We start from the raw sequence: 144,179 nt of genomic DNA, 5'->3' as shown, positions 1-144,179 counted from the left end.
GTTTCCACTCAGGCCTTTCAGTGCTCTGTCACATTCTTCACGCAGTATCGTATCTCCCATTTCGTCTTCATCTACATTCTCTTCCATTTCCAGAATATCGTCCTCAAGTACGTCGCCCTTGTGTAGACCCTCTATACAGGGTGATTCAAAAATGCATGTAAATATTTTAAGGGTGTATTTGTGAGGTAAATATAAGACAAAAATGTTCTATAAATGTTTTTCCATAAACGTTTAATTCCAGAGTTATCGTTAAATACGAAAGTCATGTCCGTATCAAAACGACGGCAGTGCAAGCAGCAGGATGCCATATTCTGGTACGTAATTCACATACGTATCTCCCAACAGTTGATTCGAAACTGCATGAATAGTGTTTGTTTTTGTTTGCACGTGATGTTTACTCCTACTGTACGGAAGATGGCGCTGATGTTGTTGGTAACGGAAAAGTACGTCCTGTCGTTCATTCATCGTCGGAAGGCTAAAGGTTTCGTGCACATGATGTACTCAAACAGTGAGTATGCTGATATGCACCTTGTGTATGGTGCAGCAGATGGAAATGCACTTGCAGCAAGACGAAGGTACAGTGAGCTGTTTCCAGGAAGACGGTTACCAAGTCATCAGACGTTTGTATCTGTGGACAGACGTATGCGGGAGTATGGCATTCGTCCTGGGCCACATTCAGGTCGACCACTTGAGCATGCAGTGAACGTCGAGGAACATGTTTTGGACCTGGTAGACCAAGATCCATCTATCAGTACGAGACAAATTAGTGCAGCTGTACGACTTCCACAATCTACTGTATGACGGCTGCTTCGGAGACAACAGTTGCATCCATTTCACCTGCAAAAAGTGCACGAATTGACACCTGAAGACTATCCTCGCCGTCAGCAATTCTGCCAGTGGTTACAAGAGCGTCATTTGAATGATCCAATGTTCATTCGGCGGATATTATTCACAGATGAGGCCATGTTTACTCGTGCGGGTGTAATCAATTCGCATAATATGCACCAGTGGGCTGTCGAGAATCCTGGCGCGAGAATTGTGCGTGGATATCAACATCAATTCTCCATAAACATTTGGTGTGGTATTGTGGGGAATTACTTACTCGGACCTCATGTTCTGCCTCCAAGGCGGAATGGGCACGCGTACTGCGAATTTTTGGAGGGAGAATTGCCTGGATTGTTACAGGATGTCCCTCTTGCAACACGAGCCACCATGTGGTTTATGCACGATGGTGCTCCCGCCCATTACAGCCGCAACGTAAGGGCGTACCTCAATTCTGCGTATCCACATCGATGGATAGGTCGCGGAGGACCAATTGCTTGGCCAGCCAGATCACCTGACCTGAACCCTTTAGACTTTTATTTATGGGGCCGACTAAAGACATTGGTGTATTCTTCTGCAGTACCGAACAGAGAAGTGCTACAACAAAGAATTGAAGGTGGTTGTGAAATTATTCGTGGAGAGTTGAACGGACTGTGTAATGTGCAGAGATCATTGATGCGACGAGCACGGGTCTGTCTGCAAGTTCAGGGACAGCATTTTGAACATGCATTGCATTAAGATTTGTGCAAATACAGTACAGTACAGTACAGTCTGTAAAATGCTTCAATTTTCCTTAGTTATTGTGCATTGCTGTAGTTCAATCAACAGGACCTAAATTAATACAGTGTTCGCGAGGAATTGTTTCAGTTTGTTACGTCACGTTTATTTATCGGTTTGCGTTGTTAGTCCAAATGCACTGTAATTAAACTGTGAACTCTGGGAATTAAATACCTTACGTTGTATTGAATGTATTATCCTGTTTTGTTCATAACTCTGTAATAAGCCAAGTATGGAAAAAATTGTATAGAACATTTTTGTCTTATATTTACCTCACAAATACACCCTTGAAATATTTACATGCATTTTTGAATCACCCTGTATACTCCTTCCACCTTTCTGCTTTCCCTTCTTTGCTTAGAACTGGGTTTCCATCTGAGCTCTTGATATTCATACAAGTGGTTCTCTTTTCTCCGAAAGTCTCTAATTTTCCTGTAGGAAGTATCTATTTTACCCCTAGTGAGACAAGTCTCTACATCCTTACATTTGTCCTCTAGCCATCCCTGCTTAGCCATTTTGCACTTCCTGTCGATCTCTTTTTTGAGACGTTTGTATTCCTTTTCGCCTGCTTCATTTACTGCATTTTTGTATTTTCTCCTTTCATCAATTAAATTCAATATTTCTTCTGTTACCCAAGGATTTCTACTAGCCCTCGTCTTTTTACCTACTTGATCCTCTGCTGCCTTCACTACTTCATCCCTCAGAGCTAGCGATTCTTCTTCTACTGTATTTCTTTGCCCCATTCCTGTCAATTCTTCCCTTATGCTCTCCCTGAAACTCTGTATGACCTCTGGTTTAGTCCGTTTATCCAAGTCCCATCTCCTTGAATTCCCACCTTTTTGCAGTTTCTTCAGTTTTAATCTACAGTTCATAACCAACAGATTGTGGTCAGCGTCCACATCTGCCCCTGGAAATGTCTTACAATTTAAAACTTTGTTCCTAAATCTCTGTCTTGCCATTACATAATCTATCTGAAACCTGCCAGTATCTCCAGGCTTCTTCCATGTATACAGCCTTCTTTTATGATTCTTGAACGAAGTGTTAGCTATGGTTAAGTTGTGCTCTGTGCAAAATTCTACCAGGCGGCTTCCTCTTTCATTTCCTAGCCCCAATCTATTTCACCTACTACGTTTCTTTCTCTCTCTTTTCCTACTACCGAATTCCAGTCACCCATCACTATTAAAGTTTTGTCTCCCTTCACTATCTGAAAAAATTTCTTTGATTTCATTGTACATTTCTTCAGTTTCTTCATCATCTGCAGAGCTAGTTGGCATATAAACGTATACTACTGCAGTAGGCGTGGGCTTCGTTTATCTTGGCCACAATAATGCATTCACTATGCCGTTTGTAGTAGGTTACCTGCACTCCTATTTTCCTATTCATTATTAAAGCTACTTCTGCATTAACCTAATTTGATTTTGTATTTATGATCCTGTATACGCCTGACCAAAAGTCTTGTTCCTCCTGCCTCCGAACTTCACTAATTCCCACTATAACTTCAACCTATCTATTTCCCTTTTTAAATTTTCTAACCTACCTGCCCGATTAAGGGATCTGACATTCCACGCTCCGATCCATAGAACGCCAGTTTTTTTTTCTCCTGATAACGACGTCCTCTTGAGTAGTCCCCGCCCGGAGATCCGAATGTGGGACTATTTTACCTCCGGAATATTTTACCCAAGAGGACGCCATCATTTAACCATACAGTAAAGCTGCATGCCCTCGGGTAAGATTACGGCTTTAGTTTCCCCTTGTTTTCAGCCCTTCGCAGTACCAGCACAGCAAGGACGTTTTGGTTAGTGTTACAAGGCCAGATCAGTCAATCATCCAGACTGTTGCCTCTGCAACTACTGAAAAGGCTGCTGCCCCTCTTCAGGAACCACGCGTTTGTCTGGCCTCTCAACAGATACCCCTCCATTGTGGTTGCACCTACGGTACGGCTATCTGTATCATTGAGGCACGCAAGCCTCCCCACCAACGGCAAGGTCCATGCATGGTTCACGGGGGGGGGGGGGGGGGGGGGGGGGGAGGGGGGGGGGGTGACGATACGGGTAGTTAATCTGAAACAGCAGGAAGTGACATAATATTATAGTTTGACGATAACTAGCAACTCGTCCCGTGTGAGGACAGCTTTATAGTTTACTCTTTGTATTTTGTGGTATGTAACATTATACGATTCAATTAACTATGAAGGACAGCAAATGCTCGACAAACGTTGGGTATTTAGACATTTTTTTCATTTTCTTTAGTTTCACAATTGATAAATTTGTGAAAGGAAACTGTGGTGTAGGAAGCAGGGAAGTACTGGGCGTTCTTGCAGGGACAGAGCATGTGTAAATAAAGACATGTGAGACTCACAGGCGACATGAAGTGACCTGTCTTTCATAACAAAGAACCAGACATTATGTTCCACAGGTTGTTGAAAGCAATTAAGTCTTTTCCATTTGGAACAGGAGAACAGGGATTGCAATGTGTATTATTACGATTTTACTAGGAGACTTTTAAACTAAAGTGATTTTATTCAGCATTTATTTCAGAAATTATTTACTTGGTACATCGTTTCCATTTTTCTTGAAATCAAATAAGTGATTTGAAGAATTAACGAACTAACACCTTTGTTATTTAATTGCAGAAAAACAATTATCGGCATGATGTGACGAAAAACTATTTTAAGAACAGTAATAACTAACCGTGCATTGTCTATGACTTTAGTTTGTCATTGGTCAGTAGATGTTTTTCATAGAATGGAAAACTGCAGCAGGCACGTATTCAATGACTTTTCGTATGTCCACCTTCATTCTGGAAATATGTAGTTAAGTTTGGTTCGGCATTGGAATTCTGTCCATTATCCTTGAATAATTTTCTTTCTTAAACTAAACGTATGTGCTACCAACTCATCAATATAAGGAAGCCCAACCACCTTTGCTTTCTCAAGCTGTTTTACTTCTTTGAGATTACTAGGCGCTAAGAAGATTTTATTGCGTTGTTCCCCGAATAGAACAAGACAGCACAATTTTCTAAAAAAAAAAAAAAAAAAAAAAAAAAAAAATTGTCCTCGCCACGAGGTGTCAAAATCTAGTTCAAAAATGGCTCTGAGCACTATGGGACTTCTAAGGTCATCAGTCCCCTAGAACTTAGAACTACTTAAACCTAACTAACCTAAGGACATCACACACATCCATGCCCGAGGCAGGATTCGAACCTGCGACCGTAGCGGTCACGCGGTTCCAGACTGAAGCGCCTAGAACCGCACGGCCACATCGGCCGGCTCAAAATCTAGTAATTAACTTTACTGCCATATTGCTTTTACCGGTTATTATTAGTTCCATGTAGTCATAAGGAGTATTTTCCTGATGTTGTCGAAGGGCGCTATCACCTGACAAGAATGAGAGGTCTCAGCGGAAATTTGTACTTTACTTTCATTTATTATTTCTGCTTGAAATATGACGTTCATACACGTGCGCATAAATGTGCTAATATTTTTCTGGCAGACACTGATGTCTGAAAAACGAAAGTTCAGTCACTTTTACTGAGGGCTTCTATGTAACAACAAACTAAAGATGCTTCTTTATCATCTTTCTTGAATTCCCTTTATACAAAAAGACAGTACAGTGTTCTACTTTCAGATCTTGTATGCTGGAACATTACACACAGAAACTGCACAGACTGAGTATCTGTTGGTTTGGGAAGCGGCAAGTTTTGCATAAACTCAAACTATGGTTCCACAGAATCACTAGGTTAAGCTTTTCTTGGCGTCCAGAAGTGAAAGTTATAAATTTTAGAACGTCAGCGCTTGTGAACAGTTGACTTCGCCCTGACGTTAAGTTTTATTCTTTCCTAAATAAGGGCATTTTAGCTTGCGTTCAATTTCACATTGGGGTCTGCCGAAGAAATAATGAAAATTTCCCTGTAATTCCGATCAACATTATAGTTAACACTCTGCATATTTCTAATTAAAAGTACTGTGCGCGAACGATCCATTTACTTCAAGTTTGTGGATACTGTCAGGCTTCACTGGGGAACATATGCTCAATTAGCGCAAGGGTCTGTTCAGATGTCTTTGGTGTTAAAAGTTTTTCCCACTTTTATCTATAAGTGACATACCCTCTAATTTAGAGATACGAAACATGTGAATTCTCTGCATTTACTATCATACTCAAATTATCGAACGACCTTCATTGCGTTTCGAATCATTTGCATTCTGCCCATATAATTTAGCTCTCCTACAGGTCCTCTAATCTCTCTGCACTGGAATTGCTGGACTACACAAAATTGTTGCCACAAATGACTCGTCGCGAAAACTGCTGGGCTTGACAAGCCATACAAACTAAATTAATATCGCCATGTTTCAAACATTAGAAAACTTGTCATTAGAGGTGACAGTCCTTAACGATTACAAACTCACTACTTCACAATGAGAAATATCACAATAATTACCATACTCATTAAAATCAAGTTCCATGACAATTCGAAGTGCTTTCTGCTGTCTAAAGGTTTTCCTGGCATCTGCTGAACGTAGTTCCTGTGGAACAACGTCTCGGTAGTATTTTCAGTGTAGTGATTAATTAAATCTTACTTGTGTAAATTTTTGAACTCTGAACGACGTAAAACAAATTTGTGTTCTGCCTCTAGGTTTGAATCTGACTCCTACAGCCATTGCTAACCAAGCAAAGCTTACGTCCTTGACCGAGACTCCTTACAACCTCCGCCATTGCTGACTAGGCATAAAAGGTTGTGAACTTTTTAAGTATTCAGTGTCATTTACTAGAATCAGATGAAATTTTTTGTTGTGAAATTGATGCCCATAGGGGGAATCGAAACCCTACCTTGCCATGTGCAACTGGGATCAACCACGCCACTGAAACACCTTCGTGACTTAACGCAAGATTTCCAACGCTGTACGAGTTTGAGTGTCCAAAAGTGGATTCCAGACTGATCCCATACATTAATTTTCTGGATTTTCTTTAGTTTTGATTGACAGCATCGACATTCACTAGCTGCGTTGGCTATTGAATGTGGGTTTTCGATGTGCTGGATATCTCTACAAGTCCCACAGTTCAGTGGTATTTTCACCGTATTTAAACACCCCCAGAACCATTTTATATTCTGTTTTAACTGCTCATCGATTAAATTAATGACACAGGAAGGGAAGCTGGCTCTGCGCTAACTTGTCAGTTATCAGCAAGTTTCTGATACGTAAATAATTCAAGTCTGATGTCAGTCGGATGTAAAGACGCTTCTTTTCATCCTAGCCCCCCCCCCCCCCCCCCCATCAGAATGTCTCCGTTCTCACTACAGCAAAATTATTAGTTCCAGAAATGCCACGGCATAAATCGCGTTGCATTACTTTATTTGTAACTGGCTAGTAAAGACTGTCCGAGAATGGTGAAAAGGTAAATTCCAATTCAAAACCCTTGCCATGGTCGTCTTCAGGCAATTTTATTGAATTCATCATTTTCTATTGCACGTAGTGTACCTAAGAAAACGCAGTAAAAGAGCAACTGATTTCGTTGCAATAAACGCAAATTGTATTCTAAGTTGTCGATGTCCACATTTTCAATTAATTAAATTCAGAATCCACTTCAACAATGTTGCAGAACTGGAAACGTCCCATCCGATTCTGCGACGCTACACTGTGGCCAACCAGACAAAACTAACCCAAGTTAGAAATCAGATTTCACGAGGACTAGAGTGCTCTTTCCCGCAGAAAGAAAGCAGTTGGGTTACTGGGCGCTGTAACTAATAGTTTCGTGTGCGATCAGGGCTTGCGGATTGCAGAATTTAATAGTGCCGTGGCTTCGAACTGTTTATGTGCTGGACCTAAACTAGCCCTGTATTAGTACAGGCCCCTGTTATGCAAAATCATACTGGCGCCAGCAGTGTACTCGTACTGACGATTTGACTGCTCTTTCCACTTTTTTTTTAAATCAGTAGAATAAAACATGTTCCTCCCCCACATATGAGGGGATACACTTCCTACTCTCCTCGTGGGAAATTTGTCAGTCAGCGTTTCTTCATATCTACCGGCAAAATGCGGTAACGGATACTCAAATCGCTGTTTAGTAGTGTTAAGATTCCTTTCAACTTTCGGTATAGGTGAAGGAATTAATTTTCCATTCTTAAATGTCTTAAGAAACAACGATCACAAACTTCCCGAATAAGAAAAGCCAATTGTGCACGCAGTTTGCCCTATCTCTGCGTTTTCGTCTAATACATTGTTTAAGTATTTAGCCTAAGAGATAACTGTTCCTGCAGCAGTTGAAATCATTGGTTGAAACTATGCTTAACCCTTATGGGTGTGGCATTGCTGAAAAATGCCAAACAGCTCTCAACCGAAGGTTGATTTCGTCCTCAAACCGAGGCATGGTATCAGTTAAATTGGTGGGCTCTGTGTTCTTGCCTACCTCCAGCGAGCACTGGACACTGCTGTCCGCGAGGGAAAACATGCTGTTAACTTAAACCATAAATTTAGAAGTGGTCCAGAGCGATTTTCCTGCCTACAGTTTGGACTGTAAGCCTAGCTACTGAAGTGGGAATAAAACTCGGTAGGGAAACTCACGCACTCTCCCGGCGCGTCAGCATCTGTCAGTTTCTGGCTTTCCTGCCCTTCCTCGCCAGTAAGAGGGACTTTCAGAGCCACTTCAGCAGGTTGCATCCGAGAACTAGTGTAGAATGGAACTGACAACATGGCAGGGAAAATTTGGCGATGCTATGATGCACCACTGCCGGTTTTGCGCATAACTATCCGCCTACATTCAGTATATACTTTGTCACCTTTATGAAATATTCTGAATGATATTCAACAAAGGAGCGACACACAATTAGAACTCGTTGCTCGATTCCAGGAACGATGTTCGGTGACTAAGGTACGACTGCTCTCTTTCAGGTTCCAGGCAATTTACCTTAAGCGCCATGGAAATAAAGTGCATGTCTTGTTGCTTAGCGGTAACACGCTCCGCTTCTGATGCACTGAAGGCTTGAGATATGGATTCGGATCTGGCTAGGCTGCAGTTTCCTGTTTTTTTTTTCTTCTTCTTCTTCTTCTTCTTCTTCAATGTAACAGCGACGAGAACGAAATTCACTAACGAAATCTTAGCAGAAGATCTTAAGAGAATATGTTTATCATAAGTAATCGCAGACACTATTCAGTACGTTGCAGGCGTAACCGTAGGTGTATCCATCTGGAGTATTGATATACTTCACCAGAAGGTGTCAAGAGAGAGAAGGGTCATTAATGACCATGGTTTGTTTTATTTGCTACTCAAGGAATCATCCCAGGCAAAAATTATGGAAACAATCTCCGTGACTACAATTTATGTATGGTAAATCTGGATGTGAATCACTTTAACAGCATCCTTGTTCATACCTTTATTTTTTTTTCTGCATCAGACGAGACATTTTTCCTTATGAATACAAGTTACACTACTGTGTGACATCTAATTTATCAAGTGTCTTTGAACCTCTACTTCCACTGGACTTTACACATTAAAGCGGAAGCGTCGAATAGGTTCCTGTATGTGACGCCTGACTAATTCTCAAAAGCATACAGTGTATTATTCATTCCCGACGTTTAGCTGAGGTGGTTTTTGCAGTTATTCTCTCTCTGTAAGGGCAGATTTATTTACTGTTTTAATGTTATAGCAGCCACGACGGCGACAAATTTGACGAATTCCACCGATATGTGAAGACGGCTCAAGCGGCCAGAAACTGTCAAGACTGCTGTATTTCCCCTTCCCCTTCCTCTCCCCCTCCCCCCCCCCCCCCCCACGGCGAAATAAACAGTTGACCAATTTCTTTCATTACACTCAACTTTCGCTGTAAGTCTGATAAGCGTCTAATTCCAGATCACTGTCTGGTACATCTTGATCATGGTGGTAGATTGTATGCATCAACGATTCTCACGTCATATGGTGCACGAGCAACTGTAACATTAACTTTGCCACTCCTGATCGAAATACTGTGTTACTTACGTTAGGAGCTATTAAGGTCTCACTCCTACATTCGGCATTTCCAATGCTAGCAGAAATCCGAGTACTCACAGTATTGTATACATTTGTGAATGTTAATACGCCTCATTTTGAAGATTAATTCAGGTTGATAACTTTCGTATTTTAGCAGTTCCATATGCTTAAGTGTTACACGCGGTTTCAACCAATTATTTGCAAACCTACAGAAACGCGAAGAGCGATATCTGTTAGGTTCATTTACCTAGCTTTTTTTATTCGGCAAATTTGTAATCGTTGTCTCTTAGGACGTTTATAGAAGAAACGTAATTCCTTCACCTATGCAGTACGTTAAAGGAACTCTTAATTTTACCAAACAGCGGTTTGTGAATCGCTTATTAGCCACATATAGCCCTTTTCGGCAAAAGCTGAAAATTTAAAAGAAAAATATCGCCACCATGAGAGGAACGAAATGAAGCCTCTCATGATGTGAGAACGTCTTTTTTCAGCGATTCCAAAGAGTGAATAAGCAACGAAGTTATCAGTATGAGGACACTGCTGGCATTAATATGATGCTCCCCACTTGGGTCCTGAATTTATGCAGGGCCAGTTAAGATTCAGCACATGGAGAACTGGTAATCATGGCACTTAAATTCTGCAAGCATTGCTTGCACACGAAACTAATTACGTTATGGAGCCCAGTAAGTACTGGGTACTTTTCGGCGATAAACAGCACTACGAATAACCTTCGCTGAATCACATTAATGAAACTTTCTATGGAGCTTGATTTCTGGTTGGCCGCTAATCGGATTAGAGGTTTCAAACTATGCAATATTTTTCCTGCATTGTTGAGGTAGATAATTTAAACCCATTCCACGAAACGTGAACTTCGACAAAGCTGAATGCACTAATTTGAGTTCATTGCAACGAAAGCAGTTTATCTTTTGCTACATATTCTTCCTTACACTACCTGAAGTAAATTCGCTGAAGTCATCAGGAAAAAAAAATTATAACATTAACGGATGATCTTAACATGCTCTGTGCTTTAAACTGTCATTTACTTACACTTTTAGCATTCTATGGGCTTCGTTGGTAGTAAGTCTCAAGTAAATTAAGTAATTAAATGTGGTTTCTGCAGTGGCATTTCTCTAACTGAAAAACTTGGAGTAGTTAATTACTAAACGGCTCCTGATTGCGGCTGTTATGGCTAGAAGAGTCTTCACATGCGACTGACAAAGCACGGTCTCCTGGTCAGATTCTTACTGATAATAACCAGTTAATACAGATCCAGTTTCCCTTCCCGTTTGATTTGTAAGCTCTTTCTAAGCATGTCTCAAATTAGTTAAAACATCATACAAACTGGTTTTACTGATTATTTCAATATGGTAAAAATACCAATGAACTGTGGGACTTGTCGAGGTCTTGAACCTCGAGAAAACAAGCTATGAGTAGCGAAGGCAGCTGGTTAATGATGTGGGCGAACAAAAAACAGCTCCAGAAAATGCAAGTACTGATCAGTCTGGAATCCACTACCAGATACTCACGACGTTCACAGTATTGTGCATCTTCCCTTAGAAGATTCGCGAAAGTTCTCTGTGCTGGTGGAATGATCCTAGTTTTATAGGAGCAAGGTATTGTTTCGATTCCCACTGCCGGCATCCGTTTTTTAACAGGCGCAAACAGAACTTCCACTTATGGTAACGTCACGTTACGTTAAGAATGTCAGGTTACACCTTATTTCAGAATCCGCATTAATGATGTTATCCATTCGCTAACGAATGGGGGCAAGAGCCGGTTTATTAAGTTGGGCCATGACAGAGGCTAAATTCATGGCAAGTAGTCACCAGTAAGCTTCCTTACACTAGAAATTTTATGAATTATTGACATCTACAGGCTTCTACTTTATTTGAAGATGTTTAGAAAGGAAACATGACTTTTTATTCGAGGCTACTCTGACGTTATTACACGCAAGACATTATGAGACAACAGGAAGTTACCAGCACTGATGGGAGCATGTACGCAGTTGGATGATCTGTGTGGTGGCTCTCCTTTGAATAGGATTTCCTGGAGTTGAGAACTAGCAGGCAGTTTGGCTGTTTAACAATAAATCTTACAATGGACATGTGCGGCTTGGAAGCCACATGCAGCTATTAGGGATAGGACCATCTCTAAGAACTTACTAGGGACAGAATGCTGGTCCCAAGCGTTTCTCTCGACAGTGTGCCGAGAATGCAGTCGGCTAAAGAGGCGAAGAACTGCCTACCTGCATCTATGGTAGGCATGAACGGGGATGAAGGAGAGAAGCCGTTTCGATAGCGTTGTAAACACTCATTGTGTAAAGGGATAGTGGCCGTAAAAATTCGCGAATTTCCGTGTTCACCTGTGAGCGGACGCCAATGAGCCGTTACGTTGTGTCGCAGCTCTGTCTGCCGAGCTTTTCTGGGAAGCCTCAGGCCTTCAGAAGAATTTTATAATTGAACGCAGTATTTATGGCAGCTCTGGAATGGACATGTTAGGACACAAAAACATGTATGTTGGTTTAGCCGAGGCCCCTGGTCAGACTGCTGTAATGTTCAGCCTGTCCCAATAATGATGCCTGTGATAAATGTGTTGTTCACTTCAGGCCCAAACGGAAGCTAAACACACTGCGTGAAGTCGCAGTGGTAAATAACAAGTCTGGTGTGTAAACTTTTCCTCCCTGCACAGGAATTTATGAATCAGGGATTGGCTGCTTCTACAGCAAGGAAAAGTATATTATTAACTTTCGATAGGATTGGCTGAAGAGTAGATCAGACGAGTCAGAGGGGAGACATGAAGCTCGTGAAGTCTTATGATTGGCATTAAAAAGCTTGTTGGTGGTGTTAGGGTAGTTGTGCGAGTGCTTTTTTCCGACTTTACTGAGGTCTGATGGAAAGCGAGAAGTGGAGACACGTGGTCTTCTGATTCAGAAGAGTCTGGAGAGGAGAGTCCAGTGTTCACGTTTGTTACGAGTGGGCTTCACTTGGGACACTCGACCTGAGCGTGACTTCACACTGGCATTGGTCTTGGTTAGGGAGTCTGTGGTGAAGGCTTAGAAGGGAAACTGCCGAATGAAACGCTCTGATTTAAGATTTTGTCTTAAGATGGACCAGTGGACAGCCTGTCAAAAGCTGACCACAGATCAGACACGAAATCAAAGTTGCACGGAACCAGAGAGAGAGAGAGAGAAGGAAAAAAAAAAAGTAACTTTGAACATGGACCTCCGACTTTGCACTCCAACACTGACCATACAACCATGAGGCTGCTGTTCTGGTTCGCTCGATGTTTCACATCTTGAGCTTGCACCGTTCACCGTTTCTACATTGTTTCTTCACAGTTCAGTACATCTCCCTCTTTTCATGCTTGATCCGTGTTCAATTTTTCACGGGCTGTCTGCTGGGCCATATTACCATTAAATCAGAGGTGCGACGGGGAGTTTTCCTTATTTGCTGTACTGACAGCTTTGATATCCGTCACCTTTGACAGCCTGTGCTGAGGCCACTCATTTATATCAGGTCTTCCGTCTTAACGTTTGATCTCTGTGGTTGCTGCAGTATAAGTGAGTCAAATTGGTTCATGGTATGACTGGCGAACGGGAGTGTCACGCTGGCATCTGCCGGTATTTCAGGGCTCCATGTGAGAGTAGTTGAGATCCGGCTAACAGACCGCCAGCCAGCGACACTGCATATTTAGTGTCCGCGAGAACCAATTAGATGCGCCGCCGATCGCTACTCTTCAGACGCTTGCAGCGGTACCGTCACCTGAGACAGCACGATGCATCGACAGAATGCTATAGCGTGGCTGCTCCGATTTATCAGGGCAAACAATCACAGTCTCGCCACCTTCTCAGCTGTACCAATGTGTAATTTCCGTTCAGAATAAATCCGAAGTTTAGTGTTAGATATTTTCAGATTGCGTTGTCCATGCCTTCAGCTAGATGAAACAGATTAACAGAAATCTGTCTGCCAACCAGTGGCCACCCCCTGTACTTGTGATTATTTGTTGTATTTGTCTTGCCAACAGTTTATGATTTGTCATATCTCAATTTTTGTTGGCCTATTGTAAAAATAGGCTTTTGCTATAATTTTTTTTTTAAGATTAGTCTTGTGTCGATATATTAATCACTGATCAATAAACAGTAATTAACTACTATAGTGAAAGGGCCATTATTTCATTAAATTATTTCAGAACTCAATTTTTATTCAAGTTTTTGATAGAAGTGACAATCTCTAATGCAGGCTAGCAACAACTCGTGTCATAGGGCAGACTCAATTAACAGACGCATGGCCAGGTAGCCAAGTCGAAGGCTTACAAGTTGAAGTGATTGCCATCAAGGAGTAAACTTAGTCTCTTGTAGCCCTTCAAATCAAACCACCACCCCCCGCCCCCAACCCCCAAGACCAGTTTAGTCTCAATGTGAGATTTAGAATGTTCGCGTTTAACTAGAATTCATATTTATATACCCGTGAAATTGTACACTATTTTGTTGTTTACCCCCAATGGCAAACTACTGCTACAGAAAACACCAATCCAGGTTCTAATCCTGCCCCAGCACAGAAGTATTCATAATTAAACTCCAAGCCTTGTGTGCACACTGAACTACTGAAGAGTTCATTTTTATCTTTTCTTCGTGTATTTTCGACAATACTACTAGGTCTAACTCAGTTTTTCCATTATGACATTTCAAGTTCAAACACTCTTCTCCCACCTAAGTAATGTACAGGGCTGGAGTCGCAGAACAAAACATTTCTGTTATGTTCATATTGCAGTTAAACATGTGCTCATATTTCTAGAGACAAGCTATCGATATTTTACGTCTATTCACGTAGAGACAAATCTGACTTGCAGGTTCCAAGCCCAGGCCGGTAGTAAAAGTATAATGTCAATGCAGGTTCATAGCGACTACGAACTTACATCATTGCAAGGTCAAACAAATTACAGCTGAAAAGTTTGACATTTATCAGCAGATTTTACTTAACACCCAAATAGCGCTAGGTTCGAGTCTGTGGCAAAGTGCTACGCGATGGCATTTTAATTGCGTTCACTCTTACTATTTGTCAATGGTAAATTTTAGTCAGCAGGCTGTAAGGGTCTTGACAGGATTCCCACCCCAGTACCAAAATTTTCCATATAAATTTTGGTATTTGATAACATACTGGTGGAAACTTCGAAATTTCCTTTTTTTTTCCATGCCTAATCAGCAATGTCTGTCAATCTATGTGAAACACGTAAACGTTGCTTGGTTAGAAGTGGTCATCGGAGATACGTTTGAATCCCGATCCAGGACAAAGTTTCTGGCACGTCATTTGAAGTTCACACAACGCGCACATGTAACATCAGTCACGAGTTCAGAGAAATTTATTGGCAAGACGCTGTTAGTTTTCTCCCATAAAGAGCTTGCCCTTATTAATAGTTTTTCCTTTGAGCTGGGTAGTTCAATAAATGGTTTATTGAAAACCACGGGTCACAAGAACGCCGTTTAACATATTGTGGAGAAAGCTGTTTTCAGAACAAAAAGTATTGGTAGGCGTCTGAGACCTTTACAAGTCCGCATGTGATCTTGTTCATAGGAAAATTTGAAGTTCTTTGAAGACAACAGTCTAAATCAAATGGAAATGGGAAATACTGTCTAAAGTCAACATCTTCTACTCTCTATGCAGCAATATAAGATTCTCTAAGGAAGGTAGAATCGACAGTAAATACACAAAAAAAACACTAAATAGATGGTTGTATACCCTTGGTGACGACACGAGGCAGTGACACCGAAGAAGGCGCTCTGAAGGCGGGTGGAACAGTGCTGAGTGGAACCCACTCGCTCGTGGTTTTATAGCGAAAGCTCCGCCCACTGCTTTCTGCATAACGTCACTAATAGCCAATCGTAGATAACCGTTACTATAATCTGCGAGAGCCGCTTGTCAACTTATATTATTGTAAGTTAAATTTATGCAAATATCATAGAAAAGACAATTAGGGATATTATGAATATACATAGAAGACGTGCATTATAAATTGTTCTTAAACACAGCAAAACGTCTCACCCAATGACACTGGCTCATTTAGATATATGCTGCCCTCTGATTATACTTTTGTCATGAGCCCTACACACGCACCAACCGACCGACAGACCGACCGACAAATTGGACGTATTTAGGCGTTTCGACCGACCCGTCCGACCGACGAACTTTCCTTGTCGAAATGTCGGGCGGGTAGCACCAGCCGACAGCTAACAACATCACTCCCCACTACAAATTGTGCAGCAGTCTGCAAACCACCCGACAAGTTCGTCTTTTGTCTTGCGCATGGGATTAAATACTGTTCTGATATACATGACAAGATGCGAGGCGTACGAAACCTCGACAGAGTTTCTGGAGAAATTTAAAGACTGCAGATCCTTGTGGGACACGTCGTGCGAAGATTATAGCAACATAAATGTAAGAAATGAAGCACTTCTACCATTTTTTAAACTAAACCATAATGATTTCGTATGATGCACAGAGAATAAAAGTCCGTCGTCTTCCTATATTTCTGTTTTTAGGTTTTATTCCAGTATAAGTATCGGAAATGAAATCTAAAAACTAAAGTATAGACACACAGTGTACGTTAATCACGAAATATACATGCTTTATTTTCATAAGTGGTGAAAAAGTCCAACCTATATCCAAGTCCTCTGCTAAGAAGAGCTTGATGTGTGATTTTTTTAAAAAAATTCTAACACTTGCTAAATGCTTCATTTCTTATGTTTCTAGGGTAGTTTTTGCATGATGTGCGGCATCATCATGGGTAGTCTTTTTTCTTCAAATCTGAGACGAATTGCTTAAAGTTACAGGTCATCTTTTGTGCTACTCACATAAATACATTAATAACTTTTACATGAAGGTCTTTTGTTTTTGTTTTTTTTTTCTTCACCGTGACATGTTTCCTTAGTCAACTATAAATCACGTTGCAGGTTTCAGGAACCATTTTAGTTAATAAGTGTGAGGATACAACAGCACTGAACTTAAAGTCCTGTGCCAGTGGCTAGGACTCGGAGTGTAGCTAATAGTCTCTCCTGCCAGCTTATACTCGTAGTCTCCCTGATGACTGTATCCTTTTTCGTTACGAATGGTTTGATGATGATAAGCAGCTCTGAAATACATGATTCATTATTAGATAATTACGAAAATCATCTGCTCATAGCTGCTTTAGTAGCAGAACGCGAGCAAATTTTTTTTCTTTGCGCCAGCCGCTTCTTTGCTCATAGCTTTCTCTTGGCTATTTTAGGCCTTGGTACCTCTAAAACAGCCAAGGCAAACCCTCGTTTTTTGTTTCTGTGTAAAACCAAGCGGTATCTCGTAGAACACCTACTGCATTAACTTCAGACAAACAAATCATAACAACAGGGCGGCGCTGTAATCGCTGAGGCAACTGGTCGGGACACGTGTGTAGGTCACTACGAAATTGGACGGTCGGCCGACAAATTGGTGCGGGTGTGACTACGTTCGTAAAAAAAAGGCGTGGAGTTGTAAACGATAATTTTACAGTTATTTTACCATAATCGTACAACAGGCAACTAAACATTTATGTGTAGTAAGAAAAGGATGCAGATACCTCCAATAATGGCAAAGCTCATCGACTTTCACATTGCTCCCGACTGGACCTTGCAACGTCTTTGGCTCATGGCGTTTCTTATACACTCACAATAGTCGCCTTGCGAACTAGTTGGCGTCCTGCCAACCATCTCTGCCACACTCATGCTTGGTGGATGGTTCCTTTGAAAGGGCAAGGCCGACTTCCTTCCCTATCCTTCCCTAATCCGATGGGACCGATGACCTCCCTATTTGGTCCACTTCCCCCAAATCAACCACCCAACCAATACTCACGCTGATACAAGCACCTGTAGAGGGCAGCATATACTGAAACGAGCCAGTGTCATCGGGCGAGACGTTCTGCTCTGACATTACGTTTACGAAAAGCTCTCTCGCATTATAGTAAAGGTTCTCTGCTGTTGAGTATTGGCGACGTTATGCAGGAAGCGGTGGGGCGGAGCTTTCGATACAGAACCGAGACACTCATCAGTGTCCCACACGCCCCCAGGGCAGCCCTCTTCACGCCACCGGCTCCTACTGTTGCCAAGAGTATGCCAACCATTCATTTTATGTTATTTTACTTATATCATTGTATTCAATCCTTGACTACCTACAATATGTAGCACTCTTGTTTACAAAATAGAAAATGGTCTGACAAAACTCCGAAACCGGTCACCAAACGAAATACACTGCTCAAAAGTATTAGGGTAACATGAATTTGGCCGTCTCCCATACTCCACTGACAAATAATTGAGAAATGGGTATGTTACCAAATTATGCCTTTGTGATCTAAAAAATAAGCAAGAAAACATCATTATTTCCTCGATCATTTGCATCAAAAGAACTGAAATGTTCGACAGGTGTCGGAGACAATCATTCATCCCGTCGTCCTGTGTGCTTTCCATTGGACTTCGAGCGCTTCAATAACGTGTGTGCCCTCTGTGAGAGTTTATCACTGCCTGATCCTGCGTGTCATGCTCTGTACAAGTCTAAGGAGGTCAGGCTGTGGTATCAATTCCCGTTCTTCAATGAGATCCTATAAGAGTTTTTGCAGAGCCTGTGATGGAACAGAACTAGCGTGAACACGTCTGTCGAGCATATCCCAAAATTGTGCGGTGGGGTTTAGGTCGGGATTCACGACTTCTCATTCCATTAGCCGCGCGGGATTAGCAGAGCGTTCTGAGACGCTGAAGTCATGGACTGTGCGGCTGGTTCCGGCGGAGGTTCGAGTCCTCCCTCGGGCATGGGTGTGTGTGGTTGTCCTTAGAATTATTTAGGTTAAGTAGTGTGTAAGTTTAGGGACTGATGACCTTAGCAGTTAAGTCCCATAAGATTTCACACACATTTGAACTTTTTTTTCATTCCATTACTACCATGTCCAAACTTCACAAGACATTCCTGCTGATCTCGCCACATAGACCCTGGTATTACAAGAATTAAGGGCTACCACTGTATGCAGTAGAAACCATATGCTCCAAAAGAATCTGTTCGATGTACAGCCTGGCAAGAAAGGCGACCATGGACACCGACAAGATCCATATGGCTGTCAACACTGGAGCCTTCCCATGACACCACAGAACCCTGGACATCTGTCGATATCCTGGACAACATTTGGCAGGTACCATTCACCAACGGTCTCCGCACACGAACACGGCCATCACGTTGCTTCAGAGGACATCTGGACTCGTCTGTGAATAACATGTTTCGCCAGTGACGAAGTTTCCAATTGACAAGGAAGCAGCAGAGCTAACGGCGAACTGCAAGATGTTGTCATGTCAAGTGGGGTAGTCAAACAGGACGTCTGGGTAATAAGGTTCTTTCTTGTAACTGTTCATTAGTCTGATCGGACACCATCTCCAGCGTTCCTTCTGAGATCGTGTTACAGTGCTCTGGCGGTATCCATACGACGTTAGAACGCAGAGACGGCCAAATTCCGTTCTTCCCTTGGCTTTGTAATGCGTCGTCGACCTTGTCCAGCTCGCCTTGTGTACTGATCTGTCTCCCTGTAGCGCATCCACGGCCTATGGATGAGATATGGAGAGGCATTGGCAACTGTAGCGATACGACCGAAAGTCCAGCCATTTTGGATCAAACAGAACGCCATTGCAACTTGCACTGCATTAAATTGCAGCAGTCGTTGAATACGATCTCCCCAAATGAGAACTGTCATTTGCGTACCTCATTAGAAAACACTAGGATACCATGCAAGGAGTATGTCAGAACTCTCCATTACACTGAAAACAATACAGCCAACTGAACGCTATTCTTTGCATTGTGTAAAACTGGAAATAAATAAGCACTCAGATATCAACGGTAACAATCTGAGGGCGAAACATGGGAGCGCGAATCTAAGTATTGTTGTGAGACGAGGTCTGTCTGCTAGAGTGGAAGTAGTAGCGTCGGTCGAGAGCTCGGAAACAGAAGACGTGTAACACTGCTCTCACGTCGTTGATGGCAGATCTTAGCACACTTAAGGCCTTATTTCATTTATATAGCCAGCAGTGATTTAGATGGCTTAACAATGCTTGAAGACGGAATTCAAGGTAAAATTCACAAGCATAGTGCAAAACCAATTGCAGTGTTAGGCTCGTGTTTGTTAGTCCGAGTTTGCAATAATCCCATGTTTTGCTTGTCAGCTAAAGAAGCCTCCTTATCCTCCAAATAATAATTAATCTCCACATCTAATTACTAAATAAATACTGTGGTTATTAAACGCTAATGTAAATTTGAAATTGAAATAATTTGTTAATCTGACATTTTTAAATCTGGCACTCAGCGATTATTGATAGCTATGTCTTTGTAATTGTCATTGTCTATTATGGGATATGGGTTATGATGATTCTGAAGTTTTACATAGATTTAATTTAGGAAATCCTTTCTCACAAGTTACCAAGTAGCTAACAGGACCCAAGCAAACTCCTTTTTATTAAATTCATTCTTAGTAACAATGAGCTTTAGGCTCTGCTGCTGCATGCTGCTGCGAATTGCTGTAAACAACATGGAAAAAGGCAGTCATCTAAAGAGGTGTCCGCCCCCGGTAGCTGAGTGATCAGCGCGACATAATGTCAATCCTAAGGGCCCGGGTTCGATTCCCGGTTCGGTCGGGAATTTTCTCCGCTCAGGGACTGGGTGTTGTGTTGTCCTAATTATCATCATTTCATCCCCATCGACGCGCAGGTCGCCGAAGTGGCGACAACTCGAAAGACCTGCACCTGGTGAACGGTCTACCCGACGGGAGGCCCTAGCCACACGACATTTACATTTATCTAAAGAGGTAAGTGCAAAACTTAAGTTCAAAACCGAGACACTGACACACCACAACATGTCATGTACACTAATCCAGCCAGATTCTGCATCATTGTAAATTCTTGTTCAAATACGCAGTCAGATAGCTTATCCAAATGTTAGTTTTACGTTTTTCATGTAACGATCTGTTGAGGGCTTAAATGACTGTGAAACTGACACTCATACAAACCACACACAGTGTTATGCAGTTCAGGTTCCCATTATTGATAGCTCAGGTTGCTTATCGAGTCCATTTTCACCGACGAACATAGGCATATTTGTTGTATGATGATGATGTTTGGTTTGTGGAGCGCTCAACTATGCGGTCATCAGCGCCCGTACGAAGTCCCAATGTTTTCACACTCCAGTTTTTAATGCAGTCCAATCTAGCCACTATCACGAATGATGATGAGGATGAAATGATGAGGACAACACAGACACTCAGTCCTCGGGCAGAGAAAATCCCCAGCCCGGCCGGGAATCGGACCTGGGACCCCGTGATCCAGACCGTAGCAGTCGCACGGTTCCGGACTGCGCGCCTAGAACCGCGAGACCACCGCGGCCGGCATTTGCATGCAACCCGCATAACGCAGCTGTCTAGCAGGTCCTCTCAACGCTATTCTGTACAGTCGTTTGACTGCTCGCCACTAGACCACGAGCTGCGGACACATCTGTTGTAGCTACGTTACATGTAGGTTGCATATACATTACAACCGGTACTCACTTCCTTCTGAGGGGTCACCTGTCACTGTAATGAACAACATGGACAATAACTGAAGAATGATTTGCACTGTTGCCTACATTGAAGCAAAGCTCTCAAGCCATGCAATAAGACCACAGGTACTGCTTGTATTGAAAGAGATTAACATACCCGACATTGATACTTGTGTTTCCTTAATTCTTTTGAGCAGTGTTCATACAACTTACATGCGGTATATACCGTTTCACTGAACTAAATTTAATACAACTTTATCGATCACTGTTTTCCTAAGAACAAGTTCAAAACATTCTTAACACAAATATTTAATTTTGACTAAGAATGTTACAGAATAAAGTATATGGTGGACGTTTTCAGGTTTTAATGGGTGTGGTACTACTTTTGAAATGTTGCTTATTGTAGTAAAGTTGAGTTTGCAAGCGTTAAGGACTGCCTCATTTCTAATAACACTTTTCCCGATATTTAGAACACTGTGATATTAATTTAAATCTGGATTTATTGCCAATGACAGCAGTTTTTTCAACAGATCACTTGTGGCAATCATTTCGTATAGTCAAACAACTGCACTACAAAGAGATTAAGTACCTGCCAGGCAGATACATTATGCGCACTGCATGCAAATCAGGCGAAACTCAGTTCAGGTCGTCAGGATACTTTTCAGCATTATAGTACATCAACGATGCTTTCTCGCAAACCTGTTTCCTTTCACTTCCACGCGTCACAAGGTGAAGAAACGTTGCATCTCTTCCCTTTTCACGACATTCTGGATTAGATTTCTGATGACGCCTCTGCTTTATTTCCTTTGATTCAATAAGGAGCTGCAGATTAAGTCTGGAACATCTTTGGTAGGAAGATCAAGAAATTTTGCCAAAATATTATTACGCTTACGTAAATTGAATCATAACATTTCAGTCTCCAGCTGAAGGGACATCTACACAAATAATAAAACTGTAAAATTGTAATGTCTCCTTGTCTCTGACCACGTTACTCTTCAAACTAGCGGACGAATTTTTATGAGGTTTTCACTGATAACTTCAGCGTAGCTAGACACACTGTAGAGTCCAGATTTTATCAGGATCTGGTCACGAAAAAAGATATTCATATATATTTAAATGAATGTATGTATATATGTATGTACAGTCATGCTCAAAAGTATCCGAACGACCTGAATTGCATTTCGCCTGATTCGCATGCAAAAAAATGGCTCTGAGCACTATGGGACTCAACTGCTGTGGTCATCAGTCCCCTAGAACTTAGAACTACTTAAACCTAACTAACCTAAGGACATCACACACATCCATGCCCGAGGCAGGATTCGAACCTGCGACCGTAGCAGTGGCACGGTTCCGGACTGCGCGCCTAGAACCGCGAGACCACCACGGCCGGCATTTGCATGCAACCCGCATAACCAAGCTGTCTAGCAGGTCCTCTCAACGCTATTCTGTACAGTCGTTTGACTATTAAAAATGGTTCCAACATGTCACCACTAGAAAACTATGCTCTGTATCGCAATAACTCAAGATGTAAAGTAATACCACGATACTACAAATATCAGGGAACACCGTATCACAGGTAAGACTGTCCTTAAGGCTTGTAAGCTCACATTCATTACAATACACGACACCTGAAATGTTACCACTCTCATTATTAAATCAGATAGGTAATGCATGTAGTAAGTTCGTCATATTCATGATTACCTCTTCAAAGTAACATACAATACTTATTATTTAACCCAAAATGACATTAAAAATTTAAGTTATTCACGAGCAGCTAGTTGAGAATATGTATGAACTTCAAATGACACGACTAACCGTCTCGTTCTGTATATGGATTCAAACCCAGATCATGCAGACTAAGCAAAGATTTCGTGACTGACGGAAACTAACAGTCATTCCTGACTAGTCATACAGAGAGTAATATACCTCGATTTTAGACAGTATCAGTTAGTAAATATCAACTTTAAATTACATAACGTAAACATTTTAACAGACGCGAATTCCTACCCAGCATCTATTGTTCTTGTTAACAAACTACGAGAGATGGTAAATATTGCTTCTTCACAAGTAACTTACTTGAAATGCCGTGAGGTATAGCTTTGTGTTGGACAGGGATTCGAACCCAGAACCTGATCTGATTGTTATCGAAGCACAATCAACTGTGAGATATTGGATTTTCTCGGCAGTATCTAGATGTTTTAACTGAAATGACGAAACATTAATTTTTTCCTTCCCGCCGGCCGGTGTGGCCAAGCGGTTCTAGGCGCGTCGGTTTGGAACCGCGAGACCGCTACGGTCGCAGTTTCGAATCCTGCCTCGGGTATGGATGTGTGTGATGTCCTTAGGTTAGTTAGGTTTAAGTAGTTCTAAGTTCTAGGGGACTGATGACCTCAGATGTTAAGTCTCATAGTGCTCAGGGCCATTTGAACCATTTTTTCCTTCCCAGGACTCCAACCCGGCACCTATCGCTGTTATATTCTAGAGAAAACTAACGTTAAATATGGGTTTGTTACACCAGCAGCGACATGTGAGCATATTTGAACTAGAAATAATATGACGAAGAGTTCAGTGCTTACTGGGAATCGAACCCCACACATATCGTTGTTGACTACACACAAAGAGACGTCAGCTACCGAATTTTTCTCCACTAGAAGCTCGGAATAGCATCCATGAAATTACAGTGATCTCGCACATAGTTCTGTGTCTCACTGGGAGTCAAAAACGTCAGATACCGTTAGTGTTGTTTCGTCACTAGGAATAAATAACTAGTATAGGAAAGGTTACTGGCGATAGAGTTTCTACATGTCGCCACTCCTGACTTTATTGTGGTTCTACCTAACGTCTACTTGGTAGAGAAGGAATATTATGTTTCATGTCAATTTCAGACCACAATGCCATTATACCTTCTTCACTTGGTGTAGGCAGAAGAGAATAGAATCTGTCTCTCCCAATCAAAAATCATCGGTAGAAGTTGGAGTTGAACCCAGACCAAGAGTGTATGAACCTATCATCAATCCCACAGACCACCAAAACCTCTTCTCTGTGACTCATATTTCTATCATAACGTCTTGCGCCACGCTGGATGAGCATTCTGACGCACAGGCTCCCTGTAGTGGTTTGCAGCATGTTCAGTACGTTCATTTACTTGGTTGACCAAATCGCCATGAACTAGCTGCCTTGGCTACCCAGTGCATATATTCGCTTCTATTTTGTAATCACCGAAATAAAATCTCGTAACTGCCACCTACACAGAACTGCCAACAGAGTAGGATCCACAAATTTAAATATGAAGTGTTCCTTTGCACTTGAGCTACTCTATTGCGCTGTCTGTTTGTTGAAAACGTCGTACAGTGCAAAAGAAAAGCTGTAACTGTTTGTCTCTCAGAAGTCTAGATCTGGCGATATGCATTATCACACAGCACTGTGTAATGCGGAAGTTCTGGAGGAATTGTTGTTGACTTTTGGAGCTATGTTAGCTACGTGTCAGCTGGTAGCGTAATGGTAAGCGTCGCACAATGTAGCTAAGACGTCGCGAGTTTCACTACATTCACTGCTAAATTTTTTAAAACGCAATTCTACTGTCTGCTGAAGTTATCAATCTAATGGAACTTATAACATAATTCCCTTCACTTCTCAACCCAAAATAGTCGCTTGTGGAGAAAGGGCTAACTTCTGCAACATTTTGTTCTTTTCAGGTTTAATAGACAGCCAGACAGCAGCTGCATCTCGAAACTTTTGCATTATATATGGGGAGAGCGCAACGTTCCAGAAAACGTCAGAAAAGTGTTTTCTGCATTAGCTGTCATGTGGTAGTGGTATTTAATTCTTCTTCAAACCTTGTTTGACAGCTTTAACTCAGAACAGGTTTTCTACATGCATGTAATCAATAAACCACATGTGCATTGTCAGACTGTTATAGATAACATCAGAGAATTCGCATTTATTGTTGATGACTAATTTCTCTCTCATGATTACTATTGCTTTAACAGCACTAAAAGAAACCTTATGAATATTGTGCACTGTATTATATGAAGTGAAATAAAACTACTCACCATAACCTTACGACGAAAGTCTGTTTTAATAACACTGAGTATCTGTACACAAGCGTGCCTCTATCGGCACAAATTAGTAAAATACTACTCACTTAGATTTCGATTGGGTCTGTGTTTAATTGGTATGCTGTGTCGTACTCAAGAGGTATGCAAATGTGGCATTTTATAAATAAAGTTATGTATTACTAAAAACCAAAAATTAGCTTGTCAGCAGCGGAAAGAGGCGTTACCTGTTGTGCAGCATTGTAAGTTTTTCACCATTGCGCTATGAGCCGAAAGTCTTTTCTTGCTATTTCCTTATTGATGTTTGATCTGACTGCTTGTAGCTCTTTCACAGAAGGGATAAAAACATTACTGTCAGCAAGACTGGAACCGCAAACCATAACAGACGCGGATTTTAGGTCAGCACATTACCACAGAGCTAGGGGAGAGGTATTTCTCTTGGATTTCGCTACAACTCGTAAACCGCTATTTAAAGGACGAGATTAGTTGTGATTTCCACGTGCAACGAATTTCCTGGGCTGAAAATCGTAAATTTACAATATTTTGTTACACCTCAAGCGATAATAACTCAGATTATTCAGTGGAAATGACACGAAAAGTCAAGTGAACTTAGAGGCTTAATTCCGTACACACCAGGATGTAACTCGTCGATCACAGAGTTGTCAACATACCATGCCTTGTTGCCAAATCTCAAAATGGCTCTGAGCACTATGTGACTTAACTTCTGAGGTCATCAGTCGCCTAGAACGTAGAACTAATTAAACCTAACTAAGCTAAGGACATCACACACATCCATGCCCAAGGCAGGATTCGAACCTGCGACCGGAGCGGTCGCTCGGCTCCAGACTGTTGCGCCTAGAACCGCACGGCCATCCCGGCCGGTTTGCCAAATCTCAGCTACAGAACAAGCACGAAGAAGACGAACCGATGTGTTCCTACAGCGGGCTGGGAAGTAACCATAGCTGGCGTCTCAAAGACGCGGCTGCCACGGTCTGGAATACGTAAAGCGTCTGATTCGCATTTCTGTAACTAGGTTTAGGGACTGGAGCGTAGTTACTAATAATACTCAGAACTGACTGCAAACTAAGCATCATAAATCAGTAACTCTCATAGTAGTTTTTATATTTCTTTCGTAAGTGTACTCAAAACTAAGAAACTCATTCGATGACGTTTTCGTGTCTGGCCGACAGTCGAGCGCAACAAACAAATAAAAATAAAAAAAGAATGTGTATGTGAGTGTGTGCGTGTGTGTGTGAGAGAGAGAGAGAGATAAATATAAAAAAGAATGTGAGTGAGAGTAAAAAATTGTTGTAAAAAACTTGAATCATGCTATGTAAAGAAATATTTCATTAAAATGACACGTTCCACATAATTACGAAATGTTGTATTCATGATTTATGGAACAAGTATTAATCTAATCAAATCTACTCTATTCATATTGCTGACTAGCCATGAAGAGTCATGAATTACCGAAAATTTCGCCAATATCAGTAACCAAATCAAAACTTGAAAATAAAAGACGACTGTTTTTGTAATAAACTGGTACTTCTATCAAGACCCTTTCGTCCATGTTAACTAAGAACGAAAGATGTCTGATATATCTCCATTCAGAAGTAACAAAGTGTGCATGCATTTAAAGATGAAGTGCATGATGTGAAGTTCAGTGATGAAGATATGAATCCAACATTAAATCGGGTTATTAACTAAGTAAAATCAAATGTCACGTATCGGTTTTTCTTACCAGCTGCTAGGTGTTTGAATCTAAAATAAGGATAAAAAAATTTGTGTCTGAGCGACAATCGAACCACACTCCTACCGTCCTTTTTTATCATCCACGAATATAGGTTACGTATCAATTGATTTCTCACCAACAGTAAGATGTGTCCATGTTTGAACAGAAATAACGACACCTATTGCTATTGTTGGCAACACATGCACAGACATTAAAAATGCACGTTAATTTTCACTAGCCGGCTGGTGTGCACGTGATAGGGCTTGAAAGGAAATTATGAACATTTTTGTACTAGATCGGGATTCAGACCCACATACTTACCTTTGGAGGAGACCTATAGAAGATTGCAGTCTCAGGAAAAGGAACGAAATGATTGAATTTTACTGTTCCGAGAGATTCAGATCCTCGAAAGAGGAGATACGTATCCGAATCACAGTCCAGCACCAAATTTTTCAACGCCTCTAGTTCAATCAAGTACAAGTAAAATAAGAGATCTGTTCCTCTAAATAGCTATCGATTCTTCAAAAAAAAATTTTTCTGATGTAAGTATGTTTACTGGCGACAGTATTTCTGTTTACCATGGTTTCCGCCTATGTCATTTCCATATGTAAACCGACTCTGCCCAGTTGGTAATGAAAGAACGTGATGTTTAATGCGGATTCTAGATTATAACGTCTTCCTCTTGGGGTTACCAGAGATAAAGTAAATCTGTTTGTGCCTCTTAACAGTAAATGCCTGAAACCATGCATTTCACCTGTAATGGTTCGTTCCACCAGACCATTGTGGCCGCATTTCCCAGCCCCAGAAGTGTGCTGTAACGGATGATGTGCTTAGTTTACAAAATTAGTCACAGTGGAAAAAATGCGAGTCTATTAAATGGTTAAGTAGAACCAAGCATCTGATGCGGAGATTATGCTATTCTCATGTCAGCAGGATGTGAAGACTCTTCTAGGCATCATAGCTCCAGAAGTCAACAACAATTCCTGCAGAACTTCCGCATTCGACACTGCTGTATGGCTGGATCTAGACTTCTGAGAGACAAGCAGTTACAGCTTTTCTTTTGCACTGCACGACATCACGACGTTTTCATCAAAAAGTCATCGCAATAGAGTAGCTCAAGTGAAAAGGAACACTTCCTATTTAAATTTCTGCTTCCTACAATGTTGGCAATTCTGTGCAGGTGGCAGTTACGTGATTTTATTTCGGTGATTTCAAAATAGAGGCGAATATATGCACTGGGTAGCCGAGGCAGCTAGTTCATGGCGATTTGCTCAACCAAGTAAATGAACGTACTGAACATGCTACAAACCACTACAGGGAGCCTGTGTGTCAGAATGCTCATCCAGAGTGGCGCAAGGCGTTATGATAGAAATATGAGTCACAGAGAAGAGGTTTTGGTAGTCTGTGGGATTGATGATAGGTTCATACACTCTTGGTCTGGGTTCAACTCCAACTTCTACCGATGATTTTTGATTGGGAGAGACAGATTCTATTCTCTTCTGGCTACGCCAAGTGAAGAAGGTATAATGGCATTGTGGTCTGAAATTGACATGAAACATGATATTCCTTCTCTACCAAGTAGGCGTTAGGTAGAACCACAATAAAGGCAGGAGTGGCGACATGTAGAAACTCTATCACCAGTAACCTTTATTATACTCGTTATTTATTCCAAGTGATGAAACACGCGCTATTTAGGGTCACAGGACACTTAACTCATCTTTTATTTGAACTCCTGTATATTGATAAAATTAGTTCTGAAGTGGGAATGCAACTCAGACCGCCCTTAACGCGGAATTTGATCCCTTCGTGACAATACAGCTCGACTACAATTTCTTGTTTGTTCAAAACTGCAGATTCCTCAATATCTCCACATACTGCGCGTGAATGGATTCGAATCCTGGCCCGGCACTTAAATTTTCATTATGTATTATCAAGCTCTAGCATGAGAACACCTATCTGCTGGTGGATAATAATTTTGATTTTTAATGTATTTTCATTCGTTGTCAACACTAACGGTATCTGACGTTTTTGACTCCCAGTGAGACACAGAACTATTTGCGAGATCACTGTAATTTCAAGGATGCTATTCCGAGCTTCTGGTGGAGAAAAATTCGGTAGCTGACGTCTCTTTGTGTGTAGTCAACAACGATATGTGTGGGGTTCGATTCCCAGTCAGCACTGAACTCTTCGTCATATTATTTCTAGTTCAAATATGCTCACATGTCCCTGCTGGTGTAACAAACCCATATTTAACGTTCGTTTTTTCTAGAATATAACAGTGATAGGTGCCGGGTTGGAGTCCTGGGAAGGAAAAAATTAATGTTTCGTCATTTCAGTTAAAACATCTAGATACTGCCGAGAAAATCCAATATCTCACAGTTGATTGTGCTTCGATAACAATCAGATTAGGTTCTGGGTTCGAATCCCTATCCAGCACAAAGCTATACCTCACGGCATTTCAAGTAAGTTACTTGTGAAGAAGCAATATTTACCATCTCTCGTAGTTTGTTAACAAGAACAATAGATGCTGGGTAGGAATTCGCGTCCGTTAAAATGTTTATGTTATGTAATTTAAAGTTGATATTTACTAACTGATACTGTGTAAAATCGAGGTATATTACTCTCTGTATGACTAGTCAGGAATGACTGTTAGTTTCCGTCAGTCACGAAATCTTTGCTTAGTCTGCATGATCTGGGTTTGAATCCATATACAGAACGAGACGGTTCGTCGTGTCATTTGAAGTTCATACATATTCTCAACTAGCTGCTCGTAAATGACTTAAATTTTTAATGTCATTTTGTGCTAAATAATAAGTATGGTGTGTTACTCTGAAGAGGAAATCATGAATACGACGAACTTACTAAGTGCGTTACCTATCTGATTTAATAATGAGAGTGGCAACATTTCAAGTATGTCGTGTATTGTAATGAATGTGAGCTTACAAGCCTTAAGGACAGTCTTATCTGTGATAAGGTGATCCGTGATATTTGTAGTGTCGTGGTATTACTTTACATCTTGAGTTATTGCGAAACAGAGCAGTGTTTTCTAGTGGTGACATGTTGGAACCATTTTCGATAGTCAAACGACTGTACCGAGGAGCGATTAGAGGACCCGCTAAACAGCTGCGTTATGTGGGTGTCATGCGAATCAGGCAAAATGCAATTCAGGTCGTTCGGATTCTTTTCAGCACGACTGTACCACATCTCCTCCGAAATCACTGGACCAATTTCAGCCAAACTTGGACACATGTCATTTACTGCCTGGAAAGAATCGCTGTGGGGGTAAGAATCATCTATGTGTCAATGGGGCTGGGTTCAAAAAAATGTGTGGGCCTTGATGTGCAAATAACCAGATTTTAAACACCCAGCGTTAGAGAAGGAAAGCACTTCGTGACTTGCAACAAACTTTACACATAATTTCAAACTTTCACGAAAGTTTTTCTTGCTTACAACCCCCATAAAACGATGAAAGGTAAAATGTTTATCGTTTAAAATAATTATCGCTTTCTACATTTTCGCTGTTCATGCAGTAAAACTGTGAGATCAGGCATAACGTCGTGACGTTTGCATTTATTGCTTCTGTTCGTAACATAACATCCACATATGGTGCTGAATGTACCTACAAAATTGTGTGGGACATAGTTCAGGAGATATGAGAGAAGGAGGAGATGGACATAGGGAGGATGAGTTGGGGTTGGACAGAGAGTGGGGGATGAAGGAGGTGAACAGAGAAAAGGGAAAGAAGGTGATGGACAGGCAAGGAAAAGAGGAGACGGACTAATAGAAATGAAATAAATACATACCAGGACAATGCTGGGTACTTAGCTAGTTAATAATAAAATAATGGTATTGCAGATAAAAATCAATATTACTCCTATTTGCATGTCTTGCATTTTGAAACTGTTGTTCCAAATATGATTAATACGAGGGTACTCCAAAAGAAATGCACACTTTTTTTTTAATCCATCTTTTATTTTACTTGTCTGAAAGTTTTACAGTGTGCAGATACATCCTTTAGGAACAATATTTTCATTTCTTCACATAATTTCCATCCCTCTCAACTGCCTTACGCCATCTTGGAACCAGTGCCTGTATACCCGCACAGTAAAATTCTGGACCAACCTGTTAGAGCCACTGTTTGGCAGCGGGCACAAGGGAGTCATCATCTGCAAACCTTGTTCCACGAAGAGAGTCTTTCAGTTTCCCAAAGAGATGATAGTCACATGGAGCCAGGTCAGGACTGTTCGGCAGGTGTTTCAGTGTTGTCCATCCGAGTCTTTCCACTCCGCCAGTAAGAGAACTCAGCGAGTGGTCGCCCCGTCGGGGCTTAGTTCCAGCATCTGAGTCTCCGCGTTAGGCCGCCAGTCTGCTCGAGTTTGCTCAGGCAATGGTCATTGGCGGTTGGATCGATCGGTTGGTCGGTCGCGCACCGAGACACAAGATGACTTGTCCGTCTTGAGCGTCGGCGCATGTGAGGTCGCCACGTGAGTCCAGTGGGCCGCGGCGCATAGCGAGGGGTAGTAACTTCGCGGTCGACACGAGAGCAACAGGAGTCAACCCACGACATCAGTCTGGCCGGTGCGAGCTGCGACACAGTGAGACGGGAGATCGGCGCGCCTTCCTGTGTCCGTTGAAGCGGCTGGCAGCGGACGGTTCGGGAGAGCGATTTGGGGCTGCTGCGCCAGGTCTTCACGAGAAATCGCAGTTTATTAGAAGTTAAGTGATTGGTGATATGTTGTTTGATTTACTCTTGTTAAATTCTACTTGTTTTCTTGGTGAGGTCACCAGCCGTTTTGCTTTGGGGTCGTCCCACCATTCTTCTCCGTTTGCCGACCCGCGGGAAGGTGGTTGTTTATAAATTGGGTGGTCCCTTTTTCCCTTGTGGAGTAGGGGCGGGTTAGAGCAACCTGCGGTTCAGGTTGTTCGGTAATCTCCCTATCAATCTACCGTGCGTTAGTAACTACCTCTGTCATGTTTGTCGGATTTAGTGTGTTAACGAAGTTATTGCTTGGAGTGTAACGGCCTAATACCTGAAATATGTTTTGATCTTTGGAAACTTTGATATTATTGCCTATGATCTTGAGAGGCGGTATCTGTGTACTGTAGAGCATCTTAACTATTGTTTGGCCAATCTTGTAGAATTTTATACAAGATTGCATTTCATGGGCTTTTATTTAAATGATCATTTTAGTATATAATGTTGCCACCCTTTCACCGTAAGACTTTTCTTAGAAGTTAAAATCAATTGCACCTTCGGTGGTAAAGTTAATATTTTAATTGTTAGTGTTTTGTACCATTTCCACCCCTCCTACTGGAGGTGCATAGTTTGTGTGCTTGTGTATATTGTTAAGACTCTTAGTTTAAACTTATCTGGTGTGTTGCACATTTGCACCAGTGTAGTCTTTCAGAGGCTGTTGTGAGCGGTCGTAACTACGGCTGTGTCAAAAGGGAGTGGCAAGGTTCTCTGCCCGAAAGCTCATACAGTCAAAACTTGTTTCTTTCTGCCTCTGAATAAATTGTGACTTTGATATTTAGAGGGTGCTTTCTGATTATAATTTTAAATTTGTTTGTTTTAAAAAATGCTTTAGGCACTATTAAAGTGAATAAAATTCCCATTTGTTAAAAGGAATTTGGTTATGAGATCATCAGTTACTCCCTGGCAACTACTTCCATGCTTACGTAGTGTGATTAAATGTGTTAATGTTCCTGATGAATCGCTAGTAAATGAAATAAATTCTTAAGAATATTCTTTGAAAATAAATCACGGTTCACTCCTCATATCGTGTCCTGTTTAACGCACAGCGAGAAGCAAACACAATAATGTATGCTTACAAACAATTGCTGAAGTGATCACGTTCGTCACGTCAATTCCACAAATAACAGATTGCCAACCTTCTTGTTTGAATTGTACCGAACGGGAATAGCAATGCGTCTGCTACAACCATCTGCCGGTCATAGTTGCAAGTTTATTCGCACAAAATGCGTGGGTAGTGAATAAACTGTTGTAATAAGCGATATTTCGTGTTTTATACTAATCTGTCTGGGGCATGGGGGCAGATGCCTCTGTGCCCCCCTCTAAACCCACCACTGTCAGAAGCTATACAAATAGTTTATTCAAAAAATTCTTCACGGTAAATGACAACGGCCAAACAGTTGCAGGATAAAGATTTATTGAAATCCTTGACCACGGTTTCAGTATATCTAAATATGCCTTCATTAGAAGCTAAAATACACCTGAACAGCGAAACAGCTTCATTAGCAAACCATTTAGCTACATAATTAAAATAAAAGAAAAAACAAACACTTATAACATTATGTACCATGAAAATCACCAAAGTATTAAAAGCACAAAAACTTACTAAAATCACATCCTGCAGTGGAGGTGCATAAAACACTCGTGCCAAAGGTGTCGTCAGTATTAAAAATTAAAATATCACCTCCATCTGTACAGCATATTTATGAAGAGATTGTCGATGCGAACACGGCATACTATCAGTATTTCAAAAAATATACAAGCAGTGAAGGTAATGTAATGCGATGCACATAAATAATGCAAAGTATCAGGTAATGTTAGATTGCAGAATTGAGAAACTTCAGAAATCCACATCGCAGTTTAAAAATTTTTTTGTAACATTACAGTCCTGGATAAAATGGAATTAAAGTGTGAAATCTGTGATAGGGAAAATGAATGGAAAACTTAGGTGATTTATTGGCAGAATTATGTCAAAGTGAAGTGCATCTGTGAAGGAAACCGCATAAAACTCACTAGCTTTGGAACTGAGATACTAAAACGTAACAGAAATGTTCAGGAATTTCAAAGTGCAATGATCTGAAGGCACGCACTATCACCTTCGCGAAACCCTGTATCAATGTAGAGACCAGGAATGGACACAGTGATAACATAAACTGTGATATCTCTATTGTATATCTCATGTGAGGTTGATGAATTGAGGTAAGACAGATTAGGGTGTGAACAGAAGCGTAATCACTGATGAGTGGGATGTGAGCAGCACAAGCCAAGGCTTGGTTGGAGCCTTCATTTGGGATATAATGGGTTGGGATGAGCTCATCGATGAGAGAGGAAGGCGACTGAGATTACGCTGAGAAAGAGCATATACTATCTGACCAAAAGTTCAGGACTCACCTACGTAAGGCAGAATTCACTGTTGGATGTCATGTGGTGGACCTGCCAGAGTAACAGTAGGTGGGGAATATTGTTTTGTCATTATATAAGTAGTAATAGCAGAACAGGTCGTTCAGGAGAGCTATGTAACTTTGAACGTCGACTAGTCATTGTATGTCACATGAGGAACATACCCATCAGGAAAATTTCAATCCTTTTAAGGCCGCTAAGTCGGCTGTTGCTAACGTGACTGTGACGTGGAAACGCGAAAGAACAATGACGGCTCAACCAAGACCAGTCGGGCGTCTTGTGCTGATGGACAGGGGCCATCGAGCACCGAGGGGGGTGACTAAAAATAGCATGGGAACAGCGGAAGGGGTCATTTGTGAGTGTTCATGTGCTACCAACAGTTCAGCTGGCACAATGACTGAAGGGAGTTAAAAAGAATGGGCACAATAGCCGAGATGCTCCTCATAAGCCATACATTTATGTAGTCATCGCTAAGTGACGTCTGACGTGCACTGGACAGTAAATCACCTGAAACGAACGGTTTGTAACCACAATTAACGCAATCTGTGGCAGACCGATGTAAAGGTCTCGGTTTGGTGAATATCTGGCGAATGTTATCAGCCATCATATATAGTGCTAACAGTAAAGTACAGAAGATGTGGTGTTACAGTGGGGAGGAGGGGCGTTCTGAAGTTAGGTTGTGGTCCCCAGTTTGTGTTTTACGAAACACTAAATGTGGTAGGATATGAACAGTTTGACAGCATCATGCACTGCCTACAATAGGAGAACAGTTGAGTGACAATGACTATATGTAGCAGCATGACTACACACGCTGTCAAAAAGGAGCTTCTGTGAGACGATTGTTTGTTGACAATAACAGACCTGAAATGAACTGGCATGCTTAGAGCACCGACCTGAACCATATGGAAAACCTTTGAGATGAGTTACACTTCAACGTTACACATCAGTACCTCTCTAGTTTCGGCTCTTTAGAAGGCTGGGCTACCATTCCTCCTCACACATTTAGACACGTTATTGAAAATGTCCCTATCAGAGTGCAAATCGTCATAAAGATGAAAGGTGAACACATCTCATGTTAATTTTTACTAATAAGTCTTCAGATAATTTTTATCAAATAGTGTACAGTGTGTGGAGATGGGGTGTATGCGGAATGTGTTGAGTGAGGTGCAGCAGCACGCCATGTGATACAGCTGTTGCGTCATTTCGAGTTAGTAATGTGGGATGAGGAAGTGGGTAGACTGAAGTACAGCTAACAAATGGTCAAAGACCAAGTAGGTTTTTTTGTGGGAGAAGGTTGTCATTGCATTGAGGTGTAATCTAGCTGGTCAGCTAAGAAGGTTTGGTATAAGGTAAGGAGACATTCAAAATACTTGATGTTTATGAAGAATACGTTAATAAATTTTACTAAATACATTTGAAGAAGTGACACAGAAGGAGTTGGCAAGGCTGATTAAGGCATCAACTTGGCAGGTGGGACATCAAGTTAAACATCGTTATGAGGATTTGACCTTGCACTTACCAGTGTATGTGGAATGGTGCCCATTGCAGATTTTATGGGTTGGAGGATATTTCAAGTTAGCTCAGTCATTGTGGAGGTGATGGGATTGTGCCAGGGTTGAAGGTGGGTGTATTTTTACACTAGTTTTAGTGGTTATCACTGAACTGGACACAGCAGAGACAAAGGATGGTTTGGGATTGGGTCTTCGTCATTATGGCGTTGGACTTACACGAAGGCCCTGCTTTGGACTAGGTGGTCTGTGGTAGAGGGGGTTCTGTGAAAAAACGATCTAAATACGTGGGGTCCTGTTGATTATGGATGTGGGCACTGGTTTGGATTTGTAATTCAGGGTTGTTTTTCTGTACGATTCTCATGCCTCAGTGTTGCCATTCTTGACCACTTCAGTGAGGGCCAGAGGCCAGCGTGGAACATGTGGTGGTCTGGTTGGTTAGTTTGTTAGTTACATGTTCTGTAGATCATTTGAACGATTCTTTTATCGAAGTATTGTGGAATGAATCAGTTTACAGGATATGTATACATCGTTACTGTTAACATTAATGAACACATTATTTTTAGTCCTACTCATGCAACTACACTCGAGCTTTTTCGTCAATGGAATAGAAAGAGTTGTCCAGGAGAAATGATATTAAATTAGATTTAAAACTTCCTTCGCTACCTGTCAGACATTTTATGCTATTGGGCAAATGATCAAACATTTTTGTTACTGCATATTGAAATTCTCTCTGAGCCACTGACAGCTTAAACAATGAGATTTTCCCTGGCGTGTTCCAGATATTTAAATCACTGAACTTCTCACATTGTGATGAGTTTTTAACGCCAAATTTCATTAGTAAATGTATGTATTGTGATGGCGCAGTTAAAATGCATAGCTGTTTGAAGAGGTAGCTACATGAGATCTGTGAGTGAGCACCACATATTATTCTTTCTGTGCGCTTATATGTAATCAATACTTTCTTTCTAAATGATGAGTTACCCCAGTAAATTATTAAGAATGACATAACTGAATGCAAATGTGCAAAATATGCCAGGAGGTTAACATGTTTGTTTCCAAGATTAGCAATTTTACGAAGAGCAAAAGAGGCTGAACTTAATTGTTTAAGAATCTCAGTAATATGCTTCTTCCATTAAAAATTTTCAGCAATATGTACACCCAAAAATTTGGAGCATTTTAGCCTACTTACTGACTCATGCTGATGTGCTACATCAATTTCTGGTACGACCCTATTTGCTCTGCAGAAATGAATGTGGTGTATTATTTCAAAATTTAGGGAGAGTTCATTTTCAGACATCCACTTAATAATTCTTCTGAAAATATCGCTTACCGTCTCTTTATTTGCTTTCCCTCTAACGGGATTTATAATACACTAGAATTGTCTTCAAAAAATACCAATATCGCTTGTAGCATGTTAACTGGAAGGTCACTCACAGATGTAAGAAATAGGAGTGGACTCAGAATTGAACCCTTTGAGACTCTCTTCGTGACTTTTACACTCATCACTAAAATTTTCTACCTTCCCGAGACTGTCTGAATTATCCAGAACAATTTTATTGCGTTCTATTTGATGAGTGTGATAAAAACCAGCTGTGTGTAAAGCCACCAGTTCCATAAAAAATGAGTTTTTCTAAGGGGCAATCATGATCTACACAATCGAACACCTTGTAAAGATCACAAAAAATACCAACTGGCGATATATTTTTGTTTAAAGTCTGTATTACTTGCTGAGTGAATGTATAAATAGCGTCCTCAGTCTAGCAAACTTTCTGGAATCCAAACTGTAATATGCTAGGTAAATTGTCTCCACTTAAGTGTACCATTACTGTTGAGTACATCACTTTTTCCAATATTCTGGCAAAGGATCTCAGTAAGGAAACTTTAAGGCTGCCTTGTCAGCTTTTTTGTGAATTCGTTTAATAATTGCACATTTTAAATTGTCTGGAAAAATTCATTGTGCCAGTGATGCATTCCATATATCACAAAGGATATTACTAACTGAATTGATGTGAGAAGAGGACAGGGGGGTGAGTGTGATACAGCTGCCAAAGGTGGATAGCTAGCGGACAAATTGCGCCTGGAAATGGGGATCGACTGTGCTTCATAACTGACGTAAAGGTATTAGGACACACATACAAACTGTCGTTCATGGTTAAACATGCGCCATCCCAGCCACATGCACACCAAGCCCCATCCCCCACTCCCCACCCCCATGCACATACACACACACACACACACACACAAGAGAGAGAGAGAGCAAGAGAGTTCAAACTGACGAATAAATTACCAAACGGTGGAAGTTATCAAAATGTATATTATCATTCCTTAAACAAGATACACCTCGAAAAAATGTTTGACGTTTTACGAACAGAGCCAGAGTAAGAAATTATGTTCAGAAAGTGTCCGGGCAGTGTCAGTCAAGATCGGATGGAGCGAGATAGCGTGTTCTGTATCGGGAGCCACTGGGAGCCACCCACCAGGTACCGTCTGCTACCTGCCGCCTGTGACGACGTGCACGCCGACTGCCAAGACGAGCAGAAGCGCCCCGAAGAGCGCGCGCCCCACGTGTGCCAGCACGGCCGAGTCGCCATCGCCGCTGACGTCGACGCCGCGTGGCCGCAGGACGGGGGGCGCCGTGGCCCAGGCCAGCCGGAAGACGCCCGTGGCCATCAGGTAGGCCGCCAGCAGGCTCAGCGCCACCGTGAAGGCTCGCGGCAGCATGCAACCTCTCTGCTAACAGCAACGGGCACAATTTTGAAGGGAGGATGCAACTCGTACGAAACTTATGGTTCATTCGTTGCATAGTATGGCATGTAAACGGACACTAATCAGCCAGAACATTATGACCACCGATATACCGGGTAATAAAAAAGTCAGTATAAATTTGAAAGGCCGGCCTGTGTGGCCGTGCGGTTCTAGGCGCTTCAGTCTGGAACCACGTGACCGCTACGGTCGCAGGCTCGAATCGTGCCTCGGGCATTGATGTTTGTGATGTCCTTAGGTTAGTTAGGTTTAAGTAGTTCTAAGTTCTAGGGGACTGATGACCACAGATATTAAGTCCCATAGTGCTCAGAGCCATTTAAATTTGAAAACTGAATAAATCATGGAATAATGTAGATAGAGAGCTACAAATTTACACACATGCTTGGAATGACATGGGGTTTTATTAGAACTAAGAAAATACGAAAGTTCAAAAAATGTCCGACAGATGGTGCTCCATCTGATCAGAATAGCAATAATTAGCATAACGAAGTAAGACAAAGCAAAGATGATGTTCTTTACAGGAAATGCTCAATATGTCCACCATCATTCCTCAACAATAGCTGTAGTTGATGAATAATGTTGTGAACAACACTGTAAAGCATGTCCGGAGTTACGGTGACGCATTGGCGTCGGATGTTGTCTTTCAACATCCCTAGAGATGTCGGTCGATCACGATACACTTGCGACTTCAGATAACCCCAAAGTCAATAATCGCACGGACTGAGGTCTGGGGACCTGGGAGGCCAAGAATGACGAAAGTGGCGGCTGAGCACACGATCATCACCAAACGACGCGCGCAAGAGATCTTTCACGCGCTAGCAATATGGGGTGGAGCGCCATCCTGCATAAACATCGTACGTTCCAGCCAGGCTGGGGATGATGCGATTCTGTAACATATCGGCGTACCTCTCACCCGTCACGGTAGCGGTTACAAAACCAGAATCACACATTTTCTCGAAGAAAAAAGGCCCGATAACGGTAGATGTGGTAAATCCAACCCATACCGTGACTTTCTCGTCGTGCAATGGAGTTTCCACGACAGTCCTAGGATTTTCGGTAGCCCAGATTCTGCAGTTGTGGGCGTTGACAGCCCCTCGGAGCGTGAAATGTGCTTCGTCGGTCCACAACACGTTACTCAGCCAATCGTCATCTTCCATCATCTTTTGAAACGCCCACACCGCAAATGTCCTCCGCTTCACTAAATCGCCAGGTAACAGTTCATGATGCCGATGGAATTTGTACGGATAGCATCGGAGGGTACGCCTCAGTGCCAAACAAACAGTAGTGTATGGAATGCCGGTGCGACGTGCGACTGCACGACCGCTGACTTCCCCGTGCATAGACGAACCCGCTACAGTCTCCATTTCTTTCTGAACTGTCTCAGGAGCATTACGCCTTGTGCTCGGCCGACCACTACGCGGTCTATCGTCTAAACAACATGTGGCTTCGAACTTCGAAATCATTCTCGTCACAGCTGCATTTGTCAACGGACCTTTACCCGCTGGAATCCCCTTCCTATGGCGATAGGATCGTAACGCTGAACTAGCACATTCCCCACTCTGATAATACAGCTTCACTAAAAGCGCCTTTTCAGGTAACGTCAACATGCTGCGACTGCTGGCGCGTCTGATTCTCTCTCTCATTACAGCTCCTTTTATACACGACTGTCATGCGCAGTCACTGACGTTTTGCTGTCAAGCGCCATCTGTCGGGCATTTTGTGAACTTGTTTTCTTTTTGGTTCTAATAAAACCCCATGTCATTCCAAGCATGTGTGTCAATTTTTATCTCTCTATCTACATTATTCCGTGGTTTATTAAGTTTTCAAATTTATACAGACTTTTTGATCACCCAGTACTATCGATATAAACCCTTCTAGGCGATAGCAACGTTACCTGTGAGGAATGACTGGCAGACACACAGACGGTGCATGTAGCATGTGTGAGGATGCTGTCCATGGTTAGAATGGGGAGGGCACACAACCTATCCAAGTCTGACTGAGGGCTGATTGTGGTGACCTTGAGACTTGGCATGAGCATTTTGGAAACAGTACAACTTGTCGAGTGTTGGAGAGTGCTGTGGTGAGTTTCTTCCACACAAGGCGAAACTAAGGTGAAATGACATCCAGACGTCATGGGGTTGAGTGGCCAACCCTCATTACAGATGTCAGACGTCGTAGGCTGGACAAACTGGTAAAACAGGACAGGCAGCAAACTGAGCTGCCGAGAAGTGTGTCTGAACACACAGTGCACTGTACACTCCTACTGATGGGCCTCCACAGCAGACAACTGATGCAAGTTCCAATGTTAACTCCATGAGATTGGCAACTACAACTGAAATGGGCATATGACCAGTGGCACTGTACGTTGGCACAGTGACAGAGTGTTGCATTGTCTGATGAATCCCAGTATCTTCTTCATGATGCCGACTGGAGGGCGTGAATCTGTCGTCTTCCCGTACTGTTGGACAGAGACAAGCTGGCAATGGCTCCGTTATGCTCCAGGGAACATTCACGAGGGCCTTTATGAGTCCAGTGAAGCTCATGAAAGGCCCCATGATGGCCACGAGTATCATACAGTGGTTGCAGACCACGTTACACCCGTCAATGACGATTATCTTTCCTGACGGCAGGGGCGTTTTTCAACAAGATAATGGGCCATATCACAAGGCCAGGAGTTTGATGGTGTGGTTCGAGAAACACTGTGGCGAGTTACAGTTGATGTATTGCCCCCCCCCCCCCCAACTCACCAGATCAGAACCCCGATTGAACACATCTGCGATGTGATTGAATGTGGTGTCAGAGCTCATTGCTCTCCTACCCAGGATTTAGTGGAATTAGATGACTTGTGTGTGCAGCTGTGGTCCAAACTCCCTCCAATGACTTACTGAGGCCTCACGCCTTCCATACCATCCATGACATGTCACCACTGTTACCTTCACCAAAGGTGGGCATACCAGCTATCAGGCAGGTAGTCATAATTTTCTGGCTGATCAGTGTACATAACTCAGTACCCCACATAAGACATGGAATGTTCGACAGATAAGAAAATAATGTCGAATATTCTGACGTTTCTGTGTTTTTCATCACCCTCATCTATACAAATTATAAAAATGGATGAACGAATGTACGAATATGTACGCTGAGGTGAAAAAAGTCATGGTATAGCGATATGCACATATACAGAACGCCGTCGTATCGCGTAAACAAGACATAAAAGGGCAGTGCATTGGTGTAGCTGTCTCTGTTAATTCATGTGGAAAGGTGTCCAATATGATCCCGGCGGGGTCAGGGATTTTCTCTGCCTCGTGATGACTGGGTGTTGTGTGCTGTCCTTAGGTTAGTTAGGTTTAAGTAGTTCTAAGTTCTAGGGGACTGATGACCATAGATGTTAAGTCCCATAGTGCTCAGAGACATTTGAACCATTTTTTGTGTCCAATATGATATGGTCACACGGCAGGAATTAACAAACACTGAATGCAGAATGCTACTTGGAGCTAGACGCATGGGACATTCCCTTTCGGAAATCGTTGCGGAAATCAGTATTCCGAGATCCACAGTTTCAAGAGTGTACCAACATATACACAGACAACGCAGTAGCCGACAGCCTTGACTTAACCACCGAGAGCAGCAGCTTTTGCATAGAATTGTCACTGCTAAGGGAGAGAAAAGTTGTACACGAATTGTACAGAAACTAGACGGCAGTTACAAGAGTCGTAGAGCATGAAAGGGAAGCAGTGGTTGAGAAAGGAGTGGCCTGTCCCTGATGTTATACAATCTGTACAGTGATCAAGAAGTAAAGGGAATCAAAGAAATACTAGGAGAAGGAATTAAAGGTCAGGCAGAAGAAGAAGAAGAGGTTTCCAGATGAACTTGTAATTTTGTCAGAGACAGCAAAGACTTGGAAGGGCAGCAGAACAAAATGGACAGTGTCTTGAAAGAACGACGTAAGGTGAAGATCAACAGACACTAAGAGAGGGTCATGGAATATAGTCGAATTAAACGAGGCGATGTTGAGGGTATTGGATTAGGCTAGTGCATACTAAAAGTAGTAGACGAGCTTTGCTGTTTAGGAAGAAAAATATCTGATGATGGTCAAAGTAGAGAGGATGTAAAATGTAGACTGGCAATGGCAAGAAGAACACTTCTGAAGAAAAGAAATTTGTTAACACAGAATGTAAATGTGTCAGGAAGTCATTTCTGAATATATTTGTCTGGGGTGTACCCTTGTACGGACGTGAAATGTGAGCGATGCACAGTTCAGACACGAAGAGAATAGAAACCTCTTGAAATGCGGTACTACAGAAGAATACGGGTAGTTCGCGCAACTAACAAGGAAATACTGTTTGATCAGTTTGCAAGAAAAGAAATTTGACTAAAAGAAGGGATCGGTTGACTGGACACATTCTGAGACATCAAAGAGTTTAGTATTGTATCGGAGTGTGGCAGGAAAATTTTGTAGAACGAGACCAAGAGATGAATACAGCCAGCTGGTACAAATGGATGCAGGTTGCAGTAAGTATTTGGAGGTGAAGATGCTTGCACAGGATAGAATAGCGTGGAGAGTTGCATCAAACCAGTCTTCAGATTGGAGACGACGAAGAAATAGCACTCCTTGACGGCCACTTAACAGTTTCTCCGAAGGAGAATGGGGAAGCAGAGAAATAAGTAGATTACGCGTCTCACCTGGTTTCAAGGTGGAGAGTAGTGGCCGCGTTGCTGAAGAGACGTCCAGTGAAGAGGTCACTCCGCCGCAGAGCGATGGGCCGCTGCTACTTCCTCGTGACGCGCTTTCCTCTGTCTGCGAGATAACACACACCGCCACGCGCGTCATCTCATCTGCTCGAGATTCAGTAGCTTATCTGGAGGGCACGGGCGTCCGCAGATATTTATCCAAGGAGGAGCAATATTCTCTAACTTCTCGATACCGGTGTGCAGCAGGTGTACGTAATACGTTCCAAAACACCGCGCATAAAAACGAGATTTTCCGGTGCTGATACCTCGGGCTCTGTTGGTGATAAAAAGGTAGGTTCAAGCGTTATGGGTAGCCCTTGGGCTAGGGACCATTTGTACACTCAACAGAAGGACCGTCTTAGTATTACTATCCTACAGTACGAGGTCAAAGTGTGAATATTACACACTTCCTCCTGCTTTGGCAAATGGAGCAAATCGGTTTTTTTTTTTTTTTTTTTTTTTGCGTTTGATGGGTTCTACGATGGACTTGTTGGGACTTACAGAGGCACCATTATTTCTCGGACGACTCCTCGGTAATCCCGAGAAAAAGTGTTTTCGCTATATTTTCACCGTCACCAGCGAACCAGAACCCAGCCGTGGATCTCAAAACTGCAAACGGCTGAAATTTTTACAGTATATTCCTAGGATCCAGATCTCGAACAATATTGATAATTTTCTTGATATCTTTATACCTCTCCTAAATACAGAGAATCACAGTTACCCTACTCCTGCACGTAAAATCTGGTATGAGAGAAATCTAAACAACAAGCAACTGCAGCAAACTGCTCAAATTTTAACGGTATATTTTCTAGACATTTATCTAGAAGAGCCATCTCCTCTTTTCCAAAAATCTTGATCCGTTAAGGAGAAACACCCCAAAAACTTATTTTCTAGGTACCAATACACAGCCATGGATTACTAGACGGCTATGCACAGCAAACGGCTGTAAATTTTTACGATGTTTTCCTAAGATCCCGCTCTCGAACTACCTCATAAAATTGCTTCATATCTTTATCCATTTCGGAGGTACAGAGGTTACCCTACTTCTACATTTGAAATAAGCACGTAAAATCCGATGTGCGGCGAAACGATAGTTTATAAAGTGCCGTAGGGCAGAGAAATATGCTTCGTTATCATCTGGGAAACCCATGTAGCGCAGAAGCACACGCAAAAAAATTTTTTGCACGCAAAATTCGGTCTGAGGTGTAAAATTAGGATTGCATTATTTCAAATTCACATAAGTAAACAGTATGAATTTTACTAACCGACACATTTCATATGAGCAACAGGCCCCCCTACAGCATGAAAAGAAGGGGACTGGCAAAAAAATTCTTCTATTGGAGCACAAAAAATGCAAATATGTTCCTGTTTATGTAAGAGACTCCGACTGAAAAATGGAGTACAAGCTGGCGCATTCTACCTTCCTCAGCACCTTTAAAATTTTCCAAAACTTTTGGCATGCGAACATATTCGCGCCTTTTTACGCTGAGAGAGAAGACAAGGGGCAGCGGCAAAGAGACGGAAAAGTAATAAATACTGGAAGATAGTAAACAATGGTTACGTTATAGAAAGAGCGAAGGAGACATTGACAGTGTGGGAGACAGAGAGGGACACAGTGACAGTGGACATAGTTGTTGACAGTGACAGAACAGTGACAGGAAAAGAGTGAAGGAGACAGCGCCAGGGTGGGGAGGAGGGGGGGGGGAGAATAAAGCGAAAGAGAAATTGAAAGTGGGTGAGAGCCAGTGATAATGAGATATAGACTGTATGACGGTGACAACGAGGAGAGAGAGATAGTGACAGTCAGAAGACACAGCTGCAGTATGAAGTAAAGAATGAGATATTAGCAGTAAGTGAGCAAGAGGGAGACAGTGACAGTAAAAGACTGTAATAGGAGGACAGAACGAAGGGGACCGTGACTGTAACACGGGGGACAGTGACAGAGACACACAAAGAGATAATGGCAATGAGTTGGGCTGAATGAGAGCGTGAAAAAGGGCAGTTGGGAGTGGATGGGTATGAGCGACTTACAGCGATGGCCTAGTTGGTGTTTGGAGTGTATTACATTTAGGGAAGTTTGTGGGAGATTGAGCAGCGTTGCATGATAAAAAAGGGCGAATATATTCGTATGCCAAAAATTTTAGGGAAACTTTTAAAGTTGCTGAGGAAAATAAAATGGGGTAGCTGGTACCCCACTTCTCAGCCAGAGTCTTTGAAATAAACAGGAATATCTTCGCACTTTTAGTGATATGATGGGAGCATTTTTCCCAATGGTAACTAATTCGGTGAGTTTAACAATGCGTCGTGCATCAAGAACGAAATTACACAGGAAGAGCGCAAAAGTTATTGTGTCTCAGACGTTTGAGGTTGTGCACTCACAATGGCAGATTCCTAAAAATAAGCATATTTTACTTGTATAAGCAATGCGCATTGTTTACATCATTAATAAGCAATGTAAAATTTGTTTTGATCGCAAGAATGATCAGTTCGTGTTGTTCAAGCAATGAATCATTATCAGATCTACTATAAATTCAAGGGCATTTCCAGAATGAATTTTGGCTCTGCAGAGTAGTGTGCGCCGATTTGAAACTTCCTGGCAGATTAAAAGTAGGTGCCAGACCGGAAATGGTACCTCAGACCATGGGCGCACCCAGCGAGGGGCAGGGGAGGGGGCAGCTGCCGCCCCCCCCCCCCCCTAGAAGATATTTGAACTCGTTCGCGCATATCCGGGACTAATTTTTTCGTCTTCAGCACGTTACTGTCGGCAAATCCTAGAAGATTATTACTGAATTACAAAGTTGTATTTTTAAACAAGTGCATTCTTACATTTAAAGTGTTTATTGAAAGCAGTTTTTCACTAGTTTACTGTTTTATTTAATAAGAAGTGATTAATTTTGTCTCGAGTCCTTGTTTCCTGAGACTAGTGTGACCTGCCCCCCCCCCCCCCCTCCCTAGTTCAGATCCTGGGTACGCCCTTGCCTCAGACCTTTCTTCGATTTCCAGTCCGACATGCAGTTTTAATCTGCCAGTAAGTTTCAGATCGGCGCACACTCCGTGGCAGAGCGAAAAATCGTTCTAGAAACAATTTCCCAGCTTACAGCTAAGCTACGTCTCTGCATTATCCTTTCTCCCAGGAGAGCTCGTCCCGTAAAGTATGCAGGAGAGCTTTTTTGGGATTTGTAAGGTAGAAGATGAGGTACTGGCGGAAGTAAAGTTGTCGGGGGTGGGAGGGAGTGAAGGGTCGTGGTTGGATAGCTCAGTCAGTAGAGGATCACCCAGCGGAAGGCAGATGTCCCAGCTTCGAGCCTCAGTCCTGCAAACAGTATTAACCTGTCAGGAAGTCCCAAGAAGAACATCGTTCGTTAACTATCTTCACTACGTATTCGTACAAAATTTACTCTTTACAAAATTTAACGGATAACACACCATTAAAACCTCGTTGCAATGAGTTAATTCGTCAAACATATTACAAGAATATAGTGTGCCATTACAACTGCTGTGCATTCTGTGATGCTGCTTATTAAGACGAACCATTCACCTGACAGTCTGAGGGCCCAAAGACAACATTTCCACTCTGTTTTTTTTTTTTTTTTTTTCCTTGTAACATACAGTCTTCAAAGTTATTTCGCATTTCACTCATGCACGTCTTTAGTTACGTTTGCATTATCAAATGTCAGCTTGCTCATTTACCAGGTAGTTTTAACTACGTGCAGCTACTCACGGAGGCAGCGAAACTTGGTAGATATGCTAATGTGTTACTGCAGAACCGATTTACACCCGAAAAAAATTAGTTTCAATCTTGGCCACCATGTCCAAATCTGGATCATACACCCTCTTGTCGACATCTCCAGCGCTAAAACTGAACAAACTGTGTGTCAGTTTGTAGTAAACTCAACATTATGCCTTCCATACTTTTTTGAGCTTTTCGGGCCGCGTCACGTTCCTGCAGCATTACATATGAAAACATCTCTAAATTTCTTGCACTCACAGCGCCAGATTTGCACCTGGTGGCCAAAACTGGAACTAATTTTTTTCCAGCGTAAATCGGTTTCGCATTAACGCATTATAACATCTACTATATGGTAGTTACAGCCCACACTGGGCCTCCCTGAGCAGTTGCATTTAATTATTCTACCAGGTGATTATAAAATGTTCTCCACCTTCTCCGATACTCTTCGTACATGTTATCATCATCCATTGATGATAATGCTATTGCCATGAGATAGGTTTTTAACATACCTTTTCTTGTTTATTATGTTTAATTTTGTTTCATATAAACTTAATCATGAAACTGTGCTCACCTTTGTACCCCTGCCAGATGGACGTTTGCTTCTGTCATAAAAAATCACATCACAGAATACACAAACGTTTTACTGATACAGTATGTGCATTATACTGCATTTGACAAGTCATTCACTGTAATGGGGTTTTAATTGTACGTCCTCCATTAATTTTTGTATATAGTACACATTGTATGTTGGAAGAACCGTTTACAAACAATGCTTTCCTCTGTCTGTTCTAGATTTGAAGATGATTGCCTGACCAACAGAAACGGGTCACCCTAGTGTAAATTTGCTATCAGGAAAAAATAAATTTAATATTGAAATTTAAAACATGGACTCCATAAACGCCGGCCAGAGTGGCCGAACGGTTCTAGGCGCTACAGTCTGGAAACGCGCGACTGCTACGGTCGCAGGTTCGAATCCTTCCTAGTGCATGGATGTGTGTGATGTCCTTAGGTTAGTTAGGTTTAAGTAGATCTAAGTTCTAGGGTACTGATGACGTCAGAAGTGAAGTCCCATAGTGCTCAGAGCCATTTGAACTCCATAAACTTAACCATATCATACAACTTATATACTGTGTCCCAGAAATGCTGCTACCAACTGTGAGTGTTTGTGCAGGCTACTTTGAGGAACAAATTTAGAATAGGAAGACTTGTCTGGAAACGTCATCCAACTACACTGAACATCGTCAAAGTTGTAGATGCCGGCGCCTGCTCCTAGTCCAACCCTGCAGCAGTAAACGTGACTTTGAAGATTCTCGGTCCGTATTCAGTGGTCGTGACTGATTGTGACGATCGCCAGTGGAGAAGATGGAGATAACTGCTGTGTATGCAGGCATTGTTTCCTATGAATGCGAAGATCTGTTGTCTTGCTGGTTGATTGTTTGCCACACAGGTTTCCATCTGAAGTTTATTTTTCTCCTGTATACCGAAAAACACTGAAAATTCTATATGGTCGCATGAGAAAAATAAACGGCGGATGGAAACCCATGTCTGAAATCATCATCAATTGAGGCAATTGAGCATCGCATTCATAGGAGACAAGGGATTTCTACGCAGCAGCTAGCTCCATCTTCTCCACTGCACTTGATTGCTGGCAGGGGTGGTCGCAAGAAAACTGGGCTCTGGACGGTCACAAAGCATTACCGAGAGGGATGACCATCATATTTCGCAGTCACGATCACTGAATAACGAACAACATGGAGAGACGTTCCGCCTTCGGTCCGTCAACGTACAAAGTCACCTTTGCTGTCAAAGGGGTGGCCTACAACTTCGACGGTCTGTAGTGTCGTTCGATGACGTTTATGGCCACGGGTTTCCGTGCTCGATTTGTTCCTTAAGACACCCTCCACAGCCTCTCGCAGTTTGTCGGATCATTTCTGGGACATCTTGTATATTATCTGTCCTTGTGTCTTCTGTCCTACACATATGAAAAGGTCAGAATGATTCAAGCCTAAGCCTCATTGTCTCCAAAAATGATATTTCACTATGCATCACCTGACATAGCTAAATGCGTCTACTGGTGAAGTGGTTTGTTGATTTTTTAACAGATGGCACAGTAATGTAAGCATTTGTTTTAAATCATTAAAACTTATTAACTTGATTTATAGATTTTTACAAATCTTTAGTTTGCTCTCTCGTAAAATCTGCTTCTCGTGACGTAGGCATGAATCATTCTGACCTCTTCATATATACATTAAAGTGTCTCGTTGCCATCTCTGACTGTACGCTCAGGATAATATCGGGAGCAACTGTACTGATTTTGATACGGTTTTCACTAATAGACTACTACACGAGGAAGATTATTGTAAGCCTTCACAATTTATAAATAGTTCGTGCAGAGTGACTGGACTATGATAAACCAAAGTTCCCAACCACCGCGAAAACGATGCCATTGCCATCTAACAGTGAATTACAAAATTGCTTCAAAATGCGAAGGCCGCCTGGCTGTAACGCCAAGCCAGTGGCAGTTACCACACCGGGAGGCTAGTGCAAGATACCGCCAACTTCCTTAACGACCTGCACTTCGGGATGGAACAGAGATTAACCGATAAGAACTGATTTTTTGAACTAGAGTTAGTGTTTGAGTGGTGTGGAGGGAAATGAGGGATAAGGTCAAACAGAAAATGTTGTTCGTGCCAGATGTTACATTAAAGTGGTGATAGTCACTTACCTAAGGTTCTTGTCTGATTTTTATCTTAACTCTTGGCAGTGGCCTGTAATCAAAATTACCACTACGCCAGGCAAGTCATTCAGCCATAGATACTTAAAAGGGAAGGCCTCGGACACGGTCAACTGATTCGGTTGACATTAGGCGTTTGGTCATTTTGGCGCAACACACGCCCCCTCCCCACCCCCTGAGAAAACCACCCCGAATCATAATTGACGAGATCGATAGATAATTGAAGACTGAGCATTTTTCACCGCACACTGACTGAAAAAGTCGCGGTACCAAAAAATAATTCATGTAGAGTAATGAAATTTCGGCAGTACATTTGTCTAGGTTACATATTTAAGTGATTAACATTGCAAGGTCACAGGTTTATGTAAGCGCGAAGTAAGCACTGCAGATGTGAAATGCTTGTACATTAATAACCGGTGTAAAGGCCAGACTGTTGACTGCAAGTATGCAAACGTGCATATGTTGTGTTGTACAGGTGCCAGATAGCAGTTTATGGGATGGAGTTCCATGCCTGCTGCACTTGGTCTTCAATACAGAGACGTTTAATGTTGCTTGTGGATGACGCTGAAGTTATCGTTCGATGGTGTCCCACATGTGCTCGATTGAAGAGAGTTCTGTGAAGCATGTTTGGTTACAACTACGATGTGTGGACCAGCGTTATCCTGTTGGAAGACACCACCTGGAAAGCTGTTCATGAATAACAGTACAATTGCTCGAATCACCAGATTTACGTACAAATTTGCGGTCAGGGTGCGTGCCATATCCACGACAGCGCTCCTTCTGTCATACGAGGTCGCACTCCCGACCATAACTCCACGTGTTGGTCCAGTGTGTCCAGCACACGGACAGGATGGTCGCAGGAGCTCACCTGGCCTCCTTCTGACCAACACGCGGCCATCACTGGCACCGAGCCAGAACCAGCTTCCACCAGAAAACGCAACAGACCTCCACACTGCCCTCCAGTGAGCTCTCGCTTGACACCACTGCAGTCGCAAATGGCGGTGGTTTGGGATCAGTCTAATGCAATCTACAGAGCTCTGACTCGGTGCTGTCCTTGTAGAAACAGATTTGAAGCAGTTCGTTGCTTTGCTGTGGTGCCAACTGCTGGTCAAATTACTGCTGCAGATACAGTACGATTCGCCAGAGCCAAACGCCAAACACGATGGTCATCCCTGTCGGTAACGCTTTGTGGCCGTCCAAAGCCCGGTTTTTATACGACCAATCATCACGACCATCACTGCCAACAGTCACGTCCAATGGCTACATTCCTGCCAAGTCTTTGTGCAATATCGGAAAAGGAACATCCAGCTTTTCGTAGCCCTCTTACACGACCTCGTTCAAATTCAATGAGGTGTTTGCTAAATAATTGACATTTTAAGCCTCGCTGTATGAAAACATTCAGCATAAAAGTGTTGCAAAGACGAGCAAATTCGATGCACGTAGTCGCATAAGGAGGAAAAGTGGACACTTGACGCAATTGGTATTATACGAGGTGCGACAATAAAGTAATGAGGCTGATTTTCTTTTCAAGATGTGGCAACCCTACAGGCTTGCGTAGGCACAATATCTTTGGCCTTGGTCTATAAGCTGCTTCTGGTCCAAGTGGAACATCGATGCAACTACTCAGTTGTGAGTTGTGCTGTAGTAAGTTAACACGTGTTTGTGTCTCTCGTCACGGACATTGAACCGCTTAACATTGCGCAACGGTATGCTATTTCTTTTTGCGTTGAATTGGGTGAAAACGCGACGACAACTTACGGTAAGCTTCAGAAGGCTTTTGGACAGGAGGTTATGTCAAGAAGTCTAAGTTTTTCGTTGTCATAAAATGTTTAGGGAAGGCAGAAAGAATGTTGAAGATGAAGACCGCAGTGGACGACCATCAACCTCACGGACGGATGTCAACTTGGACAGGATGCGTGAACTCGTACGATCTGATCGAAGACTATCCGTGAAAATGACTGCAGAAGAACTGAACATCAATCGAGAAATTGTTCGTCTAATAATAACTGAAGATCTTGGTATGAGAAAGATTTGTGCAAAAATGGTCCCAAAAATCTCACACCACAACAACAATAAACACGGAAAAATGTGGCAGCCAACCTGTTAAAGCTAACGGAAATCAATCCAGAATTGTTGAGCCGTGTTATCACTGGTGATGAAAGTTGGCTTTTTCAGTATGATCCAGAGACAAAACGCCAAAGTTCGCAATGGTGCTCAAAGGGATCATCCAGACAAAAAAAAAAAAAAAAAAAAAAAAAACTCGCTTGTCAAAGTCAAAAGTGAAATGTATGCTTGTGTGCTTCTTTGATTCCAAGCGAATTGTTCATAAAGAGTGGGTGCCTCCTGGACAAACAGTTAATCAATATTACTACAAAGAAATTTTAGAAAGACTTCGTAAAAGAGTTCTTCGTGTTCGTGCCAACATTGCTGATAATTGGATTCTGCATCACGATAACGCGCCGTCCCATACTGCTCTGTCAGTACAGCAATTTTTAACCTCAAAACAAATTTCAGTACTACCACATCCGTCTTATTCACCAGATATCGCTCCGTGCGACTTTTTTCTATTTCCAAGAGTCAAAACGGCAGTCAAGGGACACCATTTTCAAACAACTCAAGGTATTCAAAAAGCTGTGACGAGGGTCTTGGAGGATATTGCAGAAGGTGAGTTCCAGAAATGTTACCATCAATGGCAGAAGCGCTGGAAAAAGTGTGTGCGATCAGAAGGGAAGTACTTTGAAGGAGACAACACTGAACTTGACTAAAACGGTAAACAACATTTTTTTTCACATCAGTCTCATTACTTTACTGTCGCACCTCGTACATAAAATAATGCGTTCGTACACGGCGCAGTATTACGACATGTCTGAAAAATTTTTGCGTTAAGTTTTTCTGTGCCTATAAGAAACCAATAAGAGGTCAATCGTTGAACAGGCTCTTTCAAAATACTTACGAAAGTTGTTCCATATACGGTAAAATTACAAATTCAATTTACAAAACTTATGTCGAGACCAATTTAAGGCCAGGGCAAAGTAATACCCTAAGCTTGCCTGTTTATAGGATGACGAGAGTCAGTTGACTTGCACGATAGAAATAATACCATCAAACTGCATACCTGTGAGCCAGCCATGTGATGTTTATTTTTATCGATAAGTTAAAAACTCTATTTGGAGGGTTCAAAATTATAGTCTGCTTCCGGAAACTCAGTGGGAATTGCACAGCCGGACAGATGCAATAACGATTCACAGCATAACTAATGATCAGCTTCAGCACCGATTTTTCAGCCAATGTTATCGTATGCTTGGCAGGCATCAAAGTTAATTCCCAGAAAAATAATTAAAAATGTAGATCAAGTCTATTTTCTGCCGAATCTTCGAAAGGAATGATATAATTGCTAGACGATTTGTACAGCGAGTATATTTGCATCGAATATTTATATGACAAGTACCACCCATCGAGTTGAAGGTAATGAGTAACACGTAAGAGAGTGCTTGGAAGAGCCATTGCAAAGCGACCACGCTAATTTTTTTTTTAATTCCTTACATATTCAAGTCGTTTGAGAAATTTATTTGCCTACTTGTTATTATTCCTTACCTATCAGTTTCGAAACGGAAAAAATACAAATGAAAAATAAATGAACGTCCTTGCGAATCGAACACAGGTTCTCTCTTCCCTAGCCCGATGTCTTAGTCCGTAGGTGAGCGGCTCTTTCGTGGCAAATCGTTTACCATACGTGTACTTAAGCGGGAGTGAAAAAATTTTCTTTCTTTGCTTTCCAGGACGATATAGGTTTACAGACCCCTCATATTGTATGAAAAATGATCAGTTTTCAGTTATCTATCGATCCCGTTAATTTTAAGTCAGTTGCGCATCTTAAACTTTAGGTGTGATTTTCCAAACAGGGCAGTAGGGGCATGGGGAGGGGGGGAGGAGTGAGGGGCGGGTTGTATAGCCAAAGTATACAAGATTATTTCCTTTTAAGTTGTACACAAACGACCTGCCAAATACGAACCGAATAGGTTGGCGGTGTCTGCGACCTTTCCCTTGTTATTGCTACCCATGCGAAACTTGGCCATCTATTTGCTTCAACAATCTGAATTTTCATCCCGTATAATTAAATACAATGAGGTGACAAAAGTCGTGGGATACCTCCTAATACCGTGTCGGACGTCCTTTTGCCCAGAGTAGTTCAGCGAGTCGACGGGGCATGACCTCAACAAGTCGACGGAAAACTGAGCGATGCTGCCTCTGTAGCCGTCCGTAATTGCGAAAGCGTTGCCGGTGCAGGATTTCTTGCACGGACTGACCTCTTGATTATGTCCCATAAATATTCGATGGGATTCATGTTGGGCGATGTGGGTGGCCAAATCATTTGCTCGAATTGTCCAGAATGTTCTAAAAACCAGTCACGAACAACTACGGCCCGGTGACATGTTTGGGAACATGAAGACTGTGAATGACTGCAAATTGTCTCCAAGTAGCCGAACATAGCCATTAGTAAATGATCGGTTCAGTTGGACCAGAGGACCAAGTCCATTCCATGTAAACACAGCCTATACTTTTACACAGTCACCGCCAGCTTGTACAGTGGCTTGTTGACAACTTGGGTCCATTACTTCGTGGGGTCTGCGACACACTCGAACTGTACCATCAGCTTTTACTAACTGAAATCGGGACTCGTCTGACCAGGACACGGTTTTCCAGTCATTTTTGGTCCAACCGATACGGTCACGAGCCCAGGAGTGACGCTGCAAAATGGTTCAAATGGCTCTGAGCACTATGGGACTCAACTGCTGTGGTCATAAGTCCCCTAGAACTTAGAACTACTTAAACCTAACTAACCTAAGGACATCACACACACCCAAGCCCGAGGCAGGATTCGAACCTGCGACCGTAGCAGTCGCACGGTTCCGGACTGCGCGCCTAGAACCGCGAGACCACCGCGGCCGGCAGTGACGCTGCAGGTGATGTGCTGTCAGCAAAGGCACTCGCGTCGGTCGTCTGCTGCCACAGCCCATTAACGTCAAATTTCACCACACTGTCCTGGCGGATACGTTCGTCGTATGTCCCATATTGATTTCTGCGGTTATTTCACGCTGTGTTGCCTTTTTGTTCTGCGCTATCCATTGTGAAAAGTAATGCCTGAAATTTGGTATTGTCGGCACACGCTTGACACTGTGGATCTCGGAATATTGAATTCTCTAACGATTTCCGAGATGGAGTGTCCCATGAAGTTCCAATTACAATTCCGCATTCAAAGTCTGATAATTCCCGAATTTCGTCAATAATCATGTCGAAAGCATTTTCATATGAATCACCTGATTGCAAATGACAGCTCCGCCAATTCACTGCCGTTTTATACCTTGTGTACGCGATACTACAGCCATATGTATATGTAACAGATTGTAAATCGTGCTCTGGAAAAATATGTCCGTAGCACGTTGATTTAGGACAGAAAAGACCACCGTGGTTTAATAACGAAATTCGGAAGATGTTGAGGAAGCAAAGGCTGTTGCACTCTCGGTTCAAAAGTGAACGCACAAATGAAGACAGGCAAACATTAGTAGAGATTCACGTGTGAAAAGATCTATGGGCGAAGCATACAACAGTTACCACCGCCATACCTTCGCTAAAGGTCTGGCGGAGAACTCAAAAAAATTCTGGTCCTATGTAAAATTATAAAGTGGATCTAAGGTTTCCATCCAGTCACTCGTTCACCAGTTTGTTTTGGCAGTAGAAGACAGCAAAAGGAAGGCTGTAGTTTTAAATTGCACGTTTAAAAAATCGTTCACACAGGCGAATCCTACAAACGTGCCATCGTCTGACCGTCGCACTGAGTCCTGTATGGATGACATAGTAATAAGCATTCCTGGCTTACCGAGCGATGTGGTGCAGTGGTTAGCACACTGGACTCGCACGACAATTCACATCCGCCTCCGGCCATCCTGATTTAGATTTTCTGTGATTTCCCTAAATCGCTTCAGGCAAACACCAGGATGGTGCCTTTGAGAGGGCACCGACGACTTCCTTCCCTAATTCAATGGTGCCGACGAGCTTGCTGTATGGTTCCCTCCCCTCAACCAACCGTCCCGAGAGCAGAGAAACAACTGAAAGAGATGAGAACAAATAAGCTACCAGGTCTGGGCGCAATGCCAGTTCGGTTTTACAAAGAGCTAGTTACTTACTTTGCATGTATCACGAATTTCTCGACCAGCACAAACTGCCAAGCGACTGGGTAAAAGCGCAAGTGACTCTTGTACACAAGAAGAGTCAAAGAACGACCCCGCTAAATTACAGACCAATATCCTTAACATTGGTTTGATGCAGAATTCTAGATCATATTCTGAGTTATATTATAATAAATTTCCTAGATATCAAAAAGCTCATGTACACGAATCACCACGACTTTAGAACACGTCGCTGATGTAACCCAGCTTTCTCTTTTCTCGCATGATATACTACAACCTACGGGTGAAGGGCAACAGGCTGATTCTAGATTTCCAGAAAGCATTCGACACGGTACTCCACTGCACACTGTTAACGAAGGCACGGAACAGGCTCCCATTTATGTGACTGGCTCGTAGACTATAGAACCCAGTATGTTGTCCTCAACAGCGAGTGGTCATCCGAGACAAGGCTACGATCAGGAGCGCCCAGGGAAGTGTGATAGGACCGTTGCTATTTTCTGTATACATAAATGGTCTAGCATACAGGGTGGGCTGCACTCCGAGGTCATTCGCTGATGGCGCTCTGGAGTACAGGAAGATGTCGAAGATAAGTGACTGTAGGTTGATACAAGAAGACCTAGACAAAATTTGTAGTTGGTGTGATGAATGGCAGCTGGCTCTTAATGCAGGAGAATGTAAGTTAATGCGGATGAGTATGAAAAATAAACCTGTAATGGTCAGATACAGAGTTAGTAGGATCCTGCTTGACTCAGTCACGCCCTTTATATATCTGGGCGTAACGTTGCGAAGCGATATGAAATGGAATGGGCATGTGAGGATTGTGGTACGAAAGGTGAATGGTTGACTTTGGTTCATTGGGAGAATTTTAGGAAAATGTGGTCCATTTGTAAAGGAGACCTGCAACCTATTCTTGAGTACCGCTCGAGTGTTTGGGACCTGTACCAGGTCAGACTGAAAGAAGACATCAAACCAATTCAAAGTGGAGCTGCTAGATTTGTTATTGGTAGGTTCGATCAGCATGCAAGTGCTACGGATATGCTTCAGTAGCCCTGGAGGGAAGAAGACATTCATTTCAAAAAAGAAGGTTACTGAGAAAGTTTACAGAACCGACATTTGAAGCTGACTGTAGAACGATCCTACTGCCGCCAACATACATTTCGCATAGGGACCAAGAAGATAAAATACGAGAAATTAAGGCTCATACGGAGGCATGTAGATACTCACTTTTCCCTCGCTCTATCGGCGAGTGGAACAGAAAAGGAAACGACTAGTTGCGGTACAGGGTACCCTCTGCCACACACCGCGCGGTGACTTCCGGAATATGTATGTAGATGTAGGTGTAGATGTAGATGTACATAAAGCTATCCCATGACTTTTGTCACCTCAGCTTAAAGTGCATAGACCTGCAATGAATCTGTCGTGGCAAGACATTGATCTCTTATTCGTGAGGACGGCAAGTCAAATGCACATCCAGCGATCCAGATTTAGGTTTTCTGTGATTTCCCAGATCGCTTAACGTGATTGCGCAGATGATTCCTTTGAAAGTACGTCTTCCACTTCCTTCTCCATTCTTCCCAATCCTAACATGTGCTGCTCCTGTAATTACCATGTGTTCTATGGAATGTTGAATTCTTACAGTAAGTCTCTTTCCTTCAGCGAATTAGAAAATAAAACCAGAAAATACTCTTGGAAGGCATAATATCTCACATACCATAATGTCACTCTGACACTGAATACTAAAAACACAGAAAAAATCGTACCGATTGAGGAAACCCTGTAAGATAAAACAAGGCAAAACATGCCATTCTTTAATACTCACCGACTAACTGAATCAGAAACGTTTAGAAACTTTTATGCCATTTACAATACTTTTTTCTTACAAAATTTCACATGTGATCAAGGTAATGGATTCATTGCATTATTTTCCTATCAATTACTTTTTTATATTAATTTACATAACAAAGTATGAACAAAATGGACTTTGAAAGGGACTTTTTTTGATTTTTCGGGTTAAATATAACAGAGATGAGTTAGGGAAATCTTTCGAAATGACTGTCAAATTGCCTGATAGAGCTGTCGCTTAATAACCTAGGCCTGAAAATCAAGATGAGCGTCTTCTCAGCAGTCTGACACGTTATTATTTCATACTCTTTTTCCTCCCTTCTAGAGCAAAAAACTGTGTTTCTTCTTTTCATCCAGTGCATTTGATTTCATATCACCTGTAGACGAAAGCAGCGTGTGTATAGCATGGCCACGTTTTTCGGAGACTGCTACAATCAAAAACGGCTCTGAGCACTATGGGACTCAACTGCGGAGGTCATAAGTCCCCTAGAACTTAGAACTGCTTAAACCTAACTAACCTAAGGACAACACACACATCCATGCCCGAGGCAGGATTCGAACCTGCGACCGTAGCGGTCGCGCGGTTCCAGACTGTAGCGCCAGAACCGCTCGGCCACCAGCGGCCGGCCTGCTACAATCGCTCTGCGGTGTAAAACTGAATATCATCTCAGAAAACCTACATGAACTGTGAACTACTGTTCTAATTGAGTTAGGCATCGGGAAAAGTGGCTATATCTGTGGCCATGGGGGACAAGTGTCAGATAGGTATCCCGCAGTCATGCTCACATTTCCTGCTGGCTGCTCAAACATCAGCTCGATCACAGCTGTATGAGGAAGGGCCAGAGAACTGACTGGGGACTCCATTAGTTCGGCAACGTTTACACCCATGTGAATGCAAATTAGCTCCGAAATCACGACAGCGCCAAGGAAACTATATAAATTAATGTCAACAGCTGGGGCAACCAAACAAACTAAATCCACAGTATGTACCATTGCCCTCTTGTCCCAATCAGCAAGTCTAGAAATCCATAGGGACGCTTGCGAGTAGCGCAGCAAAATTGCGAGATACAAAAAGGTAAAGACTTTTTCATCTCCTGTGCACGATCTTATCATGGAGAAAGACATTGGCTTCGTTAAATTATGAAGAAACAAAAAAGGCTAGTGATTTTAGTTGCTTCAGCTGTAGTTTGATGGTGAAACATTGTGTACAGCATTAACTAAACCTAACACTTTTTAACTTTGTTTCAAAAACTGTATTAGTACTGTACGTCCTGGGTTTCGGGCTGTAAGCCCATTATATAATACACAACTGATCCCAAACATGGAAACCAAACAAAGATAAAAGACTCCATTTCTTGCATTAAACCATAAAAGTTATCTCTGTTGACAGTTTTGTGGCAGTTACCTATGTATCTTACAAAATTAATTAGGACGCATTTACAATAACTGTGAACAAACGTTAGAGTAGAACTATATGCACAAGAATAAGGATTTATGTCATTAACTACGAGGGGCGTTCAATAAGTAATACAACACATTTGTATTCTGTAAGCAGGTAGGTTTTATTCAGGATTCCAGTACACCATATTATTCCCCACTCCTCTGGCTACAAAATACCAATTTTCCACATAATCTTCACTCAATGCGATGGCCTTATGGCATATTAGTGGGAGGGGCTGTAGGCCCGCATTGTACCACTCTACTGGTCGACGTCGGAGCCGTCTTGCTGCATCAATAACTTCCTCAACATCCACATACTGCTTCCCACAGAGTGCATCCTTCATTGCGCCAAACAGACAGATGCAGTAAAATGTGAGATCCGGGCTGTAGGATGGATAAGGAAGAAAAGTCCAATGAAGTTTTGTGGGCTCCTCTCGGGTGGGCAGACTTCTGTGAGGCCTTGCATTGTCATGGGAGGAAAAGCACATTTGCAGTTTCGTGATGACAAACACGCTGAAGTCGTTTCTTCAGTTTCCTGAGGGTAACACAATACACTTCTGAGTTGACTGTTCCACCGCCACTTACCATCCGGCGGCAGGTCCTACTGGTGCGCCAGGCTTGTAAGTTTCTTGCAGCTCCAACCTCGCCTGCTGACCATATTGTTGCTCATCCGCTTCTGGACCGCCTTTTTCCCCACCGACCCCGGGCTACGTTGCCGTTAGGGACCCGTGTAAAACGTGTGCTAGAGTCCCTCGATGTGGAGTCTGTATGACCCCAAATCCAGGGTTTTAACCGCCTGCCACCCTGGTTACTGGAGAGGCCCAGAGTGATTTTAGATTTTGTGCAGTTCAGGAGAGATAGCACTCCTGCTTCCGTTTTTAATCGGGTCTTTTCTGCCGTTTTATCTGAGCACCACGACCATGTAGCTGTTTTTACGGATGGGTCGAAGCAGGGTGACTTTGTTGGTTGCTCTGTCGTCTTCCTGGATCATATCCTCAAGGTCAGACTGTCTCCCGAATTTACCATATTTGACGCAGAATTATATGCCATCTTGCGGGCACTGGAGCAGATGAGACTTTCTCCCAGTGTTGGATTTCTCGTCTGTACAGATTCTTCCAGCGTTTGTACCCAGCAGATAAAGGAACCTAGACTATCCACGATGCCCTCCTCCAACTACAGCGACTGAGGAAGCAGGTGTCTTTCTGCTGCGTACCAGGGCACGCGGGACTTCTGGAGAATGAAAGGGTTGATCGAGCAGCCAAGGAGGCGTGTCGTGACCATCAGGCCTTTGTGTGCTATCCCACTGCATGCCCTCACCTCGCTGTTGAGGTATAAAGTCCTGTGTAGTTGGGAACATGGGTGGCTAGAAGTGACCGACAACAAGCTCCGTGTGATCAAGTCCACAACTCGGCCATAGCGTACTTCGTTCCAGTCACATCGACGGGACGAGGTCATCCTCACTCCTCTTCACATAGGCCACAGCCCTATGACGCATGGATTTTTACTCTGGCGAGAGGACCCTCCGATGTGTGGTGCTTGTGACGTGCAGATCACGGTGCATCGCATTTTATTGGACTGCATTTTATTTGCTGACCAGCGGATTGCAGCGGATTCGCATTTTATTGGACTGCATTTTATTTGCTGACCAGCGGATTGCAGCGGATTTGCCAGCGGATCTGCAGTCTATTTTATGCAATGCTGAAACGAATGTGGTTCTGTGAATTGTCCCACATTTTAACAAGATTTGGGGGAGGTATTTTTAATGTGTCAATGGGGTGGCTGGCTCACCCAAATTTTTTCGTAAGTCGTCGGCCAGCCTCATTTCCCCGTGTTGTTCTTTTAGCTCTTTTGTGGTTTGTTTTCCCTCTTTTACTTTCTTGATTAGCTATCTTGCCTCCTGATTGGTTTTAATGCATGTGAGAATGCCTGTGTGATAGTCATTGTGTGGTCATTTCGTATGTATGCGTGTACGACAGTTTTCGTTCTTATCCACATTCGTTTGTTTTCATCGATGTCAGGGCGTTGATAACCTCACCGTTGGGGTCCATAAGTTCCCAAACCACACACACACACACCATGAGGGAGGACAAAAAATAGCTCTTTCACAGACCCAGAAGACTGCCACCATGTCTTCAGTGGCTCAGGGTGTAGCTTTCAACTTTTTCTTCGGAGGAGAGGTGGTGTGGCGCTACTCTATGAATTGCCGTCTTGCTTCCGTTTCGAAGTGGTGCACCCATGTTTCATTGCCTCTGATGATGTTCGACAAAAAATTGTCACAATCAGCCTCATAACGCGCAAGCAGTTACGCACTTTTTTTTTTTTTTTTTTTTTTTTTTTTGTTCTGTTATGCGCCTAGGAACCCAGTGGGTACACACCTTTGAGCTCCCCAACTGCGGTAGGCAGTGTGTTAGCACTAATAACAGAGACGTCCGGTTGAGCAGTGAGGTGTTTGATTGCGATCCGCTAACCACCTCAAATGAGAGTGACCGCATGTTCCAGCATGGTACGAGTTAACAACTGTGTGTGGTTGGTCGGCATGTGGGAGGTGAGACGAGTTTGTGTGTAGTTGTTATGATGATGACAGATGCCTAGCCCAAAGACTCACCATGCTTTTGTTCACTGTTAGATCTCCGTAGACATTCTGCAAGCGCCTATGAATCTCTGCAATGCTCTGTTTCCCGCCAAAAGAAACTCAGTGACAGTTCTGTGCTAGGAACGCACCTTCGCTGCAGACCCATTTTGAAGACTATATATAGTGCCGCCACCTATCGTAACTTCGAAACTATAGGGGCTGAAACGGGTTTTCTAACATGTCCTACAACAGATTCCCCCTTTTTCACCCAAAACAGGCCGAGGAAGAGATGCTGCATTACTTATTGAACATCGCTCGTACTGATGAATGCCAGATTTCATTCAGGTCAAACTAGTTGATGATTTCCTCGTGAGGTTCTATAGTGCGAAATGCATACTCAGTGGCATTGCAGAGGTCTTCGTTTGTAGTATGGTGGTGTGCAGATGCATGCACTTTAATGGCTCCCCGTAACACGTTTCAGGTTCGGTGAGGTCACAACTCTTAGTGGTTATTTGAAGGGAGCTGGTGTTGCTGGTGAATAACGACCTATCCACAGTCGTGGAAAATGTTCATTTTGGAACTAATGTACAGCAAGAGCATAGTGATGACGCTCGCCGCCTTCCTGCAACAATAGCGTCCTTTAAGACAAATGTTCTCAACCAAAATTGTTAATTATGACTGTAACAGTGTAAATAATATGCGCCGTACACATTCACTTGAAAAAAGTACGGAAAAGCAGATGTTGCGGTATTGTCGCTGCCCAGATTATTATGTGAAGCTGGTTCCTTTCTAAAACGACTGTTTGGTGAGGATTCTCTTTGATCTAAACGACAGTATTTCTAGCAGGTGAGCTGCGTTAAATGGCACGTTCATTTGGAACCTTGGGACGATTGAGTTAACGAAGCTAGGCATGCTGAAATGTGCTCATTCCAGTCTGTATCCAATTATTCGTTTATGAACGTCAGTCGAAATGATCTAACCTTAAAGTCTTTGATCTTGTGATGTTGCATTGTTGTCCTCAGTATATCGAGCTCTGAGGCATGTTTCTGTGCCCACTTCATAGGAGATTGTTCAATCGAAGCAGAGTCTCTGGCACATGCTTCTTATTGTGTCTTCTTTCTTCCACTTCGCAGCCTGTCTTCAACATTGCTAAGAGCAAAAGTATGTCTTTTCAAATCCAGAAGCGTTACCTCTCGCGGTGGAACATGTAGTCTAACTTCTCCCTGCGTCCATCTATCGTCCTCATCAAAGTCTTTTACGAAGGTTTGAGAGGAGCGAAGATTACAATAAACTTTCAAGTTTACTTAGCTTGTCATGTTGAGATGGCTCCAGTTCTTCTTATCCAGGGGTCTGATACTTGAAACTGAAAATCTCACATTTCAGGTCCTCACAGTTGGATCGAACTAAATAAATTCGAAAATTTCTGTTGCAGAATTTTTGTTTTTATGTAAATAAATTTTCTCTCACTTTTGTATACCATACAGTTTCTGATTTTTCACATTAACAAACATTGTTTGCACTAAATACGTCCGATCACATCACAGGCATGATTACAACTCTCACACTCTGCAGAAATAACAATATTGCAAAGGGTTTACAATTTTTCTTAACATATGAATTTCTACTAGCTTTAATTTCTATTATTATTTCATAAATGAATCCAGAAATAAACAGTACAGGATTTCGTAATTAATAATGGAAATTTTAAGTTTGCTAATATTTCGTAATTTCAATTGTTTCTAAAAAATAATTTGAACTGTACATTCAGAACTTATCGATTATAACATCGAAACTAAAATATTTTATAAAGTAATTCATTTTCATACATTGTAGCTTAAAATATAACATACTGTGTATAAAATTATATGAACATTTTCAGAAAAACAACTGAGATGATATTAACCCGCCCAAAATTCGAAAAATAGTACTGGTATCGACAACTACTGTTGAGGAAAAGTAATACTAGAGGAGGATATCCGGTTACAATATCCACCTCACATAATATCGAAACAATGTGTTTACAATATTTTGTTACCTACTATAAGTTGTGTCAAACAGTGTACCAAGTGATGCCAAAAGACAGAGTACAGATTGTGAAAATTAAATTCCAAAATTACAAGAAAATTTTTGGTTGTATGATCATCGCTTCCCTATGAACGTAAGTATAGGTTATCATACAAGAAAGTGCAAAAGGTATAGAGGGAAACACATTGTATCTGACAAATTTCTGATTACAATAAACAAAGTTCCTCTTGCTTACAATTTGTCTATAGTCCAAATAAGTGCGAAACCTAAGTAGTGAAATGGTAAAATTGACTTATGGTGGGAATTTCCAAAATTATGGACAAAATTCACATGAAGTTGCTCTAACAGAATGGTTTAATCTAGTGTAATCTTTAAATCTCTTTCAGCATCTTAATGGGTGACGAATACATTAAAAAACAATACTCGACCAAATTTCTTGGCCTGACACTAGATCATGTGAATGATATTTGCAAAAAGCTATGTACTACCATATATGTCCTAAGAAAACTGACACCTTTTTGTAACATCACCACTCTGAGGCAAATATATTTTGCACTATTTGAATCCCATCTAAGTTATGGGATAGAGGTATGGGGATTCAGCAGTAAAGGTAATATGAAAAGTGTACTTACCTTACAAAAGAAGGCACTTAGAATTATGAGAAAGAAATGTGCCAGGGAGTCCTGCAGAAATTTGTTTAAAGAATTTAAAATACAGGGTGATTCAAAAAGAATACCATAACTTTAAAAATGTGTATTTAATGAAAGAAACATAATATAACCTTCTGTTATACATCATTACAAAGAGTATTTAAAAAGGTTTTTTTTTCACTCAAAAACAAGTTCAGAGATGTTCAATATGGCCCCCTCCAGACACACGAGCAATATCAACCTGATACTCCAACTCGTTCCACACTCTCTGTAGCATATCAGGCGTAACAGTTTGGATAGCTGCTGTTATTTCTCATTTCAAATCATCAATGGTGGCTGGGAGAGGTGACCGAAACACCATATCCTTAACATACCCCCATAAGAAAAAATCACAGGGGGTAAGATCAGGGCTTCTTGGAGGCCAGTGATGAAGTGCTCTGTCACGGGCTGCCTGGCGGCCGATCCATCGCCTCGGGTAGTTGACGTTCAGGTAGTTATGGACAGATAAGTGCCAATGTGGTGGCGCTCCATCCTGCTGAAATATGAATTGTTGTGCTTCTTGTTCGAGCTGAGGGAACAGCCAATTCTCTAACATCTCCAGATACTGTAGTCCAGTTACAGTAGCACCTTCGAAGAAAAAGGGACCAAAAACTTTATTGGCTGAAATGGCACAGAAAACGTTCACCTTAGGCGAACAAATGTACAACTAAATGAAACTTTATAGCTCCCTTAATTCGCCGACAGATAGTGCTTAGCTCTGCCTTTTGTCGTTGCAGAGTTTTAAATTCCTAAAGTTGTGGTATTCTTTTTGAATCACCCTGTGCTAACTGTTCATAACCTGTATGTGCTGAAGATAATCATTATGGCAGTAAACAGTGACAAAACACTTAATAAAGAAATACACGATCACAACACTAGAGGTAGAGAGAGACCCCACATCATCTCTCATAGAACAACACTTTATGAGAAAAGCCCTCACTATGCAGGCACAAAACTACTGAATTGCTTCCATCCTAATATCTCCAAATTGCCCATTACAAAACTAGAAATTAAATTAAAATTATGGCTCCTAAACAATCCTGTATATTCAATAGATGAGTTTCTAGATTTAGTACACTCATATGATGGAAGACCATCTATCTAAAAATATATGTAATCTCAGATCTTAGACTGTGTCACAAACTGTAAATATTTGAATGTCAGATATGAATACTGATTTACAAGCTGTAGATTCCTTAATCTAAGTATGGCAATATCAATTTTTTTTATGTATAGTCCATATATGTAACTCTGTTCTCTCAACAAAATTTAGAAAAAGTTGTGTAGATAAAAGTGCCAGCCAATAATATGTAACCATAGTAAGTAAGGCTCTGACTTATCCAGAAGACTGGAACAAAAAAAAACCTTTTATTGTAACCAGTTGATGTTGGATCAAAATAAATAAATAAATAAATAAATAAATGAGGTTTAAGGGCCTGTTAATGTAATGTAAAAATGAATAATGTAAAAATGAACAATAAAATATTAAAGATCTGGTACCACGGGTTTTGAACCTGCGCCAGATGGCATGGACATTAAAGTCCACTAGAGGTCTCTGCACCGTCAAGCCGGAAGCCGTGGCGGTGCGTGCCGCCTGGCCCACGTATTATGTGAGGGCACAGCGATAAAACACTGGTCCCAGCGGCCAATAGCAACATCCCTCGCTCATCCAGTCAGTTCAATCTTTGCGTGCGTCCATGATGTGGAGACTGACCCATGAATCCAAACCACACTGTGTACAAACCAGCAGAAATGTTTAGACACAACAAAATGAATAAAGTTCTTAATCATATATCAATAAGTTCAATCATACATAAAGAATAATTAGTGGAAGCATCTGGCCTCAATCAACAGTTGAACACTCTCCTTGTGTACGCACACACACATACCCCCCCCCCCCCACACACACACACACACAGTCGGAATGACCAGATGTACCCAAAACAGAGTTAAGCATGAGTTTGCACACAACTCAAGTTCCAATGAAATACAATAATGCATTACTCAGGATAAATACACGTAATCAGAGTTGTTGATAGCTTGGAATGATGACATAATTGAGTAGCGTGGGGACCAAAATCAGTGTGTGAAATCAGAAATGTATACATCTATTTATACAGTGTATACACAATTCATGATCACAAACATAAATGTCTTCAACAATGTTTGCTAATTGTTCATGCAAACTAACCTGTGTACATAGAAGTCTAGACGATTGATTTACAATTGACAAAAATATTACATACTGATTGTTGAGATAAGAAATATCATTGATATGTATGACTACTAACCCAACAGCACCTAATTTCATCAGATTCTGATAATTATTTACAACATGGGACACAGAATGTACTCCTGAACTCTTTATGTTTTCACATTTCTGTGTTGAACATAACAAAGCATCAGTCGTAGAACATCAACACAAGTCAAGCAAGATTTAAAGTTACATAATGTTTAGTGAAGTTAATCCCCCTGCTTGAAAAAACATACATTTAAGTGGAATAACACTGTCTGTAGCAGTGACTTCTTTTCTCATCAAATAGTACTTTGAAATATGTATAAATACAAGAATTTTGCATATAGGATAATTTCTTGGCTAACAATTTACAAATTTCAGTCACAAGACTGATGTAGTTGACAGATGCTTGAGTACATTACCCAGCACGTATGATCTATTGAAAGTTGACTGGACCAACAAGGGTGCAGCCATACAGGAGTAGGGGAATGGATCCATCCACATATTGCAGTTTCCTCTCTAGATTTCTCATCACACACCCCAACGGATAGGTAAATTCCTGTCTAGCTTCGACAAATGCCTAAAAAAAGAGGTGTGGACCGTAGTTCACAATGTAATCACATAATAATTCTGTGTTTAACATACACATGTGTTTGGTTTGCACATATGAAATTTCAAGATGCTATTCCTAATATTGACAGTACACATGAATAAAATGAGTCCTCACTCAATTTACCACAACACCCATGACTTTACCTGAAAGAGTTCCTGGCAATTAAATTAAATCACTTTCTGAAGAGTACACAATAACAATAATATTTAACACTAATAGCATTCTAAAATTAGCAGTATATCACTAGATATTTAAAGGCATTGTCACATTTCAAAATTGTAAAAGCATCTACCCATTTAGTCACATGACATATACATATCAAAATGTAAAGTGCAAATCTATTACATAACAGAATTATTTACCTGTAGTTGTATGAACCCTCAAATATATTATGGCATATACTTACTGAGTCAATAGATAAGACAGAAATCACATCATCTTACATACTACATTCCTGACAAAGGCGAAAGGAAAAGAAAATTAGACACTTATGGATCATGCCTATAAGGTTTCAGTTCGGTGATATTGTGTAATCCAAACAACTTCTTAGATTTAGGATATGCAAGTCTGTTTATTTATTTATTTATTTATTTATTTATTGTTCCGTGGGACCACATTTAGGAGAAGTCTCCATGGTCATGGAACGAGTCAATACATGAAATTATAACATGATTGTAGAAACAGAATGAAATGAAATATAAGAAACATATTCAGACGACAAGTCGTTAGTTTAAATAAAGAAAATCAAGAATGTAACACTGGAATTTGCTTAATTTTTTAGCTCTTCCAGGAGCTCCTCGACAGAATAGAAGGAGTGAGCCATGAGGAAACTCTTCAGTTTAGACTTAAAAGTGTTTGGGCTACTGCTAAGGTTTTTGAGTTCTTGTGGTAGCTTATTGAAAATGGATGCAGCAGAATACTGCACTCCTTTCTGCACAAGAGTCAAGGAAGTGCATTCCACATGCAGATTTGATTTCTGCCTAGTATTAACTGAGTGAAAGCTGCTAACTCTTGGGAATAAGCTAATATTGCTAACAACAAACGACATTAAAGAAAATACATACTGTGAGGGCAATGTCAAAATTCCCAGACTATTGAATAGGGGTCGACAAGAGGTTTTCGAACTTACACCATACATAGCTCGAACAGCCCGTTTTTGAGCCAAAAATACCCTTTTTGAATCAGAAGAATTACCCCAAAAAATAATACCATATGACATAAGCGTATGAAAATATGCGAAGTATACTACTTTTCGTGTTGAAATGTCACTTATTTCAGATACTGTTCTAATGGTAAATAAAGCGGCATTTAGTTTCTGAACAAGATCCTGAACATGGGCTTTCCACAACAACTTACTATGTATCCATACGCCTAGGAACTTGAACTGTTCCGTCTCGCTTATAACATGCCCATTCTGTCTGATTAAAATGTCAGTTCTTGTTGAATTGTGAGTTAGAAACTGTAAAAACTGAGTCTTACTGTGATTTAGCATCAAATTATTTTCCACAAGCCACGAACTTATATCATGAACTACATTATTTGATAATGTTTCAATATTACACACAAGATCCTTCACTACCAAGGTGGTGTCATCAGCAAACAGAAATATTTTTGAATCACCTGTAATACTAGAAGGCATATCATTTATATAAATAAGAAACAGCAGTGGCCCCAGCACCGACCCTTGGGGAACGCCCCATTTAACAGTGCCCCATTGGGACTGAACATCATTACCACTCTCAATATTGTGGAGGATTACCTTCTGCTTTCTGTTCTTAAAGTAGGAGGCGAACCAATTGTAAGCTACTCCCCTTACTCCATAATGGTCCAACTTCTGCAGTAATATTTTGTGGTCAACACAGCAAAAGCCTTCGTTAAACCAAAGAAAACACCAACCTTTTATTTAATCCGTCCAAAACCTCACAGAGAAAAGAGACTATAGCATTTTCAGTTGTTAAGCCATTTCTAAAACCAAACTGTACATTTGACAGCAAATGATGTGAATTTAAATGCTGCAGTAACCTTGTATATACAACCTTCTCGATAACTTTAGCAAACACCGATGGCATAGAAATAGGTCTATAATTGTCAACATTATCCCTGTCTCCCTTTTTATAAAGTGGCTTCACTACCGAGTACTTTAATCGGTCAGGAAACCGACCACTCCTAAAGGAAAAGTTACAGATATGGCTAAGTACTGAGCTAACATACTTGGAACAATACTTCAGTATTCTGCTAGATACCCCGTCATATCCATGAGAGTTCTTGGTCTTTAGTGATTTAATTATTAACTCAATCTCCCTCTTGTCAGTATCATGGAGGAGCATTTCAGGTAACAGTCTCGGAACACTTTTTTCTAAGAGTACTATATGATTCCCTGTTGGGACTAGGTTTCTATTTAGTTCACCTGCTATATTCAGAAAGTGATTATTAAGTACTGTACATATATGCGACTTATCAGTAACATGGACATCCCCACTACGCACTGATTCTATATTCTCGACCTGTCTCTGCAGACCAGCCACTTCCTTTACGACTGACCATATGGTTTATCCTGAGACTTAGCTATTCTATCTGCATACCACATACTTTTTGCCTTCCTAATAACTTTTTTAAGCACCTTACAATACTGTTTGTAATGGGCTGCTGCATTTAGATTGTGACTGTTTCTAACGTTTTGATATAATTGCCACTTTGTTCTACAAGATATTCTTATCCCTTTAGTCAGCCACCCAGGCTGCCTGTTTGTACTAGTACCCTGTTTTGAACGTTCTAACGGAAAGCAACTTTCAAAGAGCAGGAGAAAAGTCTTGAGGAAAGCATTATATTTATCGTCTACTGTATCAGCACTATAAACGTCTTGCCACTCTTGTTCCTTGATAAGGTTTACAAAAGTCTGTACAGCAACTGGATCAGCTTTCCTAAAAAGTTGGTAACTATATTTAGCATGTGTTGCAGCACAAAAATCTTTTAGACTTAAAATTTGTGCATCATGATCTGAAAGGCCATTCACCTTTTTGCTAACAGAATGCCCTTCTAATAATGATGAATGAACAAAAATATTGTCTATGGTTGTTCTACTGTTCCCTTGCACTCTCGTTGGAAAGAATACGGTTTGCATAAGATTATATGAATTAAGGAGGTCTACCAGCATCCTTTTCCTTGCACAATCACTTATACAACTAATATTGAAGTCACCACATATAACTAACTTTTTGTATTTCCTATAAAGTGAACCAAGAACCTCCTCTAGCTTTAGCAAAAATGTTGTGAAATCGGAGTCTGGGGATCTATAAATAACAACAGTAAGAAGTTTAGCTCCACTAAATTTAACCACACCTGCACAACATTCAAACACCTTTTCAGTGCAGTACTTTGAAACATCAATTGACTCAAATGGGATACCGTTTTTCACATACACGGCTACTCCCCCACACCGCAAAGAGCTCCTAGAAAAGCTGCCAGCCAACCTGTATCCTGGTAAAGGAAGCCTCTGAATTATTTCCTTATTTAAGAAGTGTTCAGATATACCAATAATTTCAGAGTCAACATCTATAAGCAGTTCACTAACTTTATCTCTAATACCTTGTATATTTTGATGAAATATAGTAATTCCCTCATTAATCGGATACCCAAGCTTTGTAGAAAGTGGTTTCTTTGTTAGAGAGACTTCCCTTAAGCAGGAATACCTATCAGCTGACTTCAATCTAAAAAAGGTACAGCTCTAACACCCACAACTACCGGAATTTTCCCATGAGTGATCCCACCACCCCCACCTATGCTGTCACCTATAAGTTTTGCCAACCTCCCCTTCCCATACCTGTTGAGGTGTAGGCCATGTCTAGTGAAACCCGTCCTGCCGATAGACTCCACCAACACCACTGAAATGTGACTCATGCCTTCTGTCATCAGCGCACCCCCAAGTCTCATGTTATTACGCCTGACGGCTGTATTAAGATGAGGCCGATCGTGACGCTGAAACAGTTCCACGAAATGCACATTCGTGTTGCCAGTCTGAGTGGCTATCTTTTCCAGGTCACCATCTATGTCATACTCCCCATCCCTATCAATACTATTACCAGCCCCACCCACAATCACTACCTGATCCTCTTTAGTAAAATCCCTACATAACCCCCCTATGTTAAAAGTCACCTGAGCCAATCCTGCATTAGGCTTCACAATGCTGGTGACCTGGTACTCACTCCCCAAAACTTCCTGCAACTGCTGGCCTACACCTCTACCATGAGAACTACCTAACAGCAGAACCTTCTTCTTTCTCTTAGACTTTGCAACTGTCCTAGCCACCATACTGCTGAGGTCTGCTGCATACTTCCTACATCTACAGCTACTAGAGATTCCTCTCCACTAGACTCTGACAGTTGGTCATATCTATTACAAACACCAATAGTAAAACTATCTGAAAATCTCCTTCTCCTAGCAGATCTCTTGCCAACAGCCAGCTCCCATTCCCCAACCCCCTTCTCCCTCCTCATCCTATCTAGCTCCTCCTGTGCGTTTTTCAACTGCACCTGAAGGGCACAGATCTTACGCTCCTGCTCCTCTATCAACTTACTCTTGCTACATAACCTGCAGTTCCAGGAGACGATCTCACCAGAATGCCCACTGGCTTCCCCACTGCATTCCCCCCAGTGAAAATACTTCGAACAAGTCTCACACCGCAATCCACTACTCATGAACCTACAGCAAAGCCCACACTTCTCACTCATGGTAAAATTTTACAATTATTGAAACAAGAAAACAACTTTATCTAAGTTCCGCTACTACAATAAGAAGATGTTAAAAACTGACTACAATAATCACAAACTTGCTCTAACAAGGGAAGTAACTGCTATTATTGACAGTATTAATCAACAACAAATGAGAATATAACAAAATACTAACACAGAAAGAAAATCAAACGTCTAATGACAGTAACGAAACTGAAAGTAGTTCGCAAAAATTTCTTGAAGACTACTAAAGTTCCTAAATAAACTACTATACACAAACAATTAATTAGTACTTAGCTTTCGATGCGCCGCTACAGCTGCAACTGGTCAGCGCGGAATGTAAACACGGGTAAGAGGTTAAGTTGCTCGATACGAAACACTCACAAATATCAGGCCACAACACAAGAAATGCAGAGGTGAATGAAGAAACCACTAATAAGTCTCTTATATAGTATATATTATCACAAAAACAGTTAAAATATATATCTGAAACCTAAAAATAGATGAAAACTAAGAGAGCGATCTCACACGCAGTCACGCGCTTATGACGTCACACCAAAGGATGTGGATTTTCAAGAATTTTGAATGGTCCTATATAAATATCAAGGAATTTCTTTATCACAGATGTCAACACTTCAGATTTCTCTTTGGCTTTTACTAACACAAGATCTCCTACCTCAAACATAGAAAATCTGCCTTTACCATCATGTCTTTGCTTTCTCCTACCCCCTGATTTTTCATCATGTCCCTGACACTCTTCTCTATCTTTTGGTGACATAATTTTACATGATGGAGACTCAACATCTCAAAAATAAAGTTAGCTGGTCTGCAATTAAATATGATTTCAAATGGTGAAAAACCTGTTCAGATGTTGTAAGCTGTTCATAATATCCTCAAAATCACTAGTATAATCTATGCAACTGGTATGATTATTATTACATTATGTTCTAAACTGCCTTCCAATTTTTCTCATACATCTTTCTGCACAATTACTAGATGGATGGTACCCAGAGGTTACAATAAGCCTTTGTTTTGCATGATCAACAGTCTTTTCCAGCTTGTGATGTGAACTGAAGACCATTGTCAGACAAAATTGTTTTAGGAATACCCAACTGATGAAAATATGTGTTTTGAAACTTAGAAATGTTTTGCTTACTGATGGCTTATCTTATGATGAAACAGCTCTATGAACTTCAAAAATACATCAACCACCACAAAAACATAACAAAATCCATTCTTAGATTTAGGCAAAGGTCCATAGATATCCACAGACATGAGGTCTATGTTACTATTAGGCAGTACATTTTGCATTTGACCTCTACTTGTTTCGATACTTACCTTCACTTCTTGTCTCTCCTTCCTGTGTTATAAAAATAGATGTTTTTGTGAATCTTTTTGTACATTTGGTTGATCCACAATGACCAAAACTCTCATGTGTATAAGTAATTGAAGTATCAATACATTGTTCCGGACAACATAGTTTCTAGTCATCTAAGTCAGTCTTATGTCTCATGAATAAAACACCCATGTCTATCTTATAATATCGTTCAGTTTTTTCTCGTCCTTTCTTATCCAACATGCTCTTAACCAATTTCCAATTTTGATCATGATTTTGATACCTGTGAATGTCTTTGAAAATTTTCAAGATATATATTTTCCTCTTTCACACCTTTCAAGTACATAATTTTAAACTCTTTCTCTCCTCTTTCAATGATGTCAGATGTTTCACTCCCTAAAGGTAGCCCAGACAAAGCATCAGCAACTAAATTGTCTGTGCCCTTAATGTAGCTGATTTCATAACTGAACTGCTGTAAAAACAAGGTCCAATGAGTAATTCTGCTATGCTACAGTTTACACTCCTGGAGATAACACAATGCTTTGTGATCGGTATAGATGATGACTTTGTGATCTAGTAAATAATTTTTAAACTTGTTGAATGCCCAATGTACAGCCAAAAGTTCTTTCTCATTTACAGTCTATGTCTTTTCACACTTCTGCAATACTCTATAAAAACTGCAAGTAATCTGTGTTCAGTAACACCTTCAACTTCAACCTCCTGAAATAAACAAGCACTCAAACCAACATCACTACTGTCTGTCATAATACAAAAAGGAAGAGACAAATCCGGTCTGAACAATATCTGCCTTTGACGCAACTGTTCCTTGATCTCAATGAAGCATCCTGACATTCCTGATTCCAATCCCAAACTGTATTCTTCTTCAACAGTTCACAAAGGCATGAAGCATTCAAAGGCGGGCTGATACAAAATTTTTTATAGGATCCAGTTAACCCAAAAAATGATTTAAGCTGCTTTTTGTTGCAAGGAGTAGGAAAATTAGCAGTAGCATTGGGCTTCTCTTTATCAGATGCAATACCTTTTTCAGATATAACATGTCCTAACAGTTTTACTTCTTCCAAACCAAATTTACAATTACCTATTTTCAAAGTCATACATCCTGATTCCAATTTTGAAAACACATCTCTTGACATATCCAAACATTGTTTCCAAGTCTTTTCAGTGACCAAAATGTCATCAACATAAACAATTAATTTTGAACTCACTTCACTTCCCAAGAGAGTATCCAGAGCTCTTATGAATTCAACTACAGATACATTTAGCCTAAATGGCACCACCCGGTACTGAAAACACTTACCTCCACACAAAAATGCAATATACTTCCTAGAATTAATTTCAAGTGGAATCTGGTGACATCAAGAGGTCAAGTTCAAAATACTCATGAATTGTACATAATCAAATTTGTGTAACAGCTCGTCCATGTTCTCAGGATAGTCATTCTCTCTGAAAAGAAACTTATTAAGATTTCTAGAGTCCAAAAGAATGTTCACTCCACCATTTCTCTTACTTACCATAACTAAAGGATTATTCTAAGCGCTCCTACTTCTCTCAATTACTCCCCATGTTTCCATTTTCTGAATTTCTTTCTCTAAATCTTTCCTTTTTGAAAATGGTATACTATATGTCTGAGAACGAAAGGTTGATTATCTCTAAAGTAAAGCAGGCACTGCCAGTCTTTTATTCTCCCTGGTCTTTCACTGAACACATTTCTAAATTCCAATAACAAATTCCTAAGTTGTTCCTTTCATTGGTCAAGAAGTGTTTTAGCCTCCCTCACTTTAAAATCTACTACACTTTCAAAATCCTCAGTCTCATCAAAATTTATATCATCATAAAACATCTGGTACTCACCTTGGTTCACAATGCTTTGCAGATAGTTACAAATTTTCCCACAATTAAAAAAAAAAACAGAAATTAGTTTTCACATAAGTATTACTTTTAGGTTCCAAAATAAACAATTCTTTAGCATTCCATCCGAAAAAGCCTCAACTTTCACTATCCAATCCATACCAATAATTATATTTTCTTCTAGACAAGCATCCATGTTCAAAGGTCTTGTCTTCTATACTAAAAGTTAAAAGTACCTGGAATTTTACCAATTTGCTTTGCTTACCTATAGCACCTCTTATCTTTACACCTACAATGGGCATTTCCACAAAATTCTTACTGCACTTGATTTTGTCTCTAAATTGTTCAGATATACCACAAATTGGGGTACTTTTATCAATCAAATAGTTGCCTTCCCACTGATCAACCTTAATTATAATGTAAGGACACCCAAAATCTGAATCTTCCTCTCTATTGTCAGACACTTCATGCAAAAGATCACTTTCAATGTCATCAAATGCTATATCCCCACTGTCTTCACAAGGTTTTATCAACTTTACAGGTATCAAAACATTACTGTGATTACTCATGTTGCCAGGTAAAGATTAAACACAATGAACAGATTCCATGGCACAACTAACATCATTTGTAACAAAAGGTACACAAAAGATATTAGTGTAAAAATTACACTTCCTGCTTAGATCCTCTTTCACTTCAGTCCACCAATTGTGATATAAATTCTGACTAATCACAGCTAACTTATTCTAGAATGCACCTTTATCTAAGTTATCATCAATCTTGTCACGAACAAACTTCAACCAAGTTTTCACCTTTATTCTCCTGGCTCACAGATACCCCACCTTCACTGTTTGGATCATTACTCTGCATGACATTAATGAAAAGCTGTTTTGACTGGGCTTGTATTCCATGACCCTCACTTACAACATCACATACACCACTTACCTTACCTGTACTGCCAACATCATTTGTAAATAACTCTGAAACCTCATCATTCTTAAACTTCACAAATACCTGATACTCATCATCATCATATTCCTGCAAAATTAGTTCGTCAACAACATCACTGACAATACAAGTGTCATCTCCATCAAGGTCACTTTCCTCATCTACATTCATTTGCAATAAGCCACCAGTCTCAGACTTACCAGCCTCAGTTTCACTTCACAGTTCTCATTCACATCTACGTCAAAAATGTCACCTAATTCACGTCCAATACAGTCATCCCCTAATTTGCATACATCAACACTGTTTTCCACCCAAGAGAAGAAATCATTAGTACATATTAAACAAAATTCTCACTACCCTCACATTCTGGTTTGTGATTAGCACATACATCACAATAATTAAACATGGTATCCCAAAACTTTTGCTCAAAACATAAATGATAAATCTGATTTTCCTCCTGCACAATTTCATGTACATGTGCCATACTATTAACACTGTTATTACTGTATAGTTGCAAGTGTAAATTATGGGTCCTGTCATTGTTATGTTTCCTCACCCCAAAACTGTAGACCTTCATTGAGGTGAACTGCTGTTTCCCGAGTAGTTACTTCTATGATTGTTTCCTCTACTAATATGACAATGGTTATTCCCATTACTCTTATCCTGCTGCTGTTCAGAAATTCTCTCTCTATTGACACTCTGATCCTGATGGAAGTTACTATTATCTCTGTTTCTGTGAATACTCCCATTGTGATTTCTATCATTCCAGTTATTATGGTGCATATTTCTTTCTACTGCCCTATCCAGCCCATCAACATATTGTAAAAATTGTTCAAGACAATCATCAGGTCCGTGCACTATATCTCACTGCAATTTTTCTGGACTCTCCTTTTAATTGTATCAATCAAGGTCATTTCATGAAATGGTTTGTCAAGATGTGCTAATTTTTTTAAGTTGGTTCTTACAAAACTCTTTCAAAGTGTCATCCCTATTCCTATAGCTAGGACCATTAAAAAATTCACTTTTGATTCTCCGCTGTTCTGCTTCTGACCGAAATTAATTTAAAAAAGTTTCGCAAAACTCTGGTATGTCTCACATTGACTTAAATTTATATTTACCCATGACAGAGCTTCACCTTCAAGAATTCTTTTAAGAAATTTAATGTTTTGACTGTCATTTATGCCTTACGTTAAGCTGTCCCTGCAGTGGTGCAGAAAATCTACTTTATTGTAAATTATCTGATGGAAAACTTTTGATAGGAGATCTTGCATCCGTCGGCCGTCGTAATTTAATATATTATTATTGTTATTATTATTTTTTGACTGTTGCCGACTTATGTAGTGGGCCTTAATAAAAATGATATTTCATTTAATTTTGATTTTACGATTAAATGCTTTCCTGAAGTTCTCCTTTTTAACAATATTAATTTCAAATTATTTGTTACGTTAATGAATGTTAGACTCGCTGAATCTTAAAACATGAGCATATAAGCTGAACAATGTGATAAACTTTTCATATTAATTTCCTCGGCTAGTCAGTTCACTTTAAAGCAAAAGATCTTTAGTTGTTAATTACAATTGTGCGAGAGTATTTTTCTTACCTACGTTAACCATTGTATTGTAGTCGGATTACTGGCTCTGGCTCTCGGCTATGGTACTGAAAATAAGAATCTTAAAGCTAATTATTTTCAGCAACGTCGGGCGGCTGTGGAGAAAAATTAATATTATGTTAATAGCGGGCGAGTTTTCCGCTTCCGCTAATTTTTCATAAGTTAATATCGCCACGTAATGGCGTCGCTGGCTGCATCGGCCACTGCAATTGTTGACCTGTAAATTACTTGAATGCAGGTTAATTCAAGGAAGGCGGACATGAAATCGGGATCACCTCTTACAAATTAAAAGTGCACAATAATGTTAAATATGCTTAACTCATACAAATATGCTTACATTTTCCAGCACTCGCAAGATGTCCATCTACACACAATAAGACAAAAGAGGAAGTGAAGTCGACTAAAAAAAATTAACGAAAGAGCATATCTTGTCGTCTCTTTAGATCATTTTGTCATAAATTATTTCTTTGCAATCGAAACCTACACAGAGAAATTATTATTTTACGGCTACATGATAAAAATATATTATTCAATTTTTTAATGTCTCTTCTTTATAAATACTGTTTTTTAAGTCTTTTCGTAATATAGCACTGGGGATGCTATAGAAAGTTGGAGCATGCAACACCATTGTTTGCATACAGATTATTTTTAATACAAATCTCCTGAACTGCTGAAATTTATTGATCTAAAACAGTTACATTACTTTGCATGTTGTTTCCTACATTTAAATTTTTTTGGTTTAACCAGGTGATATTTTGCTCACAACTCACACACTTTTTCCACTATGGCCTTCTGTTCAAATCTGATGTCATCAACATTCTTTGATTGTTTTGCTGACCCAGTTACAAACCCATTCTCTAAAACAATAAATTTATTTTCTATAACATCAACTTTTTCATTCACACTTTTTAACATCTCTGACAACCCATTTTATAACTCTGAAACTTGATTACTAAGTTGACCTATCTGATCTTGTACCCTGTCCATTTTACTATTGTTTTCAGTTTTCAAGTTGTTTAATTGTCATTGTAGCAATGCAAACTTATTATCATTATCTGTTCTTATTTCAGTTTACTGATGATTAATTTCACTGAATTTGCTATTGTTATCTGTCTTCATATCCTTTAGTTTTGCCAAAATTAACTGCAAAACATCAGTCTTTACTGTTTCTTTACTGTGTACAATTTCACTTGGCTCAAACATGTCCTGACTGGATCCTGCAGCTTTCATTTCAACCTCACTTTTGCTTTTGTCCCTACTCACTTTGTTAACAAGCACACAAGTCGAAAAACAAATTAACTTAGATAATTTGTACCTATCTTTCTTTTTGATGTTCTTGGTTGTAGCTGTAAAGTCCTCCTCACTTTTATTCAATCTGATCCATCATTATTGGTAGTTCATTGTCACTGTTTGTATAAAGATCTTTTGTTGTTAGGTAGCCTTCAGTTTAGCTCTATGTGATTGAAAATTTATTCATACATAAATACCAAAAATCAACAACATAAAACAATTTCTACAACAGATAAAACTTCATTATTAGTCAATTAATCACAGATGACACCAGCACTTATAATCTACCCCCTCTTTCCTACATCTAATAACTGGCTGCATCAAAGTCTTTTACAAAGGTTTGAGAGGATTGAAGATTACAATAAACTTTCCAGTTTACTTAGCTTGTCGTGTTGAGATGGCTTCAGTTCTTGTTGTCCAGGGGTCTGATACTTGAAGCTGAAAATCTCACATTTTAGGTCCTCACAATTGGATTGAACTAAAAAATTTGAAGATTGCTGTTGCAGGATTTTTGTTTTTACATAAATAAATGTTCTCACATTTTAGTATATCATACAGTTTTTGATTTTTCACATTAACAAACCTGAAATTACAACATTCACACAAACATACAAAATTACAGAGGCATGGTTATGACTCTCCCGCTCTGTGGAAATAATAATATTCCAAAGGGTTTACTATTTTTCTTAACAAATGAATTTCTACTAGCTTCAATTTTGATTATTATTTCATAAATGAATCCAGAAATAAACAAAGTAAACAGTACAGGATTCTGTAATTAATAATAGAGATTTTAAGTTAGAAAATATTTCATAATTTCAAATGTTTCTAAAAAATAGTTTGAACTGCGCATTTACAACTTATCGATTATAGCATCAAAACTAAAATATTTTATAAAGTAATTCCTTTTCGTAAATTTTACTTGAAATATAACATACTTTGTATAAAATTATATGACACTTTTCAGAAAAGTAACTGAGATAATACTGACGTGTCCAAATTCTGTAATAATAATACTGGTATTGACAACTACGGTAGAGAAAAAGTAATGCCAGACTAGGATGTTCTGTTACAAGCATCTTTCCTTGAATGCTCCCACAATCGCTGTCATTGTCTGCCCTGTGTGTTGTCATTCTGGCATCCACACACTTGCCATTAAGTACTCCTCATTAGTGTAACTATAACTGTTCATATTTGCCATGGATTTTATTTTATTTATTTTTTATTTATTTATGTCCTGAATCTTCGAGGTAGATATACTATACCCTAGATGTTGGCAAAAATGACATTACATTAATATACTCTTACATTGATTGTATACATTACATTCATAAATTGTTACATTGTTATATAGCTATATTGTTACATTACATTTTTATATTGTTACAACAGAAATTAACATATTTTTCAAGATACTATGTTACTGAGTAAAAACAGTTTTCCAAGAGATATGAAGTTACAGATTTTTTAAAGCTATGGGTTTTGTTTATGGCCTTTAAGTTACTTGGCAGCTTATTAAACAAATGTGAACCTGAGTGATATACACCTTTCTTGCATAGTGTGGTATAACAGTGATATCTGTGTATGTCACTGTTTGCCCTTGTATGGTGTTCATGTACAGATTTATTTTGGATAAATACATTTCCATTTTTTAACATGCTTTTTTTAGGCACATGACAACTTCTAGTATATAGATACTTGGTATGGATAGAATCCCCAGTTCTTTAAAGAATGGTTTGCATGATTTTGAGCTGTTAGCATTTTTCATTATCCTCAGAATCTTTTTTTGTTTCCAGAATTTTGTTATGATATGAGGAGAATTTCCCCAGAATATGATGCCATATCTCAATAGGGAGTGTATACAAGCATAATGCACCACTCTAACTCTTTCAGGACTTATGTTGTTCCATATGATCCCCATTGCATAAGCCATTTTCGATAGTTTAGAATTTAATGATGTGATGTGGGAATTCCATTTAAGATTGTCTTGTAAGTAGATGCCAAGAAACTTTGTTTCAGTGACACTGTTAATTCTTTGGTTTTCCATGGACATGTTTGGTTTTAATGGGTTTTTATTTTGTTGTGTATGGAAGTGTTAGACGACTGTTTTTTGAGGGTTTATCAGTAATTTATTCCTGATAAACCACTATGTGACATTTTCGTTTGTAACTTTAGCATTTTAACTTAGAGCCATTTCGTTTTCACCTTCAGTTAATATGCTCATGTTATCTGCAAATAGCACAGGTTCAGTGAGTTGAACGTGTAGAGGGAAGTCGTTTATGAAAATTAAGAAGAGAAAGTGACCTAACACTGAGCCTTGTGGTACACTGTGGGTTAATGTGGAAGGTTTCGATTGATAAGTTTGGAGTTTGTTTTTTCCCATGCGTTTTACCTCTGTTATCTGAGAGCGATTTTCTAGGTAGGATTTCAGCCACTCGTGTGGCAGGCTTCTTACACCATACCACTCTAACTTTCTTAGGAGAATTTCATGGTCTATTAAATCAAATGCTTTTGTTAAACCCAGGAAAATCCGCAAAACATTTTTGTGACTATCCACTGAATTTAAAATATGATTTATCAGACTAAAAGTGGCTGTTTCAGTACTGCACTGAGGCCTCAAGCCATGCTGACAACCTGAGATCATATTTTTTTGTTAAAGAAATCAGTTAATTGTGACAGAACTAGTTTTTCAATGATTTTTGAAAAACCTGAGAGGAGTGAGACAGGCCTATATTTGACCATCTGCTGTCGATTGCCCTTTTTGTAAAGGAGTACAACTTTCGCAGTTTTTAACTGTTGTGGGAAAATACCACTTGATAGTGAGGAATTGCATATATCTAGCAGTGGTGCAAGCATCTGTTCAGTTGATATTTTTATAATGTAGTCTGGCACATCATAAACTCCAGCTGAATATTTATTTTTTAATGACTTTATGGTGTTTAACAGTTCTTCCCTACTTATTGGTCGAAGGAACATGGATGTATTTGTTACACTATTTCCAGAAATTTCCTGTAATATTTTGTTTGACATTTTTCTCTTTTGTTCCTTCACTAGCTCATGAGCAATATGGGTGTAGTAAGTATTGAAGTGGCTGGCAATTAATTTTGAATCAGTGATCTTGTTGCCCGCCTGTGACAATACAATATTTTTGTGTGTTTCCACCTTTCCAGTAATTCTCTGTACCGTGTTCCACATTGTCTTAGCTTTGTTTGATGATTTCATAATAAGTTTGTCATTTTATCTTAATTTTGCTTCCCTTATTACATGACTCAGAGTTAAGTTGTAGTTTTTGAAGTATGAGCAAATTCAAGACTGCTATCTGTTTTTAATAGTGCAAAAAGTTCTCTTTTTCTTTTACATAGTACTTTGATCCCTGATGTAATCCAAGTTTTGGGTTTGCTGGGGCCTTTACAAATTATTTTCTTTTTTGGAAATGCAGTTTCAAAACAATGCCTGTAAACTTCCATGAAATTATCCAGCTTTTCATCTGTGTTGTGACTGTTGTAGTATTTATTCCATGAGTGGGTACTTAGCATATGTTTGAAGTGCTCAATATTTTGCATGCTGAATTTTCTCTTGTAGATAACACTTCCATTCCTAGACAAGTGAATACTTCCGCATACGGCAAGTAGCTGTGCAATGTGGGTGCTGTAGCCAGTATTAAAGTTTTCTAAGGTGTGCATGTCTGTGTTTACAAAGATCTGACAAATTAATGTAGCACTAGTTTTTGTTATGTGTGTATGGGAGTTTATTTTAGTGCACAGGTTATATTCTTGAATAATATTACAGAATTTTTCTCTTTGGGAGCTCAGCTTAAGAGGTCAATATTAAAATCGCCACCATGCCTCCATCCTTGCTACCCTCCCTGTTTAGCTTTCCCTGTTGCTTCATGACCTGGGTTGTGAGTAACTGAATCCACTTTCCCTTCTTCTCTTTTTTCCCCCCTCTCTCCTCCCTGATGGAGGAACAAAGTTCCAAAAGCCAGGAATGTAAATTTTCTATTCTGTTTTGTGTATCTATCAGCTGTACTGAGCTGAGGTAAGTACTGGCCAGCCCCTCTATCTCTTTCTTAGTATTTGTTACACAGTCTATTATCTTATAGTCTATGTTTTCTTTTACATAAATGCAGCTTCCTCAAAGCTTTGATATTGATCTGCAAAAGTAATTTGCCAGAGTGAAACCGGTTATGTTTGAATACTGTAAATGGTCCTTTTCTAGCCAGTGCTCACAAAAACATAACACTGATACAAATTAAAACTCGGTTGCGACTGCAAAAACGTATAAATATGAATTCCAACAATTGATTCCAACAACCGATAAGAAGTAACATAGCTACCAACCTATGTAATGACATTTGATACTAAACAGGGGTTACAGGGGCATGGGGACTTCTAATCCATCCTGTACATCTTCATGATCGGTATATCATGGACACTCTCATGTTCCAAAATAACAACAGCTGTGTTCATGTGGCAGCATGTGTTACTTTCTGGTTTGATGAATGTTCAAGTATCATGTCGCACCTCAACTTACCAGTAAAATCACCTACTGTTAATTCCTTAGAAAAGTCTGGGACTATTTGGAACAGCAAGTGAAATATGTCCACCAATATCTCCTCAGTTTTGTAAATCTATGGGATCCAGTAATCAATGAGTGGCTTCAGATGGATGAGGTGGATATGGTACATCTGTAGAATCTTATGGACTCTCATCCATGGTAAACTGATAGTACTATCAAAATAAGGGACTGTTTCACATGGCATTAGATTGATGTCTGTATTAATTACTAATTTTTTGCGCAGTGTGTTTATTTTGTGTGAATTACATTTTCTTAGGATTCTTTCAGTGAATCTCAGATTGACATCTGTTTCTCCCATAGCTAATTATAAGTTATCAGTCTATCTTCACTCAGACTGGTCAGAAACTCCTGTTATATGTTGTAGTTGTTACTGTATTTCATTGTTTTCTCACGAATGGTACAATCAAACACTAATGGTCTTTCTGCTCAGTTATACACAATATTTATTGTAGCCGGTGGTCATACACAGTGAAGATCCTCTGCAGGCCTTCCTGCATTTTTCTATAGTTTTCTAGTGCTGCAAGTTTTCTTTCTACAACAGCACCATTCTCAAATAGCCCCACAGAACTTTCAACCATGTCCACCAGATTCATTATACATGTGTACATTGTGAACAGCAACAGCTCTACTACATTCCTCTGGGTTACTCTCAATGTTCTTTTTGCAAGTGATGACTTTACCCCATTAAGAACAACATGATTGGAACTATGTGCCCGGAAGTTCCAAATCCAGCCACAAATCTAGTCCAATATTGTGTATGCTTGCAGTTTTTTCAATTAATGTATTGCCATACATAATCAGCAGAGCATAACTGTCTCGAATGTCTTCTGGAAGTTAAACACAATATCCTCCTGGGTCATGTTATTTATGGCTCTTTGGATTTCATGGAGGAACAGAGTAAGCTGACTTCCAGAAGATCTTTGTCTGTGGATTCCAAATTGACTGCTACATAGGACATTTTCATTCCCCAAAAAGCACATAACATGGAAGAATAAAATGTGGTTTATGATTCAACAACAAACTGATTGAATATTGTCATGAGCTCACTTATTAATGAAATGTGATGGAGCACAATTAATATATTGAAGGCAAGTCATTTTCAGAGCTGTTCAAGTGATTAAGTGATCCGTTCTTCAGAGATTACAGCATGACAAACATTCCAGCTCATGTATAGAAGACTTCATGAATTCATCATGTAAAATAAAACAGAGGCTGTTGTAAATTGAAGTTGAAACAGCTGAGCCTGACAATTAATATATGGTACTGAAGCAGTAGGAACGGTAGGAATTTAATGAGATCGGACCTGGATAAACTGAAAGAACCAGAGGTTGTAGAGAGTTTCAAATAGAGCATTAGGACACAACTGACAAATGCAGGGGAAAGAAATAGAGTAGAAGAAGAATGGGTAGCTTTGAGAGATGAAATAGTGACGGCCACAGAGGATCAAGTAGGTAAAAATATGAGGGCTAGTAGAAATCCTTGGGTAACAGAAGAGATATTGATTTTAATAAATGAAGGGAGATAATATAAAAACGCAGTAAGTGAAGCAGGCAGAAAGGAATACAAACATCTTAAAAATGAGATTAGCAGAAAGTGCAAAATGGCTAAACAAGGATGGCTAGAGGACAATGTAAGGATGTAGAAGCATGTATCACTAGGGGTAAGATAGATACTGCCTACAGGAAAGTTAAAGAGACCTTTGGAGAAAAGAGTACCACCTGTACGAATAGCAAGAGCTCAGATGGGAAACCTGTCCTACGCAAAGAAGGGAAAGCAGAAAGATGGAAGGAGTGTACAGAGCCGGCCGCTGTAGCCAAGCGGTTCTAGGCACTTCAGTCTGGAACCGCGCTGCTGCTACGGTTGAAGGATCAAATCCTGCCTCAGGCATGGATGTGTGTGATGTCCTTACGTTAGTTAGGTTTATGTAGTTCTAAGTGTAGGGGACTGATGACTCCAGATGTTAAGTTCCATAGTGCTTAGAGCCATTGGAACCATTTTTGAGCTTATAGAGCATCTATACAAGGACGATATACATGAGGACAATATTATGGAAATGGAGGAGGACGTAGATGAAGATGAGATGGGAGATATGATATTGTGCGAAGAGTTTGACAGAGCACTGAAAGACCTAAGTCAATAAAAGGCCCCAGGAATAGACAACATTCCATTACAGCTACTGATAGCCTTGGCAGAGCCAGCCATGACAAAACTTTACCATCTGATGAGCAAGATGTATGAGATAGGCGAAATACCCTCAGACTTCAAGAAAAATATAATAATTCCAATCCCAAATAAAGCAGGTGTTGACAAGTGTGAAAATTACCAAACTCTCAATTTAATAAATCATGGCTGCAAAATACTAACATGAATTCTTTACAGACAAATGGAAAAACTAGTAAAATCCAAACTTGGGAGGGAAGATCAGTTAGGATTCCATAGAAATGTTTGAACATGCGTGGCAATATTGACCCTATGACTTATCTCAGAATTTAGATTAAGGAAGCGCAAACCTACATTTGTAGCATTTGTAGACTTGGAGAAAGCTTTTGACAATTTTGACTGGAATACTTCTGAAGGTGGCAGGGGTAAAATACAGGGAGCCAAGGGTTATTCGCAATTTACACAGAAACCAGATGGCAGTTATAAGAGGAGAGGGGCATGAAAGGGAAGAAGTGGTTCAGAAGGGAGTGAGACAGGGTTGCAGGCTATCTGTGATATTCAATCTGTGGAGCAGGATTTAAAATCCATGGAGAAGAAATAAAAACTTTGAGGTTTTCCAATGACATTGTAATTCTGTCACACACAGCAAAGGACCTGGAATAGCAGTTGAACAGAATGGACAGTGTCTTGAAAGGAGGATATAAGATGAACATCAACAAAATCAAAATGAGGATAATGGAATGTAGTTGAATGAAGGCAGTTGATGCTGAGGGGATTAGATTAGGAAATGAGACACAAAGTAGTAGGTGAGTTTTGATTTCTGAAGAAGATAAATTTGTTAACATTGAGTATAGATGTAAGTGTAAGAAAGTCTTTTCTGAAGGTATTTGTATGGAGTCTAGCCATGTATGGAAGTGAAACACAGACGATAAACATTTTAGACAAGAAGAGAATAGAAGCTTTCAAAATGTGGTGCTACAGAAGACTATTGAAGATTAGATGGGTAGATCACATAAGTAATGAGGAGGTACTAAATAGAATTGGGAGAGAAGAGGAAATTGTACCACAACTTGGCTAAAAGAAGGGACCGATTGGTAGGACATGTTCTGAGGCATCAAGGGATCACCAATTTAGTATTGGAGGGTATCATGGAAGGTAAAAATAGTACAAGTAGACCAAGAGATGAGTACGCTAAGCAGATTCAGAAGGATGTAGGTTGCAGTAGTCACTCAGATATGAAGAAGTTTGCACAAGATAGAGTAGCATGGAGAGCTGCATCAAACCCCATCAGTGTCTGGTGTACAAGATGACATAATTGTCTTTTCAAGAGATATGCAGAAGCTAAGCCAATGACTGAGGGAAGTATTCAAGAGGTTACAGATAGCTCATTTAATGCCAAGAGTGTAGAAGGTCACTCTGTGCTAGAATAACTCCAGTATTTAGCTCATATAGTTATAAAGTATGGTGTGAGGAAGTGAAAGATTTTCTGGTACCAGGAACAAGCAAAGAGTTACAATCTTTTCTGGGTCTCACAAACTATTATAGAAAATTCATGAAAGGATGTGCATGTATAGCATGGCCACTCAAATGGCTGTTAAGGAAAGCTACAAAGTTTTTGTGGTCTGAAAATTCTCAAAGAGTGTTTGTCAGATTGAAAGAGGTATTAATACAATTTCCAGTGTTGGTGTTTATAGACATTTGGAAGGAATTTGTATTGCCATGTGAAGCAGCAAACCATGCTCTCAGGTGCATTTTGAATCAGAAGGTGGATGGGTAAGAATATCTTATTGCTTTTGCATCAAGACAGTTGAACAAAGTGGGGAAGAATTATTTGATGTTGGGAAGAGATGCTTAGCCTGTTGTATGGTGTTACATATTTTGGTGTTACCTGCATAAGGTAGTGATGGACCAACCTCTTTTGAAGTGGTTACTAGGTCTGAAGAACCCGTCCAATAGACAGATAAAGTGGGTATTAAAACTGAGTGAATTTGCATATCAAGTAATGCAGAAACCATGGAGGAAGCATGGAAATACAGATGCTCTAAGCAGGAAAATAGCAGTGATATAACCTCTAAGCCAAGACCTAGCTGAGTGGCAAACAGCACAGAGCACCAATGATTAAAGTAAACAGTATATCAACCAAAAGCAATGCATTATGTATGACAGTTTATTATGTAGGGGGATGAAGATAGGGACACAAATGATTGTGCCAGCAAAGCTGAGGGAAAAGTACTGAGGGAAATGTATTGCCATGGGCAATACAGGGCAACAATTCAGAGGATGGAGGAGGAGTGATGAAAAGAACAGAAAAATGAGGCTGATCAGTAAGTCAGGAATTGTACAGAGTGTACGTTTGAGTCTGAAACAGATGCTATTGCAAAGGTTTCCAGGAGTAACAGTACATTTTAGTTTTGTTTGGATGTATGTTCTAGGACCATTCAAGTGAACACCAGCCTGGAAATTGTTTTGTGTTAACCATCCCAGATCATTTCTCTCACTATAATGAGATGGTGCCAATGGTGGACCAGCAGGCAGGCAGTCACAGTCATGCAAGTGATGGTGAATGGATGGGTACTGAAGTTTCCAGTGTCAGAAACAATAATAACTGATCAAGGGATGAACTTCATGTCACACCAGATGAAGGAATTGTGTCAGGTGTTGAAGGTGAAGAAGGTAAGAACTAGTCCACTTCATCTCAAGCAAATAGAAGCATGGAATAGATTCATCAGCTACTAGAGAAGATGCTCAATTATTATATGAATATCCATCGTTCGAATTAGGATACATATTTAACTTATTTGATGAGTGCATATACACTCCTGGAAATTGAAATAAGAACACCGTGAATTCATTGTCCCAGGAAGGGGAAACTTTATTGACACATTCCTGGGGTCAGATACATCACATGATCACACTGACAGAACCACAGGCACATAGACACAGGCAACAGAGCATGCACAATGTCGGCACTAGTACAGTGTATATCCACCTTTCGCAGCAATGCAGGCTGCTATTCTCCCATGGAGACGATCGTAGAGATGCTGGATGTAGTCCTGTGGAACGGCTTGCCATGACATTTCCACCTGGCGCCTCAGTTGGACCAGCGTTCGTGCTGGACGTGCAGACCGCGTGAGACGACGCTTCATCCAGTCCCAAACATGCTCAATGGGGGACAGATCCGGAGATCTTGCTGGCCAGGGTAGTTGACTTACACCTTCTAGAGCACGTTGGGTGGCACGGGATACATGCGGACGTGCATTGTCCTGTTGGAACAGCAAGTTCCCTTGCCGGTCTAGGAATGGTAGAACGATGGGTTCGATGACGGTTTGGATGTACCGTGCACTATTCAGTGTCCCCTCGACGATCACCAGTGGTGTACGGCCAGTGTAGGAGATCGCTCCCCACACCATGATGCCGGGTGTTGGCCCTGTGTGCCTCGGTCGTATGCAGTCCTGATTGTGGCGCTCACCTGCACGGCGCCAAACACGCATACGACCATCATTGGCACCAAGGCAGAAGCGACTCTCATCGCTGAAGACAACACGTCTCCATTCGTCCCTCCATTCACGCCTGTCGCGACACCACTGGAGGCGGGCTGCACGATGTTGGGGCGTGAGTGGAAGACGGCCTAACGGTGTGCGGGACCGTAGCCCAGCTTCATGGAGACGGTTGCGAATGGTCCTCGCTGATACCCCAGGAGCAACAGTGTGCCTAATTTGCTGGGAAGTGGCGGTGCGGTCCCCTACGGCACTGCGTAGGATCCTACGGTCTTGGCGTGCATCCGTGCGTCGCTGCAGTCCGGTCGCAGGTCGACGGGCACGTGCACCTTCCGCCGACCACTGGCGACAACATCGATGTACTGTGGAGACCTCACGCCCCACGTGTTGAGCAATTTGGCGGTACGTCCACCCGGCCTCCCGCATGCCCACTATACGCCCTCGCTCAAAGTCCGTCAACTGCACGTATGGTTAACGTCCACGCTGTCGCGGCATGCTACCAGTGTTAAAGACTGCGATGGAGCTCCGTATGCCACGGCAAACTGGCTGACACTGACGGCGGCGGTGCACAAATGCTGCGCAGCTAGCGCCATTCGACGGCCAACACCGCGGTTCCTGGTGTGTCCGCTGTGCCGTGCGTGTGATCATTGCTTGTACAGCCCTCTCGCAGTGTCCGGAGCAAGTATGGTGGGTCTGACACACCGGTGTCAATGTGTTCTTTTTTCCATTTCCAGGAGTGTAATTCAGAAACAGGCACTAGCTCAGGATTGTGGTGTATGGCATGACAATGCAATCACCATTCAGCATGATTAGGCAGAAAGGAAGCCGGAGTGGAGGGTCAGTCCAAAAATTTGTCAAAACATGGAGAGAGGTTTGCAAGAATCTTGAGCAAGCAAACAAAAAAAAAATGGTTCAAATGGCTCTGAGCACTATGGGACTCAACTGCTGTGGTCATAAGTCCCCTAGAACTTAGAACTACTTAAACCTAACTAACCTAAGGACATCACACACATCCATGCCCGAGGCAGGATTCGAACCTGCGACCGTAGCGGTCGTGCGGTTCCAGACTGTAGCGCCTTTAACCGCTCGGCCACTCCGGCCGGCAGCAAGCAAACACCATGGCACTGGAATAGCAAGACAAAGCAATGTGCATGTGAGAATGTTACCCCAGCACAAAGTTGGCTGGTGGGTGATGTTGATAAGTGTATATAACCCTTAAAGGGAACACAAAAAAGTTAGTGACACAGTATCAGAAACTGTACCAAGCGACTGAAACAATGTCACCTGTGAATGAGAAGCTACAGCTGCCAACAGGGTCAACAACTGTGTGCATCAGCCATCTATGACCATTCAAGGGCGTGCCAGAGGCAGTTACAGATGGAATATTAGTGGAACCAAGGAAGGAAGCAAAGGAGAAGAAGAGGGAGAATGTGCAACAGGGGAAGAAGGTTCACGTACCCCATGCATCGTATGCATTAAGGCTGAGGAAGTAGTCAATATGTTTTGTGTTTTTGGTTATTTTCTTTCATGTGTTGTATGGGTTATTGGAGTAATTATGAATGTATGTGTTAGTGTAAGTAATATCATTAGTATGATGAGACCTGCCATTCAGAGACAGCAGGCTTCTGTGGGGAAGGGAGGTGGTAATGACCTCTGTCCTCAGGTTGCCTTGCTGTGGAGGGGAGGGAAGAAGGATATTAGTTTTGGTAGTGCTGTATCTCTTTACCTGGAGCAGAGTTGAATTGAACTGAATTTTATTTGATCCTGTAAGGTTACACTGTATACAGTAAATGTATGTGTAATGTAGGACATGTCAAAGTAGTAACATTCATTATCACTTTTTTTCTACCCCTTTAGCTTACATTTTTACATCATCAGTGGGTGAACTACGAGATCATCACCTGGACTGGGGAGTCTTGTGTTCCAGGCGGCAGGACATGGAATAATCTAGCCTCAGATGGTCATAAAGTGTAGTATTCAATGAACGGGAACTGTGGAAAAGGTGTTTTTGGGATTGCAGCAGTTAGCAAGTAGTATGGGGATGCTTTGGTGGTGGTGGTGGTTAGTGTTTAACGTCCCGTCGACAACGAGGTCATTAGAGACGGAGCGCAAGCTCGGGTTAGGGAAGGATTGGGAAGGAAATCGGCCGTGCCCTTTCAAAGGAACCATCCCGGCATTTGCCTGAAACGATTTAGGGAAATCACGGAAAACCTAAATCAGGATGGCCGGAGACGGGATTGAACCGTCGTCCTCCTGAATGCGAGTCCAGTGTGCTAGGGGATGCTTTAAGAGCTATCAAAAGAACATACAAAATTTCTCAGGGCATATGCACAATTGAAGAAACAGGTGCAGTAGGTGATAGGAGTAGTGCCGCATGAGTCACAGAGGGTGAAAAGGGACTGGATAGATTCTGGACGTAGAATACTGAAGACCATATTTGGAACAGCAGACACAAGTGATGTAAGTGAACTAAAGCAAACACAGAAGCCACAAGGAAGATAGCAAAAAGGGAACAGGGAGTGGCATTCCATGTTGATTGTCAATTTGGAGAGCGGCATGGTGAACAACACACACATGCTTCAACAGCTAACTAGGAAGTGGTGAATTATGCCAGAGCATCAGCTAGTACTCTAAAGCTTGATTTAAAGGTGGTTCAAGTGTGGGTGCAAATACTGGATGCTATAATAATGGTGGCAAGACTGTTATAGTCACTAGGGGATAGTATCTGGGATGTGAGAGTGGAATTGATCAACTTGCAGGAAACTGTTTATCAATTAAGTCCAGTCTTGTTGTCACCTGAGTAATACCTGAAGAGCCAAGAAAAGTGTGGGTGATATTACCACCAGAACTGCAGTTAGTGGCGGAACTGAACAGCCAGAACTTGCCTTTCTACCAATGTGGAGCAATTGTAGATATAACAACAGATAGTGCATGGTTATATGTGTCAGTGAGGACACTGGTGTCAGACAAGCATGTGCTGTTCAATTGTTATGTAGTGCACTCCTATCTAGTGACGCTAGAGGCAGCTGGGAAGCTTGTGCAAGTCAGAAAGACTGGGGTATTACTATTGGTGGAAGAGGGGGATTGTAACATGGTAATAATGACTGAGGGTGAGCTGCAGCTATTGCAGAGTTGGGTGGTCACCATAGCAAGATTCAGACAGGTGGAAGCACATGTGTCATGCAGTTGTTGAGGAACAAGGCAAGGGGGTTGTCCATGTTGGACAGATGTGATGGAACTGAAGCTGTATTTCCAGAAAGCAGATTTGCATTGGGTGTACTCACTATATGAGGGTGTGGTAGTGACTGCTAGTTGCAATGAGGAAGGAAAACTTGTGGGAGCCAGCTGTTTGGAGATAAGAGGCAGTGGGTTTGTGACTATGTGTGATAGTTTGGGACTGAAGTTTCATTTATGAGCTTCAATGACAGGAGTTACACTGCTAAAAGTAACACGGGTGCAACTGTACTAGCCAGTTGAGTCCTTGGAGATATTGCCTAAACAAAACATTACCTTCCTGAACAATGTTTGGAAACCCACCCTAGTCCACTTATTAAGACAGATGATAGCCACGCTGGAGGGGTGGATCATTGTGGAGCAGTTAATCCATCATGTGGAACAGTATCAGGATGGTAAATATCAGGTAACAATGACTTTGAGTGTGCTGATTCCTAGCACTATGATGACTCTGGTTTTGCTGTGCACATCTTTTATTTACCTGAGATGATGAGCCATTCAGAAACCTGACCCATTGGTAGTTCAAGTTCCTGTGGGCTGGATTCCCTGAACAAGAGACAAGAAATAAGTTCATGAAGTTTTTAAACATTAACATAGTAATTGCATAGCATTTAAGAATACCAGTCAAGTCTATAGATTAAGGGTAAGAGTAGTTATGGTGGAGAAGCATGTCTTAACAAAGCCCGAGGGGCGGTGTCTTCTCCGTGGAGTGGAGCAGTGTTCTGTCACTACCAAGTTTTAGTGAAATTAATAAGTAGTGGCAAGAAAGCTGCCATTTGGCACTAGCAGCTGTGAGCTGGTAGCTGCAGTGTGGTGACATGGATCAGAAAAACATGCACACATAAGGGTTGTGAAATGGGCTAGCCATACTCAGCAGTAAATTGCAGAGTGCAGTGGTAATGGCTGTAGCGAGTGGGTCAATGTCACCGCACCAGGGCAAGACTCGTTTTATGGACTATGTGAGCAGGTGCCAGATATTGGTGTAATAATGGATACCAGAGGCATAAAAATAGGTTTCAATTTTTAGGCAGAGGTACTTCTTCAGAATCCAGTAGCACTACCATGATGCCAGGGCCAGATCAGACTGTGACACAAGTGTGCAAGTTTCTTGCAGGACTCAGTGTCTCAGTGTCAGCTGCCATCAAATGCTTGCAACAGATCAGAGGGTCACATACAGTGCACAGAATACCACACAGGATACCACACCACCGTATTGAGTGTTTACAGGGCTGTGTCACAAAATGTGGCTAATCCCCAACGGAAAGTCATAGCAGCACAACATTCAGTGCTGACCTATGTGAGCATCTCCTCATCAGGTGGAAGCAGCCAGCCACAAGCCAATGACAGCCAGGGTCATCAGAGTGATACATGTTTGGCTCACTGAGCTAACAATGCAATATGTAATTAAAGTTGAATAAACATATTTCTTATGGTCAGCAGTATTTCCATTCGGCCTCCCAGCCCACTGCCCCCACCACTCCCCTACTAAGTGTATCCGCGCTCAACACTAAAACAGTGAATGTGAAGCAAAATCTCTGCAAACAGCAATCTCTGATCGTCTGCATGAATGTTTTGTACCTACAAAAATATGATTTCCTAAACAGAAATAAAGCAAGACAAGAGGAAAATGAGATTATAAATCTATAAAGCATGAACATTTTTAAAATAACACCGAGGAAATAAAATTGGACTGAAACATTGATAGCACAAAGGACAAATGAGAACTACGATGCATCTCTTAATACATCTAGGCCTCATTTTCCTACAGTCTTCCCCAAAATGACCTGTCAGGAAAAGCATGGTCACAGTAAACAATGGATTACCAAAGAAATAATTGAACTGAGGAATAGAGTGAAGGAATTCAGAGGAACAGAGAACACAGAGACTTATAAACAATGTCAGAAGATATACAGGTAATCAATAAGACAAGCTCAAGACAGTTCAATAAACAGAGCCATAGCAAATTCAAATCATAAAACTAAAACAGCACTGGGCATAATCAACACTGAAATATGTAATTAAAAGCATGTAAAAAACAGAAATTTTATTAAATCAACAAGAACTGAGAATACAATAGTTACAGATGCAACATAAACTGCTACTATACTCAACAACAATTTTATAGATGCTTCCAGAATTTAAAGGGAGAAAGAAATCATCAGGAGTCAAATAATTCTCGAATACTTGGGCAACCATCCCATCAATGTTCCTGGAACCAGCAACAAAAACAGAATTCATAAAAATAATTCAGAAATTAAAATACAAGAACTCTGCAGGAGATGATGCAGTATCAAATTATCTACACTCTGTATGTCAAGAAAAGAGCTCTGACAGTTGAAGTGGCCTTGGCACACATGCTTCACTCACCTGCAATGGCCAATGAGATCATGAGATTTTGTTTATATTACAGTGGCAGCACCCCAGTGCTACCTTAGTGCTACGTGACCCCTGCTTTCAGTCAGTAGTGCCCCATGCTTCATTCAGGTTTGTGTGTGTGAACGTGTGCATTCCACTACTTCTGTGAGTTTTTTGTCAGGTGTGTGGAAAAAGGTTTCCTGTAGTGTAGGGAAGAGTACTTTTAGAAAAGGAGCTATGCTGAAATCTCAAGCAAGCAGATTTTTATACAGTTTGTTTGTTTACTTTGGAAGGGAAAGGGACAATGGTGGGCCTTTGAGATCAGTGAGTAAAGTGACTGACAAGGTAGCAGAAGCATTCAACACCTCTACAGTGACATTGAAAAGAGTCACAAATGATAAAGAGACTGCCCTATTATTGTGATGCCAGAAAAGTCAGGAAGCATATCTTGTCATGTGACTGAAATAGATGACTTTGATGAATGTGCTATCAGGGAACACATACACATATACTACAGCAGGAAAGAGTTCCCGACTCTTAGAAACTTGATGCCATCAATGTCAGATGGTGATTTGTTCACAGGCAAAACAATAAGTCTCTCCATTGTTTTAAGAACAATTGGCCTCTGGTGAGAAAAGTTCCTCAGGATTATAGGTACTAATGGAAAGCACGGACAGTGTGGTATGGAAATGTCATTTCCTGCATAAGTTGCTAGCAGTGAATCTGGAGAATGTATTATGGAATGACAAAACATGGCTCATTGTGTGTCATGCAGGATCTGTCAAGTGGACAGATGACATGTACCACAGAACTATGAGTCTGTGAACTGGTAATGGAGGGCAACTAATTACTGTTCTTGCTGACTTTATGAACAGTTTTGTGCCCTGTGTTATGATGATGTTTCAGTCAAAAAGCAACTATAATGGACAACACACCATACGATTCTGTACAATTAAATAAGGCACCAATGGCTACTGCAAGGAGAGACTAAATAGTCAGGTGATTGTAAGATAACAAAATAGGCTTTAAACGAACCATGCAAAAAGTGGAGCTTCTGGAATTAGAGAAACAATACAAGCCACAGGAGATGTAGTAAGTAATTGATACATTAAGAGAGAACACGAGCCACAAAGTTATATGTCTTTCGCCATAATAGTGCCATTACAACACAATCAAACTTGTCTGGCCTCAATTAAAACCAGATGTTCCAGAGAGAAAAGGAAAGGTTTACATTACAAGACACAAAGAGGCTGATAAATGAGGCTGTCACATGAATAATGTCAGAAACCTGGAAGAATGCCATGAACCATGTGTGGAAAGGTATTACAAGTTTGAACATAGAAGAAAGAGTAGAGAATATTCCATACAAAATATTGCAATTTCTCTATCAGACAATGAGGACAGCAGCAGTGAAAATAACAAAGCTTGTGTGGTTGTGATGAGAGATGATCAGTTAGATGATGATGATCTTGGGGTCTGTTCTCCCAAATGAAAAATAAAGATAATGTCTTCATTCGATATTTCGCACATAACATTTGTACATTTTGCTGTACCTTGTTAATATTGAAAATCTGTGTGTGTTTGTGTAAGAAGGCAAACACTGCAAGCAGATTTGATCAAGGAACACATCACTCACTGCCAACAAGAATGCTGCAGTGAATCGTGTGGCATTGTTAGGCTCGGTAGCCCTAGCTACTATGGAGTTGAAGATGAGAGAGGAAGGTTCATCACCCTGCTCCCTGCCCCATCAGGCACTGGCCCACTGCACTTCCATGACAAATACTGGCAACTGTGTTGCCAGCTGTCAGAGATATTCTCTTGCTGTATGAAGTATAGTAAAGCTTATGAATGAAGAAATAATTGAATATCTTTTTGCTATAGCAAACTGATCATTAGTGAAGGAGTATTTCCAGAAAAATTAAAAATAAGCATGGTGGTTCCAATACATAAGAAAGGTGACAAAAATGACATGAATAACTGCAGACCATTATCTTTAATCTCTGTTTTCTCTAAAAAATTAAAGATGTCCATGCATAGTAGAATGACCACATTCCTAGAGAAACATGGGATTTGATCCCAGTGCAACATGGTTTCCAAAAAGGGAAATCTACAAAAATTGTTATCTCAGGCCTAACAGAATTGTTGTAGATGCATTACACAAAAGAAACTCTGTAGCTGCTGTGTTTTTGGATTTGTCTACATCTTCTGACACAATCATCCATACAGTACTAATTGAAAATCTTGAAAGCTTCAGCATTTGTTGATATGCAATGCAATGGATAAAATCATATGTCATAAGAGAAAGCAATGGAATCTGGATGCAGTCCGAAATCAGGGATGTTATGTACAGTGTACCTCATAGATCTGTACTTGGCTACCTTCTGTTCAACCTGTTTACAAACAATATTGAAATCAGTGAGAAAGATAAAAAAAATTGTATGATGATGGCATGAAATTAAGGAATATAGCAGAAAATTTGGAAACACTGGAAAGGAGTGAGTTTATCTCAACAAATAATACAGTATAGTGGCTGATACTGAATGATTTCATCATAAATCTAAAAAAAACAGTGATTATGGTGTTCATGAGTAGAGAAAAGGAAGATCACATACATATATACATAGATAAAACAAGATTGGAAAAAGTTACCTTTATAAAATTTTTGTAAATTGCAGTTGACAATGAAATCCAATGGAGACAACACATAGATAATATCTGTTGTAAATTAAGCAGTGCAATATCTATTATGAAAGAGCTTCCACATTATGCTAACAAAAAACTTCTATGTGCTGTGTACTATGCTCTATTTGAACCATACTTGGAATGCGGAATTACTGTTTTGAGAAACTTCAGCAGCAATAATACAAAAAGAATTTTTGTATTACAAAAATAGGCCATTATGACTATTTTGAATAAAAAACAAACAGGCTCATGCAGAACTGCCTACCATTATCTAAAAATATTGACTTTTCCATCCATGTACATATGTAAAACAATAATTTCATTAATCGAAGGTAATACACTGCAAGAGAAAATGCTGGTGTTCATTCATATGACATAATAAATAAAGGCCAGCTGAGAAGCTTGCCACATAGACTGAGACACTCAGGTGTGAGGTCCTTGATACTCAGGTGTACAACTGGTAAAGCATCTTCCTAAGAGCCTGCAGAACAGTATGAGTGAAGGACATTCCAGAAAGTTTTGAAGGCCTACTTAATGGGAAAAAATTTCAGTGTAGAGGAGAATACATGTAAAGAGAGAAGAGTGTTGTTATTACTTGTATGTATGTACCATAATCAATTGAAAACATTGTAATATGGTGTATGCAAATAACATGTAGTAGGTTGTTTCATATTGTAATATACAGGCTAAATATTTTAAGACATTGGGTTAAGTTGACCTGTTCTATACACACTCTGTACATAATTTAATCATCTAATGGGAGCAAATAAAAATGTCTCTTCTGTAATTATGTGATTTCATTATGCACATCATTACACACACACACAAACACACACACACACACACACACACACACACACACACACACACACATGCAATGCAAATTGCCCAGTTATGCTGGATCATTTTTCCAAAATACAGGGGAGTGGGTCTGATAATGCACTCAGCTGTGCACACTACCTCAACACATATTCACATGTTTTTGATCTAGTAAATGGAGATGCAGGTGTATCCCCCTTGCAGTGGATATAGCCATTAAACATGTCAGTATTGATGTCCAGAATTTAGATCAGGTGGATGAATTCTGCTTTGAGTGGTTGCTTTTGGCTTCCAATAGGAATCATAAGAATCATGCACAGCTTACAAGAACATACCAAACAACTAAAGTTTGGGAGCATTATAACTTCAATGGCACCACATTCCACATAAAAATCCAGGACCGGACCTACCAAATTTTTTCAGTTCACATTCAAGGGTTGGTGATAGATGAAAGAAAGATAGAAGAAAAAGAACAGCACCATGTGCACAACAAAAAAGATGTAAAGCATAAAGTCATTGAACCCTTCTACTTTCTCAAAGTAAGCAGTCAGCACTCCAGACATATAGATTTGTTGTCATTCTCCAAGGATAAAAAACATTTCATACGGATCAAAAATATGTTCCAGTTACTTTTCTCCCAACTGAGTAAAAATAAATAGCCACTGCATTATTGTTCTAGATGCCTCAACTTGTTTACTTCAAGTGAGCATTTAGCAAAGCATTGTTTAGCAAAGCACCCAAAATTTGAGAATGCCCACCAACAGGAGTGTTGCCCTTCATCATACACGCAGATATCGAGTGCCTCCTAGTTCCTATGGCGCATTCTGAAGGTGACCCACTGCCTCCCACACAACCTTCACAGAATGACATGCACCATATGTGGTGACATATAAAGTTGGTAGTACATATAACTCTATTCTTAACTATTTCAACACTGAAGATAATCTTGAGTTGGTTTCTCTCTGATTTCAAACAGCTTGGAAGGCATTTTGATGCAGTTTATCACACCAACATTCTCATGACAAAATAACAAGAGAATGATACAATATATGAGAAGACAGTTGACTGTCATATTTGCGGACTGCTGTTGGATACAAAAGCAGAAACTCCACATAGAGGTCACTGTCATCTAATGGTGAAATTTCATGGCACAGCACACCATGCATGCAACTTGATATGCCAACTAAGATAATTTCCATAATTTGAATGAGTATGATGCTCAACTGAGTACTTGGAGGATTCCAGATTGATCAATTGTAAGGTCAGTGTCCAGGTGTACCACTTCACAAACTTGCAGAAGCTATGCGTGAAGGGGGCTTTCCCACATGAATACATGGATTCCATGGAGAGACTCAGAGAAACCACATTCACCACTAAACTTATAGGCAATGCTATAATGTGTGTGGAATATGGGCATACATTAAATGTTTGGCAGGAATTCAACATCCCTGATTTAGAAAAGTATGCAAGCCTATACATGGACACAGATGTATGCCTGGTTGCTGACACTTTTGAGAAACACAGGGACAGGTACACACTAGATCGTCCCTTCTATTACACTACAGCAGAGCTTTCATGGGGCACCATGTTAATAGAAGAGTGTCACCATTGAACTATTGACCAATGTTGATATGCTGTTCTTTTACACGGGATTTGCAGGTGCTTTGTCATTGTCTGCATAGGTATACCAAGGCAAGCAAAATACAAATGAGTGACAAGGAATACAAAGCGTCTGATAATTTGAGTTACAGTCCATACTTGGAAGTAAACCACATATACAGGCATGCCATGCAACAATCTCTGCTGGATTAGCTCCAAGATGTGGCTGCAGATTCTGGTATAGGATGTCTCATGGAGGCAGAACTGGCATATCCTAATAGTCTGTATGACATGCACAGTGACTTGCACTATGACCATAGTGACTAGGTCTGCACAATGGTTCCATCCCCCAGCTGATGACGATGCTGGGGGATTAAAAAGAGATATCATGCATAACAGAAACCTCCAGCAATGCCTCAGTTTGTGGATGAAACTTATTAGAGTCACCTCCTTCTGGTGTAGGATATGTCATGGAGGCAGAACTGGCATATCCTAATAGCCTGTATGGCATGCACAGTGACTTGCACTATGACCATAGTGACTAGGTCCGCACAATGGTTCCATCCCCAAGCTGATGACGATGCTCGGGGATTAAAAGAGATATCATGCATAACAGAAACCTCCAGCAGTGGCTCAGTTTGTGGATGAAATGTATTAGAGTCACCTCCTTCTGGTGTAGGATATGTCATGGAAGCAGAACTGGCATATTCTAAAAGTCTGTATGGGATGCACAGTGACTTGCACTATGTCCAAAGTGACAAGGTATGCACAATGGTTCCATCCCCAATCTGATGACGATGCTCGGGGATTAAAAGAGATATCATGCATAACAGAAACCTCCAGCAGTGGCTCAGTTTGTGGATGAAACTTATTAGAGTCACCTCCTTCTGGTGTAGGATATGTCATGGAGGCAGAACTGGCATATCCTAATAGTCTGTATGACATGACAGGGACTTACCACTATGACCATAGTGACTTGGCCTGCACAAGGTTCCATCCCCCAGCTGATGACGATGCTGGGGGATTAAAAAGAGATATCATGCATAACAGAAACCTCCAGCAATGCCTCAATTTGTGGATGAAACTTATTAGAGTCACCTCCTTCTGGTGTAGGATATGTCATGGAAGCAGAACTGGCATATCCTAATAGTCTGTATGACATGACAGTGATTTGCCACTATGACCATAGTGACTTGGTCTGCACAAGGTTCCATCCCCAAGCTGATGACGATGCTGGGGGATTATAAGAGATATCATGCATAACAGAAACCTGCAGCAATGCCTCAGTTTGTGGATGAAACCTATTTAGAGTCACCTCCTTCAGTCTGGTTGAAGAGGTATATGGATGTTAATGCCATGAAAACAGGGCTCGCACAGCATTTGAGTTAGAAACAGGTTTCTTCAACTTAATAAACAATTTGTTATTTAATAAAAGCATGGAAATTTAAGGTATCACTGTAAAATTCACTTAGTTTACAGCTGGTAGAGGTGTTATTGTTTAAGGGATTAAGGGATTATACTACCAAGCCAAACTTCAAAGTTCACCATCTTCAATCAACGATTAGTCACTCTGGAGAAGGCTAAAGTTTCAGTAGTGGTCATGAAATCTGTGTATGTTGGTATGCGTATATTGGATCTTTCCAGACTCCATATGTATTAATTTCAGTAAGAGTTTGTGAAACCACATTTCATAGATCCAAAATTACTTTAGACAGATACAGACAGCCTAATGAAAGCTGAGCCAATTGGATTACAGATTTTGAGTTTATGGACCTAAGATTCCTGGGCAATTCCATAAGTCAGTCAAGGGGGAGGGGGGCCTTATTGGGAGATGGGGCGGGGGCTTTGGGGCAAGGTATCTTGCTTAACAAAAGGAGAGTTGGGGTCCTTCACTGACAAACTGGTAAAATTTGGTGTTGCTTAAAGTAGTTTTTGGTAACTGTTTTGGATTCAGGCTAAAAAATGTGTATTAATAAGTAATAAGATGCAAATTTTAAGTTAAATGGTATTTATTAGTTTAGATATAAGCTATTTGCTGCTTTATTCTTTTGTTAAAATGTGTTATAAATACATTGGAACTTATACTGCTATGTAACTATTAAAATAAATGATTGAATCTGTTGGAGTAATACATTCACTGATTTCTGAAGTCATTTTATCCAGTGTAATGTGATACTCCATTACGGGGGAGCTAAAGCCCCCATAGCCCTCCCCTTTGACACCACCCCTGCTCAGACTGAAAATGTATGCATACATTTCAGAGACAGGTGCCACACAAAGACAGGCTAAGGATGTCCATCATTCAGTCTCCATGGCTCTCACAATTGATGATTTCAAGGAGTGCTTAATCAATAGTGTTGTAAAATAATTTAGACATGATATCTGTATGGTACAAAAACTGGCAACTGCCTCTAAATCATGGAAAGTGCGAAGTCATCCACATGAACCCTAAAAGAAATCCACTCAATTTCAGTTACATGATAAATCACACAAATCTAAAGGCTGTAAACTCAACTGAATATGTAATGATTACAATTATGAATAACTAAATTGGAACAATCACATAGATAATGTTGTGGGGTAAGCAAACCAAAGGGTGTGATTTATTCGCAGAACACTTAGGTCTACTAAAGAGAATGCTTACACTATGCTTGTCCACCTTCTTCTGGAGTATTGTTGTGTGCTGTGTGACCTGCATCAAATAGGACCAACAGAGGACATTGAAAAAGTTCAAAGAAGGGCAGCTCATTTTATATTATCATGAAATAAGTGAGGAATAGTAATGGATATGATACATGAATTTGGGTACAGTCATTAAAATAAAAGTGTTTTACACTGTGGCAGGACATTCTCATGAAATTCCAGTCACCAACTTGCTCCTCAGAGTGTTGAAAAATTTTGTTGGAGCCCATCTATGTAGGGAGAAATGATCAACATTATAAAATAATAGAATTCAGAGCTTGCACAGAAAGATTTACGTGTTTGTTTTTTTGCATGCTGTTTGAGAGTTAAACATCAGAGAAGTAGCTTAAAAGGGTTCAATGAACCTCTGTAAGGAACTTAATTGTGAATTGCGGAGGATTTATGCAGATGTAGTTGTGCTCCATCCGAACACTCTCATGTAGTGCACCAAGTAAGCATTTGATCATGAGACCATATGGTACACATTTAATTTCTAATCAAAGTTGGTTTGTGATGCCATGATAACAAACAGCTCATTTGCGAGGAGGTGTTCAGGATCCTCCCATTCTCGCACTCTTCACTTCAATGTCTGAAAGTGGGCAGGCATTTATTTGTAAATAGTGTGTAAATGTGTTGGTGTATGAGGAATAGTGGTATGAGCTGTTTGTCACAGTGTAAGCAGGTGTGTGTGCATATGTGTGTCTCTGTTGATTGATTGCATACTGTCTGTGCACTTTTATATGCCCTATAAGTGTACTTTATACACAGGTGAATTTATTGTGTGTGTGTGTGTGTGTGTGTGTGTGTGTGTGTGTGTGTGTGTGTGTGTGTGTGTGTGGTTTTTTTTCACCTGCTGCTAGTTGTACCAGTCAGTATTATTAATCATTAAAGACAACAACGTCTGTTTTTATCGAGTAAATGCAGTTATTACAATACAAAGTATGCATATTTGAAGGAACTGTCTTTGATGATTTACAGCTGTGGAGGTCATGAAATTGATTCACAGATTGTGAATATGTATTAGTGTCAGTTACTTTTGGCAAAGGAAAATTTGTGCCAGACCCAGTTTCGAACCTGGATTTCACACTTTTCATAAACTGTCATCATAATCTCTTTGGCTATATGAGCATACTGCTGAGTGGGCCCCCAGTAGGCATGGAGTGGTTAAGATAACCGCTCATGATTAAGTGGAATATCTAGATTCGAATCCAGGTCCACCGCAAATTTTTATTGGTTACAAGTAGCTAACACTAGTAAATATTCGCAATATGTGCATCCACATCAGTATTACTGATGTTTCATTTCTCATGTAAATAACAACAGTCTCTACATATTGTCACTGTCCTATAAATAATGTATTTGATGTATAAAATTGTATCATAAAAAAATTATTTTTTTAAAAAAATTTAATTGCATAAAAAAGTTTCTACCATATAAAATTCTTACTAGAAAAGAATGATTCAAGTTTTTGAAGAGTGCCATGGGAAATGGAACACATAGATTCTCATCACTCATATTAGTGTAAAAAAATAATTTTTCTCTGCAACTCAGCTTGACTTATTCTCACATTATATCTTGCAAACCATGGATGAGTGTTAATGAGGGTATGAGCATACATAATAGATTCCAGATATGTGAGAGGTTCAAAGACTGCTCAGTAAAGGACCCAGAATGTTGCCTTGGCGGCGAGTGTTCATCTCAGATAAGGGTATCACCAGTAGTGCCCCAGGAAAGTTTGGCAGGACCACTTTTATTCCTTATACACATAAACGTCCTGATAGAGAGGGTGGGCAGCAATTTGCAGCTGTCTGCTGATGATGCCTTGGTGTACAGGAAGGTGTCATAACTGAGTGACTGTAAGAGGATCAAGACGACTTAGACAAAATTTCTAGTCGGCGTGAGGAAGGCAGTTTACTCTAAGTGTAGAAAAATTTAAGTTAATGCAGATAAGTAGGAAAAACAACCCCATGATGTATGAGAATAGCATTAGTAATGAACTGCTTGAGGCTGTCACATCAATTAAATATCTATATTTAATGTTACAAAGTGATATAGGATTGAATGAGCACTAACTTGCAGATGCCTTTTTTTTTTACTTTTTACTTTTACTATATCTTCGTCATTTACCAGCCATGGCTGGACAGACTGCGTCACAAATACAATGTTTATCAACTAACATTTATACAACACCAAATACAAAATTTATATTACAAATAAAAGAAAATATTTATTCAGTACACAAAAACACATAGGACATAGCGGGAATGAAATATAACTAAACAGGAAAGCAAAACTTCATAGCAGCAAATGAAAATACCATAAAGCAAAATGTCACACACACAAAGTTTCATTTTGGCAAAATATGTACTTTAAGTAAAACACAAAATTAAATGTGTAGTTAACATAAGAAGAAGTTTAAATTTAGGCAAAATTATATATAAAACATAACAATATTTATTATTTTGTCCATTCAGTAGAACCGCTGTTGAAAAACTCTTCCAATGAATATAGTGGATGTTGTTTCAAGTCCTGAGCAATTTTTTTCCGAAATAATTCAGGTGGCAGGGATTTCACTTCTGGAGGCAGTTGACTGTACATTTTTAGGGCGACTGTTGGAAAGCTGTCTTGTGTACTTGATAGGCGGCACCTTGGCACTTCAATGTTCCTCTTACAGCGAGTGTCATGATTATGTATTTCTTGTCTTATGCTAAAATTCCCTTTATTTTCTTTTATATACATGAGGCAGAAAAACACATACTGGCTAAAGACAGTCATTATGCCTAGCCTGGTGAAAATAGGCTTACAGTGGTCCAGTCTTTTGCTAGAGGATATGATCCTGATGGCTTTTTTTTTTTGTAATAGCAACACATCTTTGCTGCCTGAGGAGTGTCCCCACAACAACAGTCCATAGCTAATGTGGCTGTGGAAGAGTACATGGTAGACTATTGTGAGAAACTGGTCAGTTATTACCCTCTTCAGCTTCCTCAGGAGGTATATCACACAAGAAAGTTTGGTGCATACATATGCAGTGTGATCATTCATGGAGAGTTTGCTGTCAGTCTTGAAGCCCAGTAGTCTGACAGTCTCTATGTTTTCTTGGTCTTCAATGTTGGTTAGACTGCATATCAAATGTTGCGTTTTTTCTTCATTGATCTTCATTTTGTTTATTACAAACCATTCTTTTATTTCTTCAAACATCAAATTTGATGCACCAAGAGCTTCTGCGGCTGTATGTCCTTTGGCAATAAGGGTAGTGTCATCTGCAAACTGCAACATTTGACTATTACAGCTCATATCATTGACATATATGAGGAATAGGAGAGGTCCTAAGACTGATCCTTGGGGCACTCCATGTTCCAGTTTTTGTTCAAGAGAAGTTGCTCCGTGCACTGATACTACCTGCTTTCGGTTTTCCAAATAAGATTGGAGTGTTGATAGAACAACACCTCCTACACCATAGCATCTTAACTTGGCTGTTAGTGTTGTGTGTGAGATGCAGTCAAAGGCTTTGCTGAGGTCACAGAGTGTCAGTGCCACACTCTCTCTCTCTTCAAAACTCTGTCGAATTGTTTTTAATAAGTCCAGTGTGGCTGTCACTGTTGACCTCCCTTTGTGGAATCTGTGCCGTGTGTTTTGGAATAAGTTGTTTTCCTCAAAGTAATTCAGTACCTGGCGGTGCATCACATACTCAGTAACTTTGGCTAGTACTGGTACCACTGAGATTGGTCTGAAGCTGGACACCTCACAAGGATCCCCCTTCTTATATATTGGTACTGTGCGCGCCAGTTTAAGGAAGTCTGGGAAGACACCAGAAGATAGACATTTGTTTATTGCTATGGCTAGTGGCTGAGCTAATTCTGCAATAATTTTCTTTAGCAGTGTGCAGGACATGCCATAGATGTCTACACTTTCTGAGTGTTTGTAGGAGTTCACAATTTTTATCATGTCTTCAGGGTGTACTTCCTTCCAGTTTTGAATACTGCAACTGTCTGCATTTCTTATGTTTGCAGTTGGATCTAGGTCAGAGTGTGGAATTTCACTCACTGTCTTTTCCACTATTCTGACAAAATATTCATTGAAGTCATCAGGGCTACACGAATTAAGCAGGAGGTAGTCTTCTTTCTGTTCTCATTTACAAGATTCCACGCAGTTTTACAGGGATTTTGGGCCTATTTAATTTATGTATCATTATATTTCTTTTTGCTTCCTCTGCTGCCTTCCTATAAGCTTTTTTGGCTTTTAGGTAGTTGCGGTGATGTAATTCTTTAGCTGGAATGTCTAAAGCTGATTTCATTCGGTCCTTGCACATTGTTTCAATACACTTCAATTTATTGAGCTCGGCGGTGTACCATTGTTTCACATTGATAACTTTCTGCCTGCCTTGTGATTTGTCCAGAGGATTCTTCACTGGTCTTACCGGAAACATGTCATCAAATATTGATTTTAAGGTTTGGAGCAGACATAAGAAAGAATCACTGCCTACTAACTCTGCAATTTTCTGCTGCCAGTTTACACAAGATAGAGCTGCTTTGAGATCATTTAGTCTCTCTTCTTTAACAAATCTTCTTTTGAATGTGTAATTTGAATGCCATGTGCTTATCTGCGGTTTGCTCCTCATACTGGTTTCCATTACTAGTGCACAGTGATCTGCTATCACAGGTTCAACTATACTGAGTTTATAATCCCAGATGTTGAGGTTGGTGATTATGGTGTCCAGGCATGCACCACCCATTGTTGGGAGCTTATTTGCAATAAACAAGCCACAACTGGTAATTAATCTCATAAAGACCCTCTCTCTGGCATCTCCATCACCTATGTGTATGTTAAAATCTCCACACAGTGCGATTTTTTACTTTAGGCGTGTTAGGTAACACAAACAGTTCTCCATATGTCCAATAAAATTCTCAAAGTCACCATCTGGTGAATGGTACACAGAAACAACAACTAAATCAATATTTGTTAATAACAGTGCAGCTAATTCAAGATCAAAATCCACACAAAAACTGCTTAAATCAATTTCCTTGATGCTATGATCTCTGTTGGCATACACAGAGACCCCACCGTGGGTTGCAGTTCTTCGAAACCAAGCACTGGCCATGTCTAAGTATTCAACAGATTTATAGAAATCACCTTCTGCTTCAGCTAGCCAGTGTTCACAAATACATAAAACATCTGGTTTAATTTCTTCTATAAAAAATGATAGGAGATCCATTTTGGTTCTTATGCACTGCACATTTACACTTGCAATGATTATAGGCATATTGTTTTCAGTACTAGAAACATTCTTGTGCAGTGATCCTTGATCCTTGTTTTTAACTTCATAATCTATTTTATTGGCATAACGGATGGTCTCCGGAACAAAAAACGCTTAATTACAACATTTTTGGGCCATACAGCAGTGTCCATTAGCTTCTCTTTTAGATGAAAGTCTACACCAATCTTAAAACTACTATTTACACCCTTAGATTCCAATTTTTCTACGTGAAAGTTGCTATGACCTGGTAGGATTTTTTTCAAAAAGTTAATTACGTTTTCTGCTGTCGTTCCACTTTTCACCTTTCCTAAATGAAACCATGCTCTCTTTTCCCCATACAGCATTCCTTGGTCATCACCAGTGCCTATTATTTTATTTTTCCTGTCACTAACACTTGAATTTCCAACTACTGAGATGGCATTGGTTGGAGGAGTTGATCTGATAGTCACTGTCTGTGGCAGTTTGCATGGTATATCTGTATTTAGCGCTGTATTATTTGTTTGTTGTTCTGCAGAAGTTGTTGGGGTTTTCTTGTCCTTATGGTGAAAACTTCTTTTCCTAGAACTTACTACACGCCACTCTGTATTGGGTGAGAGTTTATTTTCTGAGGAATCTGCAGAGTTGTAGAGACTATTTTCGTCTTTATTAACGCCAAATCCTGTTTTGTTGACCGATACATTCAAAATGGTTCAAATGGCTCTGAGCACTATGGGACTTAACATCTATGGTCATCAGTCCCCTAGAACTTAGAACTACTTAAACCTAACTAACCTAAGGACAGCACACAACACCCAGCCATCACGAGGCAGAGAAAATCCCTGACCCCGCCGGGAATCGAACCCGGGAACCCGGGCGTGGGAAGCGAGAACGCTACCGCACGACCACGAGATGCGGGCGACCGATGCATTGTTTACATCAAAACACTCATTTGATTCCATGATATCAGTTTGATTACAATTTACGGTTGGAGATTTTTCGCCTGGAATGATCTGTTTTCCTTGTTGTAGAAAGGGATTTGAACAGTTTCTGTCACTACTTACATTATTACAGCATTCATCAGCGCTGTTTTCTCGATCACCAACAGTTGTTTTGGATGTTTGAGTCGGGTTGCACAGCACATTAACCACAATATGGTGTTTATGTTTATCTGCCGCCAAATCCGTTTGTTTACCATTTGCAGTACCAATGTTTTCCTGCACAAATTCACTTACTTTGCTATAACCACTTTCCAAGGAGTCAGCACCGTTTACAAGTGGTTTTTCACATATGTTTACGTTATATTTTGGAGACTGCAATTCTTCAGTCTTAGAATCGGCAATGATAATTGTATCCAGCTTTTTATTAATTGATAGGTTATCTTCCGATATTTTATTTGTTAACTTGAGTATATTTTGCAAGTATTCTAATAATTTTACGCCACCGTTCACATCAATATCATTTTTGTGTTTCTGCACTTAAGGTTCATGTAAATTTTCCTACTTAACCTGTTTTCGCAGGACACACAGTGAAACTTAATTCGGTCTTTAGAACATGCTACTGTACGAGCTTCACTGTTACTAACGCCTACACACTCGTTGTGAAAGGATTTATTACACCATAACCCACAAACTAGCACTATATCTGTCGTTTTAATAACTTTTTTGCAACATCACTTGCCGCCATCTTAGTTCCTCAAGACTTGTTTACAAAACAGGTCTGTGATGAACCCAACAGTGTGGCTTGAATGTACACTTGACAAAAAAAAAAAATTGAGCTACTGCTGCGTGCAACCAACATAACGTATCTGTGACGGAGCTTCTCTAAATGCCAAAACCCTGTGGGGATCAGTTGTTTGACTATACACAATGGTTACCACAAGAGACCACTATAGAATATGGCTCATTATGGCAGTCAGGCCAGAAGTAAACTTATACCATCATACAACAAATATTTGAAAACAAATTATTAGATATGAGACAGTCCCTAACACTTGTAAATTGAGTCTGCAGAAGTCTTACCACAACCATTAACTGAAGTGACGAGCTGTTCTTCGTGATCCAAATTTGAAACAACTGTTAACCAAACAAAGCTTGCATAGCTGATCGAGACTCGACTAGGCATAAAGAAACGAAAATTATCGAAGTTTTCATCAGTATCAATTTACAAGGCAGAATGTCCGTATCTGAAAATAAATGACGATACATTTAGCGCTGCACCGAGAACCCCATGCAGTTTATATTGCCCCTGAGAAGTAACCTTGAAACGTATGTAATAAAATGGAATGCCATGAAGTAAAGTTGTGGTGACGCATGGGGAGTTGAACGTTGGACCTACATGAACTGCTAACTAAGCACATCAGAAATCAGATATTAAATATGTTCAGTAATACTATGATACTGGAAGCTAAAACAACGACACAAATGATTTTTGTCTGGCAGCAAACGAACCTGGCGCTTTTGATATTGTCTTATAACTGTTAACAGACATGAAATATTTATCGTTTCTTCACCAGTAGCAAGATGTATTCATGTTCCGCTAGAGGTAACGCAATGAATTGTTCGTGTTGCCTGGTGTTCCAACCTCGTGCCTATCATGGTTGTAGACCCCGCATGAAGAGGTGTCAAGTATCAAATTCCGTTTCTCTAGTAGTCACCTGAAGGAGTTTGGCATCACGAGGAAACAACGAAATGGTGGGACAGTATCATCTCTAAGCGTTCAAATCCAGAGAAAAATTGGAATCGGAGCTCGAATCCCAGTTGAGCGCCAATATTTTCAAAATCTCAAGGTCTCTTAAATAAGAAATGAAGTTCCTGTGACCTTACATGACAACTGGTTCGTGAACTAAAATAACGATACTAGTTTAAGAAAGGTTACTAGGGACAGAGTTTCTGCAAGCAGCGACTTTTGAGGCTGACAGCCAAAACTAATCCCACACTGTTCCAGTCAGTAGAGGATGGACATGTTTAACGTTGATTTGGAACCACAGCACCGTCCTATGTTCTTTACTTCGCGTTACTGATCGTGAAGCCGGTGATTGTGGCCGAGCGGTTCTAGGAGCTTCAGTCTGGAACCGCGCGACCGCTACGGTCACAGGTTCGAGTCCTGCCTCGGGCATGAATGTGTGTTATGTCCTTAGTTAGTTAGGTTTAAGTAGTTCTAAGTTCTAGGGGACTGATGACATCAGATGTTAAGTCCCATAGTGATCAGAGCCATTTAAACCATTTTACTGATGGTGAAGACGGTACGTTTGTGGCTGCTAAAAGCTGGTACCCCAGTGGGAATCTAACCCACACCTTACAAGCTAGCCTCAGTCCAACAACCCACTCAATTTCGCATGTGTTAGTATCATCTTTTTGTCAAAATGGGGTATGCAGCACACAGTGCTCTGAAGTGTTGTCTTTCACTTGAGATGTTGTTATGAAAAACCTTTTCATGGTCTTCTAGCCAACGTCATGCAGTGTAAACACAAACCCATCCTTTCCCTTTCTTTTTTAAGCCGTATTCCGTCTGCCTGCTAAGAGCATTAGTCTGACAGAACATTAGAGACAGTTTCGTTCATTTTCTAAACAGCCAGTAATAGAACAATCTTGCGGAAACATGTCTGTGAAAGAGCTTGTGGGTGTCTGTCATCGTAAGACCAATTTCAGCGCCGTCAGCGACCGGCTGCTTGATATAGTCTGACGTCCGCTTGATATAGTCTGACGTCCGCCCAAGTGATCGTGACGCTTTGGACATAGACCCTATGATCTCTAGTAGCCTTTTCTGTGCCGAATTAGCAAGTATAACATTGAGTAACGTTGTGTATTATATAATACTATGTTTCAGCACACTTCGTGGCGATTTTGTATGGCATGTTGTTATAAGCGTATTTTACTACGGTCTTATTCTGATCAAATTTGTAGTATAGCTCCTACCATGACCATATGAATATTTCTGTTTTTTTATTTTGTGGCGTTGTGTTCTTATTATGTTTAATGAAATGGTGAACCGGTGCAGACAATTTGAAACACCTGTGCCCTGTATGGAGTGAGTGCTGTCGACAGAGTCAAGTTGTATCATTTCAAGTACGATCATTTTGAGATAAATTAATCTCCATCTTCAGGAAGACAAACAGGCGTAGGTGAAGGACGTTTCTTCAATTTACTACTATGGTCAATGACAGAATATGCGACAGTTGGCAAGTTTGACATACAATTAAGCTTCGTGCGATACTTGCCTTCAGTAGTCACATTGAGGTTGAAAGAAAGGAAGGAGGATTACGGTACAACGTCTCATCAAAAGCAAGATTAGACGCGATGCAGAATTTCGATCTGGAAAGGATGGGGAAGGAAGTTGTCTGAATGTAAAATGACTCGTTCCACATCATGACGATTTATCGTGCAAAATGATCCATTTAACATGAAAGTAACTAACTAACCCTTTCAAAGGACTGCTCCTGGAATTTGCCGTAACAGATTTAAGGATGTCAGTGCGGCCTCATGGGGGTTTGAAGTGCCGTATGGTATCTTCTTAAGGAGAAAGTAGTGAGTTTCTGGTGGCACAAAGAAGGTCTTTTGTGTTACGAACTGCTTCACAGGACGTGTCTTTAGCAGTTGACATTTGTTGCCAACAAATAAGTTGGCTTGCAGTCGGGGGCGATTCTAGAAGTAGGTCAAGGGGGGGGGGGGGGGAAGTTAAGGGTGTGGGGAGGGGGTTTGGGTGTTTGAGGGCACGGAATACGGCTTAACAAAAGGAGAGATGGGGTCCTCTACCGAGTGTTGCTTAAAGTAGATTTTGGTAACTGTTTAGGTGTTCAGGGTAGAAAATGTGTATTAATAAATAATAAGATACCTATTTTAAGTTAAATGATATTTACTGGTTTAGGTAGTAAGCTATTTGCCGCTCTTATTCTTTTGTTAAAATGTGTTTGGAATACATTGCTACCCATATTGATACATAATTATAAAAAATGATTGAATCTGTTGGAGTAATATATTCGCTGATTTCTGAAGTCATTTTATCCAGTGTAATATGATACCCCATGGGGGGGGGGCAAGATGTCAAGTATGTGCAACAGTTTTTTATGCTGAATTGTGTGATATTAGAAAGCATTCGAAAACTATTAAGCATAAACAAAAAATTGATTTAGAAAAAAACACAAACCACCTTACCTGTGAAAATTGTCCCGAAAACTACAGTTAGAATAGCAAGCAGAGCGGAAGGCGCCCTTTATTTATTTATTGCTGAACATTGTTCTATTTTAGCTTTGGATGATTTAGGAATACTGTGCAAGAAGGTGTTTTACGGTGATGAGGGCGCTAAAAACATGCAATTATATCGTACAAAGTGCACAACATTATAACTGAAGCTTTGGCTCCATATTTTACACATTCATTGGTTGAAGATATAGGTAACCAAAAATACAGTGTACTAATAGATGAATCCACAGATGTATCAATATCTAAATTCAACAAAGACTGCCAAGCAACGTTACGATCCTGAAAAAAATGTCAATGCTGAATGTTGAAGAAACACTAAAAGTGAATAAAAATATTGCTGTAGCGGATGTAGCCAAAGAATTGGGTTTTAGTGGCGATTTCATAGACGGTATGCTGCAAGAATGGCATAATATCAACCTCATTAGGTGGAATAACACTACTAACACTGTTCGATTTTGGAGTGAGGTTTTGCAGTATAAAAATGCCGCAGGGGAGAATCCTTTTTCTTTGATTTCACAGCTAGCAATGAATGTTCTATGCCTACCGCATTCAAATGCAGAAGTGGAAAGAGTATTCAATTCTATGAACATTATAAAAACCAAACAATGTAACAGATTATCGTTAAACACAATTAATGCTTTGATCATATTGAGAGACCAGCTGAAGAAACAAAATAAAGATTGTGCATCTTCTGACATACCATCAGACGTATTGGAGCTTATTGGAACGAACAAAAATTACTCTTTTGCGACAAAACCAGTCGAACTTTAACATCATCTTTAGAGCGACGTTCAACCCTCTACATCAACTACAGTTCTGTCAGAGCACGAAACAGAAGAGTTATTTGATCTTCTGAGTGACGCCGATGAATAGCTCACATACCAGTACGTATATATTTTGTAGCCTAATTTGAGTTCTTGCTTTCTTTTGTTACAAATATAGTTGTATATTTCTAGTATATTTGACTACTGTGATTGAAACAACAATTTATGTGTTGCGTCAATGTTGATAACATGTTTGATTAAACGTTAGCGTATTTTATATGTATGTTGGTGCAAGCGATGCGTCATTTAATTAAGACAATATAGCAATTACATTTGAGACAATTTTTATTAATACTTTATTAACCCCCCCCCCCCCCCCCCCCCCGTTGGCTTATTGCACCATTCACAGCACGAAACTTTCGTTACACCCCTAGTAAAATCAGTTATAGCGACTTTTGATATTGAATCTAGCGACTCGGGTTTTTTAGAGTTGGCAACACTGCTTGCAGCTGCAGAGAAACAAATGCGGCTTGGAAGACAGCACCGAGGAGGTTGGTTGACAAACAGTCAAACATACTAGTGATGGGCTAAACTGCGATTTTCCGATATCAGTGATTTCTGTGAATGCTACTTTTCAGTATCTGTTATTCTTAACTGCGATTTGTCGCAGTTAAGAGTCGCAGTTAAGGAACATAGGTTGTGTATCCCTCCGCCACTGCTATTTCTGCGATTTCTGCTACTTCTGCTATTTCTGCGACTTCTGTGACTTCTGCGATTTCTGCGACTTCTGCTACTTCTGCGATTTCTGTGACTTCTGCTACTTCTGCGATTTCTGTGACTCCTGCGATTTCTGCGACTTACCACTGTATGAAAAAGTTACATCTGTCAACACAGAAAATTGCATCGCAACAAACCTGTCATTGGCAAGTATGTTTTACGTTTTTTCTTTCGTTGGCTTTAATTTTGTATTAAAGAAACAACTGTGAAAATATTAATAGTGTAATTAATATGTAAGTAGCCGTACAGTACCTTAATAGTTCGTATTTAGAAAATGAATTCTAACATATTGTTATGTTCACAGGTACCTGAACTACATTTCAGTCACTCAGTAAAGTGATAACTCAAAATATCATTGTCAACAGATCTGAAGAAATTGCCACTGCGTCTTTAGACCGTTTTCGTCAGACGAGAGGTTAGTTTCTAAGCGTTTCGGTGGACTTGATTACTTCAGTGAGATCGTTCTTGCAAATGTGATATTCATTATAGCAAATATTAGCAATCTACTCTGTCAATTATATTGCTAGTAATTAATGACAGCAAAAATTGTTTAATAATCCTTGTGTTTTTGCAGACACAGTTCTGACTCTGATTACTGGTTGCTGTACGTATCTATCCACATCAAGGCTGTTGGGAGAGACTCGTGAAGATTCAAGACAGCTCTTAGAGGATTTGCAGTTTAAAAGTGAAATAATTGTGAAATAAGTGTGTGAATGATTAAACTGTGTTTTATTGAAGTTGTTGTGCGATTTTAAAGGAATAATAAATGTCAAATACAGTGAGTGAATAATAAAAATCACATTTTCCACATGTTTAAGCCGTCCTATACCCATAATTTTCCGCCACTTACTTATTGGTAAACACTTGTTGGAGAGCGACATGCCCCCCCTCCCCCCTTCTCCACAATCTTGGTGTGAAACTGACCTGCAACATATCCCGAAGTCTACAATATGCATTTTGAGGCTGTTGATATGAAAGTGCGAAGTACAGATCTTCCAGTTAAATCAGGAATAGCTTAAGTGCATTACTTGAAAGTAAAACAGGAAAAGCTTACTTATGTACGTGGTAGTAGTGTCGGCAAAAAGTTCTTGTGTGAGAAGTTGCCATGTAGAACACCAGGTGTAAAACTTTTCTCCCGAGTCTTGAACTGTGTCGGAACAAAAGTGAGGCATTCATATGACTGTTTTCATTTCTCTACACTTATACAGATGTCTGAGTTCTGCTGTGTTAACATTGCAAAGTCCTGTAGGCATGTGGAGTATTAACCAAAACTGTCATATTGGAAGCAGAATCAAACACATTTGTTACGTTACTTGATATTTTCAGGAGAAAAGGGCAATGTTGCTTCTTATTAATATAATACATTCAGAGTCACAGCAGTATTTGACCAACCATAACTGATGCTGAATGTGCATGTCGTCATATAATATGAAAGGCTTATTTCAATAGTGGTACAAGTCCATTACCTCCACTTTTCTGTCTATAATGCTTCTGAAATTAGTGATCCAAACAAATATAAATAAAGGTTCATCTCTAGCAAGAAGCCATATGCTTGAATATTTCTGGTATCTCAACTGCAGATTTTTCAGCGCTCATTTAACTTGACGACTCTGTATCTCAAAATGGACTTGTACCACTATTGAAATAAGCCCTTCATATGCACACACAGCACATCGATCTCGTGAGGCACAAGGCTCTCATAACGAAGTACGTACGTCGGTCAACAGATGACACTAGGAAAAGTATGTTAACTGCGCTTTTTAGTTGCTACTTGCGACTCTTAGTTGCTATTTGTCACGGAAATCGCAGTTGGACTCAATAGTGTATCGCAGAGATGGGCGTAGCACGAACTTTGACCCAAAGATGGCACTGTTAACCGCGCTTTCTAGTTGCTACTTGCGACTCTTAGTTGCGACTTGTCACGGAAATCGCAGTTAGACTCGATACCGTATCGCAGAGATGGACGTAGTACGAACTTTGGCCAACAGATGCCACTGTTAACCGCGCTTTTTAGATGCTACTTGCGACTCTTAGTTGCGACTTGTCACTGAAATCGCAGAAAGCAGTGCTAAATTCGACCAATAGATGGCTCTCGTCTTTGAATGTGAAATACTTATTGCGACTGCTAACTGTGACTGAAATCGCAGTTAGATTCTGTAAAGTTGCTACTGTGATATCTGTGACTTCTCAGTCACTGTGATTTCTAACAGATACGCGATTTCCTGCCCACCACTAAAACATACGTACTGCATGTCTCCAAATTTAGCACCCCGATGTGTTTACCTTTCTCGCTCCTTATCGATCAACCACCAAGATCGTTAGTTATCGTTTTATTTTGTTTGTTTTTCTTTGTTTAGTTTTGGAAATTGTGATTTAAACGGCCTGAACTAAGAGTTGGCAAGTCGCTACATGCGTGGGATCGAAAAACCACCTGTGCGTCTTCAGACTGTTTTCGATTACGAGGTAGAATATATTGTTGACAATTTCTCTGATATTTGAGTCTATTTTGTTCAATAACCAAACGGGAAATGTTATTAATATGCAGTACACTAATACAACTGGTGTCTCATTGAACATGAAGTCCTTTGTGATACTCAAGTAGCTTTACCAGACTACAACATAAATACAACAATGCGGCTGTGAGAGTAGTTGCTGAATGAAACACAGTTAACAGAGTATTCAGTGACAACGATTTCATTGGCAGATTTGCGTATTTTCAGTAGTATCTGCACAGTATTTTCTGTTTCTTACCTCTAGATCCACTAGTTTTTGAACGTGACGAGACGTCTTATGATGACGAAACTTCTAAAGATGTTGTTCTGAATTCAACGTAGCCGTTTGTAGCTCTGTCACAGAGGAGGTAAAATGTTACTCTCGCGGCAGTGTGGAACTGAGAGCTACTGTCTCTTACCAGTGTTGCCAATTTAGCGACCTTGTCGCTAGAAATGGCGACTTTTGCCTTCGTCTTAGTGACAAAAAAAAACTTTTTAGCGACAAAAATTATTTAGCGGCTTATCTGGCGACATTTGGAGTACTGACGACTTTTGAAGTACAAATCAAAACTATTTTGGGGCAGTACTTTCATTAACAAAACTAAGATTTTAACTATAGAATGGGTACTACACTGACTTCTAGATTTAGTAAGTTAAATTAAGTTCTTAGCAGATCATGTGACATTGTTCAGCATTTAGTAAACCTGAATGTGGGAATTGCCTACAGAGTAAGAAAACCTTGACCATAGAACAATTCATTATTCATTACCCACTAGCCTGTGCCGGCCGTTGGTGGCCGAGCGGTCCTGGCGCTACAGTCTGGAACCGCGCGACCGCTACGGTCGCAGGTTCGAATCCTGCCTCGAGCATGGATGTGTGTGTTGTCCTTAGGTTAGTTAAGTTTAAGTAGTTCTAAGTTCTAGGGGACTTATGACCTCAGCAGTTGAGTCCCATAGTGCTCAGAGCCAGTAGCCTGTTATCGTCGATAGCGTATCGATCTATAATTCTTCAACTTTTGAACTCCCTTTATTTTTCGAATTGACAAAAAAACATACGTAATATTAAGTGTAATAAAATACATTTCTGTCCAGCAACCTCTAATTTTTCAAAATGTTAACTCGCAGTCAAATTATTACCACATGCACAGTGATGACTGGGTGTTGTGTGCTGTCCTTAGGTTAGTTAGTTAGTTAGGTTTAAGTAGTTCTAAGTTCTAGGGGACTTTTTTGAGTTCTTGCTTTCTTTTGTTACAAATATAGTTGTATATTTCTAGTATATTTGACTACTGTGATTGAAACAACAATTTATGTGTTGTGTCAATTATGATAACATGTTTAATTAAACGTTAGCGTATTTTATGTATGTTGTTACAAGCGATGTGTCATTTAATTAAGTCAATGTAGCAATTACGTATGAGACAATTATTATTAATATTATAACCCCCCCCCCCCACTGGCTTATTGCACCATTCAAAGCACGAAATTTTCGGTACACCCCTAGTGAAATCAGTTTTAGCGACTTTCTAGCGACTTTTCATATTGAATCTAGCGACTCGGGTTTTTTAGAGTTGGCAACACTGTCTCTTACTCTTTGCAGTGTGTTGACATTTTCATATATCAGGCGACCAACTGCAGTCTCCTCATTGTCCGCGTAATGGCTCATACAGTTAATTCGCAATGTAGACAACGACATTAGTTGTAGTTGCTGTGTGAAAGTAATCTCGCTTGTCTGTAAACATACATTTGATAACTTGATGGCACACCGAAGTGGAATTCATTCAGAATCTTTAACTGGTGTACTACGAACATCTGAAGTGAATCTTGCAACATAATTCTCTGTCGCTCCAGGAAGTAACAAAACTATCGCAGCATCACCAGACATGTTCCACTATGTTGTCACGATCCTATCATAGTCGTAGCACGACAATTGTATTTCAACAGGCAATGTCTTTCTTGAGTGGGCTATCAATTTAGGAGTGCGTCTTGTGCATCAACGACGTAGCGCCTTAATTACTTTTCCTACGACGTCATGAGGAGTATTCTATATTTTTATGGTGAGGGAGGAGTACGTAAAATTGCACAGACTACCGCAATACATACGAAAGAAAACAAACATAATCTACTGAGTTACAGACCCATTTCACTGACATCGACATCTAGCAGGACGTGTGAACAAATACTTTGTTCCAAAGTTATGAAATACCCCGAAATATATTACCCACTGATATCAAACCAGCGTGGATTTGGAAAACATTACTCTTGTGATACACAAACGGCACTTTATTCACACGATGTGCTGCGTACAGGGGCTCTCAGATTGGTTTTGTATTTACAGAGTTCCAAAACGATATCATTCCTCATAAGCGGCTTTTACTAACCACTATCGTCTCAGTTGTGCGACTGGATTCGTGATTTGCTGTCTGAAAGGTCACAGTTCGCAGTATCTGACTGGACGTCACCTAGTGAAACAAAGTGATGAGTGTGATTCCGCAAGTAAAGTGATGTAGACCTTATGCAATTTCTAATATACACAAATTATTTAGCAGCCAATCAGAACACTTCTCGTAGATTTGTGGCACGCAGTGCTGCCGCCCATTAAATTCCTCAGAAGAGCAAAGCGGATTGCAAAATGATGTTGAAAACATATCTTCATGTTACAAAACCTGACAATCGACCGTAAGCAATAAAGTGTGTGAAGTCCACTACAAGAATACCAAAACAGTTCCATTAAAATTCGCTTACACAATACATCAGTGACATTAAAGATTATCGATTCAACTAAATATCTAGGAGCTACGATCACAAACAACTCAAATTGGAACCATCATATGGAAAATATTGTGGGGAACTATACCCAAAGTCTGCGTTTTATTGGAAGAATACGTAGAAGATGCAACGAATCAATTAAAGTGACTGCCTACAACACACTTGTCTATCCTCTTCGTGACTCTTCCTGTGCAGTATGGGATCCCTACGAAACAACTGACAGATGACATCGAAAAAGTTCAAAGAAGGGCAGCTTGTTTTGTATTATAACGAAATAGGGGAGATTGTGTCACCGATATGGCAAAAACAAGTTGGGATGGAAATCATTGAAACGTAGGAGTTTTACATTGTGGCGAAGTGTTTCCACTAAATTCTAATGGCCAACTTCCTCAGCTGAAAGCCACAATATTTTGTTTACCCCGATATACATACGAGACATGACGATTGTGATAAAAGATATCAGTGTTTGCATGGCAAGATCTAGTTGTTCACTGTTTCCACGCGCGTTTTGAGAGTGGAACGACAGAGAAATAATGTGAAAAGGATTCAAAAAACCTCCTGCCAAGCACTTAATTGTGAATTGCAGAGTATTCATGTGGATGTGGATGAAGATGTCAAGGGAGGGGTAGCAGGAAGAAGTAAGGGATCTGGGAATGGATAGGAGTGCAGAAGTGCAAAATAAAACAGTGAAAAACTTGCAAAGTATTCTTTACGTAGACGTATGCCACTGTTGTATCTCAGAACAGAGAGAAACGGAAGGAATGTTTTCAGACGAAGAATGGATTATAGGTAACGGGATATAAAAGAATATGGTTTCTTGGGTTTTGAGAGGAGTGATAAAGGACACTGAAGAAAGCAAAAATTAAACGAGAATTTATAGTATCAATGGAAACAGCTAGATTTGTTTACAACGGTTTGAGAGAATGGAGTAGAAGGACAACTGAGATGATAACGTAAGGGAGGCGAGAGAGAGGGGGAGGAGAAATTAACAATGAATAAATGTAAGACGAAATCGTTTGCATAATTTTTGGAGGACGGAGGGTGTACTAAGGGATGAAGGGAAAGAGAGGTGTATTTGAAATAACACAAAATACTTTTAAAGCGTACATCTAAACTGATTACTTTGCAAGTATCTAGACGGGGAGTAAAAGAAATAAAAAATATTTAACAAACTGCAAATTCAAAAGAAACTAACTTCAATTAAAAGGGCGACTCAAAGGAAAACTAACTCAAATTTCATTTTTTCAGTTGACAAGTGATCTTCCACTGTCTCTCGATTAGGATAAATGAATACAAAGACGACATAAAAACCCGTTTAAGGACTCTAATATTTTATCCAGAATCCCACATTATTTTGTATTTCCATTATGGGTCTTGGCATAGAATCTATAAGCCGTCGGAAGTAACAGCCAGAAGAAGCAACTTCCTCCCAGATTTCAAGAATGCAGTCCCAAGGAGCGTCAGCTGCAGTTCGTTGGTTTCGTGGTCAGCTCTCTGTCAGCGTTCTGGCTACCTCAGTCCACATGTTTTCCATAGGTTCACATCAGCAGCTTGTGGCGCCCAGTTCATGATTTTGACGCCAATTGTGGAGACCTGCTACTGAACGAATGCAGACTTGTGAACGGGAGAATGGTCCTCTTGCAATGTGAAGTCCCCTTCTCCGTACAGCAACCGCACTGACGGAAGCACCATATTTTCCAGTGTGTGGGCGTACTGCTCGCTGTCGAAAATTGCTTTTACCTTGTGAAGAATTCCTGCTCCTCTCGCAGAAATCCATCCCCAGCATGAAATGAATAGCCGCCCACTTCTTCTCGTCGTTACATATTCGCCTCAATGGCGAGTCCATCGCAGCCTGTGAACGACTCTTGGACGGTCGTTACTGGTGGAAAATACCTTCTCATCAGTGAAAATGACGTTTTCCCATGACGCATTCGGACGGAGCTCCGCAAATGCCAACGAGTAAAAAAAAAAAAATTGACTTCGCTGAGCTCTTGTTTCACGGCGGATCTTGTGCGTGCAGTCCAGCGTCCCTCACCATTCGGCGAATCGTGTCACTGGAGCCAGGGAAGTTGGTCTCCAGCCGCAAGTGCTTCGAGTTCAGAAAGAGATTTTTTTTTTTTTTTTTAGACGCTACCTCCCTGTCCTCCTGAGGTGAGCTCACTGAAGCACTAAAGAAACTGGTATAGGCATGCGTATTCAAATACAGAGATATGTAAACAGGTAGGATACGACGCTGCGATCGCCAACGCCTATGTAAGACAAGTGTCTGGCGAAGTTGTTAGATCGGTTACTGCTGCTACAATTGCAGGTTATCAAGATCTAAGTGAGTCTGAACGTGGTGTTATAGTCGGCGCACGAGCGATGGGACACAGCACCTCCGAGGTAGCGATGAAGTGGGGATTTTCTCGTACGACCATTTCACTAGTGTTCCGTGAATATCAGGAATCAGCAAAACATCAGATCTCTGACATCGCTGCGCCCGGAAAAAGATCCTGCAAGAACGGGACCAACAACGACTGAAGAAAATCTTTCAACGTGACGAAAGTACAACCCTTCCGCAAATTGATGCAGATTTCAATGTTAGGCCATCAACAAGTGTCAGCTTGCGAAGCGTTCAACGAAACATTAACGATATGAGCTTTCAGAGCCGAAGGCCCATTCGTATACATTTGATGACTGCACGACACAAAGCTTTACGCCTCGCTTGGGCCCGTCAACACCGACATTGGACTGTTGATGTCTGGAAACATGTTGCCTGGTCGGACGAGTCTCACTTCATAATGTGTGGACATGCTCACGTATTGAGACAACCTCATAAATCCATCGATCCCGCATGTCACAGGGGACTGTTCAAGCTGGTAGAGGCTCTGTAATGGTGTGGGGCGTGTGCGGTTGGAGTGATATGGGAGCCCTGATAGTCTAGATACGACTCTGACAGGTGACACATACGTAAGCATCCTGTCTGATCACCTGCAACCTTTCATATTCATTGTGCATTCCGACGGACTTGGGCAATTCCAGCAGGACAGTGCGACATCCCACACGTCCAGAATTGCTACAGAATGGCTCCAGGTACACTATTCTGAGTTTAAACACTTCCGCTGGCTACCAAACTCCCCAGACATGAACATTATTGAGCATATCTGGGATGCCTTGCAACGTGCTGTTGAGAATAGATCTCCACCACCTCGTACTCTTACGGATTTATGGACAGTCCTGCAGGATTCATGGTGTCAATTCCCTCCAGCACTACTTCAGACGTTAGTCAAGTCCATGCCACGTCGTGTTGCGTCACTTCTACGTGCTCGCGGAGGCGCTACGCGGTATTTGGCAGGTGTACCAGTTTCTTTGACTCTTCAGTGTAGCTCCTCTACCATTTCATAGCAGTGGCACGCCACATCCTGTGCCAACCTCTCTGATGGAACATCCACCTTTTTCAATAAGAGCGATGACTCTGTTTCAAGTTGATCTCTGCCAGTGAGCCATTGCAACAGACGGCCTGATGGGTATTTCTGCTTACCACTCTTACACTAATACAAGGGCAGGAAGTAAACACATTTATGTCGATAGGATCGGCAGAGGTCGCAAAGCCACGCTTACCCCTTGAAGGATCAAACGTGCCGGCCGGGGTGGCCGAGCGGTTCTAGGCGCTTCAGTCTGGAACCGCGCGACCGTTACGGTCGCAGGTTCGAATGCTGCCTCGGGCATGGATGTGTGTGACGTCCTTAGGTTAGTTAGGTTTAAGTAGTTCTAAGTTCTAGGGGACTGATGACCTCAGCAGTTAAGTCCCATAGTGCTCAGAGCCATTTGAACCATTTTTTGGATTAAACGTTTTATCTACCTTACTCAAGCCTGTAGCATTAACTTACACAGCTGGAGCTATTTTCTTTCTATAATACGAGCAGGCACATCTAATTTTGACGTTCCATTCAAATATTTAACGAAAAATACGTTAAAGAATACACTCATGATAAACGTAGCTACCACAAAATATTTCAAGTAAGTAGCAGTCGCACGATGCATGAAACCATTCTTTCTTGAGAGCGCTCTGCATGAGATCTCGCATTAAGAAAATATATATTCTACCAAGATAACTAAGCGTATTTTAAAAGTAAACAGTTTTGGTGGCATCCTTGCCAAATAATTGTCTATACGTAGTATATCATTCACGTTTTGAGCACTTCTAAAGTGTACTCAATGTCCCTGAAATAATAAGTGCTGTACGGCGCAAATTATGTGCTGCTGACGCACTTCATTTACAGGGAATACGCAAAATAATGTGAACAATGGTAGTGATGGGATGCTTGTGTTTGACGGTCAACAACAAGTAAGGCACGTATCGCGCTGAACTGTGCGTGTTCAGTATGGACTAGGCATCAGTGCCGGTTGTTTACGCGTAGTGCATACTTCGTATTTGCTTCCAGAGGCCGAGGTCGACGTGCAATGAAAGACCTAACAGAGTTCCAAAGAGAGCAGATTGTGGGGGCCCGATTAGCAACTGTTTCAAGTCATGACAGCCTACACGAAACGTGGAAAGACTGAAATAAGATTATTGTTAATGACGTCAAAAAGCTACTCCTTATGTTTCATATCTAGGCTACCATAAAAATGTGAAGGAGCTGTTAATCAGAACTCAGGGAGAAGTTGTAGTCTAATTCACAATCGATTTATTGATCTTAAACATGACAACAAAATTATTAAAGAAGAAATCATACAAAAAATTATTTATTTAACAAAAGCCTTACTAAAATGGGATCTATGGTGGACAAAGTGATTTGCTGGGGATCGACACACGACCCTAACCAGAACACTACTCGCTCTATCTCACTTCATACACCTGAATCCACGTTATGGCATCAAACTAGGCCACCACCAAGCATCTATATTCTACCATACAAAAGAAAGAAGGAAAAATATGGTTCGAAAGAACAGGGTGTTGAGAAATACATATTATAGTGCTACATCTCAACAGCAAATACTTCACCGTCTTGCTGGTCAAGGCGGCCCACCACGATGCGTTCTGCGACTGAAGTCATGGACGGCGGCAATCTGTTATTAAATGGGCGTTCCCGAAAAATGCAAGTACGCAGTCTCGCGTTCAGTTAATTCAGAACACAGGTACTTCCCTAAGAGCTTCTGAAACCCCGATGGATTCCGGTGTGCAGGTGGACCCGTTTGCTGGTCTGCCAAAACAATTTGACTCCGTGCCACGATTGTGCATGTCGGAATACGTCAAATGTTTAGACGGCCAACTCAAGACAAATAAGTACACACACGCGTCACTCGTTGTGACCGCGATGATATAAGCAGTACCTCTGACGGTTCAGAAGGTGACTGGCACAGGCTCTAAGTCGCACACTAGCAAAGCACACAAGTCTCACCATTTAGGTAGAGACCTGCAGTTGTTTACTAGCAAAGCGCCAGTACAAGAGACTTCTACAAGAGTGCCCATCTTCCTTTCCCGCCGTTTCCTCCTCAGCTCGGTTCCAAAAGCACATTTCTCTTTTTGACTTCCTCCACTTTCACGTAAGCCAATCACAAGCTGGAGCCCGGCATTCTAAGCTCAGAGAATGGTCTTTGCACTGCAAACAGATTTGACCAATCAGTGACTTTAAAGTTAATTGGCAGAAAACAGAAAAATTCAGCTTTGCAGCCTCTTTCCCACACGTTTGCCGTGCCTTTTGCTAACATAATACAGGGTGGAAGCACAGCCCTCCATAAACAGCTTGTTATCTCCCCTGTTGCGTCCATTTCAAAGTTTGCAAAGAACGGCCATAAACTCGCATTGACAAAACATGCTTTGAAACAGTATCTCGACATCTGGGCGCCAGTTTCCTTGTCCCACAGACATTTGCAGAACATTTACATTTCTTTTGGCGGCTTGCGCGCTAACAAGGCCTACAATGCACTGTCAGCGACTTTTCGGCGCTAGGCCGTATACCTGGACGTCTGCCCCCTCTCTGGCGCCAAGCTAATGTGTTTTGCACAATGCCACTGCTGCACACGGCCGTCTGGAAATGTCTCCTCATCGTTCCTCAGGAAAAACGCTCTTTGTCAGCCCACCAACGCCGTGCTTTTACTGCAGTCGTTAAAGTCAGCACCCTGTTCCTCTGAACGCAGGTAAAGCTTACCGTATTTCTTTCCCTAGATCACGCAAACGAGACCATTAACTGCTGCCCACCATTTTATCACAATGTATGAAGTCAAACCACCGTAGATCGTATTCCTTACACCAAATCAGAAGTGAGAGTGCACTGCAATCTCTCAAGACATCATTGTGTAAACATAATAGTGGGCGCAAGTCAGAAGTAAATGACAGAGAATGTCGTACTCTAACATGAATTGTGTCAAAACAACACAAAACTACGGCAGCTAAAGTGACTGCAGAGCTCAATAACCCATCTTTGAGACCCAGTATCTATTGACACTGTCCACTGAGAACCCCATAAAGCGGAATATTCGTGGACGTGGTGCTATACCGAAACCATTAGTGACGACAACCACCGCAAAGAAGAGTAAAACAACGTGTCAGGAGCATAAATCCAGGATGTCTGATCGGGGGGAAACATGTCGTATGGTCCGACGAGTCAATTTTTTCGTTGTTTCCAACATCGTGCCGGGTTTACGTCTGCAGAACGCCACACAAAGCGTACAATCCTGATTGCTTGATTCCAGTGGTTAAGCATGGAGGTGGAAGTGTGATGGTGTGGGCAGCCATATCATGGCATTCTGCTGGTCCCATCTTTACTCTCAAAGGCCGTGTTACAGCCAATGATTATGTAAACATTTTAGGTGATCAGGGTGCACTCCCTGATTCAAATGTTGTTCGCCAACAATGATGCCATATTTCAGGACAATAATGCACCTATTCACACAACCAGGACAGTGCAATGGTGGTATGAGGAGCATGCAACTGAACTGCAGCGTCTTCCCTGGCCAGCACAGTCCCCAGACTTGAGCATTGTCGAACACTTGTGGGTGGTATTGGAGAGTAGACTCTGGAGCAGATTTCCGCCTCCCTTGTCACTACAGGAGTTGGAATAGGTTCCGACCGAAGAGTGGTATAACATTCCACTGGAGACTATACAATCATTATATGCCAGTATTACAAGGAGAATGGCAGCTGTATTAAGGGCAAATGGGGGTCCTATCCCTTTTTAATAAATCATTTCTAAGCAAGGAAGGGAAACCAGAAAGGTGGAAGGAGTATATAGAGGGTCTATACAAGGGCGATGTACTTGAGGACAATATTATGGAAATGGAAGAGGATGTAGATGAAGATGAAATGGGAGATAACATACTGCGTGAAGAGTTTGACAGAGCACTGAAAGACCTGAGTCGAGACAAGGCCCCCGGAGTAGACAACATTCCATTGGAACTACTGACGGCCTTGGGAGAGCCAGTCCTGACAAAACTCTACCATCTGGGGAGCAAGATGTATGAAACAGGCGAAATACCCTCAGACTTCAAGAAGAATATAATAATTCCAATCCCAAAGAAAGCAGGTGTTGACAGATGTGAAAATTACCGAACCATCAGTTTAATAAGTCACAGCTGCAAAATACTAACGCGAATTCTTTACAGACGAATGGAAAAACTAATAGAAGCCAACCTCGGGGAAGATCAGTTTGGATTCCGTAGAAACACTGGAACACGTGAGGCAATACTGACCTTACGACTTATCTTAGAGGAAAGATTAAAGAAAGGCAAACCTACGTTTCTAGCATTTGTAGACTTAGAGAAAGCTTTTGACAATGTTGACTGGAATACTCTCCTTCAAATTCTAAAGGTAGCAGGGGTAAAATACAGGGAGCGAAAGGCTATTTACAATTTGTACAGAAACCAAAATGCAGTTATAAGAGTCGAGGGACATGAAAGGGAAGCAGTGGTTGGGATGGGAGTAAGACAGGGTTGTAGCCTCTCCCCAATGTTATTCAATCTGTATATTGAGCAATCAGTAAAGGAAACAAAAGAAAAAATCGGAGTAGGTATTAAAATCCATGGAGAAGAAATAAAAACTTTGAGGTTCGCCGATGACATTGTAATTCTGTCAGAGACAGCAAAGGACTTGGAAGAGCAGTTGAATGGAATGGACGGTGTCTTGAAAGGAGGATATAAGATGAACATCAACAAAAGCAAAACGAGGATAATGGAATGTAGTCGAATTAAGTCGGGTGATGCTGAGGGAATTAGATTAGGAAATTAGACACTTAAAGTAGTAAAGGAGTTTTGCTATTTGGGGAGCAAAGTAACTGATGATGGTCGAAGTAGAGAGGATATAAAATGTAGACTGGCAATGGCAAGGAAAGCGTTTCTGAAGAAGAGAAATTTGTTAACATCGAGTATAGATTTAAGTGTCAGGAAGTCATTTCTGAAAGTATTTGTATGGAGTGTAGCCATGTATGGAAGTGAAACATGGACGATAAATAGTTTGGACAAGAAGAGAATAGAAGCTTTCGAAATGTGGTGCTACAGAAGAATGCTGAAGATTAGATGGGTAGATCACATAACTAATGAGGAAGTACTGAATAGGATTGGGGAGAAGAGAGGTTTGTGGCACAACTTGACCAGAAGACGGGATCGGTTGGTAGGACATGTTTTGAGGCATCAAGGGATCACAAATTTAGCATTGGAGGGCAGCGTGGAGGGTAAAAATCGTAGAGGGAGACCAAGAGATGAATACACTAAGCAGATTCAGAAGGATGTAGGTTGCAGTAGGTACTGGGAGATGAAGAAGCTTGCACAGGATAGAGTAGCATGGAGAGCTGCATCAAACCAGTCTCAGGACTGAAGACCACAACAACAACAACAAGTAAGTACAGGTGTTCACATTATTTTGCCTATCCCCTGTACATCGCAATGACACACAGTTACTCTCTAATTCACAGTTAAGTGTTTCGTAAAGGATTCACAGAATCGCTTCAGTCTCTGACCGTTCCACTCAACTACGAAGCTCGAGAAAAACGAACACCAAAACCTTCATGTGCGAGTTCTAATTTCTCTTATCTTATTACTGTTGTAACATCATCCTTTGTATGGTGATGACAACAAAAATTGTTTGCACTCAGAAGAGCAATATGGTGGTTGAAATGTCGTAGAAATAACGTGCCGGATTGAAAAAGCGTTTATTTTAATATTGCACCACAACTCGTCCCCTGCCCTCTCACCCCTCCAACCTCAAGTAAAAAAAAAGAAAAAACATTCGACACTGTCTTCCTCATTCGCTATACTACAAAATCAGCTGCCGTCTTTCAACGTTTTCGATGACCTCCATCAATCTCGTCAGGTAATGATCGCACAGTGCTCCGCAGTATTCCAGAAGTCGAACAACTGTAGTGCTGGCAGTCTCCTTAGTAGACTTCTTGGGTCTTCAAAGGATTGCGTCAATAATCCAATACTTGTTTCAACTGCGCTACAACATGTGATGTTCCCATGTTGTTTATATTTGCAGCCCCTAATGTAGTCGCTAGATCTATAACCCTCAGATTTGTTTTAATTATCGATTTCTCGAAGCTTGACGAAACCTTGTTAGTAATCACGTGGAGAACTTCACACATTTTATTGTTTAGGCTCAACTGTCACGTTTTGTACCTTGAAGATGTATCTTCAACGTCATATTGTAGTTTGCTTTGCTCTTCTGAGGAACTTAACAGACGGCAATATTTCCTGGCATGAGTCTACGATAAATGTTATGACTGTCTGCTAAATAGTTTATACAGATTGGTCCATTATCGTGACCGGGCCAAATATCTCACGAAATAAGCCTCAAACGAAAAAACTACAAAGAACGAAACTTTTATAGCTTGAAGGAGGAAACCAGATGGCGCTATGGTTGGCCCGCTAGATGGCGCTGCCATAGGTCAAACGGATATCAACTGCGTTTTTTTTTAAAAGGGAACCGCCATTTTTTATTACATATTCATGTAGAACGTAAAGAAATATGAATGTTTTAGTTGGACCACTTTTTTCGCTTTGTGATAGATGGTGCTGTAATAGTCACAAACATATGGCTCACAATTTTTGAGGAACAGTTGATAACAGGTAGGTTTTTTAAATTAAAATACAGAACGTAGGTACGTTTGAACATTTGATTTCGGTTCTTCCAATGTGATACATGTACCTTTATGAACTTACCATTTCAAATGGTTCAAATGGCTCTGAGCACTATGGAACTTAACATCTGAGGTCATCAGTCCCCTAGAACTTAGAACTATTTAAACCTAACTAACCTAAGGACATCACACACATCCATGCCCGAGGCAGGATTCGAACCTGCGACCGTAGCGGTCGCGCGGTTCCAGACTGAAGCGCCTAGAACCGCTCGGCCACACCGGCCGGCGAACTTACCATTTCTGAGAACGCATGCTGTTACAGCGTGATTACCTGTAAATACCACATTATTGCAATAAATGCTCAAAATGATGTCCGTCAACCTCAATGCATTTGGCAATACGTGTTACGACATTCATCTCAACAGCGAGTAGTTCGCCTTCCGTAATGTTCGCACATGCATTGACAATGCGCTGACGCATGTTGTCAGGCGTTGTCGGTGGATCACGAAGGCAAATATCCTTCAACTTTCCCCACAGAAAGAACTCCGGGGACGTCAGATCCGGCGAACGTGCGGGCCATGGTATGGTGCTTTGACGACCAATCCACCTGTCATGAAATATGCTATTCAATACCACTTCAACCGCACGCGAGCTGTGTGCCAGACATCCATCATGTTGGAAGTACATCGCCATTCTGTCATGCAGTGAAACATCTTGTAGTAAGATCCGTAGAACATTACGTAGGAAATCAGCATACATTGCACCATTTAGATTGCCATTGATAAAATGGGGGCCAATTATCCTTCCTCCCATAATGGCGCACCATACATTAACCCGCCAAGGTCGCTGATGTTCCACTTGTCGCAGCCATCGTGGATTTTCCGTTGCCCAATAGTGCATATTATGCCGGTTTACGTTACCGCTGTTGGTGAATTACGCTTCGTCGCTAAATAGAACGCGTGCAAAACATCTGTCATCGTCCCGTAATTTCTCTTGTGCCCAGTGGAAGAGCTGTACATGACGTTCAAAGTCGTCGCCATGCAATTCCTGGTGCATAGAAAAATGGTACGGGTGCAATCGATGTTGATGTAGCATTCTTAACACCGCCGTTTTTGAGATTCCCGATTCTCGCGCAATTTGTCTGCTACTGATTTGCAGATTAGCCGGACAGCAGCTAAAACACCTACTTGGGCATCATCATTTGTTGCAGGTCGTGGGTGACGTTTCACTTGTAGCTGAACACTTCCTGTTTCCTTAAATAACGTAACTACCCGGCGAACGGTCAGAACACTTGGATGATGTTGTCCAGGATACCGAGCAGCACACATAGCACACGCCCGCTGGGCATTTTGATCACAATATCCATACATCAACACGATATCAGCCTTTTCCGCAATTGGTAAACTTTCCATTTTAACACGGGTAATGTATCACGAAGCAAATACCGTCCGTACTAGCTGAATGTTACGCGATACCACGTACTTATTCGTTTGTGACTATTACAGCGCCATCTATCACAAAGAGAAAAAAGTGGTCCAACTAAAACATTCATATTTCTTTACCGTACTACACGAATATGTAATAAAAAATTGGTGTTCTTATTTTAAAAAACGCAGTTGATATCCTTTTGACCTATGACAGAGCCATCTAGCGGGCCAACCATAGCGCCATCTGGTTTCCCCCCTCAAGCTATACGAGTTTCGTTCTTTGTAGTTTTTTCGTTTGATGCTTATTTCGTGAGATATTTGGCCCGGTCACTATCAATGGACCATCCTGTATATACTCGTACCAGAAATGGTAGAAGGTCTACGTCACTTGACTTGCGGAATCACACTCATCACTTCTGTTTCACTAGGTGAGGTCCCACCAGATACTGTGAACTGTGACCATTCAGGCAACAAATCACGAATTCAGTGACACAACTGACACGATAGTCCACAGGAAAGTAAAGTGGTTAGAAACCACTTACGAGGAACGATGTCAAAAGCCTTTTTGGAACTCTTTAAATATGGAATCAAACTGAGAGCCTCTGTACAGAGCACATCATGTGAATTAAGTTCAAATGGTTCAAATAGCTCTGATCACTATGGGACTTAACTTCTGAGGTCATCAGTCCCCTAGAACTTAGAACTACTTAAACCTAACTAGCCTAAGGACATCACACACATCCATGCCCGAGGCAGGATTCGAACCTGCGACCGTAGCGGTCGCGCTGCTCCAGACTGTAGCGCCTAGAGCCGCTCGGCCACTCCGGCCGGCTGTGAATTAAGTGCCAACTGTATCTCACTAGAGTGAGGCTTTCCAAATTCGTGTTGGTTTCATGTTAGTAGGTAATGTATCTCCGGGTATTTTATAACGCTGGAACAAAGTATTTGTTCACAATCCTGCTACACACCGATGTCAATGAAATCGAACTGTACTCAGTGGATTATGTTTATTTTGTTTCGTATGTATTGTGGTGGTCTGTGTAGATTTCCATTCTTCTCCTCACCACAAATACTTGAATACTCATGACGTCGTAGGAAAAAGTAATTAAACCGCTGCATCGTTGATTCACAAGATGCATTCCTAAATTATTAGTCTACTCAATATAGCCTTGCCTGCAGATACGTAATTTTTCTGCCACGACTATGATAGGATCATGAGAACATAGTGGAGTACCTCAGGTGATGCTGGGATAGTTTTGTTACTTCCTGGAACGACAGAGAATTATCTTGCAAGATTCAGTTCATTTATTCGTAATATTCTGAATGAATTTCACTTTGATGTGTCATCGACTTATCAAATATATGTTTACATACATGGGCGATTACTTTCATACAGCAGCTACAACTAATCTCGTTGTCTACAATGCGAATTATCTGTATGAGCCATCACAAGGGCAATGAGGAGGCAATGAACACTTCAGTTGGTCGCTTGCTCCATGAAAATGTCAACACACTGTAAAGAGTAAGAGACAGTAGCTCTCAATTCCAAACTGGCGCGAAAGTAACAAAATGGTTCGAATGGCTCTGAGCATTATGCGACTTAACTTCTGAGGTCATCAGTCCCCTAGAACTTAGAACTACTTAAACCTAACTAACCTAAGGACATCACATACATCCATGCCCGAGGCAAGATTCGAACCCGCGACCGTAGCGGTCTCGCGGTTCCTGACTGTAGCGCCTAGAACCGCTCGGACACTCCGGCTGGTCGAAAGTAACATTTTACCTCCTCTGTGACAGAGCTAAAAACAGCTATATTGAACTCAGAACAACATCTTTAGAAATTTTGTCATCATAAGACGTCTCGCTTATGTTCAGTAAGCAGTAGATCTTGTAATAAACATAAAATACTGCAGAACTGCTACTGAAAATACACAACTCTGTCAATGAAATCGTTTCATTGAATAGTCTGTTAACTGTGTTTCATTCAGCAATTACTCTCAAAGCCATAGTGTTGTATTTACGTGGTAGTCCGTTAAAGCTACATGAGTATCACAAAGAACTTCACGTTTAATTCAGATAGCCATCATTGTATGATATTATCATGAGACCCCAGTTGTGTCAGTGTACTGCATATTAATAGCATTTTCCGTTAGGTTACTGGACAAAATAGACACAAATGTTAGAGAAATTGTCAACATCATAGTCTACCTCGTTACCGAAAACCATCAGATAACGCAAAAAATGAAAAATATTCAAATTGACATGGTACGCGCTATACTACAAATTTGATCAAAATAAGACCATAGTTAAATACGTTTATAACAACATTCCATACAAAACCGCCACGGAGTATACTGAAACCTAGTATTATGTGATATGCAATGTTACATAATGTTATACTTCCTAATTCGATGCAGGAAAGTCCGCTAGTGATCATAGGGTCTGTGCCCAAAGCGTCGCGATCACTTGGGCGGACGCCAATCTATATCAAGAAGTCGGTCGCTGATGGCGCTAAAATTGGTCTTACGATGACAGACACCCACGAGCTCTTTCACAAACATGTTTCCGCAAGATTTTTCTATTACTGGCTGGTCAGAAAATGAACGAAACTGTCTCTGACATTCTATCAGAATAATGCTGTTAGCAGACAGACGGAATACGGCTTAAAAAAGAAAGGAAAAGGATGGGTTTGATATCGTGGCTTTGTGTTCACACTGCATGACGTTGACAGCTAGACGACGAATAAGTTTTTCATAACAACAGCTCAAGTGAAAGTCAACACTTCAGAGTACCGTGTGCTGCATACCCCATTATGACAAAAACATGATGCTAACACATGTGAAATTGAGTGGTTGGTTGGACGGAAGCTAGCTTGTAATGGTTAAAGTGTGGGTTCGATTCCTGCTGTGGGTACCAGTTTTTAACCGACACAAACTTACCCACTTCACCTTCAGTAACGCGAAGTAAAGAACGTATGACTGTGCCGTGGTTCCAAATCAACGTTAAACATGTCCATCCGCTACTGACTGGAACAGTGCGGGATTAGTTTTGCCTGTCAGGTTCGGAAGTCGCTGCTTGCAGAAACTCTGTCTCTAGTAACCCTTTTTAATTTCTTATTTAAGTGACCTTGAGATTTTGAAAATAGCGGCACTCGACTGGAATTTGAGGTCAGATTCCAATTTTTCTCTTGATTTGAACCCTTAAGAGATGATGTCCCACCATATTGTCCCACCATTTCCTCGCGATGCCAAACTCCTTCAGGTGTCTACGAATGGCGTGATCCTAAGTACTAGTGAAAGGGAATTTGATAGTTGACACCTCTTCATGCGGGGTGTATGCACGAGGATGGAGTATAAGGCAGTACAGAACCATTCGTTGCGTTACCTCTAGCGGAACATGTGCACACCTCGCTACTGGTGAAGACACAATAAATATTTCCTGTCTATTAGCAGCTATAAGACAATGGCGAAAGTTCCGGGTTCGTTCGCTGCCATGCAAAAATCATTTACGTCATTTTGTAGCTTCCAATATCATGGTATTATTAATCATCTTTGATATCTGATTTCTGATTGTGCTTAGTTAACAGTTCATTTAGGTACTGAGTTCTACTCCACCACCACAACTGTACTTCAAGGCGTTTCACACTTGTGCTCTGCACTTTATTACATAACTTTCATGGTTACTTCTCAGGGTCAATATAAACTTTATGGGGTTCCCGGTGCAGTGCTAAATGTATCATCATTTATTTCCAGGTTCGGACATTCTGCCTTGTAATTTGATGCTAGTGAAAACTTCGATATTTTTCGTCTCTTCATGCCTAGTCGAGTCTCAATCAGATATGCAATCTTTGTTTAGTTAACAGTTGTTTCAAATTTGGATCACGAAGAACAACTCATCACTTCAGTTAATGATTGTGTGTAAGACTTCTGCAGAGTCACTTATTGTAATGGAGTTTAATTTACAAGCGTTAAGTACTTGATTTACATCTGGACTGACTGCCATAAAGGAGCGGTATTCTCTAGTACTTTCCAGTGGAACTCGTCGTGTACAGTCAAACGACTGTACTGTAAAGGGCTTAGAGGACCTGCTACACAGCTTGGTAGCATACAGTCAGGAGTGGCCTAAACACTGGAATTCAGGGGTGTGCAATTTTTTTTTTTTTGTGCTGTAGAGTGTACAGCAGCCTATTTTGTCTCATGCAGCTGCCGGTCGTTGTGGCCGAGCGGTTCTAGGTGCTTCAGTCCGGAACCGCGCTGCTGCTACGCCGCAGGTTCGAATCCTGCCTCGTGCATGGAAGTGAGTGATGTCCTTAGGTTAGTTAGGTTTAAGTAGTTCTAAGTCTAGGGGACTGATGACCTCTGATGTTAAGTCCCATAGTGCTCAGAGCCATTTGAACCATTTGTCTCATGCAGCTTTTCGTTGCAGGCCCCTTCCTCCGATACTGGGACAGTAAATTTCGTGTGAGGCGATGTAATTTTGTTCTGAAAATTATTAACTGTTTCTCGCCCGTGCCTAACAACCATGTGCGCTCACTTCCTCACTTCCTGGAGCTACAGGCTTTTCATTTCGCCCTCTACATATGTCAGCGCGCTGTCGTAGCACTCATTAAGATTAAGCCTGTTTTTCTCACGTCCTACGCAGGTCGAAAGTTAAATCGTGTGACAGTGGTTTGAATTCCTGGCTGAAACATAATTTTGTACCATGGATGGAGTAACTAAGAACTCTACAAAGAAGGATCTGAACTGTAATAAACAAACTGCTAAACAATTTTATAAGTAGTTTTCAGTAAGGTGTAGTTTTTAGATAAGTAAATAATCGTGTGGTTGAAATTCTAAACTTGTTTCTTTTTTTTAAAATGCGCGTTCGGTTCCACTGCACTCACGCCTACTTTCCCTTTTAAATTTAGTTACGATGCAGGCCGTGCGGAAAGCACTGACAAGCGCAGCACACATACCCACAGAACACTACCGTGACCCATTCTTCAGTACAGTTCTAGTGTTTGGGATCGCCACCAGGTTGGATTAAAAGGACACACTGAAGCAGTTCAGAGGTAGGCTGCAAGATTTGTTACAGGTAGTTTCGATCAATATGCTAGTATTAATAAAGCTGAGATATAACTTTGTAAATAATATATTGTGTACACTGGGGTATTTTCTGATCCCACTGCAAAAAGTTCAAATTATTGTACTACGAACCATGATATAACCATAAATATTTTACCCAGTTATAATAAAAAATCTATAAAAAGCTTATCGGGACTGAGCCATGACGGCTTTGCGACTATCGATATTTGTTCAGAGACCTTCGGCGCTTGTGAGCCCATCGCGAGGTGGCGCGGCAGGGATCGGATCGACAGGCGAGCACGAGTGATTTGAGTTGTGAGATGGGGAGAAGAGGGTGCGATTGCCCAAGGAGGGGAGGTACCCCGGTCGGTGAAGAGGTGTTTTGAAAAGGCATTGTACAGGCGACAGTTGTAACGGTTGTGTCTTGAGATGATCTGCGCAGCCAAGCAGTTGGTGGCGGTTAACCGATGACATTTTATTGGGAGACTGTAGTGGCGACCTACTTCTCTGATGCTGTAGGACGATTACTTCGCTGAGCTGATAAGGTGACGTCATTCTATTTCTTTCACTGGCCATGCACTTTCTGCCTTCCGTATTGCAAGTGTACCTCACCTGAGGCAAACTATTAGCGAGTGCTCAGTTACGAAAAATCTGTTAGTAATCCATGTTGGGGTCGGACGCTGCGCAATTTGTTGCACCATTCTGATCGAACTGTTGTTGTTTGGTGTCTAGTAGCGTCAGCATTCTGTCTTACCATCCAAGCCGGTGGCTTGTTGTGCATAATGTTCTAAAACTGAGTGTTTAGTTTTTTCCAGACAGTATTGTGCATCTTGAACTGTATGATGTACCAAAGTACGCTAACTCCATGAGACACTGGTGCGGAGGTTTGAATATCGGCATCCGCAAAGTGAAATCGGACGAGCTTACTGTACTTCGCGACCTCGGTCGGGCCGATAAATCGGGTCCGAGCGGCAGAACCAGATGTGGCCCTTGTTGGCTGCACCGCAGGATTTTTATGCCCGCATTTGGCCGATGCCGTGAGCTGGGAACTATTTGTAAGAGAAGTGTCTAATGAATATTACTGCCTGCATAGTTGAGAGGCCGTTTGTAAGGGTACTGTTTCTTTTGAATGAATATCTTTGGGCAAGGTCTTAAAATTGTAAGTGAACTTACGATAGCCCTTTGGGCGTGCAGTGTTTTCTACTTTCTATAAAATGGTATTAACTTTCTCATTTGAAAAGTTGTTATACATTTGTTAGTAACTAAAGCCAACTGATACCCTTCATGTATAAATGTTCTCTGGCTGGAATTTATTATTATAAATGTTATTTCTTCACTATTTGTTAATGCAAAATACAGTTATTTAGAGTTCATGTGTAAGGTTAATATTTCTTTTAAATGAGTATATTTGGACAAGGTTTTAAAACTGTAACCCTTTAGGCGTTCACTGTATTGACAAGGGATTTCAGATCGATTCCGTTTTCCTGGATTTCCAGAAGGCTTTTGATACTGTACCACACAAGCGGCTCGTAGTAAAATTGCGTGCTTATGGAATATCGTCTCGGTTATGTGACTGGATTTGCGATTTCCTGTCAGAGAGGTCACAGTTCTTAGTAATTGACTGAAAGTCATCGAGTAAAACAGAAGTGATTTCAGGTGTTCCCCAAATTAGTGTTATAGGCCCTTTGCTGTTCCTTATCTATACATCTGAATGGTGCGAAAAGTGGCAATTGACCCTAAACAACGAAAAGTGTGATGTCATCCACATGAGTGCTATAAGGAACTCGTTAAACTTCAGTTACACGATAAATCAGTCTAATCTAAAGGCCGTAAATTCAACTAAATACCTAGGTATTACAATTACGAACAACTTAAATTGGAAAGAACACATAGAAAATGTTGCGGGGAAGGCTAACCAAAGGCTGCGTTTCATTGGCAGGGCACTTAGAAAATGTAACAGACCTACTAAGGAGACTGCATACACTAGGCTTGTCCGTCCTCTTTTAGAATACAGCTGCGCGGTGTGGGATCCTTACCAGGTAGGACTGACGGATATACATCGTAAAAGTTCAAAGAAAGGCAGCACGTTTTGTATTATCGCGAAATATGGGAGAGAGTGTCATAGAAATGACACAGGATTTGGACTGGAAATCATTAAACGAAAGGCGTTTTTCGTTGCGACGGAATCTTCTCACGAAATTCCAATCACCAACTTTCTCCTCCGAATGCGAAAATATTTTGTTGACACCGACCTACATAGGCAGGAACGATCACCACGATTAAATAAGAGAAATCAGAGCTCGTACGGAAATATATAGATGTTCGTTCTTTCCGCTCGCTATACGAGATTGGAATACGAGAGAATTGTGAAGGTGGTTCAATGAACCCTCTGCCAGGCACTTAAATGTGATTTGCAGAGTATCCATGTAGATGTAGATGTATATATCTTTTTAATATTAAAAGGTATTATCTTCCTCATCTGAAAAGTTGTTATACTTGCCTTGCTGTTGAAAGGTATGATGGGTTTCCATGTACAAATGTTCTCACTTGAAGTTTGACAATTGTTATCTGTTGATTGACTTTAATAAATATTGTGGTAGGTCCAATGTTTCTTGTACATAGTCTCTGAGAAGAACTGTTTCTGCAAGACCTGGACTACCCTCAACAGAAGCTGTACCGGCCATGGCCGATGCAGGGATGCTCTCTAAGTGGAAGAAGCTGCCTAATCCAGCCTGTGCCTGCGGGGCTCCATACCAGACTGTTCACCACATTGTCAGTGAAAGCAGGATCCGAGCATATCACGGTGCTGAAGAGGACTTCCTGCTAGCAACTCCAGATGCAGTGTGCTGGACTGAAGGACCGGATATTCAGTTGTAAAGCCAAACCTAAGTTTTTTGTGTGTCAATATGTACATATGTATATGTAATTTAATTTTATGATATCTCTGTAGTAGCCATACGCTAAATAAATAAAATAAATATTGTGAACAACAAAAGGTGAATGCTCCCCCCGACCTAAGGTCCAGTCCTTCCCCTTAGTCCTTTGGGCGTTTTATGATACGCCGAGGTAATACCGATTTCAGGAACTGTGGGAAATCTACATCCACATTAGCCCTTACCTGGTGTCACACGATTTTGTGACGTAACTGGCACCCTGGTGTGTGTCAGACTCCAATCTTTATGCAAAATAGTCTTAACGTATCACTTGTTTATTGACCTCAACAAAAATGACAATGATATAACACGAAAATATTGATAACCAAGGAAAAAATACAGAAAAAACCCAAGTGATGCCCCATAAAAGAGGAATCTTATAATTTTTCTCACGAATCTAGAAATAAACCCTTAGTTTTTACTTCTAAGTTACGCCAGTCTTTTTTAAACGACCAAGAAACAGAAACAAAACTGCAGGAAAATTTCAAATATAAATTCACATTCTGATGTTAACTTTCTAATTTTTAAGGCCACAGTGCAAGCGCTGTCTAATATTAGGACCTGGTATCTGTCATACACACAGTCTTTAAGCCGTATTTCGCCGGTTTCCTTGGCAGGTACGTCTGAAATCAACATCAACCACTGAAAGGCACAAACATTTCATCAATGCACATAGTATAACATGGCGAGAGTTTCACTACTGACCTATCGCAAAAAAATCTGTAAAATATGCCTGACACTGCAGCAGTTGCATCTTCTTTTTTTCTTGTCAGCCTTATTATCTCGGTTCTGAAACAGAACAGTTGCCGATGTTCAAAAACTTATTGTCTGCTGTGAAAAATGGTAAATCCAGCTGCAGCCACCAAGGAAATACTATCCATTGACTCACTGACAGATCTGGAGATACCAGTGAATAGAAAAACGCACAAAACGCACATAAAAGCTTTCATATCCGGAACTTCGAAATCATGCACAAAAGATACATTATTTTAGAGTTCTGTTATTTTAGCGATGTTATTCTTCGCTCACTGTAGAATCTCATCTAAAATGTAACGAGTGAAATGTAACGAGTGAAATGTAGGTTCCATATTTGTTCAATATCGGGATTCCTACCCAAGGCATTAGCCCTAAGTTGCAGATCAGCAGTCTGCAATACTGTTCCCCTGTTTACTTCTGACATTAATTGGTAGTTATGCTTTTCTCTATTCCAAATAGTTTCCCATGCCATAAAAGTAGGAATCACAGAAAAATGACTATTATTTTACTCAGATTATCTTCACCTATTTTATGTCATTCGTTTCACCAACATCATCCACCCCCTGCTTTGAATTCGTATCACCAGTTTCTATTTAGTAGTCTGGATCAGTATCCTGTAGTTCGAAATTTCATTAATCATTTCTTGCAAATGTATTTCGACGTTTGGTTCATTTACTCGTTGTGAATAACCGCCCTGGCCAGGTTGTTTTGAATGGTGAGATGGACCTGGTAGAGGCTCTATATTGTGCAAATTAATTACGGGGCACCGTCAATAAAAACCCCAATTTATCACACGAGAATTACCAAAAAAAACTTGAAATATTGATAAATACGTCTGACAAATCATAATCACGGAACTGGTATCATACGTCTGTGAGACGTTACGATGACATTACTGTGGATTTACTGAAGGTAAACCCCACGTTCACAGCAAGCAGTCAGCACTCCAGCTGAAGAGTACGCGGAGGGAACAGGCGAAATGACTATGGAAAGGGATCGGATGTCCTCCAAAAAGCTCGACAGCCGCCTCGCAAACGTATGATACGGGAAAAGGGTTAAAACTGTTTGTTTGTGGTTAAACAAGCCTTGGGGTCCAAGAAGATCCCAGAAAATACTGGGTGATCAAAAAGTCAGTAGAAATTTGAAAACTGAATCAATCACGGAATAATGTAGGTAGAGAGGTACAAATTGACACACATGCTTAGAATGACAATGGGTTTTATTAGAACCAAAAAAATACAAAAGTTCAAAAAATGTCCTACAGATGGCGCTTCATCTGATCAGAATAGCAATAATTAGCATAACAAAGTAAGACAAAGCAAAGAAGATGTTCTTTACAGGAAATGCTCAATATGTCCACCATCATTCCTCAACAATATCTGTAGTCGAGGAATAATGTTGTGAACAGCACTGTAAAGCATGTCCGGAGTTATGGTGACGCATTGGCGTCGGATGTTGTCTTTCAGCATTCCTAGAGATGTCGGTCGATCACGATACACTTGCGACTTCAGGTAACCCCAAAGCCAATAATCGCACGGACTGAGGTCTGGGGACCTGTGAGGCAAAGCATGACGAAAGTGGCGGCTGAGCACACGATCATCATCAAACGACGCGCGCAAGAGATCTTTCACGCGTCTAGCAATATGAGGTGGAGCGCCAGCCTGCATAAATATCGTACGTTCCAGCAGGTGTTTATCAGCCAGGCTGGGGATGATGCGATTCTGTAACATATCGGCGTACCTCTCACCCGTCAGGGTAGCAGCTACAAAACCAGAATCAGGTATTTCCTCGAAGAAAAAGGCCCGATAACGGTAGATGTTGTAAATCCAACCGATACCGTGACTTTCTCGTCGTGCATTGGAGTTTCCACGACAGTTCTGGGATTTTCGGTAGCCCAAATTCTGCAGTTGTGGGCGTTGACAGACCCTCGGAGCGTGCAATGAGCTTCGTCGGTCCACAACACGCTACTCAACCAATCTTCGTCTTCCACCATCTTTTGAAACGCCCATACCGCAAATGCCCTCCGCTTCACTAAATCGCCAGGTTACAGTTCATGACGCCGATGGATTTTGTACGCATAGCATCGGAGGGTACGCCTCAGTGCCTACCAAACAGTAGTGTATGGAATGCCGGTGCGACGTGCGACTGCACGACCGCTGACTTCCCCCTGTATAGATGAACACACTACAGTCTCCATTTCTTCCTGAACTGTCTCAGCAGCATTACGCCTTGTGCTCGGTCGGCCACTACGGGGTCTATCTTCAAAACAACCCGTGGCTTCGAACTTCGAAATCATTCTCGCCACAGCTGCATTTGTCAACGGACCTTTAACGGATCGAATCCCCTTCCTATGGCGATAGGATCGTAACGCTGAACTAGCACATTCCCCATTCTGATAATACAGCTTCACTAAAAGCGCCTTTTCAGGTAACGTCAACATGCTGCAATTGCTGGCGCATCTGATTCTCTCTCTCATTACTGCTCCTTTTATACACGATTGTCATGCGCAGTCACTGACATTTTGCTGTCCAGCGCCATCTGTCGGTCATTTTGTGAACTTTGTTTTTTTTTTTTTTTTTTGTTCTAATAAAACCCCATGTCATTCCAAGCATGTGGTTCAATTTTTACATCTTTGTCTACATTATTCCGTGGTTTATTAAGTTTTCAAATTTATACTGACTTTATGATCACCCGGTATGTGAGGGTCACAATTCGTAGCAGTTTTGCTAAATGAAGTGCCACGTCTTTAACCGAGTGCCACTGGGAATTTGACTCGATTACAAGGTGGGCACTGTATCACAGTACTCAGGCAAAGACCTTCCTATTTTAAGTTCTTGTGTTGCGCGCCGTTTGATGGCGTGCTGCATGTGGCCGTGCTGCGGGAGCCACAGTAATGGATCTGCCGAGCATCAGCAGCCGCCCCTCGGGACGGCCGCACAACGGAGATAACGTATCGACCATCTGCTGCAAGCGGCTCTTCTCTGTTACAGCACGGCACCCGATTCCCGGTCACACTGGCTTTATTACCCCAAACAGACAGCTGCTCTGCAGATAATGGTCCGATCTAAAACTGAAAAGTGAGAAGACAAAATTCTAAAAGAGCTAAAGTCTCACAGGCTGCTAAGTTTTGTAAATACTCTGGCTAAAATACGGGAAAATCTCGTAGGCAGCCGTCGTAGCGATTAGTCAGCTACACTAACAACGCTCAGAACCACACGAAAATGTGCTTAGAATACAAATTATTCATTTCATAAGCAGGTATAACACTATTATTCACTCATCTAAATTTATAAAAAAATTTAGCATTTAATGTTACCGCAATATAACTGTGACATACTAAGACTGTTTGAAAAGTATGATATATGTGAATCAAATGTATGTGCTTTGCAAATGTATGTTTGTAATTTAAGTAAAGAAAAATGTGAAATGTATAATTTACTAAATAATACACTGAAGCACCAAAGAAACTGGTATAGGCGTGCGTATTCAAATAAGGAGATACGTTAACAGACAGAATATGGCGGTGCGGTCGGCAACGCCTATACAGGGTGAAAAGTATTTAAACCTACAAACTCTGGGAGGTTGTAGGGGACATCAAAACAAATATTTTTCCCTAATGTCATTTTTTCCTATGAGGAGTATTTAAAACCGGTAAAGGAAGATTTCTCTGGCGGCAAATTATTTAAAGCAACAAACACTTTTCCATTTTTTTATGACCAAGAGACAACACATTAACACAACCCAATTTCAATTACAGCAGATTTTCAAAAATGCCTCCATTGACACATAAACAAAGTTTACACCGTCGGATCATGTTCTTTCTGACACGGGCAAAAACCCCAGGAGTATCCTGAATTGTTCCTGCTGCTGCTACTATCCGGGCAACCAGATCCTCTTCTGATGCAACAGGAGTTGCGTAAACAAGGTTGCACATCTCTCCCCACACAAAAAAGTCCAGAGGCGACATATATGGGGATCGAGCAGGCCATGGTACAGGACCACCTCTGCCAATCCACGTTTCTGGAAACCGTTGGTCCAGGAATCGACGCACACGACGACTGAAATGTGCCGGCGCCCCGTCATGTTGGAACCACATGCGTGGTCTTGTAGGGAGCGGCACGTCTTCCCCCAATTCTGGCAATGCTCTGGAGAGAAAATTATAATAGTGCCTGCCATTTAATGGCCTAGGTAGCAGATAC

The sequence above is a fragment of the Schistocerca nitens genome, chromosome 8 (genome assembly GCF_023898315.1).
Source record: "Schistocerca nitens isolate TAMUIC-IGC-003100 chromosome 8, iqSchNite1.1, whole genome shotgun sequence".
In the NCBI taxonomy this organism is placed as follows: domain Eukaryota; kingdom Metazoa; phylum Arthropoda; class Insecta; order Orthoptera; family Acrididae; genus Schistocerca; species Schistocerca nitens.
This window is presented reverse-complemented; position numbering follows the sequence as displayed.